The following is a 140,386-nucleotide window of genomic DNA, read 5'->3' on the forward strand; positions in this document are numbered from 1 at the left end:
AGTTGCAGCATATCAGCCACTTAGCCAGTGTCATGTATTTTGTAAGCAGCAGGGCATGGGTGAGTTTTAATTACTTTTTTTTAGAAAACCCTTGCTGCACTCCAATAGATTTCAGATCTGCTTGGACCTATTTGATTGTTAAAACACTCCCTGCTCATGTCCTCTGCCATTTGGACTATGGGGTAGATGGTCATGTGTTTAACATCACCCACACTTAAAATGTTTCTTTAGAGAAAAATGGCTAATCTCAGTAGTGCAAAATAGCCCAGCTAAGGTATATTTAGCATATTATTGCAGCAGAATGGTGCATGTACAGATGCACTGAAAATACAATTGAAAGGCAGCACAGCATATATGCCCGTTCTGATTCAGATCAGAGTTCACACTGCAGCCATCCAGCAAGGGACTGGCAAATCTGAATTGAAATAAACTGGTTACACTTATTAGCCTGAAGCAGTATGTTGCTCCCATGACATGCTTCTGTCCACAATGTTTCATGTTTATTACAAAACAGGCACAATTCCAATTTATACTTTCCATGTTTTGCATCAGGAAGAAACAAGACAAAGTATATTCCAAAGCCCTAAAGGTCTAGGTGAGATCTTTACTGTCCTTTAGAAGTAATACTTAGGGATAGCAGAAATCACTTTACACAAAGTTAAAATCAAATGTTTCAAAGACAAAGGTTATTAAAAAGCAACAAAGAGTCCTGTGGCACCTTTTAGACTAACAGACATATTGGAGCATAAGCTTTCATGGGTGAATACCCACTTTGTTGGATGCATGTCATTAAATATACCAACCACTCATTCACTATGTTAAAACAGTTTAAGAGATAATCGCCGTTAGCTCCGAATGGATTGATGAGGTCCCATATACTTCCTTATTTTCTGTTAGGTCCAATGAAGTCTCTGCCCTCTGTGTAGCAAGATAGAGGTTATCACCATAGTGAATTCTTAGCTTACCCACAGATTGTCAGAAGGAGTGTATGACAAGAAAAAAATAGTATTGTGGTCATTTACAGATTATTTAAAAGTAAGTATATAGTGCAAGTGAATGAATATTTTCCACTGTTGCTCAGGTGAGATGCACAGTAGATCACAGTTCCAGGTCAGGTTCTTTCAACCAGCTCTGCTCTTGTTTTAGGAACATGACAAGCCCTTTTAGAGGCAAGTGGATCCACTTTGGAATCTCACATGAATATTTCTAGTAGCCAGTATTCAAAAAATAATATAGGATCCTCAGTGTTCATTCGATGTTCTCAGGATCTCAATTTTATTGCTTAGTAGATTGTGATATTTCACTATCCCGTGTATCATGCAAGAAGTATTTAGTTTTGCTGTTGAATTCTTTCAGTATTTTTTTTTTTTTTTTGCAAAGCACAAACTGAGAGAGTTCTGGTTTGGCCTTACGCATGTTTGGTTTACTTAGCAAGCTCGTCAAACTTTGAATCCTGAATGGCTACTGCTGCTTGCATGTTGTCAGATAGTCTGTGGCTACCCTCTGGCATTGCCACCAAAGAGACCTGTTGTGTAGTGTCCTGAATTGGGCAGGAGTTTCCGGATGGCTGGTTCCTTTAGTTGTGAGTGCAACTTGCGCAGCGGGAAAGTCCTTCACAGTTTCTGGATTTTATTCACAGATTGTAAAGTCAATTGCAATCATCTAGTCTGACCACCTATATTCCACTACAGGATTTCCCTGAATTAACTTCTGTTTCGCATACAGCAGCTCTTTTAGAAAAACATCCAATCTTGATTTAAAAATTGCCAGCGATGGAAAATTCAACTACAACACTTGATCAATTGTTCCAATGGCTAATCACCCTCACTGTTAAAAATTACTGCCTTATTTCTAGTCTGAATTTGTCTAGCTTCAACTTCCAGCCACTGGATCTTCTTACACCCTTGGCTCCTGTAATCATAGAACCATAGGGTCAGAACGGACCACGAGGCTCATCCAGTCTAACCTCCTGCCAAGATGCAGGATTTGTTGTGTTTAAACCACCCAAGACAGATGACTACCCAGCCTCCTATTGAAAACCTCCAGGAGCTCGCAGTCCCGCTACCCAGAGCGGGCTCTGCAGCTGCGCTGCCCCAGGAGCTCGCAGTCCTGCTACCCAGAGCATTGCGCCGGCGACAGAGCGAGCTGAGGCTGCGGGGGAGGAAGAACACCGGGGGAGGGGCCAGGGGCTAGCCTCTCGGGCCAGGAGCTCAGGGGCCGGGCAGGAGGGTCCCGCGGGCCGGATGTGGCCCACAGGCCATAGTTTGCCCACCTCTGTTCTAGGATATGGATATCCCTGTGCCATACATAAACAATGTCATTCCTTCACAGCCCTACATAATCGGTCACCACTCACCTGTCTTGGTGTCTGTAGACACTTCCCTTTCCTCTGGCTCCCCTTGATCCCTGACACACGGCTCTTCCCCTTGTTCAATCCTGGACAGAATGTCAGGTTTGGAAATTGCATAGTCTGATCATGGAAACAGACACCAGGGATCATTATGCTTCATTAATAGCCACTGAGTACTTGCTATAATTTCAAAGGACTGAGAATTATGTTAAACCATTCCCCTCCCATCACCAGAGAGGATTGGCAATTTGAGTGTAGATAAAATAGTTTTAAAAAGCATAAACCATCTGGTAGAAGATCAGTTTTGGACCCTGCAGCTGAGTCAGAAATATCCACATATAGGGGGGTTGTTTATTTAATCTCGTCTGGTTCTGAGCAGGTAGAGAGAGATTTTCTGTCCAATCTCTGCGTGTATCAGTTAAATACACACAAGAAAAATATAGCTAGTGCTTTGATACTGGACACTAAAGAATTAAACCCATCATTGGGTATTTTTAGTCTCTTTACATGGGGGCTGTGTAAAGTGGATCAGTCACAAAAGTTCTAAGTGAATGCTGATCTGCCCAAAACCACGGGAAATGTAAAAAGCACTGGTCATGGAACTTCTGATAAATGAATGAAAATACATCATTACCCAGTGAGAGCAAAGTCTCATAGTTGCTCTTCATCACATTCTTGTAAAGCTCCTTCTGCCATTCATCTAAATTCCCCCATTCCTGCTCATTGAAATAGACCGAGATCTCATCAAACGTCACTGGGACCTGAAATCACAAATGTGACACATTCAGCACCGTCTGCTGCAGTTGTTTCCTGACACCTGCATCCCGTGACTTTATATCAAAGGTAGCGGTAGAGGTTGGTAATGCCTGAAAATAATTTTTATTTTCTGGTGTCTCGTTAGTAGCCAATAAAAAAAATCTCTTGTTTCTGCCCTGTATCTTTTTAACAAATGTCCCAATCAGAAATGCCAAAACCACCATACTCAGTTTAGCCTCCTCATTGAGCAAGTGTGTGGAGTACTCATCAAGTTTTGGCAGCACCTACCTTTCACAGGATAGAGAGTTTTTTTAAAAATTTCACTTATCAGTGGCACATAATACTTTCTTATGAATTTCAAATCCAGGGCACTATTGCACATCCAGAAGGAAATCTAGTTACCCCTCCAGTCCTACTTTGAGGTAGTCGTTCATTAAAGGATCTACCTCACATATGTACTCAAGAAGACTCTTTACATTGGCAAAGGGATTGACAATATGAACTAATAAAGGAAATGGGAGTTACTGACCTGTAACTAGAGAGTCTTCAAGATGTGCGGTCCTATCTGCTTTCCACTGTGGGTTACCCATGTGCACCATGCATCTAGAGCCAGAGAATTTAAGGGTAGTATCCATTGGTCCGCCCTGACTCAGCTTGTGCCTCCATCCGAGGGGATAAAGGGCAAGGCCGACCGACCATCTCTCATAAGAACATAATAAGAACATAAGAACAACCGTACTGGGTCAGACCAAAGGTCCATCCAGCCCAGTATCCTGTCTCCCAACAGTGACCAATGCCAGGGGCCCCAGAGTGAGTGAACCTAACAGGCAATGATCAAGTGATCTCTCTCCTGCCATCCATCTCCACCCTCTGACAAACAGAGGCTAGTGTCACAACCCCAATGGCCCCCTCCCTCAGGGGGTCCCCTGGGGAGGCAGATCAGCATTGTATGTTGCTAACGCTGGTGCAGGCATTGCGAAGCATTTTGGGAAGGGTCAAACGTGTGAGTGTGGAAAGGTTCCTTTGCAGGTTGCAAGAGGCCAAAGGGGGAGGGAGGGAGAAGAGAAGAGAACAGGTTAACTCGACCCTCCAGCTAGGTCCGAAAATAAGACGCGGATTCCAGCCCAAGGCCACAGCACACAACTGACTCTCAGCTGCCTGCTAAGAAAGATGGGGGCCTGGATTCCAACCCCGACCAGCCGAGAACAGAGCAGTAAACTGAACAAGAGTGCAGGGGATTGCAAAAAAGCTAGTGAGACAGCAAAGGCCAGCAAAGGGGAAAACAAGTTTCATGTCCCTGAAGCCGGTGTGTTTTGTGGAAAGCTAAGGAGGCCACAGAAAGCTGGTTTGGACTGGTACAAGAGCATGGGGGACAAAGGTCCCTGAATAAAATGCACACAAAAGACCCCAGGACTTAAAACCCTCCTAAGAGCTGAAGCAAATCGGAGACCAACAGCGGACCCTGGACAACCTGTGCACAGGACAGAACTCTCATCCACCCTTCCTCTTCTTCTTCTTACGTTACAACCCAGGGCTGGCCAAGCCCAGGTGTGTGTGTGAGAGTAAGAAAGTGGGTTAGGGCACAGGCACTAATGCTTTTTTCCTTCCTCTGAGTGACATGGGGAGCACCCCACACTCACTCCTGTGGCCTCATCCCAATCACCTGATGCCCCAGTCAGATTTGTAACAGAAATCTGTCACACTAGGGACACCATTCCTTACCCAGCCTGGCTAATAGCCATTAATGGACTTAACCTCCATGAATTTATCCAGTTCTCTTTTAAACCCTGTTATAGTCCTAGCCTTCACAACCTCCTCAGATAAGGAGTTCCACAAGTTGACTGTGCGCTGTGTGAAGAAGAACTTTCTTTGATTTGTTTTAAACCTGCTGCCTATTAATTTCATTTGGTGGCTCCTAGTTCTTATATTATGGGAACAAGTAAATAACTTTTCCTTATTCACTTTCTCCACATCACTCATGATTTTATATACCTCTATCATATCCCCCCTTAGTCTCCTCTTTTCCAGGCTGAAAAGTCCTAGCCTCTTTAATCTCTCCTCATATGGGACCCATTTCAAACCCCTCATCATTTTAGTTGCCCTTCTCTGAACCTTTTCTAGTGCCAGTATATCTTTTTTGAGATGAGGAGACCACATCTGTACGCAGTATTCAAGATGTGGGTGTACCATGGATTTATATAAGGGCAATAAGATATTCTCCATTTTATTTTCTATCCCTTTTTTAATGATTCCTAACATCCTTTTTGCTTTTTTGACTGCTGCTGTACACTGCGTGGACATCTTCAGAGAACTATCCACAATGACTCGAAGATCTCTTTCATGATTAGTTGTAGCTAAATTAGTCCCAGTCGTATTGTATGTATATTTGGGGTGTAGACACAAAGAAACCGTATCTTTATGGAATATAGTGTAAGAAGGAACTGCCATCATCGCTCCAAGCTCGCCAACTCTTCTAGCTGAGGAGATGGCTATTAGGAAGTGACCTTCATGGAAAGGAGAGACATGGAGCAGGAAGCTAAAGCTTCAAAGAGGGGAAGGGGGCTTGTGAATACTGAGAGAACAATGTTCAGGTCCAATTGGGGAGCAGGCTTCTGAATAGGTGGGAAGGTTCTGATTAGGCCTTTCCAGAATCTAGTGGTCAGTGGATGTACGGAGACTGAGTAGGCCTGAGAAGGCGGATGGTACGTGCTGATTGCCAACAAGTGGACTCACAAGGACCAGATGGACAGGTCTGATGTCTTCAGAGAGAGGATATAGTCCCAGATGAGAGGAATATCTGTAGTTTCTGGGAGAATGCTCCTTTGACTTGCCCAAGAAGAAAAGCGCTTCCGTTTAGCTAGGTAACATCTTCTAGTAGAGTCCTTTCTACTATTAGGAAGGATGTCTTGCATGGCTGTGGTGCATGAACATTCTAAGGATGATGGTGCGGGTTCCCCAGCCTGGGTCTGACTGGGGCCTTATGGCTTTCTCCATGAGGTATTTGCAGAGACAAAGTTCCTGCCCATCTTGGGCGTGGCTGGGGAACAATCAGCAGATTTAAATTTTATTAGAGAATATTTAAAATAAACGATACAAAGTGTTTGAAGCGTCAGTTATTGTGTCATTGGGGGTAACATACAGGTTGTGGGGGGATGTTAGCGTTTTGGTGTTAGGCAGCATATACATATACACAGTCTGTCATGTCCCCAATGTGGGGTATACGGTGGGTGAGTTCAAGGTATAGCCAGTAAACAGTGAGGGTACATCACTCATACAAATGGGTTACACATAGTCATGGGCATGAATAAGCGGGCTGAGTAATGGGGTTAGGACGACCCTCACAGGGTGGAGTACGGTTTGGTGGGTTCAGGGCTTAGGGGATAGAGTCCGACGGGGGGGTCCACGGGTCTCGTCCCCCCTTCGAGTGCACAGAGTCACGCCCGCTCACTCCTGGTATTGGCGGTGGCCGGTGATGTGCTCCGTGTAAATGTCTCTTGACCAGCGAATAGTGTCCGAGACCATTAGTCCGAGACCTCACCGTGATCTGGGCTTCCCCAAGGCAGTCCAGGCAGCACGAGTGGTCATCACTGTCCAAGAAGGATCTCAGGCAGGGAAGTGCAGCGTTTGAAGCTCAGCGTCCAAGGCATAGTCTGGCACCCAAATGGGCAGGGAGAGGGGGAGTTGAGCAGGATTTCCCCCAAAGAGACTAAATCTAAACATTAAGATCTGTAAAACACTAAACTAAAAACAGTAAAAACTATTTAAAAGCTAAATCTAATTCTTGTTTATAAGGTGAAAGTACAGACACTGGAGCTTCTGACCCAGACCATGCAGCAGTGACAAGGAACTGGAGAGATGGTCAGTCTGCTCTGCCCTTTATCCACTCAGACAGAGGTGCGAGGTGAGCCAGGGCACATGCGTGGACCAGTGGACACTACTTTCAAATTCTCCAGTTCCGAGCGCATGATGCACATGCATAGCCCTCAGCGGAATACAATAGGGACCATCACTCTTAAGAACTTTCCTATTTCTATGAATATATGACACCAAGATTTGCTTCTGCCCCTCAGCACCCGCTGGGATATTGTTACCTTAGGGGTCACCAAATGAAATTAATAGGCAGCAGGTTTAAAACAAATAAAAGGAAGTTGTTCTTCACACAGCGCACAGTCAACTTGTGGAACTCCTTGCCTGAGGAGGTTGTGAAGGCTAGGACTATAACAGCATTTAAAAGGGAACTGGATAAATTCATGGAGGTTAAGTCCATTAGTGGCTATTAGCCAGGATGGGTAAGAATGGTGTCCCTGGCCTCTATTGGTCAGAGGATGGAGATGGATGGCAGGAGAGAGATCACTTGATCATTGTCTGTTAGGTTCACTCCCTCTGGGGCACCTGGCATTGGCCACTGTCAGTAGACAGATACTGGGCTAGATGGACCTTTGGTCTGAGCCGGTGCGGCCGTTCTTATGTTCTTATAACTTCTCCCTTCGTGCCTGTAGGGAGTCTCAGGATCCAGAAGTTCCTGTTCTTCAGCAGGTTCTCCACATTCTCCAGCCTCCTCTGCAGCAGATTATTCTCCTGGATCAGAGTTCCCAGCACAGCCAGCTGATTACCAAACTCCACAACTACTTTCTCACAGTTGACTAATTTCTTCTCAGCCGACCCTGTTCTCCCCTCCAGATTCACCAGTCGGGATGTAAATGAATCAACCTTCCCCTCCATGGCTTGAACTGCAGCCACTACAGTCAAGGATCTCTCCGCAGCTGGATGTGAGCCTCTCACAGAAATTCTTTCAGGCACAGTAGGAAACTGTAAATGAGTTAGATGCTGTGATGCCACGTCCCATTCAGGAGCCTGTTTGCAAGGGCAGAATATAAACATGGAGTTGGCATCACCCGCTGATTTGGCAGACTGTCAAAACCTGGGGCCGGGGGCGGGAAGTGGTTACAAGCTGCAGATTTCTCCATGCACAGCCCAAGCCGGGCACGGTAGCTGCTGGCTGGGCAAGCTGATCCCTGCAGCTCGGGAGCAGCAAAGTCCCGGTCCTTGCTCAGCTGCAAACGGCCCCGCCCCACAGGGCCGCCCAGAGTGGGGGGCAAGTGGGGCAATTTGCCCCAGGGCCCGGGTCCTGCAGGGGCCCCCACAAGAATATTGTATTCTACAGTATTTCAACTTTTTTTATGGAAGGGGCCCCCGACATTGCTTTGCCCCAGGCCCCCTGAATCCTCTGGGCGGCCCTGCCGCCCCAGCCGGACCCGCCCCCCGCCCGGTCGGGCAGCCCTGCGCTCCCCACGGCCCGACTCCTGGGGCCTAGGCCAGGCGGGGAGAAGCTCCCGGAGCCCGAGGCTCCCCCACCCGCTGGACCCTTACCTGGGCAGCGGCCCGCTCGGCCATGGCCCCCCCGGGCGGGCGGGTGGGGCTTCTCCAGCAGCCAAATACAGATGAACCGAATCCAGGGGCAGGAATCTCAGATACGTGGATGCAGCATGCATTCTCCCTTACAATGTGTAAATGTGAAGATGGCACCAGCCCAACCCCAGGACATAGGTATCTACTTCTCATTGTTTTACTCGCACAACAGAGGAACAACAAATAGTTACCTTAGAGACTAACAAATTTATCTGAGCCTAAGCTTTCGTGGGCTACAGCCCACTTCATCAGACACATAGACTGGAACATACAGTGAGGAGATATATATACATACAGAGAACATGAAAAGGTGGGAGTTGCCCAACCAACTCTAAGAGGCTAATTAATTAAGATGAACTGTTGTCAGCAGGAGAAAAAAACACTTTTGTGGTGATAATCAAGATAGCCCATTTAAGACAGTTTGACGAGGTGTGAGGATACTTAACATGGGGAAACAGATTCAATGTGTGTAATGGCTTAGCCATTTCCAGTCTCTATTTAAGCCTAAATTGATTGTATCTAATTTGCATATTAATTCAAGTTCAGCAGTTTCTAGTTGGAGTCTGTTTTTGAAGCTTTTCTGTTGCAAAATTGCCACCTTTAAATCTGTTACTGAATGGCCAGACAGGTTAAAGTGTTCTCCTACTGGTTTTTGAATGTTATGATTCCTGATGTCAGATTTGTGTCCGTTTATTCTTTCGTGTAGAGACTGTCCGCCTTGGCCAATGTACATGGCAGAGGGGCATTGCTGACACATGATGGCATATCACATTGGTAGATGTGCAGGTGAATGAGCCCCTGATGGCATGGCTGATGTGATTAGGTCCTATGATGCTGTCACTTGAATAGATATGTGGACAGAGTTGGCATTGGGCTTTGTTGCAAGGACAGGTTCCTAGGTTAGTGTTTTTGTTCTGTGGTGTGGCTTATTGGTGAGTATTTGCTTCAGGTTGGGGGGCTGTCTGTAAGCGAGGCCAGGTCTGTGAGAGTGAGGGATCATCTTTCAGGATAGGTTGTAGATCTTTGAGGATGTACTAGAGACGTTTTAGTTGGGGGCTGAAGGTAACAGCTAGTGGCGTTATTTTCTTTGTTAGGCCTGTCTTGTAGTAGGTGGCTTTTGGGTACTCGTCTGGCTCTGTCAATCTGTTTTTTCACTTTAGCATGTGGCTATTGTAGTTTTAAGAATGCTTGATAGAAATCTTGTAGGTGTTTGTCTCTGTCTGAGGGATTGGAGCAAATGCGGTTGTATCTTAGAGCTTGGCTGTAGACAATGGATAGTGTGGTGTGTCCTGGATGGAAGCTGGAGGCATGTAGGTAAGTATAGCAGTCAGTAGGTTTCCAGTATAGGGTGGTGTTTATGTGACCATCACTTATTAGCACAGTAGTGTCAAGGAAATAGACCGCTTGTGTGGATTGGTCTAGGCTGAGGTTGATGGTGGGATGGAAATTGTTGAACTCATGGTGGAGTTCCTCAAGGGCTTCTTTTCCATGGGTCCAGATGATGAAGATGTCATCAGTGTAGGGCAAGTAGAGTAGGGGCATTAGGGGATGAGAGCAAAGCGGGCGTTGTTCTAAGTCAGCCATAAAGATGTTGGCATAGTGTGGGGCCATGCGGGTAACCCATAGCAGTGCCACTGACTCGAAGGCATATATTGTTCCCAAATGTGAAATATTTGTGGGTGAGGACAAAGTCACAAAGTTCAGCCACCAGGTTAGCTGTGACATTATTGGGGATACTGTTCCTGATGGCTTGTAGTCCAGTCCGTTTACTAAAAGACAGGCCCAAAAAAGAAAATAACAGAACGCCACTAGCTGTTACCTTCAGCCTCCAACTAAAACCTCTCTAGCGCATCACAGATCTTGGGAGACAGACCTGTCCTTGCTTACAGACAGCCCCCCAACCTGAAGTAAATACTCACCAGTAAATTTGTTAGTCTCTAAGGTGCCACAAGTACTCCTGTTATTTTTGCGGATACAGACTAACACAGCTGCTACTCTGAAACAAATAGTTATCTGCTTTTCATTCCTCCTTAAGAGTGAGGCAGGGAGGGACCATGAGCTTATTTGTTATTGTACATAGGGATCCTCTTCCTGAAAATGCTGCTACAAGTTACAACCTGTGGAGGCAGTATTGTTATTTATTATTATTATTTAGCACCCACAACATATTAATCACATTATGGATTTTTTAAAAATAAAAATCTATGGACAATATTAATGAACTGTCAGACTATTCTGTAATCACAAACTGGACAGATCGGTGTGACAGAGAAAGTTTATGTCAGCAAGACAATTCAAACCCATTAAAATAAGAAGGGCAGAAAATCCTTACACAGCATTTCCAGACCTTAATCTGGCTACTCAGCAGAAGTAGACTCTGAAGGCGACATGTTTTATTCTACTGTCTGCTTCACTACAGTTCCTGGCAAAATAATATGCTATGGCCCAAGGCTTATTTTACCTTTTCAGGGTAACCATGGCCATTGAGGAAATCACAGAACTTTGTGGCCCCTATACACATAAAGACATAATATGGCCATAGCACAAGGGGGTCCTAGTCCATGACTAGAGCTCCTAGGCCCTACAAATAGTAAATAACGTTTACTGTGTGCCTGTAATGTCACTTCTCTCCTCTCCCCATTTACACACTTTGGGGCAATCATCTAACAAATGCTGGATAAAAGTTACTATATTTGGCATCTTTCCTGCACTTCTTTGACAGAGTTCAGATCTACTATCATTTATTCTAAAACATCCCCTTGGACTAGGACAATTGCTTATTGGGTTGTGCTCTTGGATGTGTTGCTCATGCTGTAATTTATCAGAGAGGTAGCCGTGTTAGTCTGGTTCTGTAAAAGCAGCAAAGAATCCTGTGGCACCTTATAGACTAACAGACGCTTTGCAGCATGAGCTTTCGTGGGTGAATGCCCACTTCGTCGGATGCAATTTGTCATTTGACAGAAATCACTTTAAAAAAAACTTTATTGAATCTTAATAGCAAACTAGCTTCAAATGTGGTACATGTGGCAGCTTGTTGCAACAGAACACAACAGGATACCATAAAAAGAAGCATCGAAAATACAAGTATCTACATGAAGACATCATCATGTTTATGGGTTGTATGTATATTCATTCTGTTTGGAAACACAGTAAATGGCTCTGCAACAGTCCTCTCATTGGGTAAAAAAGGCATTGGAATAGTCCTGTTCAAGTAGACATTCCACTAGCAACAATGTTTCGTATTTTATTAGTGGTAGGCATAAATCTAAAGTATGTTTTCAGGATCTGTGTTGAGAGAATAGGGTTGCTTTTAGCAGCGATTCAGGGAACAAACATTTAAATAAGATGTTAACTGAACTCAGAAAAGATACCTTCAGAAATAACAGTAGTAGTAAAGATGACTAACTTCGCATGAAAAATACCTGTTCATTTTACACAGAATAACATTAATTGCTTTGGGGCGGGGGAGGAGGTTAAATTCACATACAAACTATTTGCTTATCCACTATGGGTCCAATCTTGCTCCCATTTAAGCCAATGGCAAGATTCCCATTGACTTCAAGGGAATCAGGAACAGGCCCTATATCTTTGGAAACACATGAAACTTATCTTCGTTAGCTCCAAATGACTGTTTTTAGCAGGATATAATAATGTTAATTCAGAGAAACACTTAGCAGAAGACTCTTAAGAAGGGGAGTAGTTCTCTTTTTGCAAATGTGCTCAGTCCCAGATTGCGTCATTTACACACCCCATCACTGTGCTTCTGCCTACGTACAAGTGCAATTTTCACAAAGTGACAGATACAAAGACTCATGATTCCAGGTTCTTTTACTGGTCTCATTTCCAACTAAGGAAAAACAATCCATTTCAACAAAAAAGGGGTCTGGTTCTTGGTCTCCCAAGATTTTGAGCTGTTGGTCAAAAAAAAATAATACAGAATGCTCCATTTCTATACCCCTCCCAAACTCATGACTCCTCTAGCTATTAATTCCCATTGGATTCTATAGAAGCTCACCCCTATTGCTTAACAGCTTTCACTATATTCTGTGGGAGAATCTAATTTTATTGCCAAGCCTCTTCAGTGTTCAATGTTTTCTGCTTAACGTTTTATTTGATTATATGTTCAAATGCTGTACAAATGGTAAAGTGCTATATGACTAGGCTTGGAAGGATTAGATTTTTATCAGTAAATGTCAATTTCACCACACATAAGCACAAATCAACAAAAAATATTTCCATCAATAATAATAACTGCTGTTTACAGATAGGCAAAGTAAGAAAAATGCTGACTGAGAACTTATTAAAGTCAAATCCAGTGATTTAGACTTCTGGATAAGGCTTGTGACAAATGGACTAGAGAATGAATAATTAAAACAGGTAGACTTTGTTGATTTAAGGCTATTTTGACATATGATGTTGAAAGTTTGTCTTTTAATAGTTTATAAAGCTAACTTTTTGCATCTCAATGTCTACCATCTTTAAATAATTGGCTGATCCCCCACAATTTCCTATAACTGTGAAAATTCAAACAAAAAAAGCTTAAAACCCATAATTTTGCACAACAGTGAAAGTGTAAATCAATAAAAAAATCAAATGCTTAAAATACACTCCTATCTGCTAAAATTATATTTAAAAAAATCAAATTCTGCCAAGTCTATATATAAATGCTAGGTCCTACTATTATTCTGCATAGCACTTGTGGAACATTAGGCTCATGCTCCACAAGTTGATAAAACTTTTGGATACTCGGTAGCTATTGTTTACTTGTGTTGTTGGATGTTCTGCATTTATCTTCTACCTATCATCAATATTTACTCAGTAAGACCTCTGTAACCGAGCTATTGCTACCACAAGGGTGGGAACTACTTTTGCTGCTGTACTTGTTATGCAAGAGGAGAAAACATTCTACATAGAATTGTTTGACCAGATTCTGCCCTCAGTTGCACCTAAGCCACCAATTGCAGGAGTGTAACTAGAGTGCCAGATTCAGCCCTCTATTTCAGGGGGTTCTTGAACCATTTCATGGGTTGAATCACATTTTAATGCAGAGATCATTTAGGGGATCAAATGCCCACTCAGTCGTGATTGCAGAGAACCCCTATTTAGGAGCACATATAATTCTACAGCAACTGCTTACATGGGAAAGGAATAATTGGAAAGTATTTAATGTAGGTTGAGTTGTCTGTCATGTGATTTAGCAGTTGTAAGGAGAAGTCAGCAACATGAGAGCAGACAGCTCTCTGCATACCCACCACCAAGCAGTCCATGGACCACCTTTTGCTCTGTTCAATGTGTATCTTGCAAAATTAATTATTTTAACTGCTTAGCTGCTAGGTAATAATACAAACATTTAATAGAGGAAAAATAAGACTAAGTTAGAGCAATTAGAATAATAATAATCTTGGCAAACCTCCCCATTAGTTCAGTTACCAGTAGGGTTGCCAACTTTGTATTTAAAAATCAGACACTCCAGCTGGAACCACCCTGCCCTAGTCCCCTGAGCCCGCACCTGCCCCCAAGACCCCACCCCTGCCCCAACTTTTCCCCCAAGGCCCCACCCCCATTCGCTTCTCTTCCCTCCTCCCCAGTCACTTGCTGCTTTTCCCCTTTCTGCCCCTCGGCCCTGGTCAGGAGGGACACGCCTGCAAAGCCAGGGCTGGGTAGCACTCTTCACTTAACAGCTGATCATTCAACACAAAATTTTACTCTCTTCCCCCCTCTTTAGTTCTCCCTAACTGCTCATATGTCAGCACAATTGGGCAATGGTGAAATCAACACCCTATAGAATTTGGAGGATTTATTTTAACACCCCCCCCCGCCCCGCCCCAGGCAAGAAAGTCCACATCATAAGGTTTAAAAACAAAAAGGGCACAAAAACAGGTGTTTTTTAATTCTTTGCAGGCCACCTTTAAGCAAGGCGTTTCACAAAATGCACAGGTTTGGAAGATTTTCTGACCTGTGTATGATTATGTTTTTAAGCAGATGACTCCACTGTTTTTTCCCCCCCATCTCCATCTGCTGACGCTTCCTCTGAAATTGGAGCCAGTGCTGCTTTTGGTTTAGAGAGAAGAATAATCCTACATAAATTTTGCCTCCCGTCATTCATGTTGCACAGAAGTGACAGAAAGGAAAACATTATCCATTTCTGTTTTCTCTTCCAGGAGCTCAAAAATGAAGCCTGCATCTCATGTGCTGTAAATTACTCTAAATTGTGGAAGTTTGAACTACATTTTGTCTTTGGCCTACTAACATGCGTTGGTGCTTTCACTACTGGCACCACTGTCATTTGACTGCGCTTAATGGACTTTACCATTTATTTCCTATTTTTAACATCAAGAAGCCAAATCTGTTAAACTGATCTAAGGCTCTTTGAAGCTCTAATTTCTATCTAAAATTATCCTGCTCTGTTCCATAAATTCTCTGGTGATGTGGTCAAAGGTTCCTCATGTCAAACTTCTCCCACGTTTTCTGCAATAATACAGTCTCTCTCTAGTATAGGTTAGTTGGTGTTTTAGGATTTTTTTTTAAATGACATTTTTGGTATCGTCAGTACACTTTTATACGTCCGTTCTCCCCCCTTGCATGAATCATTTTCATAGCTAATAAATTCAGTTGCTTCTCAAGGCTTAAACAGATGAGCTACAATGACAGGTCCGTCTCATGCTTGAGTTCAATTCAGTGTTATAAAATGTCTTCTTACACAAAAGCTTTTCCTACAGTTGGTACATGTGTAGGGTCCATATTCTCAGATGGATTTGTTGATGACTGAGTGGAAAATCAGTTCCCATAAAGCTTTTGCCACAGTGGTTACAGGCAGATGTTGTGAGTTCGTAAGTGATTAGTAAGTCTCGGTTTCTCAGTAAAGCTTTTCTCGCATTCTGTACATTTATAGGGTCTCTCTCCTGTGTGAGTTCTCTGGTGTCTAATAAGATCTGCATGGCGACCAAAGCTTTTTCCACAGTCTGTACATATGTACGATGATACCGGATTCTTTTTTGCATGAATTTGCTTGTGTTTTAAAAGACCTATCTTCAACTTAAAGGTTTTCTTACATTCTGTACATAGGTATAGTCTCTCTCCTGTGGGTGTCTCCTGGTAGAAAAGAATACCTTTGAATTTATTGGAATCTTCTTTCCCAAGAGTAGAGTTACCCATTCTGCTTCCAGGAAGATTACTCGGCTCTGTTTCTGCGCTCCAATGACTCTCACAAATTATTCCCTTGTCAGGAGTTTGGAAAACCAGGTCTTCTGATCTTCCTGAAAATGATCCATGCAGTTCCATATTTTCTGGAGCTTCCTCATTATCCTGCACTTCAGTTTTGATCACAATCCCATCATCCACTGGAATAAAAAGAATCCAATCATTCATTTCATCTGCTTGGGAAAAGGAAATCTCCTAAGAATAAAACATTCCTGATCCATAATGCACAAAATGCTTGTAGGTCATATTGCTCCTTGAGGGAAACAAAAAACAGAAAAGTGATAACTTATTGGACCAGTAAATAATGTATGTCACTCAAACTTTTGCATATAAAATACCTCTCATAAGCTGCCAATTCCAGAAGTTTAAATAATTTAGATTGAAAGAACTCCACATTATGTCATCTAATCTATCTCCCTGCATTTTAACAAGACAGATTTGACTTCGTAAACCATCCCTAGTAGAAGCCATGAATATCACCAGTAATGATGATTCTACAACTTTAATACCCTCAAAATCCACCTGTGCCTCTCTATTGCTACTGACAAAACCCTTGTCATCTCACTTCTTGTAACCTTCTCTGAGGCTACCTGGATTCTAACCCCTTCCACTCTACTCCATACGAAGAGCTGCTGCTAGTGTCATCTTTCTCCCTGTCACTCAAACTCAATCACCTAACTCCCTGCCCCCTTCACTTGCTCCCTCTTTTTTATTGCATTAAATATAAATATGTCCTTTCCTTCTAGGCATATATCATCCTGTCTCCAACATCTCTGCTCTCATTTTCCCCCTACTCCCTCTATATTTCCCATGCTCCTCCCTGTTCTCTCACCTTACTGCTCCCTTCTCCGATTCTTAGCTTTGCTCCTTAGAGTGCCCCTACATTTGGAACATCATCCCTCTTCTTCGCCAAGCACCCTCTCTTGCCTCCTTCAGACCTTTTGTTAAAACACCTCATGGAATTCTCCCTACCTCTTGCTTCTTACTAATAAATTCTTCACCACCACCACCACCCTTCCTAAATTATTTTTCCATGTCACTCAACCACTATGATAGTAATGGTGGCCATATAAGTACCAGAAGAGATGTTTCATCTAAGACTACATGTTCTGCAAGGTAGGGCATGTGTCATACCATGTTTAAAAAGGGTTTTGTAAATTTATATCAGTATGTGATTTTTAATATTAAAAAAAATACTAGTAACAACACAACATTTCATCTAAACACTCAGAAATTGGAGGGATGAAAGGAGAGATACTGCCTTAGACCAGAAAGTTCACTGGTTCCCATATCTATAATGAACTTATGAGAAGATCTTGTTATAAAATAGCAATACATGAGAAAGGAGAAAACTATATGAGTTCATCATGCTGGTTTCTCTTGCCAGCTTTAAGTCATTTACTCTTCTGAGATGTCTTAATCCATTACTCACCTATGCTAGGATTCATAGACATTTCTCTTTTCTCCAAGCCCCACTGAGCCTTGACACGTAGCTCTTCTCGTGACTGAATATCATATTTGGAGGCTGAATAGTTTGGACAAAGAATTAAAAAAATTCCCGTAATATCTTCTTAATATTCACTGATTATTTTTTAATCTTCAAAGAATGTCACGTTATCTGAAACTAAGATGCTTACATTTCTGTGGTGGTAGGTAAACTGAGCAAAGGTAACAGTGTTAAAGGTGACCATTTTTGAGTCTGTTCACCTTTTCAGCTTATGAGACTTTTGGTCTACTTATTTATTTTTTTGTCAAAATCCCTGTTTTCATGAATGTCTGTGGCTTTGACCTCCCCAGGAAAACCCAAGGGACTGGAATTTAAACTCCGCCCCTTGCTGACATCACTGCTATTTGCACACCTTGCAGCTGCAAACAGCATTTTCCTCCCCATCCCCACACAACTCTTAAGTACTGACAAATGGCACTGCACCATCCCTACAGAGCAACTGAGCATGCTCTATCCCAGGGATGCATGGGCTGAACAGGACTTTCCCTGCAATTGCTCTTCCTACCTGCTAGGGGACACTAACATCAGACACTAAAACCAAGAGCGGGGAGACTCTCTCTCCTATGCTTTCAATGCTCCTGCTGCTGACACCTAGGTAGCATGGAGAAGGATGAAGTTGGCTGATTCAAAGGCAGAGAGGTGAGGAGAAAAAGAGATGCAGAACTGGGGCAGGGGAATGGGACAGAAGACACTGGAGGGTAGGAGAAGGGACAAGAGTCTGCCAGGGGATAAGAGCAGACAGGAGGCTGGGAGCACAGGGGTGGAAGGCTCTATACTAGAAAACACTCTGCAAAGAACATGTCATTCAGTCCATTTAACATTCCTTTGCCGTCTAGCAAATACCTGTCAAACCCACTGCCTAAGTGTGTACCATCCCCCTCTAGTGCCACATCCTCACAAATGATAAAAACCTTCTACTCCTTCCACTTACTCTATTACCTCAAGTGGTAGAGGTCTGTATGGATCTAAAGATACTAATTCTGCTGATGACCCATGTGGGAGGGACAATATGGTTCTTCAGGATAAAATAAAGGAAAAAAAAAGAATACTTAAGAAATTACATCCAAAAAACATTAAAAGACCATGAAGGTTACAAAGTCAAGCATGAATGAAGGACACCTATAACCTTAATTCAGCCCCTTTGTGCTTATGCATTATGATAGTCTTTAATTATGTGATGCTAATACTATGTTTTCACACAACTCCTGCCCCATTCCTTGTAAAAGACGGATTGTACTTTGACAATAGATCAGGGTTGTGTTGTGAAAGAGGTTGTTGTCCGTAGGACCCCTGCTTCATTTGTTGCAGAAGTTGGAAGGTGTGCAGTGAATGAGGCAGGGAATTGCAGGAAGAGAAAGGGTGGCCTCATGGTTAATGCCACTGAATAGTGCCCTGGAGAACTGGATTCTATCCCTGCCTCTGCAGCAGAGTTCCTGTGTGATGCTGAGTAAGTCACTTAAACCAAAATTTTCATAGGAGGCTATTGTTTTTTTCCCCGCATGTGTTCCTAATTTTCTGAAACAGCACCACACATGGGGTTGTACCAACTTAACTACTTTGATACCCTCCCCCCATAGCAATTAAGTCAGTACAAAAACTGTATACAGACCAGGTACTGGGGGGTGGGGTGGGGTGGGGAGGAGAGGAAGGAAGGGAATCAGACTAGGAGCAGCTCACACTTCAACTTCATGATTAAAAGGTCCATGGGGTTTGTGATGTAATTCTTTCACCTACAATTAAGCAAAAACTGCCGAGAATGAAAGTGTGTGCCCAAAAGGCAAAACTTTAAAGGAGGGCGGGGGGGGCAGTTAAAAAAAAAATCTTAGAACTAAAAAAAAAATACATGCTAAAATATAAGTAATCCTAGAAAAGATCAGAAAGGATTTGCAGATTACTTTAATAAAGATCCTGCAGACAGGCAGAATGTTTGCCAGGAAATCAGTTTTGCTCCCTTCAGGAAATTCAGGGAGAATCCCAATCACACCACATGTACTAAACCACTTGGCAGTTTAAAAGTCAGCTGAAAGTCCAGATCCCCTTCAAGAGAAAGAGAACACACACCTAATCTTTCCCATTGCCATTTTTTCTTGTTTTAGAGTTGGCATATGGATTAGAAAGGATATAATCACAAATTACTTAAATACTTTATTCTTGAAATATCCTTTACTGAAGGAGTGTTTCATCCACATCACACATGGAAAATAGCATCTGTGCATGTGGCTTCAGCATACACCACTAAATAGTGTATAAGCATTATTCACAGCAGGAAAGCGGTGGATATAGAGGTATTAGAAACATGACTGTGTCTATCAATCTTCTTTTACAGAAAAGGACGTATGGAGTTGATCTTCTATCAAAGGTTTTGGAGCATCTAAGAACTGGTCCACCAGCAATCAAAGGCTAGGTCTACACTGTGTGTGTGTGGCGGGGGGGGAGGGGGGGTGTCGACCTAAGATATGCAAGTAGCATAGCTGAAGTCGGCGTATCTTAGGCCAATTTACCTAGCCATGAGGACGGCAGCAAGTCAACCACTGCCGCTCCCCCGTCAACTCCACTTCCGCCTCTCGTCGCAGTGGAGTTCTGGAGTCGACGGCAGAGCAATCGGGGATTGATTTTATTGCATCTTCACTAGATGCGATAGATCGATCACTACCTGCCGATTTGGCGGGTAGTGTAGACGTACCCAAAGGATTTGAGAAAACAGACCAGAGCCAGCCCAAGAACTGTACATATTTCACAACTTCCAGAGAATGAGTGAAAACTGACCTTTACCCAGTGAGATTAAAGATTCATAATTGTCTTTTATCACTTTTTTGTAAAGCTCCTTTTGCCACTCTTCTAAATTCTTCCCTTCAGGAGCTGCAACATTATCAAATGTCCCTGGGACCTGAAATAAAAAATATTGCATACTTAGTATCTTTGATTACATCCTGACAAGGGCCTTAAATGAGCAGTCATTTGCCGGATGTTTCTGATGGCACTCATGCTACTGTAGATCTCCTTTACAAAGAGGAATTAGATATTTATACTGCTATGTCTATGTCTCTCTCAAAGTCAGTATAATCGTTTCAAGGTGGTATTCCTTAGCTCTTCACTGAAATCATGACTTCCCAAGCAACAGAATCAAAAGGTAGAAGTAAAGACTATAAAGTCATCTTGGCCAATCTCTAAAACTCAGTGCAATTGTTCTCTTCAGCACATTCTTCAGTGCTTTCTTTGTCCAATGTATTTTAAATGATTCAAGCTATGAGGTAACTCCACATTTTAATAGATCTCACTGCCAGGATTTCTTTTTCCTGATAATCAACTTAAATCTTCCATTGCTCATTTACAATTCTTTATTTCTAGCCATACTCTCTTGCACCACACTGAATAATTCCTCTCCCTCTTTAGCATTTATACCTTCCAAATACTGGCAGACTTTTGTATCACTCCTTCACCAATACATATTTTAAAAATATTTTTTTAATAAATCTTTCCTTATAAATCAAACCCTCCAACCCTTTAATCTATTTTGTTACTCCTTTTTCAATTCCTTCCAACTCATCTAGATCGTTCTGATTTGAGGTGACCAGAGTTGAGTGCAGTATTATAGCTGCGGTTTCTTAAATTCACTTCCTCTTCCATTTCCCAGATAGGAAGTTCTTCTTTTGGCCTTGAATCTTGTGTAATGCCCACAACCTCCACACAGATTAAACAACCTCTGAGGAGATATTTACCAGTATTTTTGCTCCTACAGTTATAAACATAAAATTTAGAAAATAAAACATCAGTGAAAAGCTAGTGCAAATACATCCAAAGACTGCCAATTTCACATCTAGCTTGTAGCTCCCCGCCCAATTAATTTTAATATTAAAGGACACAAACTACATGTAAAGTTGTATCAATACTTGCCCGATCAGTATTATTGTTCCCACATGTCCTGTATCTATTAGGTAATATTAGGAGCGAACACTCTGCCTTTATGTATTACCCATTTGAATGAAAGGCATCTAAGTGTTTCACAAATGTTATCACAATTGTACAACCTATGGACCCAGTTCTACAAATCTGTAGTCATATGTGTATTCACTTTTACATTAGGAAGCTATTCCATGAGTAAGCACTACTCAGGTGATGGTTTGTAATATCTGGTCCGAAACAGGATCACCATCCAAAACTGATGTACAAGATACTGAATTGAATCAAAACTTAGGGCATGTCTACACTTCCCTCCAGAGCGTTCGATCCAGCAGGGGTTGATTTATTGCATCTTCACTAGATGCAATAAATAAACCGCTGAGCGCTCTGTGCCTCTCGCTCCAGTGGAGTACTGGAGTCAACAGGGGAGTGTCAGCAGTCGACTTACCACAGTGAAGACACCGCAGTAAGTAGATCTAAGTACATCGACTTAGATCAATCCCCCCCAGTGTAGACCAGGCCTAAGACACTGTTTAACAGTCCCCAGTAAAGTCTGCCCAGATCTGAAGAAAAGGTCTGTGTAGCTCAAAAGCTTGCCTCTTTCACCATCATAAATTAGTCCAATAAAATATATAATTTCCCATTCTTATCTCTCTAACATCCTGGCTACAACAATACTACACCCAACAAACATACACAGTATAAACTCTATACTACAAACAATTCATCCCAAATCAAAAGAGATTATTCATACGAGTAAGGATTACTCACTCATACAAGTACAGGTTTGCAGGATCAGGATCCATTTTACAGCAGGAAGTAAAGAAGAGTACAGTATCCAACTGAAATGCCAGACGGAAATTTTTACTTGGGCAGAATGTAATTGCACAAGCTGAAATAGGATCAAGAGAAAAGTACCAGGATATTTTCTGTATTCACAAGTGTCAGCATCCATGTGCCTCCTAACTCCATAGTGCACAATGTTAAGTAGCAACTCAAAAGTGCAACCTACTGAATAATTTATATTTTTATTGCTGGCAGCACCTAGGTGTTCCCTTGGAGAATTCCCATCCAAGTATTCTCTTATTATGCTCTCTTAATTTAAGAGAAACAAATAGAATATAAAATATTTAAATTACCTTCAAATGTTCAGGATTCCGGATTCGTTTTCGAGTTTTATTACTTATTCCACCACAGAAACTTTGAGGTGTTCCAACAAGCCAGTTTCCGTCTTCGCCCAAAATGAATTTTTTGGGAACTGCTTCTTTCAGTAGGCGCCGGTTTTTCCTAATTTTTAGAGGATCGATTTCAAAAGAACTGTCCTCAAAATGTTTAGAACATAGTCGCTGATGTTTTGATGGAGTTCCCATTTCCCGACCCATGTTGTGAATCCATTCCTTCAAGAGAGGTTTATTATGTAAAGGAAAGCCATAGAAAGTAACTGTGCTGTTCTTATATACCCCACTCGTAGCATTTTGACAGTTCAAAGCTGAGCAATAAACCATTGTAAAATGAGCAGTAGAAGCAAATCTAAAACAGTAATAAGATGCCAAGAGGTCAGTTTGAAGGGTTTATAATCAACTATTGCTTTAATATTAAGAGCAGTAGATATATGCACCTCTACAACGTACAGTGTTGTAAAATACAGGAAAAGATTAAGTTCACAGTGAAGCAAAATGTAGTCGTGGAGCCAGACTTCAATATAGGACACACACAGACCTCAGCATGGTTGACATCTGTAAAATACAAGGAAAAGTCAGGCTCCCGCTTCTTAAATTATATACCGCTCTTCTTTAAATCATATACTGGTATACAGATTCCACAACTCCAACTACCTATTTACAACACCCAAACTAAAATGTTCCTTTTAAAATAACATAATTTAACATTACCATGCACATCTCCCATATATTAAACACCCCTACATTATGCATACACACAAGTACACCCTATCAATCAGGATATTTCCTAAGAATTTTGCCATATTCGGGAGCAAGGGAATATTTATAACATTAGGGTTACATAGAAGGCAGCAATGGAAAGGTGATGTACAATGTCCAAAAGGAGCGATTCATATGAGGAAATGTCAGCTTTATACTTGTCAGGAAGAGGAGACGACTTTGGTTGCACACTGAAGCAGAAACAAGTCTCAGAGAATTGACATATGGAATGTCCAATGGCAGGAAGGAACTCTTAGAAGAAACATGTTGGAGTGCAAGAACTCAAGTATATGCTGATGCACAGAGGACTGTAGGCAACAAATCAGATACGTACCTACATTTTAAATTGGGACAGAGGCATGTGTGAAGGAAAAGGAAATGCCAAGAGAAGGGACTCTAGAAGGGAGAATGTTGGGGATGCATTGTACAAATCAATTTAACCCCGGATATCCCAGAACCAGTTCTGGGGTTTGTCCTTTCCCTGGAATAAGTCTCTTGACCATTTCCACATATCTGAAAGTGTCTGAAGTTCCTGACCCTCTGGTCACACAAGCAGCACACCACCACCACCAGTGTATTCTGTCAAGGAGAAGCACCATCCCATCATGGGGGGGAAATGCAGGTAGCCCTGCTCCACCACCCCAGCACATCAATGGGGGAGAAGGGGCATAGTGAACCCTACACGCTGGCTCATCGTGCCTGGGCAGCCCTGATTGATCAGCCCAGCACGCTATGAGGGGCAGGCAGCCCCTGGCCCACTGCCCTGATGCATTGTGGGGGTGGGGGGAGTGGGCAAGCAGCCCCACTCCGCACCCCAGTGCATTGTGGGGAATGTACAATCCACTGCGCCGGTGCATTACGGGTCGCGGAGCAGACAGCCCCACTCTATCCTGGGGGGTGGGCAACCCCCAGTGCAACGGCCCACACAGAATTATTGGGGCGCATCCCCACTCCATCGCCCCCGGGCACCCTGAGGGGGGCAAGCCCCACTCCATCGCCCCAGGGCATCATGGGAAGTGGCGCCTCTCCCCCCTGGCAGCCCCTCCCACAGGGGCTCCACGAGAGTCTCTCACCTCCACTGCCGGGCAGCCATCTTCCCCCTCTCAGTCCCTCCCTTCATCACCGACCCACTCCCTTCCCCCTCCCTCAGCGCGCGCAGCAGCCGGTAACGGCCCCGCCTCGCGCACGCCTCTGGTCTCCGCCCACTGCCCACCAATGGGAAACGACCCCCCTCCACGAGAGCAGGGAAAGGTTATGATAGGCCGCGAGGACAACGACCAATCAGAATCGACGCCAGCTAGGACGGGTAACGGCGGCGCCACGCGCCCTGCCACACTAACCGGGCTAGCGAACGCCGGCTCCAAGCTTCAGTCTACCAGGACGGCATCATCTTCCGTCCTCCACTCTGATTGGCCAACCTCTTCCGGCGCCCGTCCTCAGACTGGTGATCGACGATCCCGAGGAACCAATCAGCCTCTTTATTCCTCCACTTCCCCCCCCCGGGAGTCTCCTCTCCAAACGTCAGTGGTGGGCCGCTCCGACCAGGGCATTCCCATTGGCCCGCAGCTGGCAGGACACCTGGTTCTGATTGGTGGAGACGGCTGTCGACCTTGCTGAAGAGCCCTTACAGGGAGAGAGCGGGGAGGGGGTGCAGGCTGGGATCCTATGGTCAAAAACCGCGGTGCGAAAAATTGGGACTTGTAATCCGTCCTCCCACCCCACCCCCAAACTGCCCGGTTAGTGGGTGGGTAGGTAGGTAGGTATTACCCCGCCTCCCAGAGCCTGCTACCGCCCGCCGCCCCCACAGACACGGCCCCTCAGTCACACCCAGCCCTCCCTCCCCCCTGAGCTCCCCTCCGTCACACCCAGCCCACCCGCCCTCCCGCTCTCCTCAGAGGTCCCCTCAGTCGCAGCCAGCCCCCCCAGCTCCCCTGTCAGACCCAGCCTACCCCAGCTCCCGCTCTCCCTAGAGCTCCCTTCAGTCACACCCAGCCCCACCCGCACTCCCCAGAGTCACACCCAGCTCCCTTGAGCTCCCCTCAGTCACACCCAGCCTGCCCTCCCAAGCTCCCATCAGTCACAGCCAGCCCACCCCCCCCTGCTCTTCCCAGAGCTCCCCTTAGTCATACCCAGCCCGCCCCCCCCCCCGGTCTCCCCAGAGCTCCCCTCAGTCACACCCAGGCCCCCCAGCTCCCCTCAGTCACACCCAGCCTGCCCTCCCAAGCTCCCATCAGTGACAGCCAGCCCACCCCCTCCCGCTCTCCCCAGAGCTCCCCTCAGTCACACCCAGCTCCCTTGAGCTCCCCTCAGTCACACCCAGCCTGCCCTCCCAAGCTCCCATCAGTTGCAGCCAGCCCACCCCCTCCCGCTCTTCCGGGTTCCCCTAGTCATACCCTGCCCACCCACCCACCCCCCACGCTCTCCCCAGAGCTCTCCTCATTTGCACCCAAGCCCCACCAGAGCTCCCCTCAGGCACACCCAGCCGGCTGCCCCTGGAGCGCCCTTCAGCTCTTGCCCAGCCCCACCCATCGGTCTCCTGCCGACAAGATACCCCCTCCCCTTAGTCACACCCAGCCTTCCCTCTCCGGCGTTCCCCATGTCACACTCAGGCCCCAACAGAGCTCCCCTCAGTCACACCCAGCCGGCTACCCTTGGAGGTCCCTTCAGCTCTCGCCCAGCCCCACCCATCAGTCTCCCACCAACATGATTGCCTATCCCCTCTCCCAAGCTCCCCTCAAACATAGCCAGCTCATCCCTCCAGCAGGCCCGTGGCCTCTTTCTGCGTCCCTCAGACTCCTCCCCACTTTCAGCTCGTTACCCTGCAACCCAGAGTCCCCACCTCCCCCCCATCAACCAACCTGGAGCGTGGTGACCCCAGTGCAGCAACATGAGAGTAAATGTTGGACCGCTCTTCTAGGCAAGGGAATAGGGGAGCCCAAAGTGCATGGTGGTGTGGAAACATATAGGGAGCATCTGTGATGGGTTCAGTCACAGAGACCCCGTTAGGACTGTTCCTTGATGTGCTAAGATTACCTCTGAGCCTGTTTTCTCTGCCAGTTTGGGACTCCAGAACCCTGCCTTGTTGAGCCAGACACGCTAGCCAGCTGCAAACACAGTCCCAGGTCTGGTCCACACCCAAAGCTACAGACTTAACTGAAAATAGCTTAGCAAGTACTCCTGTCTCCAGCACCCAGAAACCCAACTCCCACTGGGATCCAAACCCCAAATAAATCCATTTTACTCTGTATAAAGCTTATACAAGATAAACTCATATATTGTCCCCCCCATAACACAGAGATATGCACAGCTGTTTGTTCCCCCAGGTATTAATCACTCTGGGTTAATTAATAAACAAAAGTCATTTTATTAAGTATAAAATGTAGGATTTCAGTGGTTTCCAGTAATAACAGACAGAATAAGTAAGTTACCAAGCAAAATAAAACAAAAGACGCAGGTCTAAGCCTAATACATTAAGAAATTGATTACAGATGAAATCTCACCCTCAGAGATGTTCCAATAAGCTTCTTTCACAGACTAGACTCCTTCATAGTCTGGGACCAATCCTTTCCCCTGGTACAGAACTTGTTAGTGCCAACAGGCATCTTAGGATTCCACATGACTGGAACCCCCCTTTGTTCTCTTCCACCCCCTTTTAGATCTTTGACAAGACGGGAATCCTTTGTCTCTCTCTGGGTTCCCACCCCTCCTTCTAAATGGAAAAGCACCAGGTTAAAGATTTCAGTGTCATGTGACATGTTCACATGTCCTGTGAGACCCCCTCCATTCTTTCAGGAATGGCCTCTACATAGGCAGTGGAGACTTGCAGGTAAACAGAGTAATCTACAGACAATTGTTCTAGTTAATGGGAGCAATCAAGATTCCAAGCCACCATTAATGGCCCACACTTTGCATAATTACAATAGTACTTCAGAGTAATACTTCATATTTCTAGTTTTAGATACAAGAATGAAACATACATACAAATAGGATGAACACATTCAGTAGATTATAAGTTTGTAATGATACCTTACAAGAGACCTTTTGCATAAAGCACATTCCAGTTACATCATACTCACACTTAAAAACATTTTTATAAAGCATTATGGAGTGCAATGTCACAGAATCATATCCAGCTCCTAGCAACTTTCCCTTGTGTCAAACCCACATTTTTTCTTCCTGGTGCTACCTCCTCTCCCTGTTTGAAAATATACCTGTAAGTCTCCGAGCTGTTCAGTCGTCAATTTGTTTAGCTGAAGGCACCATTCATTTGATTGTAGCACAGAGAGGGTGGACATCTTTAAAAGTGGTGAAAGATGTATTTTTTTTTATTTCATGAAATGTGGAAGGACGCGTCGCAAGTGTTAGGTAAAAAGCAAGTCCTACTCACCTCTCCAGCACCTGAGTTTGTGCGGAGTTGGTATGGGGCTCAGAGATCTGTCAGAGACCAGACAACAATTCGTTGATCAACGGGCTCACACCATCCTTAGCTTAAGAGCCAAGCTTTGGAGTAAGTGTGGCAAGTTTATTAGGGGTGAGCATCAATGTTTATACACAGAAGTAAACAAAGTGATTAACAGATCATAATGGTCATGCATAATCAATCAAGATTCTACAGGATAAAACAGGTTAAAATGTAAATTAGAGAAGACAAAAGAGGAGGTGGCTACTTATGGCTACTTATTGGGAGGGGAAGGGTCATGAGTAGTTCGCAGGTCAAAGCTTTTGATTAAAAGTTTCAGACAGAGACATGTAGTCTGAGTTAAGTTTCAGTTCATAAAGAGTTCAGACTCAACATTCCTCCATTTGTAGCTATTGGGATAACTATTTACCAACAGCTACACCCCATTTTAAGGAGCCAAGGGCCGCTATAATTTCAGCCTGGGCCAACTCTAAGAGAGTAAGGCCTTTGGCTGAAGTAGAAAAAGAATAAACTGACCCACATGAGTTTATGAGGGAGGGAACACACTGAATACAGCAACACAGTATTATAAGGATTACTATGGCCCCAACAACACCCACCAAGAGTTTTTAACCCTCCCAAATCCAGGCAGCCAATTCCATAAGGCTCCCCACCAATCATAAGGTGGCTGGCCAGAGGAGTAGTTCTTAGCCATTTCCCTTAGATGTTTGGTACGTTGAAAAGTGTCAGGGTAGGTGTCGTTTACAAAAACACAGCATTCTTCATTTATGAGGGCGCAAGTCCCTCCTTGGGCTGCTAACATTATGTCTAAAGTCATTCGGTTTTGCAAAGCTAACTGGCGCAGCTGGGACATTTTCCCAAATCCAGGTGCTCCCTCCAGGAACACTGCAGTCTGGGTTGTTAAAAGAACCTGGTGGGGTCCAGTAAACCTCGGCTGGAGGGCGTCGCCACGAACGAACTTTTTGGCCCAGACGAAGTCCCCTGGTTGGAATGGGTGGATCTGTTCTTCTAGTGGCACGGTCTGGGAAAACTGCGAGGCTTTCCAAAGGGTACGGAGGCGAGCCTGTAGGGAGAGAAACTGGCACGCGGTCATATGATCCCCTCCCAATAGTGAAACATCAGCACGTGGTAGCGCCCCGCCTTTGAAAGGGGGGTGTCCATAGAGCAGTTCAAAGGGGGATAATCCCAATACACGGGTTGGGCGAGTACGAAGGTGAAACAGGACCAAGGGAAGTACCTGAGGCCACTTTAACCCTGTTTCCTGACAGTATTTAGCCAATGTAAGCTTAAGCTCCCTATTCATATGCTCAACTTTCCCGCTAGACTGGGGGTGGTAGGGTGTATGAAAGGAGTGTGAAATGCCCAGTCCTTGTTCTAAATGGCCAAGGACATTACCAGTAAAGTGGGGTCCGCGATCTGAATCAAGTATGAGAGGGATGCCAAAACGGGGTACAATGTCTCTAAGGAGGATCTTCGCCACTGTGGCAGCAGTACAATTAGCAGTAGGAAAAGCTTCGACCCATGAAGTCAGAGGGCAAACCAAAACAAGGAGGTGCTTTTTCCCAAAAGCCTTTGGCATATCTGCAAAGTCAATTTGAAGATGTTGAAATGGGGCAGCAGGCGGAGGTCTTCCACCCTTAATTTTGTTAAGAGGCGGAGCAGGTCCATTTCGCTGACATGTGCTGCATGCTTTCACTATTGACAGGCAGTAGGGTTGAATGCCTGGAGCATACCAAAAGCGAGCGATGGTGTCCACAAGGGCATGCGTGCCGTAGTGACCCCCCTTATCATGGTGCCAGCGAACTGCCACGGGGTATGTGGAGCGAGGGAGGCAGGCTCGGCCATCCGGCATAAGCCAGGTCCCTTTGACCAGAGTGGCTCCGAGGCTCTCCCACGACTGTAGTTCAGCAGCGGGTACTGGTACGGGGTAAAAGCATACTTGCTATCAGTAAAAATGGTAACGGTCTTACCAGCGGCCAACTGGCAAGCTCGGGCCAGGGCGTAGAGTTCGGCGGCTTGGGCTCCCCAGTTGCCTGGCAGTGAGGCGGCCTCTTGAATGTCCCATTCAGAGGTGACTGCATAACCGGTGAAACGCTTGCCATCAACATAGAAGGAGCTTCCGTCCGAGAAGAGGATGCAATCAGGGTTGTCCAGTGGCACGTCAAACAGGTTGTTCCTTATCTGTAAGATGCTATGAACTACTTCCACACAGTCATGCTGATCCTGGAGGACTGGCAGATCAGGAAGCAAGGTAGCTGGATTAAGGGGCCCACACCTTTCAAAAATTAGGTTAGTGTCTTCTAGGAGTTCGGCCTCTAGCTGCTGTTGACGATGGGCCGAAAAGACTTGGGTCGTGCCCCTACGCAGAAGGGCTGACAAGGCATGAGAGGTCCAGACCGTGGTAAAATGACCCAGGGTCAGGCTCTTTGCCTTTGTGATCAGCAGGGCAGCTGCTGCCAGAGTCCGGGTGCAGGATGGGGTTCCCTGAGCGACAGGGTCGATCTGCTGGGAGTAAAAAGCAAGCGGGAAATGGTGGGGCCCGCTCAGCTGGGTAAGGACGCCACTAGCAATTCCGCCCCTCTTGTGGACAAAAAGGTGAAAGGGTTTGCTGTAATTGGGGGGGGGGGGGCGGAGAGACATGGAGGAGGCCACACTGTCCTTGAGTAACTGAAAGGCTTGGATTGTGTCCGGGGACCACTGCAAAGGGTCAGGAGCAAGGTTAGCAGTGAGTCGGTGGAGCGGTTTGCTTAACTCCCCACAGGACGTCAACCAAGGGCGACAGAAGCCAATTAATCCTAAGAAACCTCGAAGTTGTTTCTTGGTGTTTGGCAGAGGGCAGTTTTGGATAGTCTTTATGCGGACTGGGTCCATTTGTCTCCCCTCTGGGGTTAACAGGAAGCCCAGACATCGAACCTTCTGTGAGACCCACTGAATCTTGTTAGGGTCTACCTTGTGGCCTCTGGTGTGTAGGTATAATAAAAGTGCCTTACCATCGATGCGGAGGGCGGCTTCTTTGCGGTTACCTAGTAGGATGTCATCTACGTATAGGACTAACGTGGATCCCTGCGGACTGGTGAAGCCTTCCAAGTCGTGGCAGAGGCATTGGCTGAAAATCGTGGGGCTGTCTCTGTAGCCTTGAGGAAGTCGTTGCCAGACATAACTTTGTCCCTCCCAGGTGAAACCAAAGGTGCACAGGAATGCTGAAAAAGGCTGATTTTAAGTCAATAACAGTGAACCATTCAGCATCCCAGGGGATTTGGCTGATGATAGTAGCTGGATCAGGAACTACTGCATGAAGAGGGACCACATACTGATTAATAACCCGTAGATCCTGTACAAAGCGCCAACGAATAGGGTCTCCATCCTTTTTAGGAGGCTTTTTGACAGGCAGTATAGGGGTATTACAGGGAGTGCGCTGAGGGCGGACTAGCTTTTGTGCAATGAATCCCTCGACAATGGGGCGGATGCCTTCCCGGGCTTCCAGCGACAGGGGGTATTGGGGGACTGACGGGGGGGCTAAGGAGGGCTCCACTTGAATCCTTACTGGCTCTGCCGAAAGGAGCAGGCCAACATCAGTGTCAGAAATTCCCCAGAGGGTTGAAGGCAAGTCAGTGAGGTCAGGGGAGAGAGAGGGGGGGGTTTCCCAATTACCCTGAGCTGGGGCCGAATCTCCTAACACTGTCATCAATAATCCTACCCCTTCAGGAGTGCAGGTTAAAGTAGCCTCAAGCTTACAGAGTAAATCCCGGCCCATCAAAGGGATCGGACAAGCTGGGGAAAAAAGAAAACGGTGAGAAAAACATTTATCAGCATAAATAACATTTAGAGGTAAAGTGAGTCCCAGAGACTGTGGGTTGCCTTCCACCCCAGTTGCAGTTTTAACCTCAGAGGATAGCCAGGGAGAGGGGGCATGATTTAAAAGAGAGAAAGTAGCTCCAGTATCAATGAGGAAACAGACAGGCAGTCCCTGGACTGAAAGGGTTAGATGAGGCTCTTTGCTGGGAGGGGAGAAAGTGAGGAAAGAGCCGGCTAAAGACATTAAGGAAAAAAGACCATCACATTGTTTGCCTTCGCCCCCGGGGTACCGTCATTGAGAAGGCTGAGTTCGCTGCAGCTGCTGCTGTTGCCCGTAGTTGATCCAGGCCTGAGGAACGGGCTGGGCTGGTGGTGCAGGGATGTATTCGTCCCTGGTGTAAGTATCTGCGGATGCGACCGGACCCTCTGGGCGTCCCCAGGGGCATTCACGTTTAAAGTGACCGGGTTGTCCGCACTGAAAACAATTTCCTGGTGGCTGGGGTTGCCAGGACCCTCTCCCCCGAGCACCCTGAGATCCCCTGCCACGGCCACGGCTTCTGCCTCGAATACCACCGCGAAAAGCTAAAGCCATCAACTTATATTCTTCCTTTTTCTCTTTCTTTCTGCTGCTTTCCCTTCCTTTCTCCCATGCAAAATCAGCTACATCCAACACTGAAGTGGCTGACTCACCTCCCCAACCAGGGCGAAACTGTAAGAAATAATCCCTTACAGGGGTTACTGACTGATTCACAAAAAATGAAATAAGAGTAGTATGCATCCTGCTGCAGCTGCTTGATCTTTTGCCTAGTAATTACTTCTTCCGAGGTGTGCCCCTCCATTTCCTCCTTATCCCTCTGCAGAGATTCCAATCTGGAGTCCTGCAGATTCCCCTCTGCGCCCTGGAGAGAGTCCCCTTGCTGAGGAATAGGGGCAGGTGCAGTGGGGACCAACTGACGAGTTAAAACACGCCGTGGTTTACACCCTTCATCGAAATAACATGGAGGGGGTTCACTCTCGGAAGAATACCTGACTGCCATAATCTTTAAAGATTTCCACAGCTCTGCTGCTGTGTCCCAACAAAACCAGTAACATAACTGTCCCGGATGGTCTTTTTCGATCTGGCTCCTTACTCCTCTTAAGGCAGCCTGTTCGAAAGAGCCATACGAAGGCCACCTCATCTCCGGGTTGGCCAATACCGCGGTATACCCAGTCCAATTCCTTACACACAGTGTGTACAACTTCCTTCTAGACATTCCTGTCTGTACTGGGAGTTTCCCTTCATTCCATAACTTATTTACAATCCCCAGCGGACTCTCAAGAGGCACGCTAGTCCCTTGACCCATGGTGTCTGACAGGAGCCCTCCAACTGGCGTTTATCCTGCTGTCCAGTACACGACCCCTCAATATTGAATTGGCTGGGAGAAATCTCCCGTGGCGCCTGCCAATTCGTATATGAGTGGTCTGACCACTGGACAGAGGCACCGCACCAGAAGGAATCCCGGACGAGCCCCCAAATTGTTAGGTAAAAAGCAAGTCCTACTCACCTCTCCAGCACCCGAGTTTGTGCGGAGTTGGTATGGGGCTCAGAGATCTGTCAGAGACCAGACAACAATTCGTTGATCAACGGGCTCACACCATCCTTAGCTTAAGAGCCAAGCTTTGGAGTAAGTGTGGCAAGTTTATTAGGGGTGAGCATCAATGTTTATACACAGAAGTAAACAAAGTGATTAACAGATCATAATGGTCATGCATAATCAATCAAGATTCTACAGGATAAAACAGGTTAAAATGTAAATTAGAGAAGACAAAAGAGGAGGTGGCTACTTATGGCTACTTATTGGGAGGGGAAGGGTCATGAGTAGTTCGCAGGTCAAAGCTTTTGATTAAAAGTTTCAGACAGAGACATGTAGTCTGAGTTAAGTTTCAGTTCATAAAGAGTTCAGACTCAACACAAGTACCTAAGATGATGATGTCAGGGACACAGAAAAGGAAACAAAAAGCTCATGTAATGACTGCAATGAAGAAAGATGTAGCCACAATGAAAAAATACTTAAAATATGTTAACAACCCGTGCAGTAGTAGCAGCAAGACAGTCACAGCAGAGACATCAGATGAAAAATGTATAGATGATCCACAGTTCAACATTCAAGAATTACCACAAGAAAAACAAAGATCCAAACAAAACAGAAATTCTTTATCTGAACCAGAATAATGACAATGCCACTAGTGACAGAGATTAAATTATTCCCATTATAACCATTGGCAATACCATTTATGGTCCAATCTAACATCCAAAATTCAAGATCTGCTAGCACTCAATGGTCCACTAAAAGTAGAAGACATGGATTTTTTTTCTGGATGAGCAGAATCACCATTTTTCTATGATGTTTTTATATAGAAAGCTTGAAAACAGTGAAGTTTTGAAGCAGCGCTGGCTGCTTTACTTGAATTCCACTGAAAAGGTTTTCTGTTTTTGCTGCAAGCTCTTTGACTTGAATCCAAAAATCATCCCTAGCATTCGAGGGGTCGAATGATTGAAGAACATGTCTCAGCTTCTCATGCATCATGAAAAGTTGCCTAGTCATTTTAGTTCCTACCAAATGAGGGTCAAAGCAGAGCAAAGGCTAAAACTGGATAATTGCATAAACGAAACAAAACACTGGGAGAACATTGTAAAGAGGCTCATGACAATAACACTTTATCTTTCTAAAAATACCATGGCTTTCCAAGGTTTATCTGACAGGCTCTTCACGAACTTCCTAGGTTTGGTGGAGTTACTAGGAAAGTATGATGAAGTAATGAAGGAACATTTGCAACACATACTTTCCAGGGGAGGTGATGGATTATACTATTCTGGAAAAACAATCAAGAATGAGATAATTGAATTATTGGTGAAGAAAGTACTGCAAGATATTCTTAAAAGTGCTAAATTCTACTCTGTTATATTGGATTGCACTCCAGATGAGAGCCGCCATGAAAAGATGTCTTTCACTGTTAGGTTTCTTTATTGGTTTTAAAACGGTGGATGAGTCCACAGGGGAAGCCCTAACTGATACTATACTTACTACTCTGAAGGAATGCAACAAATATCCAAGACTGCCAGGGCCAGGGTTATGACAATGGTGCAAACATGAAGGGGAAAAACAAGGGTGTACAGGCAAGAATCCTTAATCAAAACCCAAGAGCATTTTTTGTTCCATGTGGATGCCACACTCACTTAGTCTTGTGGTGGAGAATGCTGCAGTATCTTCACCAGAGTCCATCTCCCTCTTTGGCATTCTGCAAAGGAGCTACCTTCTAATTCTCTACCTCTGTTCATCATTGGAAGATTCTCACAGATCATGTCAATATCACTATGAAGCCAATATTTGAAACACACTGGGAGTGCAGAACTGACAGTGTTAAAGCTGTTGGATACCAAACAGCTGAAATACACGATGCCCTCATCGCATTGGCTGAATCAGAGCAAGTAGATGGTGGTGTCCCTCATGAAGTACTCACCCTGGCATGTGAACTAACTGAATTCAAGTTTCTTGTCTCCATTGTGGTGTGGTACGATATCCTTTTCCAAGTCCATGTGAACAAAAACATGAAAAGCATGAAAAACTTCAACATTGTTGCAGCCATAAACTTGGTAAATGCTTACTGTGATTATATTGTAAACTACAGGGAAGTCAGGTACGAAGGAGCTCTGACAACAGCTACGGAAATAGCTGAAAATCTTGGTGTTGATATAGAGTTTAAACCAGCCCCACGTGTTCATCGTAAAAAGCATCAATACAGCTATGAATGTGAAGATGAAACAGTTTACAATCCAGAAGTCAAGTTTAAAATTGAATTTTTCAACTGGCCTTTAGACACTGATGTCTCTGGAAGAATGGTTTGAGCAAATGAATCAACATGTGAACCTTTGGGGCTTTCTATATAACATAACACGACTCCCTGACAAAGAAACTTTGATGAAGCACTGCAACAACCTTCATAGTGCACTGACATATGGAGAGAGCTCTGACATTAACGGCAGTGAGCTCTGCAAAGAACTTGGCTATCTCCAAAGTCTGCTTCCAATGGACTGGAGTGCTCCTCAAGAAATTCTACAATTTATTTACAACAATGAACTTAATGACAACTTCCCAAACACATGGATAGCACTCAGGATCCTGTTAACCATACCTGTAACAGTGGCGAGCCACGACTGGAGCTTCTTGAAGTTGAAGCTCATAAAAACATATTTGTGATCAACCATGGGAGATGACAGACAGTCTTCGCTGGCCATCCTGTGTATTGAGAATGCTGTGGCTCAAAATATAGACCTGCCATAAGCAATATAGAATTTGCGTCAGCAAAGGCACACAGAGTTGCCTTCTGAGTCTTAGTAAACAAAGGTTTTTGGTTTTTTTAATTTAGTTTAGCGTTTGTCATTTAGCTATGTAATTTTTTTACATAATTTATTTGAATAAAACTGAATTGTCTTGTATTTTTTAGTAAATTATAAAAACTTTTGAGATTACTGCTTTATTTCTGAAACTTTTGTTAATATCACTACATACTTAAACTCAAAGGGCACAAAAATTCAAGTGTGCCTAGGATGCCATTTTCTCTAAGGTTGGTCCTGTGAGAGGACACACTGCCAACCCCAAGGAAGTATGAATATGAGGTACAAGGTATGGCTAGATGGCTGGCAGGTAAACCTAACCCACCCTCTCCCTCAACTCTGTCTGGCCACATCTCTCCCACCATATTACCACTCTCTCAACTACTCTCTCTTACTATCTCCCAACATAAAGAACAGAAGTATCTCTCCTCCCTCAGTCCTAATCCCAAATGAATGCTTCTTTGGGCTCAAATAACTTGTTTCCCTCTGTGCTGGGGTGGCTGCCCCACCCTCAGGAGAGATTGGGCTAGGGCAGGCCAGAGCAACTGCACCAAGAGGCAGCCAATCAGGGAAGGCCTGTGGGAGAGCCAATGAGGGCTGAGCAAGAGGCGGCCAATCAGGGCCAGGCTCAGCCCTATATAAAGGCTGCCTAGGAGACAAGCAGGTAGTCTCTCCCAGATCTCCAGCAGGGAAGGTCTGTGTCCTGAGCTAGGAGACTAGAACTAGGGATGGCGTAGTGTTGGGCAGGCTTGGGGGAGCCAAAGGGAACTCCAGCCCGCTACCTGCCAGGCCCTGAGGGAAGGGCTTAAAGGGTCAGAGAAGTGACCCAGGGAGAGTGGACAGCAAGCGAGGGGAGAGAAAGGGGGCAGGGAGGCTGCCACTAGAAGGTCACTGGTTTGGGACCCAGAGTAGCAGGTGGGCCTGGGTCTCCCGCTTCCCCCTTATATTGCACCTAGCCATGGGAAGTCGCAATATTGGACTAAACCATACTCCTGACAGAAGGGGTTAGATTTTGGGGTGTGGATGAACACTATGGCTGGTGGAGGACTGCTATTAACACCCTCCCCACACCCTGGAAGGGGGTGAGAACAGACTAGGGGTCACTGCTGGAGAGCAGTGTCCTGAAGGGGATGCCGTGAGCAGAAGGGAGCAACGTGGGTCCAGGCACCAACGGAGGGTGAGAGATGGACAGGACACCACCAGGAGAGGGCACTCCCCATGGACTGAGCTAATTCCTGGAGCGACCAGTGGGAGGCGCCGCAGGGGTGAATCCCAACCCCGTCACACCCTCTAACAGCAGTGCTGAACTGATAAAGCATCCTCTGGTTCCTCAGACCTAGACTTCTCAACCAGCAAACTACAGATGGTTTGAGTGGCAGCGCTGAAATCTTGGCTTCAAAGATGTCTCCTCTCCTTGGCCTGTCACTGCTAACATGTATATTTGTGTTTTGTAGGGTCTTTTTAAAAAGAGGGGTCAGCTTATTTTGATAAACACAATCCTCCTACTAATGGATTATGAGTTTCATTTATTAAGTAAATGAACAGCTTCTACTGTTCATAATTTTTTTAATAATTACATCATAGTATCCAAAATAGACCATGAGTATAAAACATTGTTATGAGTAGGATCCAGTATCCCAATGGCCACGAGAGAGACAGACACATCATTCATGCAGATAAAGCCTCGGTGGGATGGTTTTCATTAAGGTTGAAGTTAACTCATGCAAAGATCCACTACTATGCACTGCTTAGGAGACTGATAGGCTTAAGTGGCATATAGACCTTTTGTACACTGCTTGTTTAAATGGGAAATTTCAATTTTAAATCTCCCTTTCTAAAAGGTAATGAAACTATTGCATTACATTTAAACTATACAGTAGAACCTCTATTTTTAAATTAACTGGGGATTGAATAATTCATAAAATTGAATATCTCAATTAGCCATTGCAGTATGGCGTACTACATTGTTTTCTTCCTGTCCTTCAAACCACTGCAAGGTAATTGCCACTGGAGGCATCAGAATTTGAATGGATGTTGATTTGTTCTTCAACATCACGTCCATTGTGTGATTTATTTATTTTTTCCTCTATCCCACCCCTGCCCCGAATTATGGAAAATAGTTGGTATAGCTGCTTGTTCGTAAGATTGATGTACTGTATTTACCAGTATTTGTATTTCATAAAATATCACTATTGGAGAACACACATAGAAAGCCTTGTCGTGCAGCTCTTACTCATGGGAGTAGCCCTACTAAGATCAACAGAACTCATGCACGCTAGGGCTGGAGGTAAGGCCCAAATGTATCTAGACAGCTCCAGTGATTGGTTACAGTATCTATTCCTTTAATTGAGGGTAGGAAATACAACATGTTCTGTGGCAAATAACTACCCCCCAACAGTGTTACTTTAAGAACAAAATGTTATCCATGGCAATATAACATACAAGATCATCCATTCACAAGGATAAGAATGGTAGAATTACACCTCTAGTAAACAATCACAACAGCTCATCAGCTAATTAATGGGGTGAGAGAAAAATAGATTCTAGTCAGATTGAGTGAAAGGTCCATATTAACAGAAAAGTAACAATTACCCATAAAGACTTTACCAAGACCATGAAATGATTCTTTTGCTGAATATACTTGCCTATACCAATTTTCCATCTTCTGTAATTTAAGCAGAATGCATTTCCTTCACCCACAAAGAATACACTATAAAGAATACCTTGCGCCTCTGTTTTGGGTTTAGCACACAGTTATGTTGTTCCACGGCCGTCTTCCGAATGCTCCAGCTGAGACTCCCTTCACTTTAAGTGCAGTTGGTGGGCCGAACTCTTATTCTAAGCCATAATCATTTGATGTAATGCTGTACCTCAAGCAGAACATTTTTGATTTACCGTTGGGACCCCTCACAACCTCCACAAACTGAATTCCACCCTGTGAGACTGCAATATGAGACTTGGGGTGGTCGATAGGCTAAAGACATGACTGTGAAGAATCTACTTTTTTAATTTTGTTTGTTTGTATTTTTCCCCACCAGTAACTCAATGGATTGTACCAGAACAAACGGGGAAGGAGTGCCATCTGGATGGAGCTTACAAGGGGGTTACTGCCAGAATTAGCTTTTGCCCTGTTGGTTTGTTTCCCTCCCCTCATCTTTTCTATAACATAGCTCAGACCCCCAGAAGAGGCATCAGAGGGTGCTAGAAACAATCCTGGCAAGCTTGAGCCAGAGGATTTTTCTTGACAACTTTAAAAAAAAAAACCTAAAGAAATTCCCACATGAACTTCAGTAAGAGTTTATAAATACAGAGCCAGAGCCTTAGCTGCTGTAACATTTAACATCTTCACTGACAGCAAAGGAGCTAGGACAAGTTATACCAGCTGAGGAGCTCACTTGTATTATTTATTGGCTTTCATGGCATTTTGCTCAACTTAACTACCCAGCCCTGCTGCCCCTAAAGTTTTTTCCCCCGGGGGGGCCACAGTGCCATCAAAAGTGAGATTAGAGAAATTCTTTTATTATATCAAGAACCTGGTGGTACTGAACAGGGCTGGTTCCTGTCTCGGGTACATTTTTGTCCTTCCAGTGAAAGGTGGCAATAGCAATGACCTATAGCTGCTGCAGCACGACAAATGCTTATTCGCTTTATTCCCCATAATGTTTCCTTCAAAACACAAATGTGGTGAAAACTAAAAGTGTTCTCAAAACCAGGACAAATATCATCATATAAAAATCTTCAGTGTCCAGTAATGCACACATCAAACCATATATACAACAGTCTGTAATATGGAACATTGCATTTGGAAGGTGGAAAACTCAGGCTGTCCAAAAAGAAAATCTACATTGTAAGCTTTTTCTAGTCAGTTTCCAACTCATAAGGTGTCTCAGCCTCAGCCAGGTAATCTTAAGATATCTCCATTTGCCTGGCTTCAATGGGCTAAAAGTTTGATTTATAGAGGTACTGAATACCGAGAGCTACCTTTGACTTAAATGGGAGCTTCGGGGGCATTTCACCTCCCGAACTCCATTCCTAAGTATCTGCTGCTTCTCTGAAGAGGAGTTCAGAAATGGGTTCTAAATTTCAAATGGTAGGAGTCCCTCCTCTCAGTAAAGAGCCAACAATCCCTTTTTCCTGTTGTGAGTCACACTAACATACATTTTCTGACCTATTTTCAGTTAGCTCTGTCTCACACAGTAACTTGTGAAAAGATATTAATGCATCCTCTCCTTTTACATCAAGCTGGTCTCTCTGTGTATCCAGGTCCTGGTGAAGCCTTCAGATGGAGTTACTGGTGACAGGATTATTATTGAGGCTCACAGATTTCCTATTCAGTTTTTCCCCCTCACCTAGTGATTGTTCCAGCTTCTCTGTGTGAATCATCTGGTGTCTAAGAAGACTCAACTGGCTAAGTGGATTGGGTCTCTTTCATGTGACTTTTTTGATGCTTAACTACGCTTCTTTTCAGCACAAAGGTTTTGCCACACACATTACACTGGAATAGTTTCTCCCCTAAATGCCGGCGTTGGTGATTTAGAAGATAATCCTTTCTGCTGTAGCTTTTGTCACATTTGGTACATTTATATGGCCTCTCTCCACTGTGAATCATTTGGTGCCTAAGGAGCCATGAGTGGCAAATGAAGCTCTTCTCACATTGGCTGCATTCATAGGGTTTCTCTTTTCCATGGCTCCTTTGGTGTTTTGTCAAACTTACCTTCAGCTGGAAGTTTTTCCCACACTCAGTGCATGCAAACAGTCTCTCTCCTGTGTGGGCTTGTTGATGATTCTGAAGATACACCTTTTGAGTATAGTTTCTCTCACATTCAGTACTTGTATACAGTCTCTCTTCTGGGTAGGGTTCTTCCTGATGGATTAATACATTTTTGTCACAGAGAAATGAAACCCCCAAACTGTTCCCAGTAGCATTTGCCAGCTGCATTTTTGAATCGTGCAGACTCTTCCATGTCACTCTCTGTTTGGGATTCTGCAAACACTCTTCTCCAAGTTTTCCATATAATCTAGACTTGTACACAATGCTTTCAAGAGGTTTTCCAGGGAGCATAGCCTTGTTTGTGCTTCCATCTTTCACTGAAATAAACATACAATCACAAGAAGGTAACATGAATAAGGAAACCTCTTCTGATTGCAACCAACCAAAGGTCTTAACCAGAAAAACGTTTGTGGCTATATTGTTCCTGAAGAACAGATAAGCGAGTTAAATAAAAATATAGGCTTTATTACTAAGTAGAACAGCCTGGAAAGTTTCCACTGAAATTAAAAAATAGAAAACATTTGTGAAAGTCTCTGCAACCAGCTGTATTAAAAATCACTTATGCAGAGTCATAGATTTGATCAGCACTTTACCAACCTATGGCAAGACCTGTGCCCAGCTTCGAAGAGTTTAGTCTTAGCACTGGATCAGTAAATACACAAAAGTTTTGGGGCCTGATTTTCAGGGACACTGAGTACCCACACCTCCAAATAAAATCAGACCAGAATCTGTGGATGCTCAGCACCTCTGAACATCAGGCCTGTAGGGTGAACTGATTATGTACTGACTAAATTCCTGAATAAGCAACACCATTAACCTGAAAGCTTATCCAATTGAGGCCTAACCATTGCTGAGCATAGCAGAACATTAGCCTCACTGAGAGCTCTGATCCCACAACAAACTTTGTATAGGGCAATCCCATGCGCACACCCAGAGCTCTGGGCTCCTGTCCATAGTGTATCCATGCTGAGAGTTCATTGCAGGGCTACGCCCGATTATATACCTGATACTCCTCTTAATACAGCCCAACAGAGTAGGTGACATTCTTGCTACTGCACTAGCGTACTGCCACCCTGTGGGCACGTTCCCACATTCTATAAGGAATTATTCCTCCCCACATAGATCACTTGACCTGCAGCTTTAAAGATTAGTTTTTCAACGGATTTCCGCAGAGGTGTCCAGTATCTCATGATCACTATATTTTAATAATCTCCTCAGTGTTTCTAATCCATCTCACCTTTGTATCATCCATGCATTAAATACATTAAGGCTCCACTACACCTGCTAGGTTGTTAATGAGAAGACTGAATGGCATCTGTTCCACACGTACCATATTGGGACACCACTCGTTTTAGTCTCAGTTACTTATGTTCCACACAAATTTGGTGTTCCCTCACTTCTATTGTTGACAATTATTTACGTCAGTAATAAAGGCACACATAAAGCTCAGGTTACAGAAAGTCATTTACACTAAGGGAATTAATGCCACACTATTAGCAATTTCCTGCGCAAATAATTGTTGGGTGTCCTTCATTTTGGGCCTTTTCCCAAATATTACGTCCTATATTTGGGCCCTGGCAGGTTGAAAGCTGCACAGTGCTAGGTCTAAACCATATGGGATTCTACTTGATACCGCTTTCCTATTTGACACAATCATTTCCTGAGTTTTTAACCAAACTTGTGTCTATTTTGTAGTAACTATAGCTCATCCATTGACCCATCTTAGGAGGATGCTTCATCATATATCAAGAGGATGACACTGAATTATTGGGTTTGTGGGGACACAACTAAAAAGGTCCTGAATTTTCTGCATTTACATTAATTTAACTTTGTATTAATTTAGCTTTCCCACTGGGAGCATTATTCCCTTACTGACCTGTGCTGGGATCTGTATGGATTTCGTTTTCCTCTGAATCATGCTGCTCACAGACACTCGGCTCTTCCTCTTGTTTAATCCGTGATAAAATGTCAGTTGCACAAATCTGAAATCCTGTTCCTGGGAAAAGAGTTACATTACAAAGCATTCACTGTAGAAGTTAGGAAAATGAAGAATTTTGGAATAGTTAGGAATCCCAGATTACATCTGGTTGAGGTTGCTGGAAAGTCACATTTGTCATGCAGATAAGAAAAGTGCTGATAAAGCATCAGGAAAGACATGGTTATAAGAGCTCCCAAAGGTATTGCTGGGTGTCCAGCTTTGTCCTACACCATTTGAGTTGTTCTGATCTATTACTCACCAGTGCATGGGTCTATAGGCATCTCTGTATTTTCTGACTCTAGCAGTACCCTGATGCATAACTCTTTGCCTTCCTCAGTCTGGGATAACGTGTCAGACTTGGAAACTGCATGGTCTGTTCAGGGAGAAAAATGGAGATACAAGTATCGTGAATATAACAGTAGCTGCAAAAACTGGTTTTTCCCCTCCCCAAACCTGGCTTGCTTTGTAAATCTCAATTAGACATTAAAATAAACACACCTGCATACCCAAGGTCTTATACACTTTACTCAGCATAAGGGGGGGTCTACAATTCCAGTTTCTTTGTATCGTTATGTATTATTTAGCAGATAATATGAGGATTATATTTAACCAAAAGGAGTCAATGCTACGATTGAGCTTTTAGCCTTAATTTCATGTGCCTCATTTATGAAATTTTCTTAAGAAATTTCCTTCTTTCAAAAAAAGAGAGAGGTTGCCAATGGAGCATATACATTTCTTGATCTGTATTAGTTTGGCTTGATACTCCGCAGAACACAGCTGCCCTGAACTCCAAGTCAGAGTTTGGCTCTTTAGTTTAGATGGGAGTTTAGTTTGGGCTTTTAATGTAAAAACAATTTGTGTTAGAACATAAGGGAACCTGGTTGTGTTTTATTAAAATACACCCTCCCCCCCCCCCAAAATAGATTTCCTCAAAATTTCCAAAACAAAGCACTTAGGCTCTGGGCAGAAGCATCTAAGACAAAGGAATCTGTTTCAGAAAGTTATAAGAAACAGAAAAAGATGGGTGCTGGAGCTCAAAACTGATGTGTTAGATGGACCCACTATCATTGCATTTATACAGTACATGTGTATATACTCATGCACTGTATATTATAGGAGGAGCTGATAGTGCCACTTACTGTTAAAGTTACTCAATACTTCCCATTTTAAGACCCTGTTTTCAGTTGTTTATAAATTTTGCCAAAATTTTAACTGCTAGGGTTGATGTTTTCCATGCCAGGTGTCTACCTCAGGCTGAATTTTAATAGAAAGTTTCAACTAAAAGAGTTCAGCCATTTCCAAGAACAAGATTGGGGGAAAACAGTTTTACCCTGATAAAAATAATTCTTACAACCTTTTCGTTTTCCTGCATCTCCTTGATTTGGAGCAAGGACTTGACTTGTGGTATAGGGTCCCACAGGTGTCAGGGATGTGCTTATTGCCACCCCCATGAAAATTCACCCACATTTGACCAAATTATAAGCCTCTCATCAGCCACAACCCTGATTCATCCCCACAGCACAGTCCATCCTGTTCAGTGAATGAGGCAGGGCTCCTGTAGAAAAAAACCAGTACGTGATCACTTAATTAAAGATTGTATCATATTGCATATGCACAAGGGGGCCACATTTAGATTGCACAGGAAGCCTTAATTCTGGCATTTCTTAACTTTTGAGTGCTTGACTTTGCAATCTTAAATGTTCTTTTAACAGAGTTTTTGTGTGTGAAATTTTTATATATATGCACATATCCAAATACATGCACAAAACTGGCTTTCCTTTCCCAGGTTAATGAATCGGTTCTATGCTCCCTGGCACCATCTGCCTGAAAAGACTAATCAAATAAGGCCCTGGTCCAAAAGTCTTATTTAGAAAGAGAGAAATCACAGTAATCACCTGAGCTGCTGATGGCCACCTGGGCTGAAGACACCAAGCAAGGAGGGTTAAGGGAGGAAAACTATTTCCTACATCTACCACCTTCTGCACAGGGAAGAGGCAGTCACCAATTCTGCACTCTCAGAAAATGGATGGAAGATGGGAAAGAGAAAATGCCTCAAATCAGTCAGGACTGATTGAAAGCCTGATTGACGTCATGCCAAGTGTTGGCTGTAGATTTGGAACACGTAGAAAAAGATAAAAGAGCTCACAAAGTTTATTAATCTTTCAGTTTCACTCCACATTTGAGTCACTTTACTCTAACTCACCTGTGCAGAGCTCTTCAGGGACTTTTCTGCCCTCCAAATCCTGCTGATCCCCGACACACAACTCTTCCTCGTGTTTAGTAAGTAATAAACCCTCTCGTGTACAAACTGGAGAGTCTGTTCACAGGAACAAAAATTCACATTGTTTTTCCAACATACACCATATGCTTTAGAAAAGAGTTCATGACGGATTAGCTCGAGTTAGAAAAGGTCTCAATGGTGTTTGTCAAGAGAGTAGGAAAACATGGATAAAACACATAACAAGAGACCAAGGGCCTGATTCACCACTGTGTTACTCCAGTTTTACACCAGGATAACTCCATTAATGATTCAGACCAATGGTTTGCACTCACAAAATGTTACATTGGGGTTACATTTGCACAAATAAGGAAATAAACATTGATAGGGCGTTTCAGTTTTACAAACTAGTATGAACACCAGAAATTCAAAGAAAGCTACACTTAAAAACCATAGAGATTTTGGAACATACAGAAAGAGAGTTAAGGTACCTCAAACAGCCTTACTCTGCCCTCATATTCTTGCCACTCTGTGCACCCTCCATGTAAGCTAGATCTACAAGTCTATGAAGAGTATCATAAGATCACAGCTAAGTTACATGTTAAATCAGGAACCAAGGGAGCCAAATACATTAATCCTCAAATATAGTATTTTGGTATCCAGTGTCCACAGCTGGAACACCTTTGATCACCTCCACTTTTGTTTGGCAAAGAAGATATAGCTTAATTGCAAGGGTTTTGAGGATTGTACATGCACAGTTGCAAGAAGCTCAACTACCATGGACAGTAAAGAGTTGTATGATTTCAAGCCTTCTGGCATAGTTAGAGGTGGGAAAGTGGACACATGCCAAGAGTCAGGCTGATCATGCAAAGCTGGTCACAGCCACAACTATGGAGAGATCAATCTCTCTCCACAAAAAGAGTTCAAAAGTCTTGCCGGATTTCCAGCATTTTACTGTATTACGTGCGAGTTCTTCTGACATATCAGTCACCTGCGCTGGGGTCTGTAGGAAATTCTCTCTTCTCTGCATCTCCTTGATCCCCGACACTTAGCTCCTCCCCTCGTTCAATCCGGGATAGGATGTCAGGTTTGGAAACGGCATAGTCTGTTAGTAGAAAAAGATATTAAGGGACAGTATATGGTAATAGGCTATATTGGCATGAGTCTGTCCTCCCACAGTAGGTATGTATATCACTGCGGCATTCTACTGGATGGGCGTAGCTTTTGAGGGCTGCAGCCACCACAGAATGATTTAGGAGTGGGGGGAAGGAAACAACTTCTGTTACTGCTTCCTCCCCTCCAGTTCCATCTTATCTCCTCCATGGCAGCAGCCACACTTACATTCCATCCAACAGAGGCTTATAATGCATGTATTGGCCACAAGAGTCAGAGGATATAGCAGAGATATTTAACCATTTGTAAGCCTGACCCATGACAGGTGACTAGGGACAGGAATGAAAGACAAGCCTCTTACCAGCACGGCAGCATGTCACAACCCTACCAATCCATGTATCCTTCAGGAGTAGCAGCTAGTGCTCTATTAACTTTCATTAAAGATTTTGAGTTATTTTAGTTCATCCCACTGCTAGAGGCTAGAACAGAAGCAAAAGTGTAACTGAAGGCATTGTAGGGGAAAATGCCAGGTGCTATGAAGCACTGAGTCAGAGACAGTACGCTGTCTGATGCGGCCCTCTAGGCGGCCTCACACAGCAGATAAGGGATTACTCCTACATAGGTGCGCTCCGTTAGCTCAAGTGGTAGAGGACTGTGTCTCTACAGCTGAAGTAGCAGGGTCCCAGTCCCAGCAATTTGGGGATATGAGAGATTTATAAAGCAATTGTGTCAGTTGCCAGCTGCTCATTAATTTGTTACAGAGGGAGGTGTGTGTATGCTTTCTGGAAGGGTGCCAGAGATCTCCACACACAGGCAGATTTATGCATAGCACAAGTGAACGGTTAAAATCCACGTGCATTTTATATAACAACCTGGTGTATGGATTGTGCCAGACCCAAAGTCCAGAGTATGGTCAAGGGACCAGAGGCCTAGCAAATAGTGATCAGCTGAGGGAAAGCTGGGGTCAATAGATAATCTTGTTTTGCTAAAATAGGCCTGGTCAGCAAATTGCCAGGTGTTGGAACTGCCTACCCTGTCACATGGAAAATCTATATAGTCCATTGTAATCAATTGATTGGCAGTGTCTCTGAGCCTAATAAGCAAGGTGACACTCCGCCAGTGCTGTGTGTAATAAACTCCTATGCTTGGCCTCTACACAGTGTGGATTTATGTCCTTCAACAAGTATTAATCCACTTGCTAGCTATGTAGGTTCTCACACTGTTCCCACCACTTCAGTATCCATGCACCTTGTAAATCTGCACAAAGTCCAGGTTCCATAAGAGGTCAAGGTCAAACCAAGAAAAAGCACAATGCTTATTAAACAAGTGTTATCTAAAATTGGGATTGTAAATATACAAGTCAGCAACAATCAAAGTTATGATTTCCAAATAAAACAGTCATTTGAATGAATAAACACAGAGATAAATGCAGCATGTGCACATTCCACACTGCAGAGCTGGCGTTTTAAACTCTACAGTGTTAAAAACTGAATGGATTGGAATGCCACATGTCATGCAGACAGCAAAGGGAATTGAGACAATATCACCAAGTTTCCACTAACTAGAAGGGCCAATCACCAGAAATCAAAGGACCAGAGCAAAAGAGCAAAACTGATCTTTACCCAGTGACATCAACGTCTCATAGTTGCTTTTCATCACATTCTTGTAAAGTTCCTTCTGCCATTCGTCTAAATTCCCCCACTCTTGCTCATTGAAATAGACTGAGATGTCATCAAATGTTACCGGCACCTGGAATCACAAATGTCACACATTCAGCGCCTTCTGTTGTGATCACATTCTGAGGCTTGCTTCCTTTTACCTTCCATTAAAAAGACTTCCCTCACTTTTGTTTCCTTTGAAATAAAGTACTAAACATATTTAATTGTGAACTAGCACATCACAAGCAGCCAGATCAGTTCCCTTCTTCTAAGCCATTTTATTAATGGTGAATTAAAGGGCCAATATACCAAGTTCTGAAAAAAAACAACCCACTTCAGCAGTTCATGGCCAGGCTTTGTAACTACTCTTCATCATTAGCTGGGCTATCGTTACCTTGGGAACTTCTCCCTTAGTGCCTGGGGGGAGTCTCAGGATCCAGAAGTTCCTGTTCTTCAGCAGGTTCTCCATGTTCTCCAGTCTCCTCTGCAGCAGCCCGTACTCCTGGATCAGAGTTCCCAGCACGGCCCACTTACTCTCCAGCTGGTTCCCAAACTCCACCATTGTCTTCTCACAGTCTATTAGTTTCTTCTCGGACATCCCTGTTCTCCCTTCCAGATTCAGCAAACATGCAGCATGAGAATCAACCCTCCTTTCCATGTCTTGAACAGCAGCCACAACAGTCATGGAAATCTCTGCACTCTGCAGTCGCGTCTCTCTCAGCGAAGTTTGTTTGAGGCCGGTGGGGGGATGCAAAAGTGTCGGGTGCTGGGATTCTAGGTCCCATTTTGGAGCCTGTTAGCAAGGACAGAAATTGAAAGTGGGGCATGTGACACTGATACACCTGGCAGTCTCCTTTCCCCATCTTGTCAAATGTTTGTCTAGCACCCTAGCACAATACAGCTCCAACTGAGGGTCCAGAGAAGAGCAACAAGAATGATTAAAGGTCTTGAGAACATGACCTATGAAGGAAGGCTGAAAGAATTGGGTTGGTTTAGTTTGGAAAAGAGAAGACTGAGAGGGGACATGATAGCAGTTTTCAGGTATCTAAAAGGGTGTCATAAGGAAGAGGGAGAAAACGTGTTCTTCTTAGCCTCTAAGGATAGAACAAGAAGCAATGGGCTTAAACTGCAGCAAGGGAGGTTTAGGTTGGACGTTAGGAAAAAGTTCCTAACTGTCAGGGTGGTTAAACACTGGAATAAATTGCCTAGGGAGGTTGTGGAATCTCCATCTCTGGAGATATTTAAGAGCAGGTTAGATAAATGTCTATCAGGGATGGTCTAGACAGTATTTGGTCCTGCCATGAGGGCAGGGGACTGGACTCAATGACCTCTCGAGGTCCCTTCCAGTCCTAGAGTCTGTGAATCTGTGAAATGAGGGCACTAGGGTTTTACTGTAATTTAAATAAAAATAATATGGAACTGAGAGTCAGGCTACCTTCTTCCCCAGTCATGTACTACTGCCACTAATAAGTGTTCAGCAAAGCAACTTTTACCCTTATGGCTATTTTGGCTTTAAATTATGCCCTCTTTGACACACCTATAACGCCCACTGCCTTCAGCAGGTTTTCACAGGTGTGAATGAATGAAACGTAAAGAAGTCTGTTGTTGCCACACAAGAAACAGAATCCAGCAAGCTGACAGGAGCAAAAAGCACGAACCACTTATTTTTGTCCTTTGAACATGCAGCTGTGGTTTTGAGCAGATCCCTGGAGTAAGATGGTGCAAAGCAAAAAAGATGCAGCACCAGGCGAAACGTGCAGGGAAAGGAGATGGGAGAGCCCAAGGCTGCTTGCCAGCTGAGTGCTGCACACTCACTAGTGAGATTGTTTGGGTGGCAGGGGGGGTTCATGAAGCCATGGTGCTGTTAAAACGTGCTCCACATCAGGAGCACATGAGAGTGCAGCGGGGGGAGGGGGTCAGTCCCTGCAGCTGGGGGAGCAGCAAAGCCCTGGTCCCTGCTCCCCAGACCATCAGCAAATGGCCCTGCACAAGCTGGAGATGGCCCCAGAGTCTGAGGGCACGGCTACACTTGCAGACATAGAGTGCTGTGAGTTAAACCAGCCCTCAGAGAGCACCATAGGGAAAACGCTGCAGTCTGTCCCCGATGACAGCTGACAGCGCACTGGCGTGGCCACATTTGCGGCACTTGCAGCAGTGCATGATGGGCAGCTATCCCAGAATGCAGGTGACTGCAATGTGCTTTTCAAATGGGGGGATGGAGTGGAGTATGACAAGGAGTGTGTTGTGTGTATGTGGGGGGGAGAGAGTGGGTTTTGGGGGGCTGAGAACATGTTAGCATGCTGGCTTGTAAGGTCACACACCAGCAGACCTCCCTCCACCCCCCAGCATTCCACACGAATGCCTTGCATGCCAGCTGGAGCTTTGAAAGGGCATTTCCACATTCCTACAGGAGTTCACAACAACAACAAGAGTGGCCACTTGACTTGAGGGGATTATGGGGCATTTCCAGAGGCTGATCAGAGCACAGTAACCCAACACCTCGTCCACACTGACACCCGGCGCGTTGTAGCCATGGCACAGCAACCCTTATTCCTCTGGCCGAGGTGGAGACCAGCAGCGCTGTAGCCGCGGGCGCTACGTGCCTTGCCAGTGTGGACGGGGGTGAGCTAGTGCGCCGGGGGCTGCTCTACTGAGCACTAAGTCGCAAGTGCAGCCAATCTGAGCAATACAAACCGGATCAGTTCCAGATCAGCCCCCCCCCGCCGGGCAGCCCCCGCCCCCCGCGGCCCGGCTCCCGGGGCCCAGGCTGGGCGGGGCGGGGAGAAGCTCCCTGGGCCCGAGGCTCCCCCGCCCGCCGGGCCCTCACCTGGGCAGCGGCCCGCTCGGCCATGGCCCCCCCGGGGAGGCGGGCGGGGCTTCTCCAGCGGGCCCGGCCCGGCCGAGCTCCGCTCCCGCTCCGGGCTGGGCAGGGTCCCGGCGCCGCCTCGCCACGGGCCGGCCCCGCTGCCGGGCGGAGCAGAGCGAGCGCAGCCGGGAGGGAGTCGTGGCCTGGCTGCCGGGGCGGCTCCGCGCTACCAACCACGGGCAGCACCTCGCTCCGCCCCGCCCCAAGCCCCGCCCCTGCGGGCTGTGTAAGGCCGGTGGCCGCGGGGGAGCCATTCCGGTCCCGTCCGCTAGGGGGCAGCGGTGCGCGCCCACGCGGGACTGTCCCGAGCCGGGCTATACAGCGCCCACGTGGAAGATGGGGCCCGTGTGTGAGACCCTGGGGACCGGCCTCCCGCCCTCCGCCGGTCGGTGCGGGGCGCTGATACTCACTGCTCCCCAGCGCGGCTAGTCCGCCAATCGGGCCGGCCCAGCGCAGCCGGTGCTCGCGTGGGCCGGTCACGGGTGGCGCTGGCGGGGAGCTGGCAGCGGAGAGCAGCGGCGCTCAGGCATGGAGCCCCTAGCCGTGGGCAGACGCGGGGCAGCGGGGACAGCGCCAGCAGCCGCCGGGCCGGTGTTGCCCAGTGGGGTGGGGGCCGCCGCAGACCCCTAGAACCGCCCGGGATGGAAGCGGGGACACGCGCACTGCGGCCCGCCCCCTGCAGGGGGCGCTGTTCGCGTTGCGGGGGCGCTGGCTCCCGGCATGCACTCTGCCTCCCGGCATGGCCGCGCCGCCCAGCCCCGTCCGCTAGCGAGGCGGCGCCGGGACCCTGCCCAGCCCGGAGCGGGAGCGGAGCTCGGCCGGGCCGGGCCCGCTGGAGAAGCCCCGCCCGCCTCCCGGGGGCCATGGCCGAGCGGGCCGCTGCCCAGGTGAGGGCCCGGCGGGCGGGGGAGCCTCGGGCCCCGGGAGCTTCTCCCCGCCCGGCCTGGGCCCCGGGAGCCGGGCCGCGGGGGGCGGGGGCGGCTCCGGCTGGGAGCAGCGATCGGGGCTTTGGTGCTTCCCCAGCTGCAGGGACCGACCCCCTGCTGGGCACAAATACCCTGAGCCAGGTTGTGCCAGGTACCGCCCGGGACTTGCCTTTCCCGCGGGAACACCGGGGCTCTCGGGAGACTGTTCCTGGGCAGCCCCGGAGGTTCCTGTGGGCTCCGCACTCGGGACTGTTGCCCTGGGCAGTCAGCGAGTGTCCCGGGCTGTGCTCCGGGCTCTATTCCGGGCTCCCCTGAGCAACAGTAAATCGCAGGCCCTGGTCAGAGCTTCACAATCCAAGGGGCTGCTGCGCCCCCCCCCCCCGGTCCTGGTGGAGACTGTGCAGCTCCCTGGGGTGCAAGGGTGGATTCGGTTGTAGGCTTGGGACCTAATGTTTAGACGGGACTAGTGAGCGTAAGGAGGAGAAGGGAATGGCTGTGGGGCTCCGAAGAAGAAATAATCTTACAGCAGTATGATTATCGGTCAGCCAGTCGGGCCCTGATCCCGCACAGTGTTCCTTGGTGATGGCCTTCTGCTTTCACCCCCAGTCCTGTTGATTTCGGTGGGGCACCGCACAGGGTTCTGCCCACACAAAGCAGGACTTGGGTATTGCATATACACGCATTCTGGTGGTTCAGTTCAGTTTTTATTTTTTCATAAAATGTATTACTATGGTTGAGTTGCTTTTTGTGAGCATGTGGAAGAAGTGAGTCTTAAGGAGGGGGTTGAATGAAGTGTGTATTGCAGCTTGGCAGACAAGAATTGGTCAGGCCAGAATATTCTAAAGACAGAAAATCGCAGGATTGCTGTAATGAATTTAGAAAATCAGTAGCAGCTCTGTTGATGTAAGCTGGGGGTCAAGTCCCAGGCCAATGTATTCTAAACCTCTAAACATTACTTCTAGTGAAAATGTTAACAGACCTTTTAACTATTCCATCCAGACTAGAATTGCAGAGTGCTCACATCATCCCATACGAAATTCCCATCCCAAATCTTGTTTTGAGGTTGAAACCAGACCCAAAGCCTCAAAGCAAATCTCAGTAGCAACCAGAGTTTGGCTTGGCCCTATTGCAAACTGTCCCAGGTGTGTTAGCAAGGTTTATGAACCTTAGTGGTGCACATCATCTGAGTTTCCACTTTGTAATAATCCCAGCACAGATGGGTTGGGGTGGTGGTTTTTATTACAATAATGCCCAAAGGCCCCAACCAAGATCAGCACTTCAGTATGCTCAGCTTTTACAAACCCATAGTAAAAGACAGTCGTTGCTCCAAATAGCTTCCCATGTAGACAAGAAGCAGGCACAGAGAGGTGAAATTGCATGTCACGTATTACAGCGCAGATCAGTGGCAGAGGTGGGAATAGAACCTAGGTCTCCTGACTACCAGTCCACTAGATCACATTGGGGTTTTGTTGGGACTGTTTTGCACAACTCTAAATTTGACCCTATTAAAAACAAAGATCTAATCGCAAGAAGGTTTGAGCAGCGTGTAGCACGTGTTCTACTTTTATGTTTGTTTCTCTTTGCTAGATGGGAACATGAACCCAGCTCTCTTTAATTTTTGTCCTTGCAAACAGGCATCGGAATGGGACACAGAGGTACAAGCTCCCCTTATCCCAGATGTAAGTTTTATGAAAGAAACCCAGCTGCAGACCGCAGCTATTTCCTTGTGGACTGTGGTAGCTGCTGTTCAAGCTGTGGAGAGGAAAGTGGAGGCTCATGCTATGCGATTGCTGAATTTGGAGCGGAGATCAGGGGCAGCTGAGAAGAAATTTGTGGACTGCGAGAAAACAGTGGTAGAGTTTGGTAACCAATTGGAAAGTAAGTGGGCTGTGCTGGGAACTCTGATCCAGGAGTATGGGCTGCTGCAGAGAAAACTGGAGAACATGGAGAACCTGCTGAAGAACAGGAACTTCTGGATCCTAAGAATTCCCCCCGCTAGTAAAGGAGAAGACCCAAAGGTAACAGTAACCCATCTAGTACTTTAGTGTAAAACTAATGTGTACTGTATCAGAGAAGTTTTTATATCCCTATAAATCGCCATTGTAAAATAGCTTGGCTGGAGGGAGCGGTCTGACTGGCTGCTAGCTGTGTTGCTTATTAAGCAAGTACTTGAGCCACAAGATGCGTGAAAGCAACTATGAAATATATACCCATTTTGCACTGCCCTACTCCGGTGTATCATGCAGAATGAGCATTCTGCTGCAGTCCAGGAAACCGTTCAATATCAATAAAAGGAAGAAATCTCATTTAAAAAAAAAAAACAAAAAAAAATAAATTTCATATAAAAATCCCTATGTTAAAATAATATTATGCTTCCAAAGTGAAACACTTAAGTTTGGAAATGCCAAAATCCGTTGCTCCCCTAAACGTAACTCTTCTGCTTGGTCCATATGCATGACAGTAATGTCCCTAGGGATGCAGGATTACATTTGATTTTTTTCCATGGGACCCTGGACCGACACAATAAAAGTTGGGCACTATCTAGTGCGGTGTTTATCCCAGACTTTATCATGCCGTGACCCCCATTGGGTTCATCTCTGTTAATGCGACATGCCCCCGCCCCCAATAATTAGCATTCGGGGTGGATTTGCACAAACAAAAACTCCATTTTAACAGCCTATTTGAAAACTACTGGTGGGTTGCCAGGCCCAGAGTAACCAATGCATACTCACATGGGGCCTTGACCACTGGACCATAATAAGGGATGGGCAACTGGCAGCCCGGGCGGGGGGCGCATGAAGCCTGCAATATGTGCAGACCCTGTGTGCAGAAAGGGGAGGGCTCTGCCCCCTTTGCCTTCCTCATCTCGCCAGTTGCTCCTGTGTGGCCTCCATGTGCGGCTTGTGACCACCTGCTGGCCATTAAAGGCATGCTGCCCCTACTGCTATGAGAGCTTTCTATTGCTCTGGTAGCAGATGGTGCTGCCTAGCTGCGCAGAGAGCTATTTGCTTCGAAGCTCTTTCGACATAGGCTACACTTGCAAATGTAACCTCCTTTTAACAAAGCTTTTTGGGTGGGATATTGGATGCTTGCAAATTTTAGATGCCTTTTTCAAAGTATCTTCGACTAGCTGAGTAATGCTGCTTTCCAGGATAAGTGCATGGCTTAAAACTATAAGGTTTTTAATTTAATTGAATTTCGTTATTTTTAAAACGAGAGAACTAAACCAGAATCTCCGAATGGAAGTCTTGCAAACTTTAAGAAATGCAAGCTATAGATCTGACTTTCTGGGTCGGGACCATCTAAACAATTTCTATTTAAGCTTAAAAAATATATTTTGCTGAAATAGGTATATTATCCTAGCAAAGGATGCATGACAATGAATACAATGTGCTATTATCATATTATCATAATGATCCACGGCCAGACATTCATCTGTTTTAAAATAAATATTTCAATGGGGAGGAAATCTATTCAGTCTGTTTTTATACGGATCACTTGATCATTACCTGTTCTGTTCACTCCCTCTGGGGCACCTGGCACTGTCAGCAGACAGGACACCACCGGGTTAGATGGACCTTTGGTCGGACCCAGTAGGGCCGTTCTTATTTTACTTTTATTATAATTTATAGTTTTCTACATTGTTTATAAAAGGTAATGGTCGTGTTGCTTTCTTTAGAGGCATGTCACTTTCTACAGGGCCAGTTTCTATTGTCTCATAGACTTTAAGGTCAGAAGGGACCATTATGATCATCTAGTCTGACCTCCTGCACGACGCAGGCCACAGAACCTCATGTCAAACTGGAATGACTTCACTGACTACTTCAGATTCTGCTGCAAGTGAAAGCAGGATCTGGCCCGAAGTCCATACTACGTTTGGGATGGCTTCCAGCCTACAGCTTTTACCAGTTGTCTTTCCACAAACTCCTACTAAGCCTGGTGTTTTGAGCTGTACCGTGTTGCAGTTCAGTATCTGCGAACAGTGGAATAATACTTGATTCTAGAACATATTATTAAAAATAGGGGAAAATTGCCATGTGCAGTTAGTCACCTCTTGGTCCATAGCCTCTCCAGCACTTCAGAACCCGAGTGACCCAAGTTAAATAGCATAGTTACGAGTAACGGGTTTCTGGGCGATCAGAATAGATGCACAGTGATGTAACCTTACTGAGAGGAGCTTGGATTCCAGGGTGGTGTGTGGTATAAATACTCAAGACAAATGTTTGTATAGCGCAGGGGTTCTCAAACTGGGGGTCGGGAGCCCTCAGGGGATCGCAAGGTTATTACATGGGGGGTCGCAAGCTGTCAGCCTCCACCCCAAACCCTGTTTTTCATTCAGCGTTTATATGTTGTTAAATATATAAACAAGTGTTTTAATGTATAAGGGGGGTTGCACTTGCTTGCTGTGTGCAAGGGGTCACCAGTACAGAAGTTTGAGAACCACTGCTGTAGTGCATGCAGTGTTCTTCAGTACTGGAGAAAGCAAAGTAGATTTTTGACGTGCAGCGATGTCAGCACTAGGGAGCTGGTTAGCAAGCAGAAGTGAAAGGCATTTTTAAATAATACCTTAAATCAGGGGTGGGCAAACTTTTTGGCCAGAGGGCTACATCGGGGTTCCAAAACTGTATGGAGGGCCGGGTAGGGAAGGCTGTGCCTCCCCAAACAGCCTGGCCTCCGACCCCTCCCACTTCCCGACCCATCCAACCCCCCCTGCTCCTTGTCTCTTGACCACCACCACCCCGGGACCCCCGCCCCTAACCGCCCACCCCCATCCAACACCCCCTGCTCCCTGATTTCCCTGACCCCTATCCACACCCCCATCCCCTGACAGGTCCCCTGGGACTCCTACGCCATCCAACCATCCCCTGACTGTGCCCCCTCCCGAACTTCCGCCCTGTCCAACTGCCCCCTGTCCCCAGACTTCCCCCTGAGGCCCCCCGCCCCCTTACCATGCCAGAGCCAGCCACGCCGCCACACTGCCCAATCGGGAGCTCAGGGGCTGACAGGACGGTCCCATGGGCCAAATGTGGCCCGCGGGCCATAGTTTGCCCACCTCTGCCTTAAACTGTCACTTAATCTATACAAATCCTTTTGAAATCGAAGGCTATAACTACACGCTGCTGACTTCTAAAATGCTTTGCCTAATTTTTTTAATATGGCAAATCAACTTTAAAGTTTCTGTGGGAATATTTAAAATGTTTTCCATATAAACGTGACTAATCCACTCCCTCTGCCTCCCAACTCACAGTGCCATTGTCGCTCATACTGATCTGATCTGGAGAGACCACCTCTAAGGGTGAGCAAGTAGTTCACCCTCCAAGCCCATTCCAGTCTCAACGCAGAGCATCATTTGGTGCCAGTTTTCATGGTGGTTATTCTGGTGTGGACACCTGTTGCCTGGACAGGGGATGGAGACCCACCTGCTTACATACTGACCATTGGGCAGTCATCCCAAAGCTAAATTTCTGCAATTTCCAACCCATTTTCCTGTTATACAAGGTGAAAGGATAGATGGTGTCAGGAGGTGATAGCAGCAGAAGGTGCTGAGTGTGTGACACTTGTGATTTCAGGTCCCAATGGCGTTTGATGATGTCTCAATCCAGATTCCCCGGGAGAAGTGGGAGAATTTGGAAGAGTGGCAGAAAGAGCTTTACAAGAATGTGATGAAGGGCAACTATGAGTCTTTGATCTCACTAGGTAAAGAGCAGTTTACACTTATTGGGGGCTTTGCAATCTGACTTGATGAATTTCTTCTATTTCATGGCTGTTCTCAACTTCCTCTAATTTCTGGTGGATCAGCACCTATCTCAGACCCTGTGTGATAGACCAGCCCCACAAATCTTCCCAATTTAGAGAGATTTCAAAACGTAAACGGGGTTCCTGATCCCTCCCCCTTCTGAGTTTTCTGGTACTGAGTTAATTGTGTTTGTGTAAGCTCAGGCCATGTCCAGAAACCTGACCTATTTGTTGTGTGAAGGTGCTGCAAGATCTTCTGCATTAATGGCTGTCTCAAGGCTTCTGCCCATGTTATACTAGAAACACACATTTTAAAAATTAGGACTTTACAAAAGGTTCACACAGAACCCTGAGCCACCTGATATTGGTGAGGATTGAGGTGCTGATAATTTATGCAAACCTGAGAGTGCCAGCAAGTTGTGAGGAAGTGATTACTAGGTCCTTTCTCTGGAAACCGTCCCTTGGTACAGACTGTCTTTCTGATTATTGACCTGTCTTGAATCCCCCTTTCTATGATGAGGATTATAGCAAGGCAACTCGGGCAGTATCTGGAGGAGCCAAGGAAGTCTGAGCCCAGGCAACTTGGTTTTAGACTGGCTCCTTAGTCAGTGATCTCTTCCTGGCAGGGAATGAAGATCCAAGTATCTAGACTGATTCTTTTAGATCTCTCGGATACCTTTGATACTGCCGGCCTCGCGGGATTCTGGACATGTCTGCATATCTTGCTGTGCAGATCGACAGCTGCTCATGAATGGCAGCAGCTTTCTCTCTCAAGAGACGATGATGAGCTTTGGAGAAGTGCCCAACACATTTAGAGATCTGCCACTTCCTTGATATCCTGTAGCAGGGGTCGGCAACTACGGCATGTGCGCCAGTGGTGGCACGTGAGCCGATTTTTAATGGCACACCGAGGTCCCGGCTGCCGGCCCCGCTCAGCCTGCTGCCGGCCTGGGTGAAGGGAACCCCAGGCCGGTAGAGGGCTGAGCGGAGCCTGTGAAGGGAACCCCAGGCCGGTAGAGGGCTCCCCAGGCCGGTAGAGGGCTGAGCAGAGCCGGTGGCTGAGACCCCGGCTGGCAGGAGCCAGCAGCCAGAACCCCAGACTGGCAGCGGGCTGGGTGGGGCCCCGGCTCAGCCCGCTGCCAGCCCAGGGTCCAGGCCACCGGTTCCACTCAGCCCGCTGCTGGCCTGGATGGACAGAACCCTGGGCTGGCAGTGGGCTGAGTGGGCCCAGCGGCTGGAACCCCGGCTGGCAGGAGCTGGTGGCCAGAACTCCAGACCGGCCGCGGGCTGAGCGGCTCAGCCCGCTTCCGCTCTGGGCTTCCGGCCACTGGCCCCGCTCGGCCCACCGCTGCTCTGGGATTCTGGCTGCCGGCCTCTTGCCAGCCCCGGGTCCTGGCCGCCGGGACCCCGGCTGGCAAAGGGCCAGCAGTCGGAACCTAGAAGAGAAAGGAAGGCGGAGCATGCACGCTCGGAGCCGGCCGATGCTGGGGCGCTCCGCTGCGGCTGGAGGCACGGCGCGTGGTGCGCTCTCAGCTGGGGTCCTGCAGGCTGGCGCTGGCGGCCCTGTGCGCCGGACTAAGCAGCAGGCAGTCAGGCAAGTGAAAGGGGCCGGCGGGAGGCGCGGTGGAGGTGTCTGCATCCCAGCCTGTCCTGCTGCCCCTCTCTTGCCACTGTGGCTGGATACCAAGGCACTGCGGCGTGCACGGTCCCTCAGGGGAAGGGAGCGGCAGGCCAGGGGGTCCTCTGCCGCTGCTCCCCATTTGCCTGCAGATGCAGTGCCCCCACACAGCTGGTCCACAGTTCCCTTGGCAGGAACAGGAACAGCGTGGGGCAGGGACCCGTCTGCAACCGGGACTGTCCCAGGCCAGCCCCAAGCCCCGCCCCCCCCAGGACTTCCCCCATACACACACACCCCAACCCCCTGAGCCCCTCATGCCACCCAACCCTGACTCCTGCACCCCCTATGCTCCCAGTCCTAACTCCTGCATCATCCACATCCCCGCATCCCAACCCTCTGCCCTGACTGCTCTCCCCTGCACCCTCACATTCCCAGCCCCTGAGCTCCTCCCCCCGAGGGGGGTTGCAATGTGACCGCACCTGTAAGAAATGTAAGTTACTTTCACCCCTGCTGGAACCTCAGACCAGCAGCGGACTGAGCGAAGTGGGCTGAGCGGCTCCTCCCGCTGCTGATCTGGGGTTCTGGCTACCGGCCCTGCTCGGCCCACTGCCAGCCTGGGGTACCTGCAGCCAGCCCAGGGCTCTGCTCCTGGCCTCAACCCAGCGCTCTTCAGTCACCCCCTGCTGTCGTCCACACTGGAAAACTCAGCAAGGAGAAGGGAGGGCAAGGATCACGCTACACTGATGAGATCTGCATTTCAATTTTATTTTAAATGAATTTTCTTAAATATTTTAAAAACCTTATTTATTTAAAATACAGTAATAGTTTATTTATATAATATAGATTTATAGAGAGAGAGCATTTCAAAATGTTAAAATGTATTACCGGCATGCGAAACCTTAAATTACCGTAAACTTGGCACACCACTTCTGAAAGGTTGCCTACCCCGTCCCACAGGTTGCCTTTATTCTCCAGCACCCAGGAAAGCCCAGCAGTCTGCATTTTGGGTCTGTGTGAGGGAACCCCCCCATCCTGCAAGGAGCTCCCATTTTCCAGCAGACATTTGTTCTTCTGCATGATCTTTGTTCACCGTTGCTTACATCTGTGCAGATTACCTGTCTCTTCCAGAGAGGCAAGAAGGTTGGCTTAAAACCAGGAGAACCCCTTTAAAACTAAAATCAGTACTTACCATATCCTCAATACCTCTTTCCCCTGAACAGATCATGCCATTTCCAAGCCTGATATTTTATCGCGGCTTGAACAAGGGGAGGAGCTCTGTGCTGGGGAGATGCAGGACTTGGAAGTGCGAGAGATCCCTACAGAGTCTACCACAGGTGAGTAACAGACTGAAATGGAAAAGTGAGTGCAGTTAAAAGCAGGGAATTCCACCAAAGAATAGAAATATATGAGGAAAAACCTCATGAGCTTGGGAAGTTTTTTTTAATTCACAGTTTTCTTATCTTCTTTGCAGATGTCATTCATGACTTTCCACCTGCCCCAGGTACTTCTGTCTCTACCGGTCCCAGCACAGGTAATACAAAAAATCTACTTGCAACACTGAATGCAGTTAATGTCGAGAATCCTGCTCATGTAGTCACAGCTTAAATTTCTGTGAGCAGGTTCTGATTATCCTGCTCTTGCACCAGTCTCTCCTTGTTCTGGCTCTTCAGAGAATTCGGATCATTTGACTTATTCACCTCATATTTTTTAATTTCCATTTTAACATGTGCACCTCCTCAGAATGTGCATCTTTTCCAGCAAAGAAACAGGCAAATTCACCAGTGGTATATGCTAATGCAACTCTCCATTGAAGTCAGTGGAGTCGTGCCAGTTTGCTCCAACCGGATACTTGATCCATTGTGTTGGTTTCAGATCAGCTCTCAAATACTGAATAACATGTTCAGTGGATTATAGATAAGCTGTGATGTCACCCTCTTGTTTCTGAACAGAATCTCCCATTTCTACCACGGACATTATGTCATGGATTAAACAAGAAGAGGAGCAGAGCACACGGGCTCAAGAGAATGCTAAGGAACAAGAAACGCATAGAAGTACCAGCACCAGTGAGTACAGGAGTGAAATAAGTGAGGAGCAGCGAGTAAATTGCCTGAGAGTTACTGTCCTGAGGCGACTAGTCCTCTGGATGTGTTGGGAGGCCCAGGCAGTGCCATCTCTCTGTGCGTTTTGGGTTTAGAGAGCCATCCTGGAGGGAGCACATTCACCAGGGATGCAGCTCCAATGGAAAGGCAGAGGCACGGCTTTGCTAATGAGTCAGAGGTGAAGGGGCAGCTGTTAGACTTCCTGTGAGGTGCAGATGGAGAATCCACTTGAGGGGAAAGTTTTCAGCAGCTGTGTGGGCTAGGAACCCTAGTTGCCCAAGCATAGAGAGAGTGGGGATATGAATCATCTTTCCTCTCCTCCCGGAAAGAGGGCCCATCTCTTGTGACTGATCTCCACAGAACTGGGCTTGGTCTTCAGTTTCTTTGTTAGCAAGAATGGCCCAAAAGGCAGACTCTGGTGTAGAGAACCAGAAGGAGGCAGACTGCAATATGACTGATTTCCTCCAGTGTTGGGATTGAGGGGCCTGTAACATTCAGTTTTTATTTTATTTAAATTTTAAAGGTGTTTTATTGCTAAAAGAACCAGTAGTTGCCCATTCAGTATTCATCCATGCTCCACACAGTAAATACCATCTTATACCACTTGGCCAGATAAAATGAATATTAATACTTAAACGATTTTTGACAGCACTTGTAAATCCCTTGTAATCCTGTTCATTCTTATACAGTTGGAAATGTTGTTTTTCCTCTCTCCATAACAGTGAAAGCTTCACTCCGCTCCATAAGAGGTTTTTATTCCTATATATAAAACTTTCTGTAAACAGATAAGCCCTGATCCTCCCCTGAACTCTGCACAGTTCTCCATCTGTGCAGAACATCTTGCAAGATTGGGGCTTAAAACACTAATCACGTGTATGTAGAAAGCTGGTTCCATACAGCACAAGGCTTTTCTGTGACTCTGATTTCTGGGTAGAAGTCCACAATTTCTCTTTGGAAATATCATAGGGAATGATCTTGTATTTTGAAAAGCACTAGGAAATCAGAGTGACTGTCCCCTTTCATCTTGGTGTGACTGAATGCAGATCTAGATTCATGTATTCCAGCTCCTTAGTTCCAAAGCTTTGGAGTTAGACTTTTCTTAGAAGTGAAACTCATCACAAAAGAACTCAGCTCAAAATTTCTTCTTGGTGTAATGCACTAGGAAGAAAGTGGAAGATTTTCACTCAGCTTCTGTCCCGCACCTGTTGTATGATCATGCAGTAGGTAAGGTTTAGGGCCAGCTGCGTTGGAATCTTGGTGGGAAATGATGTGACGTGACAAGAATGATTCTTAGAGCTCCATTTTGGACTAGTCAGTCTAGAGGCCAGTTTGGGGTGCGGAGCGAGGCCAATGGAGAACTCTCTGTAAATAGCCGGATATGGGTAACTTCCTAGATCAGGGCTGGGCAAACTTTTTGGCCCAAGGGCTACATCTGGGTGGGGAAATTGTATGCGGGGCCATGAATGTAGGGCTGGGGCAGGGGGTTGGGGTGTGGGAGGGGGTGCGGTGTGCAGGAGGGGGTACAGAGTGTGGGAGAGGGCTCAGGGCAGGGGGTTGTGGTGCAGGAGGGCGTGCAGGGTGTGGGAGGGGGCTCAGGGCAGGGGATTGGGGTGCGGAGTGTGGGAGGGGGCTCGGGTGTAGGAGGGGGTGTGGACTGTGGAGGGGATCAGGGCAGGGGGTTGGGGTGCAGGAGGTGTGTGGCAGGGGGCTCAAGACGGGTCTAAAGGCAGGGGGTTGGGGTGCGGGCTCCGGCCCGGCGCTGCTCACCTCGAGCAGCCCTGGGGTGGCAGTGGCGTGCAGCGGGGCTAAGGCAGGCACCCTGCGCTGCTCCCAGAGGTGGCCAGCATGTCCGGCAGTGGTTCCTGGGGTTGGGGTGAGGGTTGGTGGCTCTGCCACATGCTGCCCTGTCTGTGAGTACCACCCCCGAAGCTCCCATTGGCTGTAGTTCCCCGTTCCCGGCCAATGGGGGCTGCAGGGGGCGGTGCCTGCAGGCAAGGGCAGTGCATGGAGCCCTCTAACACCACCCCCACCCCTCTCCAGGGACCACAGGGACACGGTGCCGGCTGCTTCTGGGAGTGGCGTGGGGCCAGGGCAGGCAGGGAGCCTGTAGTGGTAGGTGCACCATGGGGCTGGCAATCACGCGGGCCAGAGTGAAAGCCCTGACAGGCTGTAGTTTGCCCTTCCCTGTCCTAGTACCTACAGACTGAGAGTAAAGTCTTTCTTACCTGGCACTGACTCAACAGATCATTCCTAGCATATTTGTAGCATGTGCAGAAGAGAAATCTGACTTCATGGGATTCCATTATGAATTAGAAACCTCCAATTTTGAGGGGTTTCTTTATTCCAAATTGATGCGTAAGTAATGTAAGGATTCGCTCTCTCTTCTCTTCTCTCCTCTCCTTCTTCCCCTCCCCCAGCAGATGATAGGATCTTGGTCAAACATGAAGAGCGTCCTGAGGAGAGAGGTCCTGTGACCCAGGAACCGCCTGTGACCTTATCAGGAAGATCAGAAGCGTGCATTTTCCAGGTAGCCAGCTGTGAAAGTCAGCCCAACTCAAACATGCAGCTCATCTCAAACACAACCCCTACAGCAAACAATCTGGGGGAATCCACTCAAGGTGAAACAGAGTTTGGTCAGTTTCCAAACGTCGCCGCCCAACAGGGAAGCCAACTGGGAGAAAGACCATACTTGTGCAGTGAGTGTGGGAGGTGCTTCAGCCGGAAAGACATCTTCATATCACATCAGAGAACCCACACAGCCGAGAAACCCTATTCCTGCTCCGAGTGCGGGAAAAAGTTTGCCCAGCAATCCAACCTGAACAACCACTTCCGGCTCCACACAGGTGAGAGGCTTTATGTGTGTTCCCAGTGCGGGAAGAGCTTCATCCACCAGTCCAGGCTCACCTACCACTACAGAGTCCACACGGGAGAGCGGCCCTACATGTGCACAGAGTGCGGGAAGGGCTTCACCGAGCAATCCAAATTAACAAACCACTACCGAATCCATACAGGCGAGAGGCCACACACCTGTGCCGAGTGCGGGAAGAGCTTCAGTCTGAAGATAAGCCTTATAATTCACCAGAGAAACCACGCCAAGGAAAGGCCTTATGAATGCACTGAATGCGGCTTAAACTTCAATTGTCACTCAGGACTCATCAGGCACCAGATGATTCACACAGGGGAGCGACCCTATAAATGCACAGACTGTGGGAAAGGCTTCATGCGGAAGGAGCATCTTCTGAACCACCAGCGACTGCACACGGGAGAGAGACCCTACCAATGTACGGTGTGCGGGAAAAGCTTCATTCGGAAGCATCATCTTCTGAAACATCAGCGGATCCACACTGGGGAGCGGCCCTACCAGTGCGCTGAGTGTGGCAAGAGCTTTAGGTATAAACAGTCGCTCAAAGATCACCTGAGAATTCATAGTGCAGAGCAGGGGCAGCCGGAAATTTCTCAGGGCCTTTTGCAGGAAATAGAAACTGGGCTCCTTGATGTTAAAATAGAAAATACATGGTAGCATGATTGTAAGTAGTCAGTTGTGTAATAAAAGTACATCAGCTCCAGCAAATTGGAAGAGGATGTTATCGCATTATAAAGGTAAGGAAAAGGAGACGTTCAAACTTCCCTCTCTTAGAGGAGCACACTCATGAGCTTCTAAATCCATGAGCCCTTGAGAAGAAAGGATGCTCAGTGTGCTCATGTGAACTCTACAAAGGGGAAGGGAAGGCATGAACCTTGGCTCTATGTCTGTCAAACTCATTATTGAGATTATTTTTACCTTAGTGTTGGTCTAACTCCTGTTTGAAGATCTTCCCGGTTAAAGCTTACCTTGCTGTGTATGTCAATCTGTTATACACACAAACATACACACTGTATAAAAATTTCTTCAATCTTTAATTTGAGCAGTCAATGCTTTTCTTTAGTTCTTGGACTTTATTTTAGGGAAAACAGGAACAAGAGGTTAGACGTGACCCAGGTGAGAACTTTTTAAAAAATAATAATAATCATCCACTTGTTTTTAAAAACCAAAACCGTTAGGATCCTGCAGCGTTTTACAAATTAAACACTTTCCAAAAGAGCCTCATCAGCATGAACCATGTCTTGGAAAACTTGAGTGGTCACTTCTGAGAATTCACTGGTTTAAAAAAAATATGCAGCAGAGTTAATGTAGTTTTTATAAGATAGTCAAGTGTTGTTTGCATGCATAACACTGCCGATATTAAGTATAAGACCACTGTTTATAAACCAAGCATTTATTGCTTCATGAATTTATTAAGAGTTGGGTTTTCTTTCTCTCAAAAAAGACAAGATTTTTGCAATTCCTCAGTATTTAAAAGTCTAATGACTGGAAACAAAAGTGGGATTTCTGTACATATGGGAAATGGGAAAACTACATAAAAAATTATCAGAGAACTTTATTTTAAAGATTTATTTTTCTCCCCCAGCTATGCCACTGAAATAATGTTGTAGTACTGTGATCACTCCATTAACGAACACCTCTCCATACTGGAATATTAGTGGCCTTACAGCCTGTAAATGGCACTGTTTGTACACAGATTCCAGGAAGAACATTTTTCTTTGGCTGGTAGAGAATGTAATTCTTCTGCGGCACTTTGTTCTCCACAGTTTAAACATTGATGGACAGAGGATAATGTGGGTCTATGCTTCTGTATAGCTCTTTATTACATGGCTTAGTCACGTGTGCAAAGTGTTAGCGCCAAGTTAAGGCTCTGATCACTTCACTTCTTGAGACTGAGCAGACTGCTCACCTGCATCAAGCCCTGCTGAAGACGGAGAGGCTCTGTGTGGACACAACTGCCCACATGCAGGAAGTTGCAGGATTGGGGCCTAAATTTGACTGTATATGCACCAAGGCCTTGATCTAGTTTCCCTTGAAACCGCTGAGTTTTTTCCATTGGCTTCTGTGGGCTTTGTGGCAGGCTGTCAGTGCTAAAATATAGAAAACTCAGCACAAGGACCAAAAAGACCCTGCAGTTGCGACATTTAGTATAGTAGTTGGTGCTTGTTTGGGGAGGGAGGTGTTCTGATTTTTGCTTTGCTGCTGTTTTTAGGCTTCCTAGTTATCCTGTAAAGAGCCAAACTCGGGGGGGGGGGGGGGATCTCTGCAAAAGTAAGATAAATATCTTCCACCATGCTTAGGAGCCAGGTCTTCAATCTCTGAATCAGAACAAAAATTTGTGAGGGGGGAGACACTGAAAACTCAGTATCTTTTTTTTTAATTTACATGAATTGCAGCTGGCTGCTAATACTGTTAGCATCAGAGCAGTGCATGCCCCTGTGGACTTAACATGAAGCTACTGCAGTGTATTCAGGTCAAAAACATCTTTGTAAAGATTATAGTATATGCTGGATGCAGGAGAATATTGACTGGAGGCTTCAGAGCTGAGCACTGGCCAGTCCTCTCAGCATTTGGCCTGTTGTTGGTAGTTTGAGTGAAAAGGAATAACTCTGTAGTTACAGGCGCTATGTTCCACCAGTAGTCACTATGGCAACAGTGTTCCCCCTTTTCTAACCTCAACTCACGTGATCAAGTACAGTACATCCATTCCTGTTTACTGCTATTCTCAGTCTGCTCTAGAAAATAGAGGATGCAGCGAAACCTCTCAGCAGCCTGGGGTGTAACCATCCTTTGAGATATAGTCAATGCCATTGTGTTAACTGAAATCACTGTGAACACATCCATACAACCTTTTATGTAAAGTCTCTGCTTTTGTATAAACTGCCAGCACTTGAATAGTTTTAACATCTTTGGCATGAAAGCTTGTGTGTTAACTTTTATGGACCAATAAATGGTACTACCTGATGTATCCTGTCTGCTATGTTTTAACATGTTGTAGCAGAGGGTTTGTCACTCTGATGTAACACAGGAGGTCAGCTGCAGCATGAGCGTTGTCCCAAGATGGATGGACTCTCCTGCAGCTAAAATCCTCTTCCTAGCAGCCTCTTTCTTGTTGTCACCTCTCCTTCTTCCCACCTTGTGTGCGCTGCACCTAGTCAATGGAGTTTACTGGGTCAGTAAATGGCAAGCTGCAAAATGGAAGAGAAAAAATGTGCTGACTTACAGTGGAAGCTCTTTGGGGCAGGGACTCCTTTGACTCTGTTTGTACCCCATCTAGTACAATGGAGTCCTGCTCTGTGCCTGCAACTCCTAGGTGCTACTGCTGTACAACTAAATAATGTTTCAACCTTGCATAAGGCCTGTAGTTTTAAACAATGTTTAAACCACTTTGGCACAGTTTAAAACATAGTTCTAGTTGAAAAAGTGTAAATGCACTTTAGCTCGCCAGGGTGGAAAGAGGCCTTTTAAGGGAACTAGACATGATTTTTGAACACAACTTCTTGTACCATTTCTCAGGATGTGTGGTTAAACTGGTTCAGCAAGAACAGTCAGTGCAAGGTGTAATTCTAACCTGAAAAGTGAAATTGAAAATAGCGTCGTCTTACTCAAAAGATCTGCTCCTATGTGTATTGAGGGCCCTAGCTCCTGACTTCATTAACAAAAATAAGTTTTTCTTCTGCTCACCCCATTTAAGTCTGCTAACAGTTGAGAGAATGAGCTGGAGTCTATTCCTTCATGTGCTCGTTGACAGAATTGTTTACTACATCCTAAGCAGTTACACCTCTGTAAACCCATTGAAAGCAATGAGGTATTATGGCTGTTGAGGGCTTAATGTGGGGATGTATAAAACAGACCCTGGCCTGATTCAGATGAACCCAGTCTGAGATTGCAGGGCTAGGAAAAACAAGTGTTATTTATTAAATGTGTTCATGCTACAAAGAAATAATGGAATGACAGTAAACAAGCCCCCACCATGCCAATGTGAGAGGTGCTTTTCAGAACAGAAACACACTTTTTAAAGAGCGTGTAGATCAGTTACAAGAGAGTCTGAAAGCTCCATAACGGAGGGTAGTGCTATAATACCCCTTCTTTAGTGCTTTACATTCCCGGTGCCCTGTATCAAGAGGAATTGGGGCTCTTCACCTGTATGCGGGTGGCCTGTAATATACAGGGTCAGACTAGAGCCGCTAGTCCCTTCTATCCTTTAACTGTATGCATCAGGTTCACCTGCAAACCATGTGCTGCCATTGGCAGTGGGGGCTGCTGCCAGAGATGATTAGAGCAGGGGGGGAAATTAAAGGGACAAAATTAATGTATTCACAAAGTACATCTAGGGTTTTTTCTCCTGGACTGTACAGCCCAAAAGAATTATGGAACCAGGCGTGAGGGCCCAAATGCTGGCTATGGTTGTATGGGAGGAACAGGGCTGTAAGCTGGCTCTGCGCTGAGCTGGCCAGTCCAAACAGGGTGTGGCTGGTGTGGGCGTAGGGAGCGGTGTGGGGGTGTGACAGGTGTGCACAGAGGTAAGAGCTCACGCACATACTCCTCATTCCCACCCCGTGCCTCATGCCCGTCTCCACACAGGGGCCTTGTGAAGCTTCACTTGTACGAAACAGTTCCACAGTATGGTGGAGTCAGGGCTTCAACCCCTGCAGGTCCCAACAGCAATGCTGCAGGGAGGGGGAATTGCTGTTTTATTTTTATGCCTTAGAGGCAGTAATGGGGGGCGGGGGGAGGCGTCTATCAGCTGCAAGCTTGGTGCAGGAGATGCCTCCCCGCCTTTTAATTTCTGCGGCAGCTAAGCATGAGGCCAGGCCCATGTTCCCTGCAGCGGGAGGGACCCTGCATGGGAGCAGAGGCTGCCCCAGGCAGGAGCGGGGTGGGCCCGGGCCCCCCAGGAGCGGGAATCGTGGGTGTGGAGCTGGACAGATGCAAAACTGGCGGTGGGTCTGGAAGGCCGGGGGGGGGGAACCTCCAGGGCTGAGTTAATCGCCCGCCCCACAGGGTGACGCACGTTCCCTAGGGACAGCCCGGCCGGGCGCTACTCCCTGCCCACACGAGCTCGTGCGAACACCTGCCCGCTCCGCGGGGCGGCCCCGGGTTCAAATCCTGCGGGCTGAGGCTGCGTGCGCGGCCCCGCCCCGCCGCTCCCGGCCCCGGCTGCGCTCGCTCTGCTCCGCCCGGCAGCTGGGCCGGCCCGTGGCGAGGCGGCGCCGGGACCCTGCCCAGCCCGGAGCGGGAGCGGAGCTCGGCCGGGCCGGGCCCGCTGGAGAAGCCCCGCCCGCCTCCCCGGGGGGGCCATGGCCGAGCGGGCCGCTGCCCAGGTGAGGGCCCGGCGGGCGGGGGAGCCTCGGGCCCCGGGAGCTTCTCCCCGCCCGGCCCGGCCTGGGCCCCGGGAGCCGGGCCGCGGGGGCGGGGCTGCCCGCCGGGCAGGGGCTGAGCCCTGGGGACCCGGCTGGGGCGGAGCCCGGGGTCTCTGCGCCCCCTGGACAGGCCACAGCGGCCCCTGTCGGAGCCGGCTGGTGTCGGGGGCCGCTGGCTCGGGGCTCTCCTGGGGCACTGGCTGCTTTGCCATGGACCCACCCGCGGCTACAGGCTGCTGGGAATAGGGTGACCAGATGTCCTGATTTTATAGGGACCGTCCCGATTTTGGGGTCTTTTTCTTACATAGGCTCCTATTACCCCCCCACACCGGTCCTGATTTTTCACGTTTGCTGTCTGGTCACCCTAGCTGGGAATCGAGGGGCTGAGGCTGCTGCCTGGGGCAAGGCCGACGTCACCTGCCCTCTGTGCTTGCCCCATGGGGCTTGCTGTGCCCACTGCAGTTTCCCCACCCAGCGCAGGGGTTAGAGTCTGAGCAGGGGAGGAGGCACAGCAGCAGGGCGGTGCCACCTGTGGGGTCGGCTCTGATGCCGGGAGTAAAAAGCAGAGTGGGGAGGAGGAGGGTGGAGGTTCCAAAGTTACCTTGTCTCTGACCCCTTTCTCACCCTTCCCCCCCTCCCCCGGGGCAGAGATTGGCTTTTGTCTCACTTGACCCATCTGGGTCAAGAAGGACAATAGACCCATCTTCTATGTTCTCTGTCCCGCAGCTTCTAGACCTAGCAAAGTGTTCTGGCTCTGGGGTTCTATAACTGGCCCGGTATGTGGTGAGGGGAGAGTTTGTGTGTAACATCCTGGCTGTTTGAGTGCGAGATCTAAATTCCAGCTCTGTTCCTGAACTGAGTGCAGATGGCTGGTGGTGGAGGGAGGAAATGTTTCCTACAAGGACTCTGGCTGTAGAGACTGGGTTCTCTAGTAGTTTTCTTTCTCCTCCCCATCCCAATCATCCTTCCTGATTGACCTTTCTCAAGTCCCAGGTCATCGTGACTCTCCCTTCAGTCAAGATCCGAGTGCATCTCCCTTCAGAGCAATGCCTGCTGGCACAAAGGGGCTGCTTGAGGGTTGTGAAGGCCTCTCTTCCCTGCAGCACAGCACACTTGGCTAGCCTGGGGGACCAAACGTTCGGCCCAGACTCTTAACCGCATTGTGGGAGCAGGGGCTGCAGTCCCTGGGCCAGCACAACGCATGTTGGTGTGAAACGGTAGAGAAACATGCATTTCATCCATGAAATACTAAGCCTCCCTCTCTTCTAATCAGTGGAGATGCCCTGAGCTTTCTGATGATACTGATTTTGGCAGCTTAAGGTGATTGTTAAATAATAGTAAATAATAATTCTCCCATTCATTCATATGGCATTAAGATGCGCATTACAACCTCTGCTAGGGTCTCCAACTGAGATCAGGGCCACAGTGTGATGGACACTGTATCTACACATCATGAGAAACGGGCCCTACCTTAAAGAGCTTGCCGTCTAAACAGATATGGCTGAAAAAGGACAGGTGAAAGGGACTTTTCTCATCCCCCATTTGACAGTGGGGATCTGATCTAGGGAGGAATGTGACTTGTTCAGTTTCACACAAAGAGATTGTGGCAGAGATGGAAATAGGTCACACATCTCCTGAGTCCCTGTCCAGGGCTTTAACCATAAACCCATCCTTGTTCTCCTTCCATTTTGGGCTCAGGCAGAAGACCATGTTGGTGATGTTTTCCTATCATGCTCTAAGCAGAAGCTTAGGAGTAAAAGCTAACAGACATGGTTTTCAGACCAAAAGCTTTAGTGTTTTGAAATAGGGAAAAGTTCAACATGTAGGCAGAGTATTGACTATCTACAAAGTCTGTTTTGTAAAATGAAGTTATTGACCCAAAAAAAGTAAAAAAAAAAAAAAAAAATGTGAACCTGCTGATGAAACCAATTTGGGGCCTTTTCAGAAAACATCTGAACAGTTTGAAATTGTATTGCAGGTGGAGTTCAGGTTTTCGTATGTGTCAAATTTAAGGCTGATGTAGGTTAAATTGCCAGAGTTTAAAAACACAGCTGATGATGAAAATATCAACAGACTTTGATACATCTGGAGAGTGACTCTTTCGGAATAAAGATCCAGCCCCAGACAGTGCTGAGTGGCAGTTTGCGTATTGTTTACCTTGCTAGATGTCTTTCCATTTCTGTTCTTTCAAATAGGCTCCAGAATGGGACACAGAGTCATGGTGGCCAATGTCTTTGCAGCCACCTGCTGTCCCTGAAGAAACTTCCCTGAGAGAAACCCAGCTGCAAAGAGCAGAGATTTCTTTGACTGTGGTGGCTGAAGTTCAAGCCATAGAGAGGAAGGTGGATTCTCAGGCCGCACAGTTGCTGAATCTGGACGGGAGAATGGGGACGGCTGAGAAGAAACTAGTTGGCTGTGAGAAAACAATGGTGGAGTTTGGGAACCAGCTGGAGAGTAAGTGGGCGGCGCTGGGAACTCTGATCCAGGAGTACGGGCTGCTGCAGAGGAGGCTGGAGAACATGGAGAACCTGCTGAAGAACAGGAACTTCTGGATCCTGAGACTCCCCCCAGGCACTAAGGGAGAAGTCCCCAAGGTAACGATATCCCAGCTGGTGCAGAAGAGCCGAGGTAAAGCTGACTGTCAGATATCGAAGGGGTGTTTGTGTCTAGTGCCTGGTAGGTTCTTTAAGGCACTGCTGATTTGATAGGTACTTCTGTACCAGGAATAAAATCTTGGGGGGGATAATATTGCCTGTCCCTTTAATTCTGGTTCCATTCCCTCAGTCAGCATTAATATAACTCTCAAAAAGACTCTGACATCATCTCCTGCCTCTTCTCATTCTAATTACTGGGTTGTTGAATCATGTTCCAAGACCTGAGGTAGGAGGGGTCCCTATGTATCTAAATTTCATTCACAGCGCTGACCTCCTGCGGGTGAGGTTTTCTCCTGTCTGCGTTGTCTCTTCTCATGTTCTCTCAATGTTATTTTAGGACTAAACTCTCTGCCTATGTAACTATATTAAAAGCAGTGGAATTCCACCAGCAGAGAAATTGGCCTTTAGCCTCCATGGCTGAAGAGAGTTCTGCCTCCGTGCACATTCGAATTTTGGCCTGTTTAGGTGTATCCGCCAACAAGGGAACTACTTGATCACTTCTTTGTGGACATCTAGGGTGTGTCTACACTGCACACTCCTCATGGCAGTGTGCAGAGTTCATGCACTGCACGCTGCCCTAGCTTGGGTATAAATAGCAGTGTAGACAGTGAGGCACGGTTTAGATAAGGAAACCCACACCAGAGCCTTAGGGTATGTATCCTACACGGCTCTCCACACACCTGAGCAGTGCCGTCTCCGTCTACATTGCTAATGTTATCCGTGTAGTATCCAAAGGGGAAAGCATGCAGCGCTTGTGATTTCAGTCCCAGTGTCGTTTGATGCGTCTCTGTATTTCTCTGAGCAGGGATGGGAGAGTGCAGCCAAATGGCAGAAGGAGCTTTGTGAGAACGTGATGAAGGGGAACTTTGAGACTCTGATCTCCATGGGTAAGGATCAGTTCTCACTCGCTTATTACAGGCTTTGTGATGTGGCAAGGGCTGGGTTGGCTCTAGCTCAGAGTTATTGATCAAGGGTCAGATTCTCCCTGGTGTAAATTGTGCATTGAAACGAATGGAGCTGTGACAGTTTATACCAGGTGAGGATCTGCCTCCAGATTTTTATGCACGGTGCACAATGCGTTGTGTTCCTCTCCATCTGATGAGCCCTGAATCTGCTGCCGGGAGTCCAGTTTACCTGTCACCAGCAATCTCCATTTTCTGCATGCTCTTCATTAACACTTTTGCAACTTGGTTCACAGGAGCAGGCACCTTCAGTGACAAAAGGGGGTTTAAAATCACATCAAGTTTTATGTAATTAAAGACCAGAGAGCCCTATTCTTCTTCTCCATGAACAGACTCTGCGATTTCCAAACCCAGCATCCTGTCCCGGATTGAAGGAGAAGAGGAGCCATGTACCGGGGATGAGCCGGAGGAGACAGAAATCCCCATGGAGCCCAGCATGGGTAAGGACATGGTTAATACTCCAAGAGCCTGGCAGGCTGTATAGATTTCTCATATCCCAGGGTTCCTTATCCTCAAGACAATTCTGACCCCAGATTTCTCCACCCACCCCAATAGGTTCTAAATCTAACAGCTCCCCATTCTGACGTTCTGCCCACTGATCCTCTGTCAGTTTTCTCTGAATCCTCATTATTACCCTGTTTACATTTATTCAGGAAAGAAATGGTATTGGCTAGAGATTGTGTTTTCCCAACATCCACAGAATGCTTAGCAAAGGGTTTGAAAAGCAATTTCCTTCTTTCCCCTGAACAGACTCTCCGGTTCCTACACATGAGATTTCATCCTGGATTAAACAGGAGGAGGAGCTGTGTATCAAGGATCAGCAGGACTCGGAGGAGAGAGAGATCCCTGCAGATCTCAGAATGGGTGAGCAATAGATTTAAACAACTGAGAAATGACACAGTAGACGGAGTTGGAAATCCAATCAAACCTTCCCGAGCTCCTATCATTCTATCTTTTTGTACATCTGTCATAACTTTGTAAGTAGCCTTTGTCGGTGCATAAGAATGGCCATGCTGGATCCATCTAGCCCAGTATCCTGTCTTCTGAGAGTGGCCACTGCCAGATGCTTCAGAGGGAGTGAACAAAACAGGGCAGTTTGAGTGAACTATCCCCTGTCGTCCAGTCCCAGCATCTAACAGTTGGAGGCTTAGGGACACCCAGAGCATGACGTTATGTCCCTGACCATCTTGGCTAATAGCCATTGATGGACCTATCCTTCATCAACTTATCTAATTATTACCTTCACAACATCTCCTGGAAACAAGCTCCCCAGGTTGAGCATGCATTGTGTGAGGAAGTACTCCCTTATGTATGTTTTAAACCTGCTGCCTATTAATTTCATCAGGTGACCTAATTCTTGTGTTATGTGAAGGGGTAAACAGCACTTCCTTATTCACTTTCTGAAAGTCCAAGTACGCTGGATCCTCTGGATCCAACCTTGTCCATGTGTGTGTTCGACCCTCTCAAAGAACTCTAGAAAATTGGTGAGGCATGAATTCTCTTTACAAAGGCTGTGTTGACTCTTCCGCCACACATTGTGTCCATCGTTGTGTCTGAAAATTCTGTTCTTTACTATAGTTTCAACCAGCTTGCCTGGCACTGAAGTTAGGCTTACCAGTCTGTAATTGCCAGGATCGCCACTGGAGCCTTTTTTTAAAATTGGCATCACATTAGCTACCCTCCTGTTACCCGCGCACTCTAGGGCACCCATCATTACCCTTCCTTGGGCTCAAGGCCTAACCGTTTTCATTTAGGCACCGACCCTTCCCCAGTTCCTAGGGCTCAGGGCGTACTCTTCTGCAGGTTTGCGGGGCCTTTTACCAGTGAAAGAGCCATACACAGAAATATCCTTAACTTCTATTTATTAACAGTTACCAAATGAATACACACGCTAAGCATACAATGCTCACCACTCCCAATAAGGCAGACACACTTTTCCTGGTGGCTCTGGCTTCCTGCATGGTGTGATTGGCAGGGTGCTGAGGTCTGGCAGCTCTGAGTTTGGGCTGTGTCCTGAAGTTAGGTTCCCAAAAACTTCCTTTATGTAGTTAAACTTGAGTCCTGCTTAGCTCTACCTTAACAATCATTTTAAAGAAAAGTCCTACCAAACAGGATTTTTCACCAATCACAGCCTATTACGAAACAATTGTTTACCCAATCAGACCCCATCACCTTAGTTGATTTAAATCTTGCAAAATTAGTTATGCCACAGACCGAAACAATCAAAGAACCAGACAAAGACCATACAGCTAAACAATACAGAAGTGAGGACCATAAAGGCAAAACAATGGAAGTAGAAACTTCACAATCACAACGGTTGATAAGCAATTCCGTGCCAGACAAAATGTTGTCAAACAAAGTTTTCTTTAAAGATTTTAAGACCTGTTTCTTTATCTGGTGATGATGGGTCCTGTTAGGACAGGAGCACCTTCTTAACAGTCTGATGTTACGTTGCTTTGAAGCAATGTAAATGGTTGTTCTGGTTTTGGTCCTGCGATCTGCTCTGTCATTCTTGTCCTAATACAAATTCACAGTGTGCATGTGATGAATTACAGGACCTTGTGACACACTTCATTTATCTTGCACCACTCCTGCCCTCTGCCCTCTTATCTGTCTCACCTGAAACTTGCAGTGTTCCAGACCTCTGAGCTGCTTCAAATCAAAGCCTGCTCATCCGCCCAAGGCTTAGATACTCACTGATTCAGAAGTGACTGGCTTCACTTCCAATATATTACAACTCTGCAGGACTAGAAATGGGAAGCTTATTTCACTCAAAAGGGGAAATCCCCAGCTTCCCAACAGGATGCACAGCACTTGCTTCTGGCCCTGAAATGTCCTGAGAATAAACATAGAAAAAAATGTATAAAAGCTATTTTAGGTTCCTGTTAGAAATTTTGATGATTCCATCTTCATCTGAAAGATTTAGAATCATGGTAGTGAAGGGAGACTAGCTTTAAAGGCAGAGGGATACAGAAAGAATCCTAGCAAAAAGCATTGGTTAGTTATTTGGGTAACGTGGCATGTGCAGAATACATGGTGGTGCGGTCCTGTCTAAAGGCTTACCTGGCCCTTGTTTGGGATGACCTGTGTGACTCTGGGGTGGTGTAGCCATCCCAAACTCAAGCTGATTAAAGCTATTGATTGTGTAGATTTCCAAACCCGAAAGTGTGTTCCCCTGGCAATTGACTAGAATATTCTAGATCAATCCCATTCCTCACCCCAACTTTGAAAGCTCTGACTTCCCACTGCCGTGCTGACCTGCATTTCCTGTGTGTCTCACACTGCGCCCCAGCAGGAAGGTGAGTCTGCTGCAAAGCATTCTGGGTGCTCTGACATCCTGTTGCATGTGGGGGGTGGAAGAGGTGAGTAAACCAGCAGGAGTGTCTGTCAGACAGGAAAGAGGTAGGGGAGGAGAGGCTGTCACGGAGTCCCCGGGCGATGCTCTGGAACTGCTCCATATGAGGCCAGGCAGGACTTTGGGGAGCCTCCTCTCCCTCGGAGCAGACTGTCTCCAGGGCAAGAAGCTCCCACGGCTTCACCTCCTGGGTCTCTCCTTGGAGCATTCAGCATCCTTTGCCCTTCTGTGCGCTTCCCACAGTGAGCCCGCCCAGGCGGGGTCCTGGGGGGGGCCAGAGGGTCCTGCCCCCCCACTTCGCAGTCAGACGTGACTCTCAGCCAGCCAGTAAAACAGAGGTTTATTCGATGACAGGAACAGGGTCTAAAACAGAGCTTGTAGGTACAGCGAACAGGACCCCTCAGCCGGGTCCATTCTTGGGCCCAGCGAGCCAGACAACCCCATCTGCCCTCACTCTCCATCCCCAGCCAGCCCCAAACTGAAACCCCCTCCAGCCCCTCCTTTCTGGCCTTTGTCTCTTTCCTGGGCCAGGAGGTCACCTGATCTTTGTTCACCTTTAGCTATTCCCTTGCAGGGGGGAAGGGCCCTGGCCATTTGTTGCCAGGATACAAAGTGTCGGCCATTTCTGCACACTGGAGACGTAAGAAATGCATAGGGGAAACTGAGGCACCCGCACAGTATTCAGAGGAAACATTAAGAACAGTCCCACTTCGTCACAGAGACGCTGTAGGTGGGGACTGCGCAGGTACCAGATGACAAGCCCCAGGGAGGAAACGTTTTGGCCATAAAGCTTTGTGTGATACACTGGTTTTTGCTCTAATAAAAGGTGTCATTTCATCTACCTTTTCCCTTCTAGACTAACACTGCTGCCAACCCTTTCTGCATTATGTATTGGAGACGTCCTTCATCTGAGCCAGATGAAACGAACGTCTTGATTCTCTCTCTTTTGTACCTGCAGATGTTGAGCTCACGATCAAACCAGAGGAGCAACCTCCTGAAGAAGGCCCTAGCAACCGAGAGCCACCTGGGCCGTGGCCAGGCCCAGCAGAGGAGAGAGCTTTCCAGGGTGCTGAACAGGAAGCAGCTGTTGGGAGTCCTGGCACTTCAATCAGCTCCCCAGGTAACAACCTGGGGGAACTTACTCAGCATGAAAGAGAACTCAGAAGTGTTGCTGCCTATCCCAGGGGCGATGCAGGAATAGCCCCCTATGCATGTGCCCGATGTGGGAGGAACTTCACTCGAAAGGACGTTCTCCTGTCGCACGAGAGACTCCACACGGGGGAGAGGCCCTACACGTGTGCTGACTGTGGGAAGAGCTTTAGCCTCGAGATCAGCTTTGTGAAGCACCAGAGATGCCACACCAAGGAGCGGCCCCATCCGTGTAACGAATGCCAGAAGAGCTTCAAATGCCACTCGGCGCTCGTGCGGCACCAGATGATCCACAGGGGAGAGCGGCCGTATAAATGCGACCAGTGCAACAAAAGCTACAGCCGCAAGGAGCACCTCCAGAACCACCAGCGGCTGCACACCGGGGAGCGGCCCTTCCACTGTGCAACCTGCGGGAAGAGCTTCAGTCAAAAGTTCGTGCTTGTCTCACATCAGCGGATCCACACGGGGGAGTGGCCCTATAAATGCACGGAGTGCGGGAAAGGCTTCAGTGAGAAATCCAAGCTGACCAGCCACTACAGGATCCACACCGGCGAAAAGCCCTACAGCTGCGCCCAGTGCGGGAAGAGCTTCCGCCTCAAGGTGAGCTTCTTAAGGCACCAGACGAGCCATGGCAGTGAGAAGCCCTACCCATGCACCCAGTGCGGCAAGAACTATAGCTACCACTCAGGCCTCCTCCGGCACCAGCTGATCCACGCGGGGCAACGGCCGCATCAGTGCAACAAGTGCGGCAAAAGCTATGCCGAGAAATACCGCCTGCGGAATCACCAGCGTGTCCACCTGGACGAAGGACCGCAGCGGTGCGTCCCATGCGGGAAAAGCGCCTCGGAGAAGCAGGACCTCCTGAGCCACCAGCAGAGCCATGCCGACGGACACCATCAGCACACCATGTGCGAACAAAGTATCTGGCTCGTGGAGAGCGGCTTAAAGCACCAAAGAAACCACAGCAAAGAGAAGCCCTACAAATGCATTGACTGCGGGAAGAGCTTCAAGTGCCAGTCGGAACTCACCCGCCACCGGAGGGTCCACACGGGGGAGAGGCCTTACGAGTGCACCAAGTGCAACAAAAGCTACAGCCAGAAGTACCATCTTCTCCAGCACCTGCGCATTCACACGGGGGAGCGGCCCCACCAGTGCAGTGACTGTGGGAAGAGCTTCATCCGGAAGGAACATCTCCTGAAACACCAGCGGATCCACACCGGAGGGAGGCCTCACCAGTGCAGCGAATGCGGGAGAAGCTTCCACTATAAGCAGTTGCTGAAAGACCATCAGAGGGTGCACAGAGCGGAGCCAGATCACCTGGAGGCTTCTCCAAGGACTGAAGCCTGGGTTCCTTAATGCAGAAATGGGTTCCGGCCTGCCACTTCTAACACGCAATGGAAATACAGTACAGTGGGTCTGCGAGTTAACACACGAACCATGCCCTGATCTGGCGAGCACTTAGGTGCATGGTTAACTTTAAGTGTGTGACTTCAATGGGACCAGTCACATCCTTAGTTTTTTTTTGTTTTGTTTTGTTTTTGCAGGTTTGGGCTCCATGTCTGTATATCTCATGCAGCAACCAAAGCTGCTGAACCTCCTCAGAGCTGGAGGAAAATTCACTGCCAGAGATCGCTCACCCTTGGGGCTGGGAGGGAGCCAACACGGGGAGAAACCTGAGCCCTCTCTGGCAGACTGTGCTAAACTGGAAACTGACAAACTTTTGACAGCTAGATTTCCCCCTGCCCCCCTCCATGTACAGCATGGGGGTCTCTCTCATCCTCCAGCTGGTGTCTTATGAGAATTCTCATCTCAGATTTGTTTTATACGTAGAGTTTGTGTATGGCCCCCGGGGTTTCAGGCTTGCACGTGTCCGTTCTCTTCTAGCTAGGAGCTGTACGCTACTTGTGTTTTACCACTGTTCCCGTGTGAGGTTCTGGAAAGACTCTCTCTGGAAAAACAGAGGGTAAGTGAGCTATTTCCCACTTGCATGTCGTCTTCTAGAGACAGGACAGGACTGATCATGCATGGCCTTTGGGGCTGGAGCCAGCCCTATCCCGGCCACTCAAAATAGGTTCTTTGGGGTGAGCACTGGATTGGAAGTCATGTGTTAATCCTGGCTCTGTCTGGCCTTGGGCTGTGCCTCCATGGAGATGATCTGGGGCTCCCTCGTTACGGTGCTGTCAGCATCAAGCGAGTGCAGGGGTTTGAATGGGTGAGCTGCTCAGTGTTCGAGGCAGTGTTTGCATTCCTGCTGCTACTGGCTCGTGGCTGACCGCTGTGGCGGAACGTGTCTCTTCTAGAAAGGGGAATGAAGGGCTTGTGTAGAGTTGTGGTTCTTCAGTGACCATCCCGAGCAGTGGCTACTTGTCTATAGTTTGTGCAAGTGGAAAAAATACAAGCGAACGCTAGTGATGCTGTAACAACAAAGAAACTCTTTCAATGTGGTCTGTAGTGAGAGGGCCGTGTCTGGCTGCTGGCCTGTGTCACTACATTCAGAATGGAGGAGGGCTTGTACGTGACTTTGGATAATGTGTGATTTTATTGCATTCATCGGTTATAAATTAAACATGTTTGATTTACTAGATAATTTGTTTAAACTGAGTTTTGTGTAACTGTCAGAAATAACAAGAGCCCAAGAGGTGGCGATTCCTACGTATGAGCCCAGGCCACGTGGGCAGATGCTGGGAGGAAAGCAGGACTTGCAACCACAGGGATCTTGGCAGGAACTACCCTCTTGGTGCTCCCAAACCTACCGAAGTCATGAGGGCGGGGCTGGGGGGGAAGATGGCCAGGCTTCCCTCTGCCCCCAGCCCCCTCTCGAGTGCTTGGTACTTTCTTACAACGGAGACATGTTGATGCATTTTGAATCCATGTATGACACTAAATAATAAAGGAGCAGGTGCAAGACATTGTGCTTGCAGAGTCCTGACCCCAAATGGCTAATCTGACAGCAGGAGGAGTCACAGGAGGGGGGAACAAAGCCAAGGAAGGTTATGTCACTGTGTGAGCGTACAGACCCTAGCGTGAAGGTTACATAGGCGTGTTTAAATAGACACAGCTGGAGTCTGAGCCCACTTGAACGAGTGAGTTTAAATAAACTCTTTAAAAAGCCAACTGTAGACAGCGTGTTTTCGAACCCAACTCCACAGGAAGGAGTGAAACAGCAGTGACCCGTTTCCCTCCCACCATTTCATTGGCGGCAGGGAAAGACACGTTCCCATGGGCGTGACCCTGGTTCAGCAAAGCAAAGGACTTATTACAAAATTAACTGTAGCCTCAACCCACAATGTGGTGGTCTGGCAAAATTCCCATGAACTTCCAATGTGGACTTGAGGTAGAATGCGTTTATTTTACCCACTTGTACCAATGTTTTCCCCCTTCCAGAGGTGCTGGCCACCCCTACTTAAGTACATTTTCAATACAGCTAAAGTTCTGCCCGGAGAGAGCCTGAGCCCATGGAAAGCTGCCCATTGGTGTCCAATGGCTGTAGCATCGGGTCTTAACTTCCTTAAGTTAAGTGCACTCTGCCTCACTTTGCTGCCCTCCAGACTCTGCTCCAGGTGAGAGCCCGTCCCGCTACAGGCAGCTAGTTAGTTATAAGCAGAGTGGGTTGAGTCAGACCAGCCCTCTTATCACTGGGATCAGCTGCCACCATCCCCACGCTGACTGTGCTTGTAACAGGGGACACTCCCCTCTCGAGTGCCTGCTGGTGGTGGGGTGTGGTGCCGCAGTCTTTTTCCCGCTCCTGGCATGCCCCTGTAGGTTGTCCATCGGGCTTGGTGGGTCTTCAGGGGCCCAGCCCTCCGGCTGGCTCACACAGTCAAAATAAACCCCTTCCAAAGTCCAAGGGAACTGTCTGCCCTCCCCAGAGTCTTCAGCCCCAGCTCTGGGCCCTTTAAATTCAGCCCTTCACTCAGGCTTCCAAACAAGCCTGGTCCTCTTCTCCGGGTTTACACCACTTTGCCGGTGAGGGAAGCCAGGCCGCCCCATGCTCCAGATTTCACCTGAGAGACGCTATAAGCACCAGCCACATGCTGCCCAACTGCAATTCTTTGCACACTTTCCCTGGGCCTCTTCCTGTGGCCCTCTTATCAGCACCCCTTACCTCAGGGTTAAAGGTTCTCGGGGCCTCTCTCTCCGGCTTCAGCAAATGCAGCCAGAACCTAACTCTGGCAGTCCCTTGAGCTTCTGCAGCTGGAGAGGGGCACCCGGCCTCGCCCATCTGGTCCCAACCAGGAACTGACTGCTAAGCCCCTGCAGATCCTTTTATCTGAGCCTGCTGGGCTCTGATTGGCTGCTTCCCTGAGGCCTCCCTAGGCAGCCCTGGATGACCCACCTTCGCTGTTCTTCTCTTGGGGCAGGGTATAGTAGGACCACAGGGCTTCCTCGAGGGAGCTGTAAAAGCCAGGTGTGTCCCTATTACTGTGCTATTTTGATTTTTCTTGGAGTGGAGCCTCTTTCTGGGTTAACAAAAACAAGGAGTCCGATGGCACCTTAAAAACTAACAGATTTATTTGAGCATAAGCCTTCATGGGTAAAAAAACCTCACTTCTTCAGATACAGATACCTGATACCTTTCTGGGTTACAATTCATGGCCTCTGTTATATAGGACTAGGCCCAAAAGCAAGGAGTACAGTGCCCCATTCAGCTCAAGGAGGTGTTGAGTCTGAACCCAAATGATGACAATTTAAACATCATTAGCATTAAATATTTCACTGCTGGTCACGTGATGAGGACCATTCACCTCCACCAGGACTATGGATGGAGTGTGAGTAGATGGTCCTGGCCGCAGAGGCCTGCTCCACCATTATCTCTGCCAGCAGCTGGTTCAGTCACGCTCTGGTCACAATCCTTGAGCTGTGCTCAGATCAGCTCCATGGGTGGCGGATGCCAGAATGACCAGTTCAGGCCCCTACTAATGCTCACTAAACAATCCCAGTTGGCAAGGCCGGGGTAGCACCCTTGGGGGTGGCAATAGCAAATAAATACACTGGGGAGAGGGTGCCAGCTTAAGAAGATTGCTAGGGCTCAAAGTGCCCCTGAATTCTCCCATCAACCACCAGGGGTCCATGGCTTGCAGTAAATGCTATAACAGCCACTCCGGGCTCCTCCCCTGCGGGCCAAGCAATAGGCTCCTTGCACAAGCTGGGGGAGGCTGCAGGGACCAGCCGGGCAAGGGCCAGGGAGGGTAAGTGAAGGCCCTGAGCTGGGCATACGATGGGGGTTCTTAGTCTACTGGGGGAGCCAAGAGGAGGGGACTCAGGGCAGGCCTGGCCCTTCAGCCACAGGCAGCCTGACACCCCCACAGTGAGAGCCCTGCATGGGCAGCAGCAATGGTCACTGGTCCCAGGCCAGCGCTGGCCTAAGCAGCCAGGAAAGGGCAATGGGCAGCTGGCTGTACAAGCAGATCAGGGCCAAGGGTGGGGCTGGAGCTGTATCCTAGCTGGGAAAGGCGAAGGTGCCCGACCGCCAGAGCGCACACAGGACCACAGCCAGAGGCCAGTCCAGAGCACAGCACAGGCGCAACCTGGCTCTGAGGCCCAGATTTGGAGAGTACCTTGAAGAACTTACCAAGGGCTCCTTCTCCCAGCAGTCTGACTCCAGGGGGAGTGGGGGGGGGGGCTACATGGATCAACCTATTGAAGGGACCCCAGTGTAGCTAATGCACAGGCTGGGGAGGCAGGAGATGCAATCCCTAGAGATCACTGAGAATGGTGCTCAATAGCTAAATCTGATGGAAGCTCCTGGCCCAGCTCTGCCATGGATTCTCTCACACAAGTCACTGCACCTCTCTGTACCCCTCTGGAAAAAGGGTGTGTGGGGGGGTGAGGATTCCCATTTCTAAAGGGCTCAGCGCACCACCAGGTTACTAGCACTAAATTACTATGTTCCAAACTTGTTACTGCTGTTAGAGGAAAAGCCAGCTGGTCACTACGTCATGCGTTACATCGGCTGAGCACTGAGCACGCCACCGTGCCTATATGGCGCACAGCTGGTGTGGGCAATGGAGGACAATGGGATTCAATCACTGCAGCATCCTGGCATGGAGTGAGGATGTCAGACCCAATCCCCTCTGTATGGCTCTGGAGAGAGCAGAGCTTGAATCCTCTTCCATTTCCACGTACGTCCGCACCAGCACGATACGGAGGGCAGGGGCAGGCAGATGGCCCCAAACGCTAAGGGCTAGATGATGTGTGTAAGCCACAGCTCATAAGAGCCAAGAAGCCCTGGCCACATGCAGGTGCCTGAAGTGAGACCCCCTAGGAATGGGCTGATTTTTCAGCAGGGTTGGACACTCCCAGTTTGCCACCGATGGCAGCAGGAGCTTTAAGAGCCCAGCCCTTCTGCAAGCCGGGTCATAGAATCATAGAATCTCAGGGTTGGAAGGGACCTCAGGAGGTATCTAGTCCAACCCCCTGCTCAAAGCAGGACCAATCCCCAGACAGATTTTTGCCCCAGATCCCTAAATGGCCCCCTCAAAGATTGAACTCACAACCCTGGGTTTAGCAGGCCAATGTTCAAACCACTGAGCTATCCCTCCCCCTGCCATCTTTCCCAGGCAGAGCCTGCATTTGCCTGGCAGGCAAGGGCATTGCACGCTCTGGGCGCTGCCACCCATCCAACAGGACAATAGTAAGGAATAGTGTTGAACTTTTTAGATGCCTGCAAAGTTTGAGCAGTTGACCCAGCAAGTCAATGGCAGAGCTGGCCCGTGCTCCCAGGCTGGCGCCCGACCCTGTACAGCTCTCTGCCTCTTCTGCTCCAGGAGAACCTCCTGGCATCTCACTGATGCTGGACGATACATGCCAAGCAAGTCACGTGCTTTTGGCCTAATGTTTCAGACACACTCTTATTGATGAGGGTGGCTGAAGTCCTTCCTCCCTGCCTCCCAGGAGAACGGAGGAAGCTGCGCATGGGAAGGATTCTGTCCCCAGCTTCCTGCCAAGGTCCACTGGGATTTGGGCCCAGACATATTCCACCATCAGAACATTTAAATAAAAGACCCAACAGTTAGCCTGAACTCAGGTCCTATTCCAAGATAATAACCAGCCAAGGCACTTGTAATTAACCTTTTTATTGTCCATTTACAGCAAAGCCATCGAGTGCAAGAGATCCAGTCGCGGGTTATGGCGATAGAACTGGAATCGTTACCGACTAATCAGTGCAATTGGTTCTCACTCTTGTTACCTACAGTAAAAACCATCAGTCTTTTAAGTAGGTGGCTGAGCCAGAAGCAAGAGGAGGTCTGTATTGCGGAGGCTGGATGCTGCACACCACACACCTGCTGGCCACCCAGATACCCAGTCGGCTACGCTCCGATACCAGGCTATATTTACTATGTGGAGGCCAAGAATTAATTAATAGAAGTTTGAAGGGATCTTAATGTATGTTAGCTAATTAGCAGAGGTTAAGATGTTACCCTGTAACTGGTGCAAATTGCAGTCTTGTTTTCTGTTCTAGTATTGCAGACAAATAAGATAATGTATAAACAAATGCAAATGTTTACTTTTACTGTCTGCAAGTATGCTAACCATGGTCTGCTAGAAAGGTATAAAGATTGTTATGATTTGACTCTCTCTCCTCTTGTGATCACTAGAGTATTATAATAAAGTATTTGTTTCTGCTGCATCCAAACAAAAAGTGAGAACTGAGTTTTGAAATCTCTATTGGGGTATCGGAGGAGGACTGTCTATCTGAACTTATTGACTGTGCAGCAGGATCAAATGCAGAGTGTGAGGGGGAGGCCCCAATAAGGTTAGTTATAGCAGTACTGGGAACTGCTGAGTTGGCCAACAGGTACATGCATAGGTAATGCATGAGGTAATGCATAAGGTAATGCATTAGAATGCATGCATCTTGGTTAAAAAAAAAAAAAAAAAAAAAAAAAAAAAAAAAAAAAAAAAAAAAAAAAAAAATAAAAAGAAAAAAATATTTAAAAAAAAAAGGACGAGGCCTTGGTGTGTGTGTGTGTGTTTACCTGTGTGAGTGTTTGTTAGCTGCCTGGTCTAGGAGTGTGTGAACCCATCTTCCTCTGAGTTTGTGTGATTGGAACATGGGGAGGGACAGTCTAAACTCGTACATTATGGTCCTCAAACCTGCAGGTATTTAAATGATTGGACTCTATAACGCGTGAAAATTCATTTAAACAATGCCCATTAGAAGGTACCTTTGACTTAGGTAAACTTACATACCTCCGAGAAACCCTTAGATTTGAAGTACAGGATTTAAAACTTAAATGTAAGACATCCAAAGGTATTCCTGCTTCAGTGCAGCCCTCTGCTTCTCTTTATCCTCAGTTAGTTAAGCCTGACAGTGAGGAAGAGACTGCAGAAGATATAGTGGATTTTTAGCAGCATTCCACAGCCGCTGCCAGCCCCCCCCCCCCCCCTCGGGGCTGTGCAGCAGTGGTTGTCTCGCCGCCACAAGTATCAACTGCCCAAGTTGTTCATTCTCCTTCTTCAGAGGAATTATCTTCTTCCTTACTCACTGACACCAGTAGTCCGATTAACCCTGCTTCTGCTGGTAACAATGCCAGCTACTTTCTTCTTTACGACACAGGCACAGGCAGCTCTTTTAAGAGACTTGCCCTGAGCTGGGGCTGTAGGGGTTGGTTAAGGTCATGCCCCTTGGACGCCTGGGGATCTTAGAAACTTGGTGAAAGAATTTCCTAAAATCAGGGAGCCGGTAAAGTTTGAGAGGAGCTCAGGGGTAAAAGTTAGAGAGAGCTCCAGACAGTGATTCAGTGCTATAATCCATCTTGGGCAGATATTAATCAGCTTTCCTGCCCGCTAAGCTGTCCTGCCCGCTGAAGTTCAACAACGCCTTAATAGACAGGCTGCTTGGCCTGATGCCGACCCTGGTATTGCGGATGCTTTGACAGAGGCTAGATATCGTCTCTTGACCTCTATTTCAGAAGTTTGTCCTAATTAAACAGATTGGACCAAGATTGCAAATTGTAAACAAAATAAGGGAGAATCCTGCTGATTATCTTGATAGACTAACAAAGGTCTTTGAACAGCATTCAGGAATTACTGATCCAGCTGATAATGCCAGGTTCAGCAACCATTGAGAACTATTTGTATTGGCTGGCAGTAAACCCCTTTCAGAATTGGTGACAGTGCAAATCACTGTACGGCTTGCATAGACCCAGAGAAGAAAAACTAGTGAAACAAAACTTATGGCTTTACAGTTACAAACTTATCAGCTTAGGGTCGTGGAGGAATGAGTATGGGAAGGGTTCCTCATATCCTGCCCAGAATCCTGCGTGGTCAGGAGGGTCACTGGAGGAAATGAGTGTCCAATCGGTTAGCTCAAAATCCTACTCAGTTCCCAAATCCTGAAGCTCCTGTATTCTCCCCACAAAGGGAACCCTTACTAGGACAGCCTGGAAACGTAACTGCATCATGAAATCCTTTAATTCCTATTAATCAAGAAGGTCCATTTGTTGATTGTGATATTGCTGGTAAATCTGTTACTTGTCTTGTGGACACTGGGGCTAGTAGATCCGCTCTGAGATCCTCGGAGTTTCCTCTGTTCCTTTGTCCACTTTGTCTGTTAATGCTGTGGGCATTTCAAACTGTCCTGTTTCGCATCCTGTCTCAGTACCCCTTGAAATTTGTCTTGGCCCTCTAGAAGATAAACATTCCTTTCTACTCAGTTCTACTTCTCCTGTGAATTTGCTGGGAAGAGATCTGTTGTGTAAATTAGGTTGTACCATTTACTGTACACCAGATGGCGTATTCTTACAGGTTCCTGGTGAGAATACTAACCTGGTTGTTGGCACACTCCATATATCCGAGAGCTGCGTCGAAGTCTCCACTCAGCCCTGACCTTGTACATTTGTTGTCACAAGTGCCCCCATCTCTGGTCTCGTCATGCAAATGAAGTGGGACAGATTAGAACATTCCACAATACCCACACGTCCTGAAAGCAGGGGCAGCATATAACGGTTATAGAATCTTTATTGCACAAGGGGTTATTATTTTCCACCTATTAGTTCTGTAATACTCCTATCTTTCCTGTCAAGAAGCCAGGAAGGAACACCTATCGTTTGTTCAAGACCTTCGTGCTATTAATGCTGTGGTTTTGCCTTCTTTTCCAGTGGTTCCAAATCCAGCTACGATTCTTTCTTGTATTCTGTAGATTTGTGTTCAGCTTTTTTCAATCCCAATTCACCCGGATAGTCAGTATTTGTTTGCTTTTACTTATAAAGGATGTCAGTATACCTGGACAGGTTACCCCAAGGGTATACTGAATCTCCATCTCTGTTTTCTCAGATCCTAAAGAAGGATCTGGATGATGGTTTTCCTGGAAAATCAGTTCTTATACAGTATGTGGATGACCTTTTACTGGCGTCTTTCTCTTTTGAATCTTGTAAAATTGATACTCTGACACTTTTAACTGCTTTAGCTGCCAAAGGTCACAAAGTATCCCTGAAGGCTCAACTGTGTCAACCCAAGGTTCATTATCTTGGTCATGATATTTCTCATTTATCAAATTCTCGTGTTTCAGCTATTTTGCATATGCCTAGGCCTAGTACTGTTTCTCAAATCGTACTTTTCTGGGCATGACTGGATATTGCAGACAGTGGATTTTAGGTTATGCTACACTGATTAAACCCTTGCAGGATCTGACTAAGTCTGGTACAGAGGCTGAGAGTGCTTTTGTTGTTATTAAACAGAGACTTTCTACTGCTCCAGCCCTGGGACTTCCTGATTATACTAAACCATTTACTCTTTTCTGTCATGAGCGTAATGGGTTTGCTTTGGCTGAATTGCTTTCTACAGTACTGCCCTGGGATTCCCCATGTTTACGGGCTGTTGTGGCTGCGGCCCTTTCTGTTCAGTTATCTGAATCTATTGTCTTGGGTTCTCCTTTGCGTGTGTGTTCCGCATGCTGTGGCTGCACTCTTGTTAAAATCTAGGACGCAGCATTTATCCGCTTCTCGTCTTATCAAATATGAGCTGGTTTGCTATCTTCCTCTCATATTACTTTGGCTCGTTGCCCTGTTCTTAATCCAGCCTCTTTGTTGCCTGGACCTGATGATGGAGACCCGCATGATTGTGTATTTGTAACGTCTGTTCTTACTCGTCCTAGGGATGATTTACTGGATGTGCCTTTGCAGAATCCTGATCTCCTTTACTTTGTGGATGGCTCGTTTGCAGAGATTCTAAGGGTAAATTAGTTGCTGGTTATGCTGTCTGCACTACCAGTGCTGTTGTTGAAAGTGCTTTCCTTTCTTCAGTGTTTTCCTCTCAAGTAGCTGAACTTGTGGCTTTGACTCGAGCTTGTGTTCTGGCTCGAGATCAAACGGTCACTATCTATACGGATTCTCGTTATGCTTTTGGGGTGGTTCATGATTTTGGATTGCTTTGGAAATATAGAGGCTTCCTTACATCCACTGGTTCTCCTATTAAGAATGGTTTTTATGTTTCTGCTCTTTTGGATGCTCTTTTGTTGCCTAAAGCTATAGCTATTGTTAAATGTACTGCTCACAAGACCCCTCATGATGAAGTTACCCGTGGAAATGCTTTGGCTGACTCTGCAGCTAAGGCAGCGGCTCTTTCTGCACCTCAGGCTGCAAATTCCTGTGTATTGATAGAGCAGCCTTCACTGGCCTCCCTTGACGATCTGGCTAAGATCCAGGAGGCAGCATCGAGAACTGAGAAGCACTCTTGGAGTGCTGCTGGCTGCATTTACATTCTGATAATCTTTGGCGTGCCCGGATGGTCGCCTGGTGGCACCGAAGATGTTATTGCCCTATCTTGCTCGCATATACCATGGGATGGCACACGTGAGCAAAGGGTTGGTTTGCACCCATTGTCCCTTCTGTTGCCCATTCCTACTGTCAACACTGTGTGATTTGTCAACAACACAACATTGGTAAAGCTGTTAAAGCTAAGCAGGCAGCCCACCCTCCTCCTTGGGGACCTTTTGTAAATATTCAGATTGATTTTATTCAAATGTCTAAATGTTGTGGTTATGAATATGTATTAGTTTTAGTTGATGTATTCACCAATTGGGTTGAAGCTTTTCCCTGCAGGAAGGCAGATGCCAAGACTGTTGTGAAACTTCTGCTAAGGATTTTGTCCCTCGTTTTGGCATTCCTGTGAGTATCAACAGTGATCGTGGAACTCACTTTACTGGACAGATTGTAAAGGAGTTATGTGCAACATTGCAGATCCAACACAACCTTCACTGCCCTCATCACCCACAATCTGCTGGGACAGTGGGATTTTAAAAATAAACTGGCCAAGATTTGTGCTGAAACGAACTTAAAGTGGCCAGATGCCCTTCCATTGGCACTGATGAGTATGAGAGCCATTCCCAATCGAAAGACTGGACTCAGCCCTCATGAGATTTAACTGCACCCCACTGACCTTAGCTCAGATGGACATTCATTTGATGGATGATATAATGCTTAAGTATTGTCAGGCACTAATGAAATGTGTTAAGTCTTTTTATACACAGGTGAAGGGATCCTGTGCAACCTTGCCACTCGTTGGAACCGGGAGACTGGGTCTACATAAAGATCCATCAACGAAAGACTGCCCTGGCTCCACGCTGGAAAGGCCCTTTCCAAGTCCTGTTGACTACCAACACTGCTGTGAAGTGTCAAGGACGACCTGCCTGGACCCATGCATCGCACTGCAAAAAGACCCCTCCACCTCGGGAGGACACACCTCCTGATGATCAACGTGCTCCTTCTTCTAGCCCTGCTGTTCCTGCTGGACAGCGGAAGATGGTGACCTCTCCCTTGTCCTCTGACGGACCTACTGTGCCTTTGGATTTTCTAAAGGAATTCCCACATTACAACCCTCTTCCCTTTATCATGCTAGACCACGATTGTTTTTGGGGAAGAGAAGAAGATACATTCGTTCTGCAAACTCCTCCAGCATTCCTGACTAAAAGAGACATTATGAACTGGCCTGGTGGAAGAACTGTGGGATCGTGCTTGGGCATGTGGGGTTGAATGGTGGCTTGGATTTCTTCCAGGGCAGGGCTCTGTGCTTATGGACAAGTACCCTGGGGATGTACTGCCCTCCTAATTGGCTTTCAGATAATGACTACCAAAAGCATCTTGCTACCACAAAGGTTACCCCCACTAGCCCCACTAGCCCCTCAACCCTGGCCGTCACTTCTGTAATTTATCCAGATGTAAACAAAATTGTATATTCTAATGAGATTCGTTGGCCCAGACCTTCCCATCTTAGTGATTTATTAGAATATTGCTCAGAAAGAATGTTACATGTAGCTCTTAGATTTCAGGTATATTTTAATTGGACTACAGTACTACCTGATCGCTTTCAGAATTTGCTTTCATTGTTGCCAGAGACAAATTCACATGCTTCAGAATATATATCATGCTGAACGGAATGCCTTTCATACAGCTTATAGAGTATCTACTTTATGTACTAAGTTTGATATATTGTGCTTACAACCCCATTATTTTATTCCTATGGGGATGTTATTGTTTGTAGTGTTGTTAGCTGGTGTGGGATTATGTTATTGTTGTTGTTGTTGTAATAGACGTAATGATGGTAATAATACTTTTCATGTTCATACTAATCATTCATTGTCATTACATCCCATGAAGACCCCTAATGTTACCATCTCTCCTGTAGACTCTGAGATCCATGATTTAATGCACATTGAAATTTGACATATTTGTTGTACTAGAAGTACAAAGCCAGGCCAAGAATTAATTAATAGAAGTTTGAAGGGATCTTAATGTATGTTAGCTAATTAGCAGAGGTTAAGATGTTACCCTGTAACTGGTGCAGAGTGAATTGTGACCTTGTGAATTGCAGTCTTGTTTTCTGTTCTAGTATTGCAGACAAATAAGATAATGTATAAACAAATGCAAATGTTTACTTTTACTGTCTGCAAGTATGCTAACCATGGTCTGCTAGAAAGGTATAAAGATTGTTATGATTGTTACTAAGGGTGAGAGAGATCCGTTCAGGACAAGGGGCAAACCTAGCTCCTGACTCTCTCTCCCTCTTGTGATCACTAGAGTATTATAATAAAGTATTTGTTTCTGCTGCATCCAAACAAAAAGTGAGAACTGAGTTTTTCTTCGACAATTAGAACGCCTTCCCCCAGCCTATGGGCACGTCTCTTGTGGGAGGCCTGAGCTAGACATTAGTGATAATACCTTGCACATCTCGTTCTTTGCAGTCTTCAACTATATATACTGGAAATTAATCCTCGACTCTACCATTAATAGGCAGCTGCCTGTGGGGTCGAACATGGCAACAGTTTAACTACATGCGGTAACACGGCAGAGCAGGAAGAATACCCCATCAGACTGAAAGAGCGGGGACAGATTTCCAAGGTGGCTGAATGCTGTTACCAGAGATGGGATCGGGCCAGGATAGCACTCTGGACACATTTCAGGAGATCTTTAATGAGGACAAGTGGTGGACCCCAGTCTTACATCTCGGCCAAATGTCAGCACCTCCAGAAGCACTGTGCCCCTTAGCCCTGGGTTCGGCGCCAACTCCCGTGGAAGAGTCACCTTTCGAATTCCCATCCCCCCTTCACAGCAGCTGGTCCCCCATCCAAGTACTGGCCTGGCGTGACCAAGCTTAGCGTATGAGAGCAGAGGGAGTCTCAGCCCCAGGTGAGAAAACACCCTTTAAAATGTAAGCTGCCACCACTCACGGCAGTGCTCTGTCCCCCTCCAGTGGGGGCTAGGCCACAGACAGAGGCTGATGAACCTGCTACTGCGGTGGCTAAGGCTACATCTACACTTTTGGCAATAGGTAGAGTCCAAATGCTGCACACCCCCTAGCACAGGCATAAGCAGCAGTGTAGACAGTAAGACACTGCTTAGGTGAGTAGCATCCCCTATGCACCTGAACTCTAGGGCATATTCACCCGACCCAGGTCTCTGCAAACCCAAGCAGCACCTCCCACATCTACACTGCTAAAAATAGCAGTGTAGTGTTCTGCCTCTTCCCCATGCCAGAGCCTTTCACTGCGGCATGCAGCTACAGGCATAGTACCTGTACTCTTCACGCGGCTGTGCATGTAGACGTGTAAACAATTTTTTTAAAAAGCTCCAGAGGTGATCCCGGCAATTACAGGCCAGTAAGCCTAACTTCAGGACCAGGCAAATTGGTTGAAACTATAGTAAACAACAGAATTATCCGACAACAGATGAACATGGTTTGTTGAGGGAAAGAGTCAAAATAGCTTTTGTAAAGGAAAATCATGCCTCACCAATCTACTGGAATTCTTTGAGTGGGGTCACCAAACATGCGGACAAAGGTGATCCATTGGATATAGTGTACTTAGATTTTCAGAAAGCTTTTGACGAGTCCCTTACCAAAGGCTCTTAAGCAAAGCAAGCAGTCATGGGATAAGAGGGAAGGTCCTCTCATGGATCAGTAACTGGTTAAAAGACAGAAAACAAAGGGTAAGAACAAATGGTCAGTTTTCACAATGGCAAGAGGAAAATAGTAGTGTCCCACAGGGGTCTGTATTGGGACCAGTCCTATTCAACATATTCATAAGTGATCTGGATAAACGGGTAAACAGTGAGGTGGCAAAATCTGCAAACACTACAAAATTACTCGAGGTAGTTAAGTCCAAAGCAGACTGCCAAGAGTTACAAAGGGATCTCAAAACTGGGTGACTGGGCAACAAAATGGCAGATGAAATTTAATGCTGATAAAACGCAAAGTAATGCACATTGGAAAACATAATCCCAACGCTACATAAAAAATGATGTATGAAGAAAGATCTTGGAGTCATCATGGATAGTTCTTTGAAAACATCAGCTCAATGTGCAGCGGCAGTCTAAAAACTGCACAGACTGGCAATAGGAAGGGAATAGATAATAAGAGAAAATATCAAACAGCCTCTATGTAAATCCATGGTTTGCTCACACCTTGAATATTGTGTGAAGATCTGGTCACCTCATCTCAAAAAAGATGTATTGGAATTGGAAAAGATACAGAGAAGGGCAACAAGAAACATTAGGGGTCTGGAACAGCTTCCATATAAGGAGAGAATAAGACTGGGACTTTTCAGTTTGGAAAGGAGACGACTAAAGGGGGATATGATAGAGGTCTATAAAATCCTGACTGGTGTGGAGAAAGCGAATAGGGAAGTGTTATTTACTCCTCATAACACAAGAACTAGGGGTCACCCAATAAAATGAATAGGCAGCAGGTTTAAAACAAACATAAGGACGTACTTTCTCACACAACGCACAGTCAGCCTGTGGGACTCTTTTCCCGAGGATGTTCTGTAGGCCAAACGTGTAACAGGATTCAAAAAAAGAACTAGATAAGTTGATGGAGGATAGGTCCATCAATGGCTATTGATGATTGCCGTGTTCTGTTCATTCCCTCTGGGGCACCTGGCATTGGCCACTGTAGGCAGACAGGACACTGGGCTAGATGGACCATTGGTCTGACCCAGCATAGCCGTTCTTATGTTCTTAGCCCTAAACAGCTGAGTCTTTTAGCCCAAGCAGGAGAGAGGCTCCTGTTGATATCCAGATATCCCAGGTTCAATCTCCACTGCTGGGGACTCACCCAGAGTAACAACTAGCTCATACATCTAAATAATTTCTCTTATGTCTTGCGTATCCTCCAGCCTGCTGTATGATCCAAGCAAAGCTTTCCATGCAGATTCTTTGTCCGCTGCAGTCATGAGAATAACCCTAGCGCATTTTTTAAGGGGGAGGCACCCAGCACTTGCCTAGAGCCCTTCTCCACTTTCATTCATCATCATTCATGCCCGTCACCCCAACCGGGGTATGGGCCGCCAACAACAGATCTCCAGAGTCTTCTATCCTGGGCCATTCGCTCTAGCTGGTTCCAGGTATAGCCCATTTTTTTGCTATCAACCTGAAGGTCGCGTCGCCAGGTATTTCTTGGGCGGCCTCTTTTCCGCTTGCCTTGGGGGTTCCACTGCAGTGCCTGTCTGGTGATGTTGGTTGGCTGCTTGCGTAGTGTATGTCCTATCCAGCCCCACCTTCTCCTTCTAATTTCTTCCTCTGCTGGGAGTTGATGGGTCCTCTCCAAGAGGTGGATGTTACTGATGGTGTCTGGCCAGCGGATTTGGAGAATCCTTCTGAGGCAGCTATTAATGAAGGTCTGGATCTTCCTGGTGGTTGTTTTGGTTGTCCTCCAGGTTTCAGCTCCATACAGTAAGACTGATTTCACGTTGGATTCTCCACTTTGGCAGTCAGCAAAGCTGGCCCTTGGAGTGACTCCCTGTCCCGTGCAGCAGCTGGCTACAGATCGTGGGCTGGCCCATGCAGGTATGCCGTGCTTCTGGAAACGGAGTCACACACTGGGTGCGGCTGCCCTGCCGTGCATTTTCTGGTGCATGATAAACACCAACTCCACAGCGAAGGTTTTCTAGCAGTCGGTGAAGCGGAGGGGCGCACAGCGGGTGTGGATTTGCTGGTGCTTGGTCAGTGTGGAGCGGCGGCCGAAGCGCTTGTCACACAGTTTGCAGGGGAAAGGCTTCTCGCCGGTGTGGATGCGGAGGTGCTCGGTGAGGTGCGATTGCTTGCGGAAGCTGCGGGCGCAGCGGCTGCAGGGGTAGGGCCGCTCGCCCGTGTGGAAGCCGTAGTGCTTGACAAAGTCGCACTTGAAGATGAAGTGTTTCTCGCAGAGGGCGCACGGGTAGGGGCCGTTCTCCAGGTGCACCCGCCGGTGGACGTTGAGGTAGGAGCGCCGGCGGAACTGCTTGTCGCACAGACTGCAGGAGAAGGGCTTCTCCTCCGTGTGGCTCGGCTGGTGCCTCTTCAAAGCCAGCGGGCTCCTGAAGCTCTGGGGGCAGAGGGGGCAGGGGTAGGGCTTGTCCTTGGCAGGAGCAGGCAGATGCTCCGGCGCTCGCCCCAGGACGCTCGCCCCTGGGAACGGCCTCTCCTTGAAGGCAAGTGATTGTGACCAGACCCCGTTCCCGTGGCCCTGGGGCCAACAGGGCTCCTCTCCCTGGGGGCCGGTCTCGTGCTTGACGGTGCGAGTCTGCCTGCCAAAGCTCTGGTCGCCCACGCCGGGCAGACCCGGCCTCTCCTCGGTGTGAGACCTCTCGTGCCGCAGGGCATAGGCCCGGGTGCTAAAGCTCTTGTGGCACCTGCCGCAGGGGTAGGGCTTGGCCGCCGGGTGGCTGCGGCGGGGCAGCTTGTGGAGGGGGTCTCTGTCCCGGGCGACCCGCAGGCCCGGCCGCGCGTGGGTCTCCTGGTGCTTGTTGAGGGTGGAGCGCCGGGTGAAGCTCTTGGGGCAGAGGCTGCACCGGAAGGGCTTCTCGCCGGTGTGCGTGCGCAGGTGGTCGCTGAGGTGGGAGCGCCGGCGGAACCACCGGCCGCACAAGCCGCAGGGGAAGGGCTTCTCGCCGCTGGGCACCCGCTGGCGCCTGGCCAGGGCCTGCTGCCCGGTGAAGCTCTCGGGGCCCAGGGCACAGGGGTAGGGCCACTCCTCCAGGTGGGCACGCTCGTGCTTGGCAGCGTAGGAGCGCGTGCTGAAGCTCTTGCCGCAGACACCGCAAGGGAAGGGCTTCCCCCCGGCGTGTGTCCTCTTGTGCTGGGCCACGGGCCCCAGCGTGCTGAAGGTCGCGTGGCCCCTCCCGCTTGGGTAGGCCTTGTCCGCCTTGCAGGCCCGGCGCGGCTTTGGCAGGTCGTTCTGCCAGGCTGGCTCCCTGGGGCGCTCGGCGCGCCTCCGGGGCCGCTCCTTGGCGTGGATCTCCTGGTGCTTGTTGAGGGTGGAGCGCCGGCTGAAGCTCTTGGGGCAGAGGCTGCACTGGAAGGGCTTCTCGCCCGTGTGTGTGCGCAGGTGCTCGTTGAGGTGCGAGCGCCGCCGGAAGCCCTTGCTACAGCGGTTGCAGCGGTACGGCCGCTCGCCGCTGTGCACTCGGCAGTGCCTCACCAGGTCCGAGCGGCGCAGGAAGTCCCTGTCGCACTTGGAGCACCACAGGAGCCGCTCTCTCTGCTGATCTCGCTGCTGCTCGCCGGCCGGGGACTCGCCCGGATAAGGCTCCTCCACTATGTGAACCTGGAGGTCATCCATTATCTCAGTCTTGCAGATGACAAGACTCTGGTCTTTGCCACCGCTGGATGGATCCGCTCCCACATGAGTCCTCTGGCTGCCAGCGGCACCCAGCCACGGGCTGTAGCTTTCATCGTATTTGGTGCATGGAGGAGCCTCTGCCTCTTCTCTGGGGGCACTCTGGTACTGCTGAGCACTGAAACCCGTTCCATAGCCACCATCTTCTTCAATCTCTTCCTTCGCACGGCAGCGAGCCTCCTGCAGGGCGGTGCCGTCGGCCTGGAGCTGCCATCGCAAACTGCCGTCACACCGCGAAGGACACTCGAGTGGAACTTCCACCTCCCCGAAGGGCTCTGTCTTGCACTTAGTGAGGACAGCGGGAGCTTTGCCATCGACATCGCTGAGAGCAGCCTGGGGGGCCGTGTGCAGCTGACCACCCAAAGGTGAAGCATTGTTCTCCGAGCCCCACGAAACGGGCCTTTCCTCCACAGATAAAGGGAGACGCTCAGGGATTTGGATTTCAACTTCGCTGTCCTCCAGTTTCACCTTTCCACTTGCATTCAGGCATTCAGCAACTGGAAGGAAACAACACCCATCTCATTAGGCACACGGAAGAGCGAAGCCCCCCCTGCATTTCTTGACTAGATTTAATTCTCTTAGGAATTCCTAGTCACATGAATCTGAAACTAAGACATGCCCCTGAACTCCGAAAGAGCCCATATGTGAACCAGGCAGCTAGCAAGAGGAATTAACCACTGGAACAATTTACCAAGTGCCATGGTGGATTCTCCATCACTAACAATTTTTAAATCAAGATGGGATGTTTATTTTGGGGCAGTTCCCTGCCCTGTGTCATGCAGGAGGGCAAACTGGATGATCCCAGGGGCCCCTTCTGGCCTCGGAATCTCTGAAGCGAAGAGAAAGGTGGTACTTATTCAGCGGAGACACAACCATGTATTGTGCCTGAGGTCACTAATCCCAACTTCCATCCCATAATAAGCCAGGTCCTGGCCGCTTCGCTGACAGAACCACACTGAGCTGCCTGCGAGGAGGAAGCTTTTCTGCAGGTTTCCCACGTAAAACAGAGCTGGTTTAAAATGTGGAAATCACAGTTTTGCTACAAATTTCTAGATGGTTTCCTTTCGTAGGGTGCAAAACTGCCCCATGTTTTGTTTTTTCAAAATCAATTGAAATTGTTAGCAACACACCAGTTTCTAATTTTTTTCATGCACCAGAAGCCTGGAGCACAATAAATGTCAGCAATTGTTCTGTCACGTCAGTTTTTCAAGAAGATTTTCCACTCCCAAAACAAGGCCCCATTTCCACAACAGAAGCTTTGGGTGTGAAGAATTTCAGCCAGCTCCTCTGCTCAGGGATGTTTCTTTTCTCTTGCCATCATTTCTCGTACTCACCCATGGACACGGGGTCCAGGGCCTCCCAGGCAGAGGCCTCCTCCGCACGGGGCTTTCCCCCTTCCTCCATCAGCAGCAGGAGGGCAGGTTTGGGCATATCACCACCTGCATGTTACAAACCAACCATCAGAAATAATCAGAGCCGGCCCGCGGCAGTCATATCCTTCTGCTAAGGGCTGTACAGCAAACCTTCCTGAGCCCTTCGTACGGATGTGGGCTTCCCATCCCTTCCCAGGAGAGAGGTGCCTCCTAGTGGGTTGAGACGCAGGCTTCCTGAGCGCTAATCCCGGCTCTGTGGCTTTGAGAGGCTTCGCTTGGCCTGCGTGTCTGCTTTCCTGCCCTGGACTAGGAGTCTGACAAGCGGCTGAGAGGGGAGAAGTAGCCCCGGGCAGCAGAGGAAGCTCTACCTGAGACAGACCAGGAGATAGAGAAGTGGGGTAGGAAGGAGGCCAGGGAAACGCCGACAGGGACTGAGACTGAGCAGCCCTGGGCTGCTAGTCAGAGGGTCCTTGGACCAGAACCTGGAGCAGGAGGGGGGCCCAGGTTCCCCTACCAGCCACGGGGCAGTGGCACAGGACCTAGAGATGGAACAGAGACCATCTTAGGCAGCATCTGGACAGCTTCGTCCAGTGGGACCTTGGTACCCCGCAAAGGGGAGACTGTCTAGTGGCGTGTCTGCAGGGCCGACTTACACAGAGGGAGGGACCACGTGCGAGCAGCCGAGGACACGGGCACCAGACAGGGTGAAAGCTGATTCCCAGACCTAGCCACAAGTAGGTGCATCTGCGGTGAGCGGAGCCCTTTCCAAAGAGCACGGCATTTGCTGGACGGGATCAGATCGCCTAGTCCAGTACCCTCTTTCCAAACAGCAGCCAGCACCAGCCGCAATACAAGGTGAGACACGCCCTGCAGTAGGCACTACTGGAATAACCTGCCTACAGGGGCAAATGTTTTCTTAAAGTCCCTTCCTCAGTTAAAGGCTGGCTACTGCCTGGAAGCATGAGGGTTTCTGTTCCTTCCAAACTGCTTTTTAAACCTTTGTCTGGTGTTACAGCAATATTCTCCTTATCCACATAAACACCCAGTCCTTTTTTGAAACTGGCCAAGTGTTTGGCCTTAATGATATCTTGTGGCAATGAGTTCCACCGGCTGTTTTACCACTGTCAGCCCTGAAGAGCTAATAGATTGTACATACAGGCAAGAAAAGCTGCACCTCATTCTGCCTCATGGATTCCCAGCAAAATTACCAGTTAAATCCCTATTTCAGGATCTTTACGGCTTGCAGAAAAAACACAGCCTGATTTTTCAGAAGCTAGGTTGAGCCTGCAGGGCCGAAAATGAGGCAGGGGGGTTAGCTAAGCCCATTCATCTGGAAGCTATTTCTGGGAATAAGTGGCCAATGCTAAAGTATCAATTTTAGGCACTTTTATGAAAAACCAAGAACAAAATTGTTAGTGTTTACAAGAGGGAACTCCGTTCTGTAAGAGGGTAACGTTTAAAGGCAAAATAGGTGAACACCGAGGGTTATTTACAGAGGTGGCCCCTCATTTATGCAAAACCAAAAATCTTCAAGACACCAGAGTGAAACAAGTTGGGAATCCCAGTTCCCAACACGGCAATCACAAAAAGCCATCAGCACAACTGCCACCAAGTGGCTCTGACTGGTGGTCTCATCAGATTGACTAGACCATGGAGAGCGACTCCCCTCTCCTCCAGGATGTTTTCACGCTGGGAGGGTGGGACAGCACTGGAACAGAATGTGAGAAGCAGGCACTGCTGCTGCTCCCCTGCTTTGTAGATAAACAAGACCTAGCTCGTAGGGTTTTTTTCACCAGTAGATCTCAAAGCGCTTCAACAAAAAAAGATCGGTATCATTGGGATAATGATATTGACCTCCTCTGGGAAGTGCTTTGCATTTTACAAATAGGGAAACTGAGGCACAGAAGGGTGAAGTGAGTTGCCCAAGGTCAAACAGCAGGCTAGTGGCAGAGGCCGGACTAGGACCCAGATCTCCTGAGCCCTAACCCACGGCTCTATCCACTAGGAGACACTGCCTTCCGTTTCCAGGGCTGCCAAGCCCACACCCTTCATTTGAAGATTAAAAGGGCGGAAAAAACTCTCAAAGCCATTCAGACGTGACAGCTCCCCATTAACGTACAGTCACTTACCCAGTGATATCAGTATCTCATAGTTCTCTCTCATCACGTCCCAGTACAGCTCCTTCTGCCATTCCGCCAAGATCTCCCACTCCTCCCGGGTGAAACTGACTGAGACATCGGCAAATGACACTGGGACCTGAAATCACAGGAAATGATTATTCATATGTACTGCAGTCGCAGCTCAACATGGATTTCAACAGCAGAACCAAGAAGAAAACATGGACCTTTATGTTCCACCTTTTTGCATGATTGGGAGGAGGAGGAAGAAATATGAGTTTTGGTTTTCTAACCACAGGAAAAGTATCCTTTCCCCCCTCCATGAGTCTCTCCCTCAAACACCAGCAGAATTCATTTGTTCTCTTTTCTTCATTTGCCTTTCGGTTGAGATTCGAGCTCTCTCCAACGTTTGATTTTATTTGATGAATTTTTTAAAAATTATTTGACAATTCTCACCGGCATTCTTCCTATTTGTGAAGCGGGGCAAATAATGAACATATACAAAACTGAGCCTGCCATGAATATGTTAGTGACACATTATTTTCATTACTCCCCCAGCTTTGACTGAGATCAGACCTGAAGTTTCAGGGGGAAAAACACCCCAAGAAATTGTTATAAGTGTTTTAAAAGAATTTACCTCTCAAAAGACACCACATTGAACAGTCACTTCCCCAAAAGCTGCAGTATCGCTACTGTCAACTGGAGTGGTTTGGACTGGTGCTGGAGAGTGATGCATGTTTTAGAGAGAGAACAAAGAAATGCCTTCCCAACCCTAACTAAAGCATTCTGTTTATCTAGGCAGGTGCAGGGCTCATCACCAGGGTACTCACGGTAGCTGTCACAAGTGTTATATTATTATTTAAGTCATATGCAAAAACAAACACCCAGGAGCCTCCATATAAATGTGCACAATAATTGCATGTGTTTTTAAAGTGGCGATCAATGATTTGCTATAAAATGACATTGTAAATCACGGATGATCACAGACATTTTGCACACTGTACTAACATTACACAGCGATCTCGCAGCAAAGGTGTGCACCATTTTCAATTTACCATGCATGCACCAGGGACAAGACAGGTGGGGAATTTATCAAATCACCTGATGATTCCTGAAGTCAATTCCTCACCAAAGCCATGTTTAGCACTTGGCCAATCGGACATTGCATCAAAATCACTCAGCCTATCTCATTCAAGCTTGTTGCAAGTCCTGACCAATCCGCACCTACAGAGTCAACATCCCAGGTCGCACTTTGGTGCAAGTTTTCCCAATTTAATAAAATCTCTGAGCACTATTTGTGTATTCGAGCAGACCAATTACAAATTTCAGCTTCCTGCTTCTGCCTCTTGAAATGGCTGCCCCGGTGGGGACTGTGAGAATTTGGTGGGGATGTGTGGGGAGGGAAGGGCTGCAGAATCAAACTGAGCACCCTCCGATGGGGACAGCGTATCCCCATTTAGCATCCAGGGTTTTACCTGGTCACTTCGGGGGCTGATCTTGCACTCTTTGCCCAGGTGAAACCCACTGAAGTCACTGGGAGTTTTGCCTGAGTGAGGACAGCAGGTTTGGGCCATCAGACATATTTGCAAATTATTTTTGCCCACACCAAAGCATTGTTAAATATGTCAAATGAGAGCGTTGCTTATCCCCCCGCCCCCGTTCTGTTCATGACATTTATCGGGTCGGTTTTTAAAATGACACGATTTCATTCTGGGCTTGCCGAGTTTAAAAACAGGCTTATGTTACAGTGAAGGCTGCTCTCTCTTTATTTCTGAAACCAATCGCACAGGCTTCCCCGTGGTTGGTGTTTAAAACGTGAACACGGGTGCAGTTAACAAAGCTATAGCTGGAGGGCAGCAATTTTTGTAATTATTAATTATTAGTAGTATTATTATTGTCATGCACAGTGCAGAGGCCGAAGGAGGGAAGTCCCAGCGCCCTGTTTGCTGTTTTCATGCTGCAGCATCACCTGCCAAGCACAGGGGAAGAGGCCAAGCCTAGAGTCCGAAGATGCATTTCCTACCTGCAAGACAGAAACCCTTTCAGACATTTTCCTTCCACCTTCTCAGCAGCCCCAGGCTGACAGAATCTCTGCAGCAGCAGCAGCAGCAGGAGCCTGGCTGAGCAGCTCCCTGGGCCCCCAGCTGCATTCAGGGTGGCTCTGGCTTCCTGTCTCTCACCCACGCTGCAGCAGCTCTGACTCCTGGGCAGGGCAGGCAGGAGGAAACCCCCTCCCATTGGTTAGCAGGGAGAGGAGGGAGGAGGAGACACACGCATGATGCTTGCGCCCCCCACCACCCCCCCAGACCATCCCGCTCCCAGGGCGAGGATAGGCCGCCCCCTGGCGGACGTTGGGAGGGGGAACTTGGAACAATCATTACAGACCAAAAAACCCAGCTAATAAAACTCCATGCATCTGATGAAGTGGGGTTTTCACCCACGAAAGCTTGTGCCCAAATAAATCTGCCACCAGCCTCCTCATTGTTTTTGTGGATACAGACTAACACGGTTACTCCCTGATAGGTAATAGTTTGCACTTCTGCAGCATTTGAGGCACAGAAAGGCTTTAGGTAAAGCTCCCAGCATCCCTTTGAGATGAGTCTTATCCCCCCTCCCACCCCTGACAGGTGAGGAAACTGAGGCACAAGGGACTTCAATAACTTGTGTCTGTCTCTCTGGGCTCTTCTACAGCACCCATCGTGGGTATTTAAGCCAACACCATTCAGGACACACTTCTGCTTGGCATGCAGGGCTGGGGCTGAGTGGGTCGGGTTTGTGAGGGCAGGTCCCGGTGACATTTGGCGATGTCTCGGTGCACTTCTCCCGGGGGGAGCGGGAGATGCTGGCAGAGCGGCAGAAGGAGCTGTACCGGGAAGTGATGAAGGACAACTATGGAATTCTGGTCTTGATGGGTGAGCCTCGGGTGTCCTTCTCTTCGAGCAGGGGGAGCTGTGAAATAGCCAGAGGGCTTTTCTCTCAGGGCTGCAGTTAGCATGTTTGGATGCATTAGAAATCTGTGCACCCTCCAGCGCAGAGCGCAGTCATTGTAAAATGACTGGCCCAAACCCTCCACTGAAGTCATTGGGCCTATGCTGATTTACAACATCATAGGATCTGACCCTTACTTGCAGTGCAGTCTGACTTTACAGCATACCTGGTGTTGTGCCGGTGCAGAGGAAGGCACAGTTCCTGCCCCAATTAACTTACAGACTGAGTCAGGCAGTGCTGTCCAGCCATATAACAGAATAGACGATCCGAGCATCAGCAGATACTGGTTTTCCTTGTGCTATCCTTACACCCTCTCTCCTCGGCCAGTCAGTGGTGCCAGGGTTTGTGGGAGAAGGGATTTGATGAGAGCAAGGGAAGCCAGCTGCTGCACTAGGGGAGGATGAGAGTTCCTGGTGCACAGTGTGGCGTGAACACACGAGTGGGAGAATACATCCCCAAATACATCTCCTTTGTCTGCCCCCCCAACCCCAGGCTATGAAAGTGCCACACCTGACATCATATCCCAGATGGAACAAGGGGAAGAGACGCGGGTCGGGGACCAGCAGGACTCGGTGAAAAGCAGAGCCCCCACCCCCGGTGAGTAATGCTTGGGAGGAGTGGGTGAGCAGCCCGCTAGTCTGCACCCTTTGGAAATGGGGTGCACATGCCAGGAATTCTCCCAGTTCTCCTGCTCTGTGACTTTGGCGATTCTCTGATGGTCTGGCTTGGAGGGTTTGCTGGATCCCATAGTCCAACACCCCCAAGTCAAGTAGGAAGGACCCTACAATACCATCCCCAGGGGCATGGCTATTGTGCCTCACTCTCTGCAAAGCGCTCGGGTAGCAAGTTGGGGAGAAACCTTCCGTCTCTTATAGCCACTTGCACCCATGAGGTGTGAGCGAGAGGCTCTATTAACCCTATTTTGTACTCATTTGAAGTGCAACAGCAATCAGGTCCTGCACCCCCTGCCACCTCCACGCACGCGCCTTCTGCCGCCTCCACGCACGCACCTCCTGCTGCCTTCAGGTCCTGCACCCCCTGCTGCCTCCATGCACGCACGCGCCTTCTGCCGCCTCCACGCATGCGCCTCCTGCTGCCTTCAGGTCCTGCACCCCCTGCCGCCTCCACGCACGCGCCTCCTGCTGCCTCCACTTCACATAGTGCTTTATCTGTAGGTGGCGGTTTTGTTTCCAGACCTGGCCTGCAAGCTTAGAGGGGAGGAGCTGGGAGGGTGCTGCTTGGAAGACATGTGAGCAGCCCAGGGAGACACCGGCCGGGCAGCTGACAGAGGGGCTCAGCAGGGCCCGGGTCTGTGACAAGGTCATTCTCCCCTCGGCCTCCCCCTGGGCCCACTGGGAAGAGGCAGAGGAAGGAATGGGGCGCTGGAGGGAGGGCGAGAGGTGCCTCTTCTCAGTGCACCAGCAAACCAAGCACATGCTTGGGGCGGCACATTTTCAAGGGTGTCATTCCAGCCTTTTTTTTTTTTTGCTTCTGGCGGCAAAAGCCTAGAGCCGGCCCTGGCAGCAGCAGTGCGTCGTGCGCGGGGGGTGCCCTGGGGTCGCTGCGGTTCATGCCGAGGGGGAGCAGCACCCACACCTTGTGGCTGGGCCGGGCAGACTCCGAACGGGGGACACTCAGGCTGGGGGCCGCCCCGTGGGGCACGTGGAGCGGCCTGCAGGTGCCGCAGGGTGGCCGCCCCCCAGCGGTGACCTGGAGAGAGGCAAGATGGCCCAGAGGTTAGGCCCTTGGGGTCAGGTCCCTGGTCTGCCACAGACTTCCTGTTGTGTGACCTTTGGCAAGTCTCTTAGCCTCTTTGTGCCTCTATTTCCCCTCTGTATAACGGGGGTAATAGCACCACCCTACCTCCCAGGGGTGTGTGAGGATAAAGGCATCAAAGATTGTGAGGTGCTCAGCTAATATGAAGGGGGCTGGACAAGTATCAAAGAGAAACGGGTCTCTTGTAGCCCTTGTTTATATGGTTTGATATAGAATTACAGCCGAGTTTGCTTTGGACAATTTTTTGTTAATCACAGAGGATTGAGGCGAATGTACCCCAGATCAGTAATTTCCTTGATTACGTTTGTGATGCTGTATGACCGAAAATGACCTTTTGTAATATTGTTGCTGCCACTGTTACAAATGCAACAAATTTGATACAAAGTGTCTCATGTAAAGTGTCAATGGAAAAGTTACAGTCTATCAGGTATGATGATCCTGATTAGATCCATGTTATCATGTGTGTACCTGATGTTAGGAATATCGGCTGTTTACCTGTATCTCAAACCTGTGTTGTGTGCCTGGGGTGACACCCCCAGATTGACATCAGGGCTAGCCAGCGAGGTGTTCATGGCCCATTAAGGACACTCCACTCTCACCATGGGCCATTGAAGAAACTCATCCCACCCAGTAGGTCTTTTCTGTGGATGCCTCAGACAGCGAGGGGCCAATGGCTGCCCCCTGTCATTCAGCAAACCATGTAAGGATGTGGTGTGGACATGTGAATATATTTTGATGTGTTTGTGTTATTTCTTGGAAGTCTCCAACTGGCAAGTAAATGGGGATTACTCTGTAGGGAGAATTTTCAGCCCAAGCTGCCCTGGTGACCCTGCCAGGAAAGAGTGAGGGAGGTGGACGCACCGCCAAATAATTTCATAGGAAAAAAAGAAAGAAGATTCACCCTGCTGAGTGGGTGGCGGGATCCAAAAGAACCCAGACCTGTCCATCGAAACCTGTAAGCGGATTGCCATTAAAGGAGGTAACCAGGTGGAGAGGAGCACTACACACAGGGGCCATGGGCTTTGTCTGGGGCAGTAAATTTCCATGCACGTGGCAGAGGATATAAAAGACACCGGAGACATCTCCACTTTACTTCTTCCCTGTTCCCGTTCTCTAAAAGGGGTGTTTGGAGCTGTGGACTGAGGACCTTCCAATCTTTTGGCAGTTACCAGAGAGAGACTTTTGCAAGCCTGGGGTCTTTTCCACCTCTGCTGTGATCCTGATCTATGAACACTGCAAATCTCTTGTATGTATGTGATTCTTTAACCATTCAATAGCACTTTTATTAATAAATCTTCCGTTAGTTTACGAAGGATTGGCTGACAACGTGATTTTCTGGTAAGACATGAGAGACACATTGACCACAAAGAGATCCTTTGGGATCAGTAGAACCTCACATCTGGTGAACTGGATTTTCAGTAACCCCGCACTAGATTAGACCTGTTTGTCAGGACACCGGTTCAGTGAATCTAATTATAGAGAAAACCACCAGTTTGGGGGGATTGTCTGCCCTGTTTCTTGCAGTCTGCCCTGAGTGTGGCATTCGCCGTGTGGCCAGTTTATTACAATAGCCCAGTGCCCTGCAGTACGAGGGGGACTTTGTGTAACGCAGAAGCTACAGGGACAATTCCTTGGGACAGTTCACACTTAGAGCCCATCGTCCTTTCTGAAATGACAAAGGTGGCTGCCCAATATGGAATGTTCCTTATTCGCAAAACATAAAGAAACTTTCCATAGTGGTTCGGCAAGCATGTGTGTAGAAGCTCATGGGAACATCAGACCTGGGTTATATTTACAGTAACAGCAAGATGAAATAAATCCTTGTCGGATGCCTCGTGACTCTGTGTGTTTTCAGTCTGTCATTAAACCAGGCTGAATTGTATGTTAAACTGTCCAATGTCTGAGTCACCTCACGCTGTAAAGAGCTGCCAAGCCGGAACACCTCCAGAAGGGTCAGTGGAGTTACACCGCTCCTAAAATCTTGCAAAGATCCACCCGTCACTCACCTGGATTCCTGGCTGACCAGCAACCTCATAGACTATTACCATGGTGGTATCTAAACAGCTCTGTTATAAAGAGCTATCAACATGTCTATGCATTATACTAGCCTGGGGTCTGAATTCTTGTCTCTCTCTAGCTTCTGGTCCCAGTAATTGCACAAACCCCATGAGCTAAAAACACCCCACAGTAGCTGTCAAGTGGTAGATGCCTGAGCTGCCCTGCAGCTGAAGCCCAGAGCCCCAGCAAGTGCTGTTGTACCAATATAATAAAAACCAGCAGGATCTTATTAAGAGGGATAAGGCAAAGATGCCACATTTATTGTAAATACCATAACAAAACAAAAGACAATGTTTTCCTACTTATTTATATTACTACTTATTCCTTATATACACACACACACACATATTCATCCACACAATCATTCATTCAGGTTCTGTATAGATGTTATAGTTACCAGCCTAGATGTTGCTCATGCCAAGTTACTGGCCAGGTATCTTGGTCATGAGGATGGAGCCGAGTCTGTGTCAGATGCATCTGATGCTCCTGGAGGCTGGCAGCAGAACCATAGACTCAAAGTTCTTTTTCTTTAGAGTCCAGTTTTATAGGGATTTTTCCCTATGTTAGTTCATGAGAGTTGCTTCATTTTGCTGTTGCTAAATCAATCAGCAGATGGCTGGCTCCATGTTATTAGATGTTTTGTTTTTCCTTCCTTTGAGGTGTGGTGGGTGGATTCCAGTTTGCCCTCCGGGGGTCATCTGGTTGATCCCACTTGACACCTTCTTCAGCCAACACTGAATTCTTCAGGCTGGTGACTCCCTAACCATTCAGTCACATACATTCTCTATCTTAATCACATCTATTTCACTGTCTCTTTACTTTTTGGGGTGTTACCAATTTATGTGAGACTCCCTGTCTTTTAACAAGCAAAGATAAAGTGAGATGAAAACTTACAGAGGGTGGGGGTCTCTATTTATACACTATAACAGCTACTGTTTTGGCTTACTTAGAGTTAATTAATGTTTAACAAGTTTTATACAAAGTATTTCTTTGAGCAGGCTTCACACAGACACAGCTGGTGGCTTGCAGGTTAGAATCACAAATTTACTTTTAACATAAACCTTAAGTTATAAAGTATTAATTAACACTAAATCAATAAATCATTTCTCATATAAATCATGTTTAATATAAACCTTCTTTAATATCCCTACAGTGCCTCCCACAGGGTTGAAGCCCCTAAGCCCCCCTCCCCTCTGGGCAGAAGCCCCTAGCTCCACCACCACGCCGCAGAGCAGAAGCCCCGAGCTCCCCCTCACCCCAGCGTGGTCGGTGGAAAATGGGGGGGGGAGTGGCATGGGGTGCTCCGTGAGCCACATTTTAACAGTTCGGGAGCTGGGGTTTGGCCACCCCTGGATTAGAGGATTGCCAGAGGCCCCTGCTGAGATCAGAGCCCCATCATGCTAAATGCTGCACACACAGAATAAGGGACAGTCCTTGCTTCAATTACTCACAGTCCAAACAGACAAGGGAGACAGAGGAAGGATTCTTATTTTACAGACCCAGAGACCGAGTGACTTGCCCAAGGTCCCTGGGAGTCAGTGGCAGAACTGGAAACTGAACCCACCTCTCACAAGTACCAGCCCTGCGCCTCCACCCTTCCTGTGGTGTCAGCGTGCAGAGGGGACTGCAACCGGCTACGTCTGCACCTTCTCCCAGCACGTGGCCTGCTCCCCGTCGATTGCTTCTTGAGCGACAGGGGCCTTCGCCTTCCCTCTGCAATCTGCCCTCTCCCTTGCTGTTACGGCCTGGCTGTCCCCTGTTCCCGCCCCATCATCCAGACTGGAGCTCAGTGTCCCTCCCTTGCTCCGTGTCCAGTGACAGGAAGATTCTGTGGCTGAATTTGCCAGTTTGTGAGGCCTGACTGTTTTGGGGTTTGAGCTTTTGGAGGTTTTCGGTGGGGTCCTGCTAACCAGCCCCGCAGACCCTGAGCACCCAGCGGGGTGAGCGACCCAGACAGGCAGCTCTGTGGTGAGGCTACAACGCGGGCCACTCAGCTGGGGTTTTCCAAAGGGCTGGGAGGCCCGTCACACAGCCAGCCTGGTCCTGCTGCTCCTGCCGTGGCAAGGGCATGATTCCAGTTCAGCTCCTGCAATGAACCCTGAACTCAGAGCTTCCAGCGGCCGCCCAGAACTCATTGCAGGTGAAATTCTATTGTGTGTGTTATGCAGGAGGTTTGGCCTAGACTAGCTTAATGGGCCCTTCTGACTTTAAACTCCACAGATCCATTACTGAGGCCTAACTAAGCAGATGCAGGTTAAGCCACCCTCCTACCAGGCACTCGGGGTTGGATGCAGGTGGAGAAGCCATTGCCCAGGCAATGAAAAGCCACCAGCTGCACAGGAGGTAATTCAGGGCCGGACTGGCAGAGCAGCTGCAGCTCCAGCTGCTTTTAGTGGGAGTTGTGAGCACGCAGCACCTCTGACCGTCAGGTTTGCGTGTCCCAGGCTCGGCATCCAAAACCTGAGTGCCCCCAAATTGATGGGCACTTTTGGAAGTTGAGGCCAAAATGTGTTTCTGCATCAGGAATTTCCATTCATATCTCATGTGAATGAATACAGTTCTTACAGCCAGTCGCACACGGTTTGAGTTCATTGCAGGCTCCCTGCATCCCTCCATTTGCCCCACAAGCTCCCTGTCTGCCCCATATTCCCCAATGGAGGAAAGTGTAGGGAGTTCCTGAAAATCTCTCCTCTGCCTGGAGTTCTGTGGGTTTGGTACACAGAGACCTCTGCCTTAGGGTGATCAGATGTCCTGATTTTATAGGGACACTCCTGATATTTGGGTTTGTTTTTTTATCTGGGCTCCTTTTACCCCTCACCCCCAGTCCTGATTTTTCACACTTGCTCTCTGGTCAACTACTTTGCCTGCTTAACACCAGGGCAAACACCCCATTGAAAAGCCTTTTCACCAGCCAACAAGATAATGCGTTAACGACAGGGGTGGCTCTAGGTATTTTGTTGCCCCAAGCACAGCAGGCAGGCTGCCTTCGGCGGCTTGCCTGTGGGAGGTCCCCAGTCCCGTGGATTCGGCGGCAGCCTGTGGGAGGTCTGCCGAAGCCGCGGGACCAGCTGACCCTCTGCAGGCATGCAACCGAAGGCAGCCTGTCTGCCGCCCTCGCGGCGACCAGCAGAGTGTCCCCCCCGTGGCTTGCCGCCCCAGGCACGTGCTTGGCGGGCTGGTGCCTGGAGCCACCCCTGGTTAATGAAGCAGGTGGACTAGTTCATAATTCAGTGCAACATTAAGGGCCTGGCTGTGCCCATAGCTCCAGACTGGCCTTGGGCCAGGGGGCAGGAGTCACACCTCTTTAAGGGGATGGGGGGGAGGTTGGGGCACAGTCTCTCCCAAAGCTCCAGGGAGCATGCCCATTGCCCCATGCAGCTGGGGTATGCCGCCGGGGCCGTGTCCAAGGCTACGTTGCAGGGATGAATGCAGAGACATTGCCACATACACGCCCTCTCCCCGCTCTCCTGCTGCATGAGGGGCTTCCACTGTCTCGCCCAAAATGTGTGAAGAGCTCAGTGTGGCCAGAGCTTGTCTCTCTCCCCAACAGATGATGGCCCAGTAAAAGATATTGCCTCCCCCACCTTCTCTCTCTAATGCCATAAGCGTCTGCTTGAGTAATTCCCAGCTGCCCCCTCCCCTCCCCTCTGAGTTCTCCGTATCTCCTGCACACCCGCAGCCAGGTGTGACTCTTTGAACCTGCTCCCCTCCACAGCTCTCGAGCACCTCGCCCCTTTCGCTCTGCAGCCCGCAGGCCTGTTTCCTAGCCCAGGGGCTCTCAACCTTGCCACACGACTGGACCCCTTTCAGGAGCCTCATTTGTCCTGCGCACCCCCAAGTTGCACCTCACTTCAAAACGACTTGCTTACAAAAATCAGACCGAAAAACACAGACGTGTCCCGGCCACTGTTATGGAAAAATAGCCGCTTTCCTCATGTTTACCATAGAGTTATCAAATAAATCAGCTGGACTATAAACACTGTACTTACATTGCAGTGTCTAGAGCAGTATAAACAAGTCATTGTATGAAATTTCAGTTTGTACTGACTGCACTGGTGCTTTTTGTGTAACCTGCTGGAACCCCAGGCAAATCTCTGGATGAGTTCAGGTGCCCCCAGGGGCACATGCACCCCTGGCTGAGAACCACCGGCCCACACACCAACCCCCCTGCCAGGGCTGCAGACACTCGTGTAACAACATTTCCGAAACGCCCCCGCTCTGCCCCGGGGAGTTCTGGGAGCCCGATCACTTCCTGGCTCGCTCCGCTTCCCTGATCGGGTTACAGGCGCAGGCTGCTCCAGAAGCAACGCCCGAGACCCAGCGCTACCGCAGCAAGCGCCCGCCGGGGCCCCGGACCGCGGGGGGATTTCCCGGCTGGGGCTGCGGGGGGATCCGCTCGCCATGCAGGGAGGAGACGCGGGAGGGGAAATGCCGGCCGGGGCCACGCGGCAGGTAGGAGACGGGCGGGGAAATGTGCTGCGGTGCTGAGACACCAGGCCGGATCCGGGGCTGCTGTGATCAGTCGCTGCTTGGTCTGTCCCTCGCCCTGCACCAGGCTGGCCTGAATGTGGCCCACGGAGGCTCCTCCAGCCCTGCCTCCAGATCCCGTTTTCCTCAGCGCAGCAAGGAGCTGTCTGGGGAGCAGCCCAGTGGACCCCTCTGAGGGGGGCAGGCAGGACCTGACAGGCCCCCATCAGCCAGTTCCCAGGGCTGGCGTGCTAAGGAGAAGGCCTGGAGTGTTGAATGTTCACGCTGCAGAGCCCCTTGCAATGATGATGTTGGCTGGGGGTAGGGGGGTGGGTTAAATAAATGTTCTTTGTTTATTTCATCCCAGTCTGGGCTCCTACTGAACAACAAAATTCTCCACTGACAGCAGTGGGAGTAAAACGGGCCCTTGGCTTGCACATAACAAGTTATCTTCCAACTTTCTGTTCGTTTGGGTGTCAGGGCCCCAGGCTGCTCCCCACGCTGACATCCAGAGAGGGGGCGACTGTCACTAGAATGGTCCCACACCACCCTCCAGCCGGCGTTTGAGCTTGTCAGTTTCACAGGACAGTTCTCATGCGGTATCACAGTGCCGCAAAGTTTAGGTATCAATTCAAAGCAGTAATGTCATGAAACCATCTCAATTAACATCAGCTTGTGCAGCCCCTTTTCCTTTTAGAAACCTCAACACTGGCCTTAATCTGCCTAGTGCTGTCGCGTCTAAACCCCTCTCGGTTACAAATCCTGGAACATTTCCCTTTACCTGTCCTGGGGCAGGGACTGTCTCTGTGTCTGGATAGTGCCCAGCGTAATGGCTCCAGCCTCACTTGGAAGAAGAGGAGCAGTGAGCATATGGTAAAAACAATCTAGTGCAAAGCCCCTGGCTAATAAAGAAACGTGACAAGCCTGCCACAGTGCAAAACGTCATAGTGCTTATTTATTACATCTAGCAGAGTAACCTGCACTACACAAAGCAAAACAAATTCTATGTTGCGTCCTCAAACTCGCGCTGAAGGAAGCTCTCAAAATAACAACCTGCCGTAGTGTAGTGGTTAGAACAGTGGACTGGGAGCCAGGACACCTACCTGCTGTTTCCACTCTGGTACTGACTCAGTATATTACTTTGATCAAATAACTTAGGCCAAAACAATATAAAGTGGCCACTGACTTTGGGTGCAGGTGTCAGGAGGCGGCTGCAGAGAAGGTGCTGAGTAACGCTTGCAATTCCAGGTCCCGGTGACATTTGAGGACATTGCCATCTATTTCTCCCGGGAGGAGTGGGAGATGCTGGCAGAGTGGCAGAAGGAGCTGTACCGGGACGTGATGAAGGAACATTATGACAATCTGAGTTCCCTGGGTAAAAGTCCATTTTCTTTTTATACTGTCCGAGCTTTGCAAAATTCATCCATGTGTTTTAAGGGTGGAGCTCACCTCCAGTCCTGCATTTCCTAAATCGCTGGGCCTGTTACAGTAAATCATTAAGGAGGGTTTACAAAAAACTGAACAGCTTTGTTCCTGTTTTTTAGTTCCAGCTGTCACATGTCCACACAAAAAGCAACTGTATTGTTTTAATCCAAAATGATGTGTATTTTAGATTAAAGGAAAACAGCAACAAGAAAGAATAAAAGAAAAAGTCTCCATGAAAGAGCAAAGTGTGTGCAACTGTTCTCTTCTATAACCAGCTGCAGGAACTCTGATAGCAAAATGGCTGCCTCCCCCGCAGAGAGGCAGAGGTCTTAGAAACGTAAAGGAAAACAAACGTGTAATGGTTTCAAGCTACATACACCAAGCTAGTTGCAGCCACAGCTTCTTGCAAGCCCGTTGTTCAGAGGACTGGCCTCAAACTTGCGGTGGAGGCCTGGGCTGTAACCAGAAAGTTTGATTTTTGAGAGTGATTTAAGGGCAGGGGAGAAACGTAATTGGGATCTTACTGCAAAGGGTGCATCCATTTCTAAGGAGCTGCTGGGTGGTGGAAGGGGGAATACCTGGATCTCTATGCTTTAAATCCATTCATAATACACGATGCCTTTTGCAAAGGGAGGGAACTGGTGTCCAACCATTCACGTGGCTTTGTAACAAGCATCCCATGGTGGCAATCCAAACTATTACATCCTCTGATCTGCGTCCCCACAAACAGGCCATGCAGACACCAAGCCTGACGTTTTATCCCGGATCGAACAAGGGGAAGAGCCGTGGGTCGTGGATCAGCGGGAGGAAAGAGAGAGGCTGGAATGCACCTCGCTTGGTGAGTAGTTATAACTTCCTCCACCTTTAGATCCACAAGTTCTGACGATAGACTCCAGGCAGCACACTCCCAGGATTAATAGGGGGGTTGGGCAGAAATCTTGCTCCAGGTCAGAATCCCAACCAATCCTACTTCCCAGTGCAGTGTCAGACCCCCCTCCCCCCCCAATCACTGGCATGACCACCTCCTGCCTGCCTTTCAGAGGTCCTAAAAATGGCAGCCTTTTATGTTCCGTCCCAAGGGTTAAACCGAGTCCCTGGTGGTGCAGCTCCACTGAATGTCCCCTATTGTCTCCACTCCCAGGCTCTCCAGAACTCTCCAGCCCTTCCCATACCTCTCAAAGCATTGCCCTGGGGCAGGGCTCCAGCCAAAGCAGTCAGTGCCTGAGGATCACAGCAGTGTAGGGCTGGAAGGGACCTTGGGGGATGATCTAGCCCACCCCCCTGCGCTAAGGCAGGATCAGGTAAACCTGACAGGGGTTTGTCCAACCTGTTTGTAAAAACCTACAGCGACGGGGATTCCACAACCGCCCTTCGTAACCTGTTCTAGTGCTTAACTGTCCTAAGAATTAGAAACGTTTCCCTCACAGCCAACCTAAATCTCCCATGTGGAAACTAAGCTAATTACTTCTGGTCCTACCCTCGGGAACATGGAGAACAATTGGTCGCCCTCCTCTTTCTAACAACTCTTAACATATTTGAAGACTGTTATCAGTTTCCCCCACCCCCCTGCCTCCCAGACGGCTCTTCTCTAGATTAAACATGCCCTGTTCTTTCAACCTTTCCTCACAGGCCAGGTTTCCTACATTTTTGATCATTTTTGTTGCTCTGCTCTGGACTCTCTCCACTTTGTCCTTGAGTGTGGCACCCAGAACTGGACACAGTGCTCCAGCTGAGACCTCATCCGTGCTGAGTAGAGGGAACAATTAGCTCCCGTGTCTTACACACGACACTCTTGCTAATACACCCGTAATGAAATTAGCCTTTTTTGCAACTGTCTCATATTGCTGAATCATATTCAATTTGTGATCCACTATAACCGCACGACCCTGTTCAGTAGTGCTGCTTAGCCAATTATTTGCCATTTTGCATTGGTGCACTTGATTTTCCCTTCCTCAGTGTAGTCCTTTGCACTTCTCTCACTGAATGCCATCTCACTGCCTTCAGACCAGTTCTTCAATTTATCACCATCATTTTGAATTCTAATCCTGCCCTCCAAAGTGCTTGCAACCCCTCCCAGCCTGAGTTCATCTGTACATTTTAGAAGCATATTCACTACTCTATTATCTATTAATTTTTAATAAAATTATTGAATAGTACAGACCCAGAACAGCCCCTTGCGGACCCTACTCCATAGATCCTCCCACTTTGACAGCGAATGATTGATAACTACTCTTTGAGTTCAGTTTAGCAACCAGTGGTGCACCCACCTTATGGTAATTTAATCTATACAACGTTTCCCTCGTTTGCGTATGAGAATGTCATGTGGGAATGTGTCAAAAGCCTTCCTAACAGCAAGGCATATCACATCTACTGCTTCCCTCCTGTCCACTAGCGCAGCTCCCCTGCCAAAGAAGGAAATTAGATTAGTTTGACATGATTTGTTCTTGACAAATCCATACTGGCTGTTACTTACATTGTTATCCTCTAGGTTTGAACAAACTGATTGTTTAATAATTTTTTCCACATCTTTCTGGATAATGAAGTTAGGCTGACTGGTCTATAGTTCCCCAGGCCCTCCTTTTCCCCCCTTTTTAAAAATAGGCACGATGTTTGCCTTTCTCCAGTCCTCTGGGTCCTCACCATCCTCCATGAGATCTCAAAGATAATCCATAATGTTTCAGAGAGCGCTTCAACTGGTTCCTTAAGTACCCTAGGGTAGTGGTCCCCACACTTTTCAGGGTTGCACCCCCCTTTGCCTCTGTCCGCCCCCCTGGAGCCAGGGCCAGGAGCGGGGCTGCAGCTCCTGGGTTAGGGTATGTGGACAGGGGTAAGGGGGCCGAGATTGGGGCTGCAGTGGAGGGTGGGTCTGGGACCAGGAGCGGGGCCAGGGCCGGGTGCAGCACCATGGCCGAGCGTGGGGCCAGGAGCCAAGGCTGCAGCTGGGGGCGGGGCTGGAGCAGAGCGGGGCTGAGTGGTGCATCCTCCCTGCCCGCCGTGAGGGCTGGCCCAGGCCCTGCTGCTCCCCCCTGCTTTGGGGCAGGGATAGCTCAGTGGTTTGAGCATTGGCCTGCTAAACCCAGGGTTGTGAGTTCAATCCTTGAGGAGGCCACTTAGGGATTTGGGGCAAAATCAGTGCTTGGTCCTGCTAATGAAGGCAGGGGGCTGGACTCAATGACCTTTCAAAGTCCCTTCCAGTTCTAGGAGATAGGATATCTCCATTTTTTTTTCCCCTGAATTTTCCTCCTTGTCCCCCTAGGGGGGTGCACCCCACAGTTTGGGCACCTCTGCCCTAGGGTGAATTTCATCAGGCCCTGCTGACTTAAATGCATCTAACATCTCTCTCTATTTTGGCCCAAGATCTTTCCCCTTGGTCATTAATATTAATTGTGTTAAGCAACTGCTCACAACTGACCTTTGTAGGAGTGTCCCATTTTTAGGGGTATCCCCTGTTATTGCGGATTAGATGATTCTGCCATAGAAACCCCTCCCCACGCTGCGTAGGAGTAAAACACGAAGTAACGTCTGGGTTCTCTTCTCCAGAGGGTGCAGGCCTGAGCAGAACTGAGGAGCAGCAGCAGGAGGAAGGGCCTGAGAACTTGGAGCCACAGGGGACTTTACCGAGTGGGTCGGAAGAGGGAGTTTTCCAGAGTCCTGAGCAGGAAGAAACTTGCCGGAGGCAGCGCAGGTCGCTGAGGCTGCAGGGGATCTCAGCGAGGAATGAGCCAGATACCCCAAGGGACTGTGAAAGGGGTGGCCAGGAACCTCCGAGGCTCCCTGCGCAGGAGACACCGAAGACGAGCCAGAGCCCACCTACGTGTCACATATGTGAACTCAGCTTCGAAGGAGAGAGAGACCTTAGCCAACACAAGCGCAGCGTCCACGAGATAAAGGATCCACACCAGTGCCAGGTGTGTGGGAGGTGCTTCCGGCTACGGCAGGACCTCAAGAGGCACCAGAGGATCCACACGGGGGAGAAGCCCTACCTCTGCCTTTACTGTGGGAAGAGGTTCAGCCAGACCGCCAATCTCTGCACCCACAAGAAGATGCACAGAGGGGAGCGACCGTACCCCTGCACCACCTGTGGCAAGAGCTTCCGGCAAAAGCAGCAGCTGGTGTCGCACAGCCGGATCCACACAGGAGAGCGGCCCTACCCCTGCACGCAGTGCGCCAAGAGCTTCCGCTGGAAGCAGGCGCTCAGGGTCCACCAGAAAACCCATGTGGGAGAGGGAGGCTCTGAGGGGAGCCAGGCCAAAGGGCGGGTCTTCACCTGCCCCAAGTGCAAGGCCGTCTTCGCTCACAGGCACGACCTCAAAGCGCACCGGCGAACGCACGCCACCAGCGAGCGGCCCTACCAGTGTGCCGACTGCGGGAGGCGCTTCAGACAGCGGCAGCAGCTGATTCCGCACCGCCGGATCCACACCGGGGAGCGACCCTACAGCTGCCCTCTCTGCGGGAAGAGCTTCCGGCGCAGGCAGGAGCTGACCACGCACCAGAGAATCCACACGGACGAGAGGCCCTTCCGCTGCCCCGAGTGCCCACTCAGCTTCAGGGAGAAGCAGAAGATGAGGAGACACCGGAGAATCCACACGGGCGAGAGGCCCTATGCCTGCCCAGAGTGCGAGAAATGCTTCCGGCAGAAGCAGCAGATGGTATCCCACCTCCGGATCCACACGGACGAGCGGCCCTACACCTGCTCGGAGTGCGGGAAACGCTTCCGGCGGAAAGACTCCCTCGCCAAACACCAGAAAACCCACCAAAAGGCCCAGACATAGAGCTAGCCTGCACTACCACTGAAGTCAATGTAACGTACATCGCTCGGGGATATGAAAAGTCCCCCCACTCCTCTCCTCCCCGAGCGACGCAAGTTACATCGACTTAAAGCACTGTCAACACCCTGCTATGTCGGCGGGAGACACTCTCCCGGGCGAGCGCTCTCCCTTCACAGTGCATCTTCGCCATACATGCTGCAGCAGCGCCGCTGCATCACTGCGTGGTAGTGTAGACTAGACCATAGTCAATGCAGTTGTCCTGCCCCAAACTCCCTCCTCGTTTCCCCCACGGAGGGGAAACTGCTTCCGCAGGGACTCAGAGAAACCACCCCCAGAGCCATCACCCCTTCACAGCTCCTGGCAGAGAATGGAGGGGAAGAACCACTACAGACACACATTCCACCCCGGAGAAGGTGAAGGAGCTGCACCTCCATTCCCTCAAAGGGTCCAGGTGGCCACAGTCTCACAGCACTTATTCAAGTGTCAGAGGGGTAGCCGTGTTACTCTGGATCTTTTACAGCACTTATTGTTTCTTTGATGTATTTGAATCATTATAAAGGGATCTTGTCCTTCCTGTGAACCCCCGATGAATGTGTTAAATAGCACTGGGCCTAGTGCCAATCCCTAGATAGCCCCACTAGAAACACTCCCCTTCAGTGATGATGATTCACCATTGACAACTACTTTGTGAGCTCTGTCAGCTTGCCAGTTCTTAATCCTTTTAATTGGTGTTTTAGTGCTACCGTACAGTGCTAATTTTGTAATCAGACCGTCATGTGGCACTAAGTCAACCCCCTCACAAAAGTCTATTATATTTAGAATTAGCTTTGTCAACCAAACATGTAATCATATCAAAAAATGACATCCTGTTTTTTAACGAGACCTATTTTCCATAAACCCATCTTGACTGGAATTAATTATATTCCTATCATTTAATTCTTTATCAACTGAATCCTGTATCAGCTTTTCCATTATTTTTTCCAGGATTGACATTAGGCTACCTGGCCTGTAGTGCCCCAGGTCATCCCACTTGCCTTTTTTGAATATTGGCACAAGGTCACCACTCCTCCAGACTTCTGGAATTTTCCTGATATTTCAAGATTTATTAAAAATTAACATCAGCGGACCAGACTTAGGTCTCTTGGGTGCAAGTTATTTAGGCCCGCTGGTTTTAAAATGTTTATCCCTAGGAGATATTGTTTAACATCCTCTTTGGTTACTAATGGATTGGAAAGTACTCCATCATCCTCATATCATATGAGTACATCATCCTGCTTCTTTCCAAATACAAAACAGAAATATTTATTGAACGCTTCTGCCTTTTCTGCATTATTATTACCCATTTTACCATCTCTATCTAGTAATGGCCTATACTATTGTTGGATTTCTTTTGTTCTTAATACACTTAAAAAACTCCTTCTTATTGTCCTGATTCATGTCAGCTATGGATGTTTCCAGCTTCCCTTATCAATTTTCTACACTTCATAACTTCTAATTTGCATTGATTGCTATCCAGTCCCCTTTTTCCCCCATTTATTATAGTGTATATTATTTTTTATTTCTAATTGATGCCTTCAATTCACCCCTGAACCAGGATGGCCTTTTAGCCAAAGTCATCTTCTTTCTTGATTGTAGAATTGTGGCTTTTTGGCCACCTAATAAACTCTTCTTAAAGAACTCCCAATTTTTCTTCAAATTTCTCATCACAACCAATTTCCTTTAGTGTAGGGAAAATTTGCTCTTTTGAAGCACCAAGAATATATATTACTAGTTTGTACTGTCCTCTGTTTGTCCATGTTGAATGTAATTTGCATGACCATGTGATTTTATTGTTTCCCCTCATCCCCACTTCTCCATCTTCCCTCCTATTGTTTTTTTATACTTCTGTTTTCTTTCTAATTAGATTGTAAGCTCTTTGGGGCATGGACTCTCTCTGTGTTTGCATAGCCCCATGCATAGTGTGGTCCTGCTCCGGCCTCCAGCCTCTGGGTACTACCACCTTACAAATAATAATTATGAAAAGATGTCAAGTATCAGAGGGGTAGCCGTGTTAGTCTGGATCTGTAAAAGCAGCACAGAGTCCTGTGGCACCTTATAGACTAACCGACGTATTGGAGCATGAGCTTTCGTGTGTGAATACCCACTTCGTTGGATGCATGTAGTGGAAATTTCCAGAGGCAGGTATAAATATGCAAGCAAGAATCAGGCTAGAGATAACGAAAGCTCATGCTCCAATACGTCTGTTAGTCTATAAGGTGCCACAGGACTCTTTGCTGCTTTTATGAAAAGATGATTTCTCTGATGTAATCTGGAGGTTGGTGCTCATCTGACAGAAAGCGTCACTATCTGGTAGAGCTGTGCAAAACTGGTGAAAAACGTCTCTGTGAAATCTTGCAGAAACATTTTTGGGTGATTTTGGGCCCCTCATATTTTCTGCTCATCCAGACCGTGCCTAAATATTGCTTTTTCTTTCATTTAAAAACCTTTCTGTTCTATCCCATCATCTGAAACTCTCGTCTGTGCGCCACTAGTCTCCAGTCCCGATTACCACAGTCGTCTCTGTTTCAGCTTCCACAACACCTTATTGGCCCTCATCCAAAGTGCAGCTGCTGGGGGCCAGGAAGCCATGGAGGAAAGCACTGCCTTCGCTTCTGGAAATGATCACGAAATTGCCAGCGGACGTGTTAAATATAAAATACAGGCCTCGCCAGGAGCTTTTCATAGTGGACATGCTTTCAGGAGTGCCTATAAATTATGAAAGCCTGGAGCTGCAGGAGTATGAAGTAAATATGTCTCAGCTGCTTCCTCCTTCTGGAAAATAAAACTGTCAGCAGAATAAGACAAATGATGACAGCAGCTCGAGAGAGTGATTCTAGATGCAGGGGCGGCTCTAGAGCCCAGCGGGGCAAGCACCCGCCTGGGGCAGCCGTTTCTCAGGGGGGCGGCAGGCTGGGCGGGTGGACCTGCCGCAGTCATGCCTGCGGGAGGTCCACCGGAGCCCCGGGACGACTCGACCTGCCGCAGGCATGACTGCGGAGAGGGCGCTCGTCCCGCGGCTCGGCTGGACCTCCCGCAGGCATGACTGCGGCAGCTCAACCGGAGCCGCCGGACGTGCGAACCGTCCGCAGCCGCGGGAGGTCCAGCCGAGCCGCGCGACCAGCGGACCCTCCGCAGTCATGCCCGCGGGAGGTCCGCTGCTCCCGCGGCTCGGGGGCGCCTCCCGGGCATGATTGCTTGGGGCGGCCAAATTTGTAGAGCCGCCCCTGTCTAGATGGATGGCCAGCTAGTGAAAGGCCAGGAACTTCCAAGCATTTAATGTTGGGATTAAAGGGATGAAGTTGTGTGTGACTGGATTCTGTACAGAGGACGCCATGCTAAGCATACTCAATACCATCCATCTGGGCAGTGAGTAGTGCCTGATATAGCTTGTCTGGTCTGACCCCCATCTAGACTGTAAATTTACTAGCTGGCTGTATTTGCTGGTGGTGGTTGTTTTGGGACAATATTATGTTTTATTTGCATTTGAGTTTCAAAAGGAAAAAATAGGAAGATTAACAGCACCACTGAAAGCAGCAAATACTGCACATACTGTCATGGGGCAGGGGATTCTCTTTTGTACTAGGTTGGGACTAGGAAATAAAAATCAGTCTCTTGCCAGCAGTCCCGTGTGTCACTCGTTTCTAACAGGAACAGCGCCCTCCTGGATTGCAGCCTTGAGACATACATTTTAGCTGCACAGCCTCTAATAAAGAATAGTTCGTATAGGCCCAATTGAAGGACCATTCCACAAGTGGGAATATTTGTATCTATGTTTGCAGTGTGTTTGTAGCCATGTTGGTCCCAGGATAGTAGAGGGACAAGGTAGGTGAGGTGATATTTCTCCCACCAACAGAAGTTGGTTCAATAAAAGGCACTACCTCACCAACCTTGTCTCTCCAATATTTGCAGCTCTCTTTTATCCGTGTCTCTGTGTAACACAAGTTGATCATCATCTGGATGTTATCGAGTTCAGTTAATTCCACCTTTGGTTAGTTCCCTTCATTACTGCAGAAGACAATCGACTGTGTGTATTTGTTTAACTTGATTTTACAATTATTTATATACAAATGATATGATTCAGGCTGCCTGGGAGAGATTTATGGTCTGAACTATTCCTGGTGCTTCAGGAGACAAGGAAATTGTAGACATGGACTAACAGCTATTTCATATCTATGTAGGGTATATCTACACTGCAGCTCGGCTCGAGCTAGTGTGCTAAAAATAGTAGTCAGGGTAGCGCAAGATAAATCCATGCAGACCCCCTGGGTATGTACTCAGGTGCCAAGTCCAAACTGCCACCTGAGCTATCCCTGGCTGCTAAAGCTTACCCATGCTGGGAAGCGTGTCCCAGCTGCAGTGCACACATACCCATAGATTTTTAACATCAGAAGGGCTCATTATGAGCATTAAGCCTGATCTCCTGCATAGTACAGACCATGGTATTTCAATAGTTTAGTCTATTCCATTTTTCCATGTTGTCTCAAATGTTCTGCATCAAAATCAGAAACAAATAAAATACAAAGCAACATGTGAAGGAGGGATCAGTAGATCCAAAATGAGCTAAACAGTCTCTCACCCCTTGGTCAGCAGTTAAAATCCAGCTTAGGCCAGTATGGAAGAGCAACAAAAATAATTAGGGAAATGGAACGGCTTCCGTATGAAGGCAGATTAATAAGACTGGGACTTTTCAGCTTGGAAAAGAGACGGCTAAGGGGAGATATGATTGAGGTCTATAAAATCATGACTGGTGTGGAGAAAGTAGATAAGGAAGTGTTATTTACTCCTTCTCATAACACAAGAACTAGGGGTCACCAAATTAAATTAATAGGCAGCAGGTTTAAAACAAACAAAAGGCAGTATTTCTTCACACAACGCACAGTCAACCTGTGGAACTCCTTGCCAGAGGATGTTGTGAAGGCCAAGACTATAACAGGGTTCAAAAAAGAACTAGATAAGTTCATGGAGGACAGATCCATCAATGGTTATTAGCCAGGCTGGGCAGGGATGGTGTCCCTGGCCTCCGTTTGCCAGAAGCTGGGAATGGGAGACAGGGGATGGATCACTTGATGATTAACTGCTCTGTTCATTCCCTCTGGGGCACCTGGCATTGGGCACTGTCGGCAGACAGGATACTGGGCTAGATGGACCTTTGGTCTGACCCAGTTCTTATTATGTTAAGGGAATTATTACCATGTGATGGTTGCCATAGGTACTGGAACTACGGGTGCAGTGGGGTGCTGCAGCAACCCCTGGCTTGAAGGGGTTTACAGTTTGGTTCAATGGCTCCGAGCATCCCCACTATAAACATCGTTCCAGCACCCATGATGGTTGCTTAGGAGTTGCTATGTGAATCAGGGTTGCTACCTTGTGCAATTCTGTTATAAATCTTGCAATATTTGGTGGTTTTTCTAGAGCTCCAGCTGCTGGAATCAAGAGAATAGGTGCAAATTGCAGTGTTCATGTTTTTTTAAATGTAAGTTTCTAGCCCTCCTGGTTGCAGGGAAAAGCTTGAAAACATGAAGCAAGTGTAACTTAAAGGCTCAGAAAACAGAAGACAAATAAAAAGGGCTTAATTTTTTAGACTCTGCCACAGACTTCCTGTGTGACCTTAGGGAAGTTACTTAGCCTCTCTGTGCCTCAGTTTCCCATCTGTAAAATGGGGATAATAGCACTCCCCTACCTCACCGATGTGTCATGAAGATAAATACATAAAAGATTGTGAAGCGCTTTGAGCTCTCCTGATGAAAAGTGCCATGGAAGAGACTGATTGAAAATATAATAACTATCATGATTTTTTGGCACCTGACTCCTGATTTCTGCATGCTTGGGATTGGCCACACTGTTTGATGGTCCCAGCCTAGATCCATTAGGTATGTAGCCACATTGGAGAAGTAGATTAAACTAGGAGTGTGATCACCTCTTTCGGAAGCTGCCATGACAGGTCTCGGTGTTATGCATCGAAGTGGCATGGTGGCAGCTTGCGGTGATGGGACACAGCAAGAGGAAGGGAATGGGGACAAGAGGCAACATGCCTGAGGAAGGAGTTCATGTCCAAAGGAGGCCTGAGCTGAAGGCTGGCCGTGTGGGCGTCCCAGGAGCACATGTATCAGAGGGGTAGCCGTGTTAGTCTGGTTCTGTAGAAGCAGCAAAGAATCCTGTGGCACCTTATAGACTAACAGACGTTTTGCAGCATGAGCTTTCGTGGGTGAATACCCACTTCTTCGGGCCCCCACCCCTAGACAGGCTGTCACCACACAGGGCCCAGCAAGCTTCTGAATTTGGCTGGCCTTCCTTGGGGGCCTGGAGGATGGATGGAGGTGGTAAGAGGAGTGACTCCTTTTCCCCTCTTGTCCAGAGGAGGGGGAGCTGGCAGGTTGGTTTGGGTGGCAGGGGACAGATCTTCTATTGGAGGAGTCAGACATGAGTGGACTCTTTTTTTCCCTCTGACGGGTGCTGCTGCTGCTGCTCCATCTGTTGGTGGGACGGCCGAGTGCCCCAGAAACATCCCAGCTGCTCCTGCTGCTGGTTCCCAGTGAGGAGAGGAACCAGGGCCGGTGCAACCATTTAGGCAAACTAGGCTGCCGCCTGGGGCACCTAGTGGTTGGGGGTGCCTAAAAGCCTGCTCAGGCGAGGAGGTGGAGTGGAGGTGAGCTGGGGGGGGGCGTGTGGGGAGGGCTGCCCGCAGTAATGGGGGGGTGCACAAGGGAACCGCTCCCCGCCCCAGATCACCTCCACTCTGCCTCCTCTGCTGAGCACACAGCCCCCGCTCTAAGTCTCCTCCAATCGGTGGCGCAAGCCTGGGAGGGGAGGAGAATTAGAGCAGCGCCGGCGTGCTCAGTGGAGGAGAGCTGGGGTGGGCTCCCTGGGCGGGGTTAGCTGCCATGGTGGGGGGTGGGGTTAGCTGCCGCAGCGGGGCTCCCTGGGCTGGGTTAGCTGCTGTGGAGGGGGGGCTTTCAAGGGGGTTAGCTGCCGCGGCGGGTGGGGTTAGCTGCCGTGAAGGGGGGAAGCTCCTGGGGTGGGTGGGTGTGGTTAGCTGCCATGGGGGGGCAGTGGGCGGGGTTAGCTGGGGAGGGGAATGGCGCAAGGTGGAAGTTTCACCTAGGGCACAAAACTTCCTTGCACCGGCCCTGAGAGGAGCTGAGTTCCGCTAAGCCAGAGCCAAGGAGATTTCCTTCCACACTTAGCGGGGGAGCTGCTGTCCCCCTGTTACTTGGACCCCTGTTCATCCTCTGGGCTGGGCCGAGAGCTGGGCCGAGACCTGTAATCAAAACTAGCACAAGCAGCAGGAGTGGCCACCTTGACGGACCTGCAAGCTGGCAAGGCCCTCCCACCTGCGGAGGTGTTCCTCCAGCCAGGGCTAAGCCAGGGGAGCCTTGTACCACCATTGCCTGTGCCAGGGCTTATATCAGAGATCTCCTCAGTCAACTCTTTCAGGGTTCTTGGGTCCAGGCCTGCTGATTTAAAAATGTTTATCCCTAGGAGATGTTGTTTCATATCCTCTTTGGTTACTAACAGACTGGAAAGTACTTCATCATCTTCATGTGACTGAGTACATCATCCTGCTCCTTTCCAAATACGGAACACAAATATTTATCCTTTTCTGCATCACTATCAACAGCGTTACCATCTCCATCGTGTAATGGGCCTATACCAGTGCTGGGATTTCTTTCATTTCTAACACAATTAGAAAACCTCCCACTTATTACCCTTAGCCCTGCCAGCCATGGATTTTTCCCTGATGTCTTCAGCTGCCTTTATCAATTTTCTACAAATCCTGATTTCTAATATCTATTAATTGCTATCTATTTCCCCTTCTCCCATATGTTATATATTGGTTTTTATTTCTAATTGCTGCCTTCACTTCGTCACTGAACCAGATGCAGTTTGCTGCCTCAGCAGAGATCTTGTTTAAGACTGCTTTGCTCTTATATAGCACCTGCCCTCTCAGGATCCCAAGCTCCTTTGCAAACACTGATGTGTTACACCCCTCAAACCTCTCTGAGGTTAGTTCGTATTTTCCTCATTTTTTTACAAAAAGGGGAAACTGAGGCAAAAAGCAGTGAGGTGACTTTCCCAAGATGGAGAGTGAGGTCAGAGGCTGGTGTAAAGCATAGGAGAAACATCTTCAAAAACTCCGAAGTGACTTACATAAATAAATCCCATTATATTTTTGAAAATGGGACCTAGGATACATCTAAAAGAACCCATGGGAGCCCATCTTAGAGCCCATGTCAACTGGCTCAAGCTCATGGGGCTCACGTTATGAGGCTCAAAATAACAGTCTAGATGTTCCCGCTCGGCTGAGCCCCAGGCTTTGAGGAGGACAGTTTCAGAGCCCAGGCTCCAGACGGAGCAGGGATGTCTACACTGCTATTTTTAACCCCCTAGCACAAGCCTGAGTCAATTGACCCAGGTTCTGGGACTCACTGCCATGGGAGGGGTTTTTGCAGTGGAGATGTACCCTTAGGCACCTAAGTCACTTAGGCACTTTTGAGAATGTTACATAGACCTGCTGATTTTGAGTCCTTAATCCCAAGAGACTCCTTCATCTAAACTGACAGGGCTGCAACACTCATGTTTTCTGCACAAGAACATTTCTCTTGCTCCTGGGGTGGGGTGCATGGGTGGGGGTGTGTCCATCTGTCCGTCCGTCCCCTCCAGGCACCAGTATTGACCCTCCAGGACAATGATGCTCAGACCCAGGCTCTTCAATGTGTCTCCTGAGACTCTTTGCAGCACGTGATATGAAAACACTGTGATTTAATTATTAACCAATCAGGAGGCTTTTACTATTTCATTAACCAATTATGCTATTAACTTGCACTAAGTTATTAACATATTTGCTGTCAGAATTATATATATAAACTAAATATTTCCCCTGCCAGACTGTTTACATATGAACACAGAGCACTATAATGAATGAAACAGTGAATCCACGCTCCTGTGACTCTTTTGGGCAATGTTGATCACTAATTTGGCTCCTGAAGGACTGAGGTCTCAGTATCACTGATCTAGGGTGTGACTTAGGAGCTCGCAAGGCAAAGGACTTTCAGGGCACAAAGCCAGGGGAGGAGGGAATCCACACCCTCTCCTGTCAAACCCACTGCTGAGCAGATGAAAGTGAAACTCACTTTGCGTCTGTTTCCCGGAGAAAAGACTCATGGCTCAGGCTGCTGCGAATCTGACTGAAGATCTCCAGAATGAAGCCACTTGTCCCATCTGCCTGGACGCTTTTAAAGACCCGGTGATCACAGAGTGCAGCCACAATTTCTGTGGGGCATGTATCCGCGAGTACTGCAAGGAATCATCGCGAAACGTCTCCTGTCCGCAGTGCAGGAAGACAATCCAGCCGAGAAACTTCAGGCCCAACAGGCAGCTGGCGAACATGGTGGAAATAGCTGTGCGGCTCGGTGTGGAAGCAGCAAAGAAAGCGCGGGAGATTGTGTGCAAGGAGCACAAGGAACCTCTGAAGCTCTTCTGCGAACGAGACCAGAGCCCGATCTGCCTGGTCTGCAGGGAGTCCCGGGGGCACAGGGACCACGCTGTGGTGCCCATAGAGGAGGCAGCGCAGGCCTACAAGGTAGGAAACCTGACACGGGGAGATGTCTGTGAAGAGACGCTGGCCGGGCTCAGCCCAAGTCACTGGGAGTTTTGCCATTGAATTGGGGGAGGGGCAGAAGCTGATTCCAGTAAGCGAGGCAGGTCAGGGGAAGGTCAGACTCTCTGCCCCCCACCCCACCCCACCCCGGCCTGGGAACTCCCTGCCCATCGTGCCCTGTGACCCCCAGCTCCCCACTCCCCCCCCCCCACTCACTGCCCATCGTGAACCCCCAGCTCCCCTCCCCCAGAACTCACTGCCCATCGTGAATCCCCAGCTCCCCCTCCCCGGAACTCACTGCCCATCGTGAACCCCCAGCTCCCCACTCCCCCCCCAGAACTCACTGCCCATCGTGAATCCCCAGCTCCCCACTCCCCCCCCAACTCACTGCCCATCGTGAACCCCCAGCTCCTCACTCCCCCCCCTGGAACTCACTGCCCATCGTGAATCCCCAGCTCCCCACTCCCCCCCCAACTCACTGCCCATCCTGCCCTATACCCCCCAGCTGCCCCCTCCCGCCCCAGGGACACTGCCTGTCCTGCTGAGAAGTCCGAGGAGAGGTCAGCACAGAAATGGACGCTGTAGGAGCAGACAATTTTGGATCTGGCTCACTGATCCTGCTGCTTGTCTTCTAACCCCTTCTCGCTCAGGTTCTGGCTTGAGTCTTCTACTCATTGAGGCTCTTCTTGGACTAGTTTGTAAACTGTGAATGCTGGTAGTGCTGGGGGAAAAGTGCTATCGGCACAGCTGTGTGTCACGTAGGGAAATTCACAAACAAAACCTTTCTTAGGGTTTGTAAGGGTGACAGTATATTTCAGTGGAATTTACCTGCCACTCAGAAAATGCATAGAAGAGCTAGGTATTGTTGTTCGTTCATTGTGATTTTATTGATTATACTCTCAATAGGGTTCTTCTCCCTCAAAAACTCAGCAGTAACTAGTTGAAGCATGAAGATGCCTCATTCATGCCACATATTCCTTCTTCACTTGCAGTCACCCCATGCAAGTTACACTGTAGCTAGTCTTCCAACATTTGCAACAAAAGGGATAACAATAGGTAACATTGTAAGTGTTTCTTATCTGGAGGATTCAAACTTTAAAACTGCGACTTACATTGGTTTTAAACTTCTCCTACTGACTCTTGCAAATCTCCACCAGACTAAAAGTATGACTGAGAGTACAATGAATTTGACATGCCAATAACTCTATTGATCCATTTTATTAATGTAAAAACAAGTGTTTGTCTTTTCAAACACCTCCTCGCTCACTCAGCCCCCAGATAGCGGCAGGCACTTCTCGGTAAGATCCACAAAACATCTTTGGAGTTTCCATGTCAAACATTTTAGAAATATTATTGGCCAAAAAGTTAGGATTTTTTGTTCAACAAGTAAACTGAAGTTTCAGACAATAATTGTAAAACTCTTTGCCTGAGTTGTTTGGCTCCTTTTGGGGGATGTTAGAGGAGGACTTGAAAACTGGACTTGTAAGGGGGAGCTGGCCTTAACTATAGAGCTGCTACTGTTGCTCCATAAGGGAGTTTTGCACGTGTGTAGAGCTGATGTAACCACCCATAATACTGCTGCATACTGTGTGAAATAAAACATGGACATCATCGAATCCACTTTTCATTCCAGGAAAAGCTTCAGAGCAATTTGTGTTTCTTACAAAAAGAGAGAGAAGAATTTGAACCGTATGGAGAAGAGAGAAGCGACGAGCTGCTGGTATCTATCTACCTACCTGTTTATATGGGCCTCATCGCAGCAGTGCTAGAGCACTCACTGGCTGTTCACATGACAAGTGGGTTCGCACCAGGCCATTGACAACACCGCCACTACCCTGCAGTTTCAAACAGTTCACTAGGGAACTATCGGGCAGGGTCACAGGGCCAGTTACTGCACACAGGCTGGTAGATTTACACCTGAGCCTGCCGTGCACTAACCCGACGTATAGACACGGCCTTAGTAACATGGCAGTAATATGGGCCTGTTTTGCACTTGGCTGTTGCGTGAGCAGACAGTGCGGACTACACCCCCTCGTGAGTAACATGCCGCTCTGTCTGGGGTCCATGGAGCTGGCAGAGCTATTCATTGCAAACAGTGTTGGTTACAGCTGTATTCTCCTTCTGGTTAGCAGATCACTTCCCAGCTGATCTTGATCTTCTACTAATGTATCTGTTATTCCCTCCATCCTCTCCCACTGTCTCCACATCCCTTTTAACCTCCACTTTCTACTGCTACTGCTCATTCTCCTTTACCCTCACTGCCCTCTTTTCCCCCCACAAATCTACATCTCCTTTCCACTGCTTCTGCCTCGCCTTTGGTGATATCTGCCCTAACGCAGGTCCTCCCTCCATCCCCACACTCCCTGCCTCCCACCTCCATCCCCGTCACCACCTCTGTCCCTCTGGATCTTCTCTTTCAATCTCAGCCCCCATTCACAACCTCCCTCTTTTCCTTCTCTCGCTCTCCCTGGAAGGCTCACTCCATCTCCAAAAAGGTCGGTTTGCCGTGACCTCGTCATCTCCTGGCACCCACATAAAATCAGATGTCTCTTTAATAGACACTTTCCTCCATGGTGGCCTCCTGTACTCTCAACCACTGCCCCCCCCCCCAACCACTGGCCACCTTCTTTGACTTTGAGTCCTGGCTCTTCCTGTCTTCACAATCCCCACCCTCACCCTTGGGGACTTCAGCTTCCATACTGATGTCCAGCCCAATCTCTTAGCCTCCCCCTCCTCTTCTCCTTTGACCTTCAGCCCTATTTTGGATCTCCTTTTTGACAAAATGGCCATGCATTTGACCTTGTCTTCTCTAAACACTGCTTCCTCCCTAACCTCTCAGCTCCATTTCTTCTGTCCTGCCACCACCTCATCTCCTTCAACAACATGCACCAGGTCCTCTTGTCATCTCCAGTGGCTTCTCTACCACTCTTCCTCCTGTCTTCTCCACTGGCTCAGTTATGATTTACTCCACTTCTCAATCTCCTATCCCCTAGACTCTTTTGTCCTTCTTTCTCACTGTGAGGTTTATTCTTCCAAGCCCCAACTCTGTCTCACCTGCCACATCCATACACACAAGGATTTATGGAGAGTGAAAAGACTCCACCTGTAATACCAACATGCCTCTCCCCTCTTTATATCTGTTCCCTGCAGAGACAGACAGAATTGGAGAGACGGAAGATTTTGTCGGAATTTGAGCAATTGCATGAGTTTTTGAGTGAACAACAGTGCCTTCTTCTGGCGCAGCTGGAAATGCTAGATGAGGAGATTTTAAAGAGGCGGCATGAATATGTTACCAAAGTGTCAGAGAAAAAGTTACTACTCAACGAACTGATCAGTGAGATACAAAGGAAATGTTCCCAGCCAGCGACAGAATTCCTTAAGGTGAGGCTGCACTGTACATACCCTGTGCAAAGAGGAAAGACTCCTGAGATATTGAAGCCCAGCTATGGGATACTGGAGTCCAGGACTCAGAGCTCATGGTATAACTGAAATACTGACTGTAAAATTGAAACACTGAACTATACGGTGTCAGTGCATCTCTGGATTATATGTAAACAGAGGCAGCGTTTCTTCCTCTGAATGATCTTGAATAGAAATAGAGGAAAAATTACCCATGAGGAGAAACTCCAAACAGTCTCTGGGGCTTCAGAAAGTATGTGGTGTCCAAAAGGTTAATGTTTAACTATTTAATTCCCACCTGGGCTGTCACCTGGGAACTGGCTCATTTCCTGGGTTCAGAGAAAGCCAGTAGGTCTCTATGTAGGCAGGCATGAAGGGAAGATTTCTGGCTGCTGGGAGATGGGTCAGGTCAGGACTTGTAGGAGGAACCAATCCCACCGTTTGAGGAAGTCCCCTGGCCTTCACTTCCAACCAGAGCAGGGACACAGAGCACTTCGGTATCTGAGGCTGACTGTGGAGAAGAATTGGGAAGGAGCCCAGAGAGGCTGCATGCAGGGAGGTGGCATCAATGATGTCATGACTGAAAGAGAGGGTGAGCGCAAGGCTTCTGTGCTTCTTGATGTATGAGGCGGGGGAAGAGGTGGGTGGTCCTACATCACTTGCCGCAAGAGGCTGGAATGGTTGGAGGAGTCTTATCTTGATGAGGTGGGAAGAGGCAGGGAAAGAGGTGCTATGGAGATGAGAAGATGAGGGAGCCATCCTTGGGAATCAAATAAAGCCTCCCTTTTACTTCTGACTTTGGTGCTGATCCTGCAGTGAAACTCATGCAGGCAGACCCCTTCGCCTTCATAGAGTCCCACTGATGGGCAGGCATCTGCCCACGTGGAGTCAATTGTAGGATGGGGGCCTAAGTTACCAGAAATTTAATGTTCCCCATTGTGGAGACCTGCAGATGAGACTCAAACTGCAAACACAGATTCATCCCCCCAGCAGAAAACATGCTGGGCTGGATTCACCAGCATAGCCCCATTGACTTGCCCTGGAATAGCGGGGAGCCGCAGTCAACCCTCCTTTCTTGTGGCACATGACCTGAGCATCTGTTTTCTTTCCCTCCTAGGACGTTGGCAGCACCTTGAGCAGGTATCTTCTGGGCTCATTCCCGTTCTCCCTCCCACCATAGTGTGCTCAGAAAAGTCTTGGAAACAGTCCTGAAGACCCAGCTTCCCAGCATGCAGCAGCTGTGGGATGTTTTGTATTTAATATATGTCACTGGTACAAAGGGGCTGAGTTTTGGTTGCCAGGGGAATGGTACTTTGATAAAATCTCAACTTTTTTTTTTGTTTAATTTTACATATTTAAAATAATACTAAATGGCTCCTCTGCATTTGGTGAAACAGAGCAGTGTCAGGCAAGTCCCCTATAGCCAGCTGAAGTCAGTGAGAGTTGTGGCTGCTCAGCAGCTCCAAAAAATCAGGCTTTCAGCCTCTAAGTACCTCTCTTTCTCCTAGTGTAAAATGAGGTGTTAACTCCCCTGTGGACAGGGCACTAAACCAGGCATTGGGAGAGCCGAGTTCTAGTCCTAGCTCTGCTACTGACCTGCTGGGTGACCTGGGGCAGTCACTTCCCCTCCCTGTGCTTTTGTCTAGTTAAGACTATAAACCCTTCAGGAAAGGGATTCTCTCTTTCTGTGAGATTGTGCTGCTTCCAACCCAAAGAGGCCCTGATTTTATCTGGACACCTCCGTAATCTGACTAACAATGATAGTTCAAAGGGGGGCAGTAAGGTTCTCATTTGTACTTGCTAACCAGTATAATTGCTGCCCTTCCTATTTCTATAATTGCCATGCGGATTAGATGCCTTGTCCCTGTTAGAGTGTTGATGGGCTCAACAGGCTGAGGTCTTTATTCTTTCTGGGCAGGTGGCGAGTTCAGGATTAGATAGCTGGGTGAATGCTCTCAGGGTGTGTCTACACGACAAGCGCTGCTGCAGCACTGCTGGAGCATAGACACTGACTAAAGCAACGCAAGAGGGTTTCCATCACTGTAGTAAATTCAGCCCCTCATGAGGTGGTAGCGAGGTTGATGGAAGAATTCTTCCATCGATCTCACTGCATCCCCAGTGGGGGTTAGGTCAACCTAACTGCATTGCACAGAGCGTGAAATTTTTCACAGCCCTGAGTGATGAAGGTAGATTGCCCTAAGTTTTAGGTGTAGACCAGACCCCAGGATATGTGTGGTTTCCTAGGTGCGAGTGTGTGAAGGTCCCAACTCCAGAGCCCGTTTCTCCTGTGCTGAAGAAGAGAGTCAGCGACTTCTCTGAAAATAATAACCTTGTCACAGGGGTGCTGGCCGTGTTCAAAGGTAAAACAAAGTGACCTTGTGGGTGATGTCTCCAGTCCTGTCTCCCCAGGGACCCATTGTGTCTCCTACCCCATTCTCTGGTTCATGGTGCCCCATATGCTGTTGCTCCTTTGCCTCTGTCCCCCTCCCCCATCTCACTCTTTCTCATCTGTTTTTTGTCATTATGGGTCCTCACCACATATCTCACTGGACCTTAGCTTTCTTCCTCACCACTTCTGAACCATCTTCAGCTACAAAATCTCTGCCAGCTGATTCCTTGTACAGAAGTGTGTCTGCCATTGGTTCTACTCTGTCATGTCTTGCTGGCACCTATGAGTCTCCATCCACTCCTGAGTCCTGTGAAGTCTCACTGCAGCCAGTGCAAAGGGTTCTGGGAACTAAATGTGTTTGCTGTACATGAAGGGGCAGAGAGGGGGATCCACAAGTTTGGGAGGTGATATAACAGAGCACTCGGCGGGAGCTGGGAGGAAGGGAGCCATGGGGTGTACTTGGGGAGGAGGGTTGTTCCAAATTTTGGCTTCCGTCTCCTCTAACTAGAGACAATCATGCTACTACCACAGTGCTACAAAGACCAGCAGGAAAAGACACACTAGGGATTGTCACACCAGCCAGAGTGACCATGGGTGATGGCATCACACCAGGCACCAGGTAGCGAAGTTCGAAAATCTGGCTCAGTCCTGCAAATCCATGAATCTCTGGAGTGACCACACAGATGGCCCCAGGTAGGGTCATGGCATGTGTCCTTTTGCATATCTCTGGAAAGTTAGAGAACCCGGTGTGCTGGGGTGATTTCGTCCTTCCTGGTGACATGGCTGAAGGGTGTGCAATGCCATTGTTGGATATGATGAACGACTGACGGGAGGCCAGATCGGTGTGAGATTGTGACATTTTGCACAAATTCAAACCACTTTATACTCAGGATTTGGCACTGATAGCACATCTGGAATAGTGCTATGAGAACTGGTATGCATGAGATCTCATCCCTCTCCTGTCTCCTTTTTCTTCATCTAGAGAATCTGCGAGCTCAGCTGGATAAAGAGAAAGGTACGTTTCTGTCACTGCTGGGAACAAATAAGAGGCAAAGTTTTTCTAAAATGAGGAGCTAGAACGGTACTTCTCCATTGCAGAGATGGGCATAGGCCACAAGGTCTGGATGTGGATTTAGAACACAGCAAACTGGCGAGAGCTCAGATCTGGGTTGTGATTAGGCCTGTTATAGAAATATATGCCCAGCATTGTCCTGTGACAATGGTAAAGAATCCCGGAAAGCTGCTGTCTTCTAACACTGAACAGGAACCATTATTCAGAACAGTATAAACTCTAAAGCTACACCGTCCCGCTCTGCTTCTCCCTTCTGGCTCAGGTTCAGCAAGGTATTAAACACGTGTAACTTTAACAGGACAATGTAGGTGGCTGAAGTTACGCACGTGCTTAAGCACTTCGTTGAACTCGGCTCTTAAAGAAACAACTCACATATCCTCAAAGGCACTTTTGGATTGGGATCCAGATTCATAATGTAAACAAAGTTCAAGGGTGCTCTGATCCACAGTTTTGGTTCAGACCATCTCTGCTCCCTCTGGATTTTCTGGGAGAAGAGGCCGCTGAAACCAAAGAGAGGTTTTCACCATTAGAAGAGATTGTCTCCACCAGCTATATGAACCCTGAAGGCATGCAGGTGCCATCCTGTGACTGTGTTAGTTGTTGCTGGAATGGTGGTTTAAAAGGAGGGGCTGAGGAACCGTAAGTGTAATGATAAGTACGAAATAGGACTGAGGTGAAAGGGCTGGATTATATAAACATAAGATGGCCAAGTGATGGCAGCCCAATGAGAAGGGGGTCACTACTTTATAGAAACTACCTTGGAGTTAGCGGCGGCTGAGTTTTATTAAGACTGACTGTAAGCCCTGGCTCCTCTATACCTGTGGGCTTTAGTGCAAGCTGCTAACCTGAGGTACCAGCTCAGTTGCCACATCTTCACTGCTGTTGTAACCCATGAGCTCATGCAGGTTAGCTAACCCGAGTTAAGAACAGACCTCTTTTTGTAATCCTAAGAACTGTTACCTTTGCTGACACCTTAGTATTTACGCCCTGGCCACAGTAGAACTGAAACCGCTGTAGCAGCAACAGTGTTTTTTAAACATGATGTTCTACCATCTTCTCCTAAACCAGAGTAGATAAGGATCTACATCCCCTATAGTCTATGGAGAGGTGTATACTAGTCCAGTTAGAAATAGAAATAGGCCTGATCTGGATATGCGACACCCTTAAATTAAAAAATATTTGGAGCCAGAGGTTTGGTTAAGGCCATGGCAGCAACAGGAGACAGCCCCAGAATTTAGATCTAGGTTGGGATTTTTAACATCTCCCTCCATTACCACCCCAAAAAAGCCAGGGATACTGGCATATCCCTGCTTATAAAAATCCCTGTCCACGCTGGTCAAGGAAATGGTGCTTCCGCTGAACTGTCGCTAGCACAGCTTCCACCATTACGGCATAAAAACATGCTTCTCTCCAGAAAAGCATAGCACAGAAAGTCATTGGGGAGCTCACTGCACCTGTGTCTCTCACTGCCACGTCAGGGTTGAAACAGAACTTGAGACGAGTCCCATGTGCCTCCGGGCTATGGGGTAACAAGTAGAATCCAAAGTGGACTGGAAATGGTCCAACGTACAATCAGCTGAAGCTAAAGCCAATTGCAGTCATGGGGTTAAATCCTAGCTCTGCTGAAGTCAATGGCAAAACTCCCATTAGTTTCAATGGGTCCAGGATTTCATCCCTGTGGTTTTATTTATGGGTGGTGAATATAAGAGGCCAGGGAAGGCTAAGCCTCCCCAAACAGGATTCAGTGCACTTCCCTCTGCAGGTGCAGTGGCTGCCGTCTTTGGAGCATCGCCACTGCCGAAAGGGCGCCTGGGCCATAACCCCACTCGTGCTCCGCCCCGAGGCTCCACTCCTGCTCGTCCTCGTCCCCTGTTGCCCCACCCACGCTGCTCCTCTTCCTCCCGAGGTCCCGCCTCTTCCCGCGAGGACCCTGCCGATGGTGCCTTTCTGCCGCCTCCCCCGAGGCTCCCTCACCGCTCCTCTGCAGGCAGGGGAGGCCCCAGGGGAGGGGCTGAAGAGGTGCGAGCAGCGGGTGGGGGAGGCCTCAGAGGAGGGGGCAAAGAGGCAGGGATCTCGGGGGAGGGGGCCGAGTGGGGGCGGGACCTGGGGCAAAGGGAGGTGGAGTGTTGGCGGGGCCTCAGGGGGGAGGAGGCTGAGCAGGGATTGGCCTTGGGGCAGAGCAGGGGGCGGGGCCATGGTCTGGGTGTCAGTGGCCCCTCTCATTTCTGGTGCTCACACCTAGCCTCCCCAAATGCGTGAGTCACATGCCACCCATGTTTTTATTCCTGATTTAGCTCCCGTGGAAGGAGTCTTTCCTGTTCTTGGCTCAGACCATGAATATTCCTCCTGCCTTCCCCACTCCATTTAATTCTGGAGGAAGGAGATTCACTGATTTGCTCCAGAACTGACCTAGAAATGGGTTCTGCCTCTCTCTGATTGTCTCTCTCTCTCTCTGCATCATTCTCTAGTCAACGTGACTCTGGATCCGGAAACAGCAAATCCCCACCTCATCCTGTCAGAGGATGGGAAAAGTGTGAGACTCGGAGCGGGGCGGCTGGATGTGCCTGCCAATCCCAAGAGGTTCATGTCAAGCCCCTGTGTCCTGGGCTCTGAGGGATTCACAACAGGGAGACACTATTGGGAGCTGGAGGTTGGAGATGGGGATGGCTGGGCTGTGGGGGCTGCCAGAGAGTCTGTGGAGAGAAACAGGAAGTCAACGCTTCAGACGGAAGGGATCTGGGCTGTCCGTCTGGGCTGGGATCGTCAATACACAGCTCTCACTTTTCCCCCAACCCCTCTCTTACTGGACGAGAAGCCCAGGAAGATCCGAGTTCACTTGGACTACGAAGAGGGGCAAGTGACCTTTTACAACGCAGAGAACATGGCCCAAATCTTCAATTTCTCTGCCTCTTTCAATGAGAAAATCTTCCCTTACTTCTGGCTCTGGTCCCCAGAATCATGTATCCAGATGTGTCCCTGATGGTATCAAGCTTCTTATAGTGGCTCTCACATGAGAACTCCTGCACACTTGACTGCAGCTGGAGAAAGAGAGGATTCATTAAAATAACCCTAACTAACCAAACGCTCAGAAATTATCTGCTTGTATTTCTCATTGCAGTAAGTTCATCTGCACTCATTACCCAGAGCCTTGGGCTGGATCATCTCCTTTGTGTATTGCCATCAAACTGTGGTGTCTACTGGATGTTCTGTACTGCCCCTTTAAGTGTCGATGCCAGGTTTTCACCACTAACTTCATAGCTTCACTCTGCTAGCACACTTCTGTCAGTCAGGGGTGTGATGAGGTGTAATTTGTGACCCACAAAGCTGTGCTGGCAAAAGCCCCTAGTGTAAATGCAGCTATACTTTCAAATGTGCACTTTTACCACTATAGGTAAGGCTAAGATGTTGTCACGGTTATTTTTAGTAAAAGACAGGACAGGTCTCGGGCAATAAACAAAAATTTACATTAAAAATAACGGTGACAACATGGAACTGAGCCGGAGCCCTGCTGCGGGAGAGGAGGGATGGAGGTCCAGCACCCACTGTGGCTGACAGCTCTGGGGTCCCCCCAGTGGCTGAAAGCTGCATGGCCCCCACCTCCTGTGGCAGCTGAGAGCTCCAGGGGCCCCCTGTAGCAGCTGAAAGCTACAGAGGCCCCTGCTGGCTGACAGTTCCAGCCCCGCCATCCCCTGGTTGAAACAGAAAATGTCACGGATTCCGTGATTTCCGTGACCTAATTTAGCTTTAACTATAGGTTATGTCTCTTGGAAGGGGTACAGTCACCTATGCCAACCAAAGCACAGTTTTGCCAGTATAAGCTGTCCATACTAGGCGCGCTTTGCTGGTATAATACACCGGTATTCTTACGCCAGCAAAGCCTTCCAAGTGGGATCCTGGCCTAAGAGCTCTGCCCTTTTGCAGTGACAGCAGCCATTTTGTCCCTAGAATTGCTGCAGCCTGTTACAAGAGAGAGACAGACAAACTTAATTCCTACTGCGAGGCGGTTGCAAATCCTGTTTCTAGGGCAATCTGTGAGAGGGGTTCTGAGCCTTCGTGATTTACATCTATTTGAGACCTTGGGCAAGTTACCTGCAACAATGTTTTTTCTAAAAAAAAAAGGTTGAGTAAAACAAAAAATTAACAGAGTTCTAAAGGGAGTGAATAAAAATCCCTTCCCTTCTGAATTAATCTTTCCTTTCCTTTCTTTAGTATCATAAATCTTGTAGTTCTCCAGTCAGCCATAGAGTCTCCCAGGGTAAAGACCTAAATTTCTGATGTAGAAGAAAACTTTGCTGGCCTACTATATACATCATAAAGATGCACAATCAAAAGGGCACAAGCCCAGTATTTTTTCTTTGCGTGGAAGGAGTTAAAGTAAGGTGTGCTAAGTCAGTGGTACTTCAATGAACAGGAATGGTGGATTTAAAAAAAAAAGTGCTGGTTTCCACAAATCAAGAACAGCCATGAGGTGCTGATCAGTGAGCAGGGATCAGAGTAATCACCTTCTCATTGGGCTGCCATCACTTGGCCATCTTATGTTTATAATCCAGCCCTTTCACCTCAGTAATCACTAGATCCGGGCTCAGTAGGTAAGAGTCAGGCCAGAGTTGGAGATCAGAGATAGTTACTAGACTGGAATCAGAAGTGTTAGGGGCAGAAAATGGAGATCAGCAAGCGAGGTCAGGTCAAGAGTCACAGCAATCCAGAAGTCTGCCTGGTTGCCCAGACAACTTCCTGGGGCACTTCCCAGGGTTGAACAGTGAGCATGGGCCCATCAGAAGGCCACAGGGTGCTGTCGCTCTGGTCCTTTTGGGCAGTACTTCTGCTGCACCTCATCTGCACAGTGCTTCTTGGATATAATGCTGCATGGCCTCCCAGCGGCGATGTGGGAACATCAGCTGTCCCAGGTTCTAGTCCCATGGATCCTTACGTAATGATTCAGCAGGTGGTACTCCCTCCTTGGGGACAGTACCGAACCAATGGAATGTCTGAGAGTGAGTCCAAATTCTCCTTGCAAACTGTGCATCTGGAGCTCGTCTGTCAGCCCTTTGAATTGAAAATGCTTTGAACAAATCAAGCTACTTTCATTCAGTTCCCCATCATCAGTGACATGGGCCTGTGGCATCTGCAAAGGGGTGAGGCTGTATATCTAAAGGTCTATACTAGAAACTTACATCGGTATAACTACATCACTCCAGGGTGTGAAAAATCCTTTCTCCTGAGCAACATAGTTACATCAGCCTAACCCGCAGTGTACACAGCGCTACACCAGAGAATTCTCCTGTCGACATAGCTACCACCTCTCGGGGAAGTGGATTAACTCTCCCAACTGGAGAAGCTTTTCTTTATTTCATTTTACAGATACACCAAACCTGTGGAAAAAAACACAGAAATTGGGCTTCTTTTTGGCTTAATTGGCTTGTGAGTTTCTTGTTGGCTAGTTTTTGGCTTGTTGCTTGTTGTAGCTTGTTGCTTCTTTTTTTTTAATCGGCTCCTGGCAAGCAGGGGCAAGGGGCAACAGGGGCAAGGGGGGAGAGAGTCAGGGGTGCACAGGGGGCCCACCACAGTCCCAGGCTGCACGCTGGGGGGGGGATCTAGTCACATACAGTGTTGGGGTTCTTAGGGATTGGCTTGTGTTCGCCTTGTTTTTAAATGGGATTAGCTTGATTTTTGGCTTATTGTGAAAGTCGGGGGGCTTATTTACCGTGTGAAAATTGGCAACTGTGTTTACTTTGTGTATTTTGTTTGAAAGTGCCATCTAGTGGCTGATGTGGGTAATTGTAGCTCTTGGATCACAAGGAAGTCATTGAGGATGCTCAGCACCTTGCAGGCTCAGGCTTTATGCTCTAGAGAACAGTGGCTCTCAACCTTTCCAGACGACCGTACCCCTCTCAGGAGTCTGATTTGTCTTGCCTACCCTCAAGTTTCACCTCACTTAAAAACCACTTGCTCACAAAATAAGACATAAAAATACAAAAGGGTCACAGGACATTACTGAAAAATTGCTGATGTTCTCATTTTTACCATCCAATTATAAAATAAATCAATTGGAATATAAATATTGTACTTACATTTCAGTGTCTAGTATATAGAGCAGGATAAACAAGTCATTGTCTGTATGAAATTTTAGTTTGTACTGACTTTGCTAGTGCTTTTTATGTAGCCAGTTGTAAAAACTAGGCAAATATCTATGACTTGATGTACTCCTGGGAAGATCTCTGCGTCCTCCCAGGGGTACAGGTACCCCTGGTTAAGAACCACTGCTCTAGAAATTCTGAGAGCAGTCAGACTTTTTCATGGGAAATTTTAAAAAATTACACCACCTATTGTACTGTACACCACTTACTGTACAGAGTGATTGCGGTCACCATAGTAAGACTGGAATGAGAGCCTGAGAGGAATCAGAGAGCCACGCTGATGATCATTGATAGGGAGATTTTGGCCATTTGTTTTCCCCCTTCTTAGGTACATAGACATCCAAGAAAGTCATGGGCTTTCCCAGCCTAGTTAGGACCTGGGCAATGACAGACTGTGCAGTGTAAGGAACCTGGTTCTTCATGACCCCAGTCATTTACCCCATTAGGTGGAAAATAAGTCCTGTTTGTCCAGGTATCGAAAGACAGTGGTTCAGGTCTTGGATTTCTCAGTCATGGATGCAAAAGAGAACCAACTGGACAGACACACAGGGACAGACACTCACACACTAAAGCCACAATTCCAGAAACTCCATTTCACATAACACAAGAACTAGGGGTTACCTGATTAAATTAATCAAGCAACCTCTCACCCATGTGAATGCACATGTGCACACTGAGATTCTACTGCTATCAGATGCTCGCCTTA

The 140,386-nt window shown here is 48.0% G+C and overlaps 7 protein-coding genes across 10 annotated transcripts; 3 read left to right on the top strand and 4 right to left on the bottom strand.

Annotated features, from left to right (window-relative positions):
• Window positions 1-2,304: 2,304 nt before the first annotated feature.
• Window positions 2,305-8,500, bottom strand: LOC120399390 (protein ZNF783-like). The gene is given in 4 exon segments (XM_039527594.1): window positions 2,305-2,470; window positions 2,985-3,111; window positions 7,544-7,960; window positions 8,477-8,500. Coding segments are annotated over 4 exon segments (693 nt in total). The 3' UTR covers window positions 2,305-2,345.
• A 5,867-nt stretch (window positions 8,501-14,367) lies between these two features.
• LOC120397126 (zinc finger protein 436-like) lies at window positions 14,368-24,163 on the bottom strand. Its single transcript, XM_039522651.1, has 6 exons — window positions 24,136-24,163; window positions 22,842-22,858; window positions 22,262-22,519; window positions 19,989-20,109; window positions 17,148-17,240; window positions 14,368-15,855 (listed from the first exon to the last, which is right to left on the bottom strand). Exons 3-6 carry the CDS (start codon window positions 22,502-22,504, stop codon window positions 15,323-15,325), a joined length of 990 nt encoding a protein of 329 aa, XP_039378585.1. The 5' UTR covers window positions 22,505-22,519; window positions 22,842-22,858; window positions 24,136-24,163; the 3' UTR covers window positions 14,368-15,322.
• Window positions 24,164-37,881: 13,718 nt separating this feature from the next.
• On the bottom strand, window positions 37,882-50,846 carry LOC120397114 (zinc finger protein 282-like). Of its 3 annotated transcripts, none has more exons than XM_039522631.1 (8): window positions 50,667-50,846; window positions 47,785-48,183; window positions 47,355-47,481; window positions 45,611-45,724; window positions 44,605-44,718; window positions 42,661-42,774; window positions 42,300-42,419; window positions 37,882-40,740 (listed from the first exon to the last, which is right to left on the bottom strand). In XM_039522631.1, exons 2-8 carry the CDS (start codon window positions 48,073-48,075, stop codon window positions 40,061-40,063), a joined length of 1,560 nt encoding a protein of 519 aa, XP_039378565.1. In that variant the 5' UTR covers window positions 48,076-48,183; window positions 50,667-50,846; the 3' UTR covers window positions 37,882-40,060. The 3 variants fall into 3 exon arrangements, with proteins under 3 accessions (XP_039378565.1, XP_039378563.1, XP_039378562.1); XM_039522629.1 differs by lacking the exon at window positions 50,667-50,846 and adding an exon at window positions 50,218-50,382 and having other exon boundaries at window positions 42,300-42,413; XM_039522628.1 differs by lacking the exon at window positions 50,667-50,846 and adding an exon at window positions 50,218-50,382.
• Window positions 50,847-51,017: 171 nt separating this feature from the next.
• On the top strand, window positions 51,018-79,565 carry LOC120399392 (zinc finger protein 850-like). The gene is made up of 14 exons (XM_039527595.1): window positions 51,018-51,143; window positions 52,817-53,200; window positions 56,753-56,879; window positions 59,757-59,870; window positions 60,008-60,067; window positions 60,486-60,599; window positions 63,053-64,151; window positions 65,711-65,769; window positions 68,620-68,822; window positions 71,057-71,455; window positions 72,321-72,402; window positions 72,810-72,917; window positions 73,228-73,341; window positions 76,791-79,565. Exons 1-14 carry the CDS (start codon window positions 51,120-51,122, stop codon window positions 78,335-78,337), a joined length of 4,434 nt encoding a protein of 1,477 aa, XP_039383529.1. The 5' UTR covers window positions 51,018-51,119; the 3' UTR covers window positions 78,338-79,565.
• A 14,559-nt stretch (window positions 79,566-94,124) lies between these two features.
• Window positions 94,125-101,712, bottom strand: LOC120397104 (zinc finger protein 271-like). Its single transcript, XM_039522608.1, has 4 exons — window positions 101,587-101,712; window positions 99,576-99,702; window positions 97,408-97,512; window positions 94,125-96,570 (listed from the first exon to the last, which is right to left on the bottom strand). Exons 1-4 carry the CDS (start codon window positions 101,611-101,613, stop codon window positions 94,364-94,366), a joined length of 2,466 nt encoding a protein of 821 aa, XP_039378542.1. The 5' UTR covers window positions 101,614-101,712; the 3' UTR covers window positions 94,125-94,363.
• An 8,940-nt stretch (window positions 101,713-110,652) lies between these two features.
• LOC120397119 (zinc finger protein OZF-like) lies at window positions 110,653-120,904 on the top strand. 2 transcript variants are annotated; one of them, XR_005593676.1, is made up of 6 exons: window positions 110,653-110,837; window positions 112,101-112,227; window positions 113,008-113,115; window positions 115,818-116,867; window positions 119,615-119,922; window positions 120,318-120,904. XR_005593676.1 is itself a non-coding variant. In XM_039522640.1 (4 exons), the coding sequence occupies exons 1-4, from the start codon at window positions 110,787-110,789 to the stop codon at window positions 117,047-117,049; spliced, it is 1,518 nt and encodes a 505-aa protein (XP_039378574.1). In that variant the 5' UTR covers window positions 110,653-110,786; the 3' UTR covers window positions 117,050-119,134. The 2 variants fall into 2 exon arrangements, 1 of the variants encoding a protein (XP_039378574.1); XM_039522640.1 differs by lacking the exons at window positions 119,615-119,922; window positions 120,318-120,904 and having other exon boundaries at window positions 115,818-119,134.
• Window positions 120,905-125,959: 5,055 nt separating this feature from the next.
• LOC120399373 (E3 ubiquitin-protein ligase TRIM39-like) lies at window positions 125,960-138,205 on the top strand. The gene is made up of 7 exons (XM_039527570.1): window positions 125,960-126,665; window positions 128,317-128,403; window positions 129,834-130,064; window positions 131,200-131,222; window positions 132,327-132,442; window positions 133,454-133,486; window positions 136,012-138,205. The coding sequence occupies exons 1-7, from the start codon at window positions 126,246-126,248 to the stop codon at window positions 136,521-136,523; spliced, it is 1,422 nt and encodes a 473-aa protein (XP_039383504.1). The 5' UTR covers window positions 125,960-126,245; the 3' UTR covers window positions 136,524-138,205.
• Window positions 138,206-140,386: the final 2,181 nt, after the last annotated feature.

The sequence above is a fragment of the Mauremys reevesii genome, linkage group 2, assembly GCF_016161935.1.
Source record: "Mauremys reevesii isolate NIE-2019 linkage group 2, ASM1616193v1, whole genome shotgun sequence".
Classification (NCBI taxonomy): domain Eukaryota; kingdom Metazoa; phylum Chordata; order Testudines; family Geoemydidae; genus Mauremys; species Mauremys reevesii.

What these genes read in the sequence shown, in the direction of transcription:
- LOC120397126 (XM_039522651.1), bottom strand. Translation starts at nt 22,504, where the DNA reads ATGGGTCGGGAAATGGGAACTCCATCAAAACATCAGCGACTATGTTCT. An exon ending in TTTAATCTCACTGGGTAAAG is followed by an intron (nt 17,241 to 19,988) that starts GTCAGTTTTCAC and finishes CAAACTATTCAG; the next exon opens with CCTCCAAATATGATATTCAG. An exon ending in GTCTATGAATCCTAGCATAG is followed by an intron (nt 15,856 to 17,147) that starts GTGAGTAATGGA and finishes TTTTTATTCCAG; the next exon opens with TGGATGATGGGATTGTGATC.
- LOC120399392 (XM_039527595.1), top strand. Translation starts at nt 51,120, where the DNA reads ATGGCCGAGCGGGCCGCTGCCCAG. An exon ending in GCATAGAAGTACCAGCACCA is followed by an intron (nt 60,600 to 63,052) that starts GTGAGTACAGGA and finishes CCCCTCCCCCAG; the next exon opens with CAGATGATAGGATCTTGGTC. An exon ending in TGAGACTCTGATCTCCATGG is followed by an intron (nt 72,403 to 72,809) that starts GTAAGGATCAGT and finishes CTCCATGAACAG; the next exon opens with ACTCTGCGATTTCCAAACCC.
- LOC120399373 (XM_039527570.1), top strand. Translation starts at nt 126,246, where the DNA reads ATGGCTCAGGCTGCTGCGAATCTGACTGAAGATCTCCAGAATGAAGCC. An exon ending in AGGCAGCGCAGGCCTACAAG is followed by an intron (nt 126,666 to 128,316) that starts GTAGGAAACCTG and finishes TTTTCATTCCAG; the next exon opens with GAAAAGCTTCAGAGCAATTT. An exon ending in CAGCGACAGAATTCCTTAAG is followed by an intron (nt 130,065 to 131,199) that starts GTGAGGCTGCAC and finishes TTTCCCTCCTAG; the next exon opens with GACGTTGGCAGCACCTTGAG.
- LOC120397114 (XM_039522628.1), bottom strand. Translation starts at nt 50,241, where the DNA reads ATGGCCGAGCGGGCCGCTGCCCAG. An exon ending in CCGAGCGGGCCGCTGCCCAG is followed by an intron (nt 48,184 to 50,217) that starts GTGAGGGCCCGG and finishes CCTTGCTAACAG; the next exon opens with GCTCCAAAATGGGACCTAGA. An exon ending in TGAGACGTTGATGTCACTGG is followed by an intron (nt 45,725 to 47,354) that starts GTAAAGATCAGT and finishes TTCTACTAACAG; the next exon opens with ACTATGCCGTTTCCAAACCT.
- LOC120397104 (XM_039522608.1), bottom strand. Translation starts at nt 101,613, where the DNA reads ATGTCTGAAAGGGTTTCTGTCTTGCAG. An exon ending in AAAGGGTTTCTGTCTTGCAG is followed by an intron (nt 99,703 to 101,586) that starts GTAGGAAATGCA and finishes CTGTGATTTCAG; the next exon opens with GTCCCAGTGTCATTTGCCGA. An exon ending in CCTGGACCCCGTGTCCATGG is followed by an intron (nt 96,571 to 97,407) that starts GTGAGTACGAGA and finishes GTTTCCTTCCAG; the next exon opens with TTGCTGAATGCCTGAATGCA.
- LOC120397119 (XM_039522640.1), top strand. Translation starts at nt 110,787, where the DNA reads ATGCAGGGAGGAGACGCGGGAGGGGAAATGCCGGCCGGGGCCACGCGG. An exon ending in TGACAATCTGAGTTCCCTGG is followed by an intron (nt 112,228 to 113,007) that starts GTAAAAGTCCAT and finishes CCCCACAAACAG; the next exon opens with GCCATGCAGACACCAAGCCT. An exon ending in GCTGGAATGCACCTCGCTTG is followed by an intron (nt 113,116 to 115,817) that starts GTGAGTAGTTAT and finishes TCTCTTCTCCAG; the next exon opens with AGGGTGCAGGCCTGAGCAGA.